Source organism: Rattus norvegicus, chromosome 15, assembly GCF_021556685.1.
Source record: "Rattus norvegicus strain SHRSP/BbbUtx chromosome 15, alternate assembly SHRSP_T2T, whole genome shotgun sequence".
NCBI classification, from domain to species: domain Eukaryota; kingdom Metazoa; phylum Chordata; class Mammalia; order Rodentia; family Muridae; genus Rattus; species Rattus norvegicus.
Window position 1 is genome coordinate 69,559,884 of NC_141548.1, and position 144,179 is coordinate 69,704,062.

Consider the following 144,179-nt stretch of genomic DNA (forward strand, 5'->3'; position numbering starts at 1 on the left):
AAAGTTAATTAAAAAAACAAATTTTCTATTGCATTCTTGGCAATGACTCAACATAATTCATTAGTCTACAATGGCTAGCAGGAACATGATGAAAATACTGGAAATCCTTTTATTTAAATTAATGTGCAGGAGGTGGTGTGCAAAAAAGATAACTGTGACACTTCAAATGAAATAAAGGAATTCTTAATTAAGATATAAGAGAGAAATGTCTTTAAGTCAGGATATAGGAAAATATGGATATTAATAAAGACAGTGTTCAATGAATAGAACACTGAAATATTTGTGTCTACTTAATGGACATGTAGTTCATACTATGTAAGTCCCAAGAAACAACATTCTCTGTAGACAAAGTGACTAGATAATATTTATAACAAATATTAATCTAGCTAAAATTCCATTTATTCTGCACCTTCCTAAACACATATGTAGACTAAGAACAGGGTAGAGGAATATGCCTTTTTGAAGTTATAAAGTCCTCGAAAGTGATTGAAGTGGTTCAGAACATTGGTTAATAAGATCAAAGCAAAAATCCCATTAAGAAGTGTGGGATTCAGTCCTTGTCTTGTTCTTTACTCAACTAGAAAGGGCACATTTTGAATACCAAATCAAGATTACAAAATTAAGATTTATTGTTTGCATTTTTGATAAGATTGACAACTGCATGAATCTTATGATGTTTAGAAATGTGTTTACCATTTTCTCTCTAGATCTATACTTACTGTGATTAAGGATAAGAAGTTTTTACCTTTAGGGATAATTGTGTATGAGTTGTGTTGAGTGAGTGAGTGATACTTAATCTGAAAGTTGCTTTACAAATGGAGTTACAGGAAGGCCCCTCTGAGATCCATGGAGAAAAACAAATTTCAGTTTGTTCTGGGGTCCAAGTGAAACTAAATCCTGAGTTTCTAATTGACCCCACCATCAAAGCTAGGTTGGGCTTTCCAGGCTTGGAGTCATTCATTACTGATACCAACCGAACATTTGTGTTTTATTGGGAGCCGCTTACAAAGAAAGAGATTGGTGTTAGGTCTGGGGGAGGGAAAATGGAGGATATTTGACAGAAAGACATAGATTTAAATAACATTTCAGCAAGAGAGACATTTACTTTATTATATTAATGTGTGTGGGGGTGTGTGGAAAAAAGTGGAGTTTAAGACACAGCTTTCAAGAGTGGATTCTCTCTTTCACTATGAGTTCCAGAGATCAAACTCAAATTATTTGTGCTTTTACCTGAGCCATACCCAACTCTCCCAGCAAAAGACTTATAAATGCTGTAGTGTGCAGTGTGGTGAAAAGTCTGAAATAAGTAAGTTTAAGCCTCATCAGACATAGTAATATGTCTTCTCTCAATGGGTTTCTAAAGATGGGGTGTCTTGCATTGTGAAGAAGCAAGATTTAGTATGCTACCTAAGCTATCTTAACAAATCACAGAAACACACACTAATTAGATTATATGACAGGGGTAAATTTCTGAGTAGGGGACTGGGATTTGATTAATGAATGACTCATGCTACCTCACAATAGTCAAGGCATCTTCATCCTCAGGGCAGTAGTGATCTGAGTGTTTAGCCACCCTGATCACAGTCCCAAGTGTTCAAGGCCAAGGTTCACTAACAATTAGGAAGAGAATGATTCACCTGTGGAAGAGACATGTGCCAGTTTTGTGGACAGGAGGACGGAGGAGCAAGCTTAGAGACTGAAAATACAGAGATGAGGCATTGAGAATGTCTTGATTGGCAAAATGCTTGACTCTTAGACTACAATTGTTATATTTAGTAGACATCTTAATTCTTTTTTCCCTCAAATACTCTTTTAGCTTATGCTTGAGCATTCTGTAAAACTTGATATAAACGTAAAAACTTGCGTGTATATTGAATAGAATGAAGGGTGACACAATAAGAACTCTGCTCCATTCAGTGCTGTCTACTCTGATTGTCATGCTAGAGAGCATGAAAAAAGAGTGATGATGTCTGAGAGAAAGGGTGGAAGCCTAGGAAATATTAAGTGGAAGCAGTGTTGGGAAAGATGGAGAAAAACATGTACATTTTAGAGGAGTCAGTTCTGGGTCATCTCAAATTGTCTGACAATGATGTGGGAAGAGATGGATAAAAGCCAAGAGCCAATTAAGTATTTGTGAGCAGCCTTGGTTGTCTCTTTCCAAGACTATATGCCTTTGTTGGCTACAAGTTTGCCGAAGTGAATTAAGAAAATGTGATTTTATTATATCTTAAAGGGGTCAGCTTTGATGGTAATTTCTTTCTCTAGTACTCATTCAACAGTGGATAATACATGAAATGAACCCTTAATTATTGAAGTCTTTAGAATTTATCCTTTATGGGAAGATGTGATTACAGACTTCTTATTTGTAGTATTACTTGTGAAAATTGTGGAGTTAAACATGCAGGAGCTGATTTTGTTATCTACAGTTCACACTATTTGTCTTTGCCTTTGGCATTATTACTAATTTTATGGTGCCTGATTGACAGGTGTATAATAGATTTTGGTATTACTAAAATGCAGTTGGAAAGTTTATTTTCTGAGTCATCCCCTTGTGTCCATACTTAGCATTTTATATAATTTATTCTACAGGATTTCAGTCTATATATTTAATAAAAGATTTTTATTTTATTTTCTACTCTCTTCTGTTTTCCCTCTTCTCTTATATTCTCCTTTTTGGTCCTTTTCCCTCCCCCTCCTTCTTTTCTCCTTCCTTTCCATTTCTGTTTTATGTACTTGCCTACCCTGTGGCCATGTGTGTATCCTATAATGTGTGTATACACACAATCTTGGATATTGCCTTAAGGACTATGGATTCCCAGAAACTTTCTATCTTTTTAAAACTTAGTTTATTTGGCTCCAAATATCAGGCTTCTCTGCTCCTTTCATCCCAGCCACTTCCTTTTTTTTTAAATTTATTTAATACTTAATAATAATTCTTTGGTTTCCGGGCAAACATCCCCCTCCCCCCTCCCCTTCCTTATGGGTGTTCCCCTCCCAACCCTCCCCCCATTGCCGCCCTCCCCCCAACAGTCTAGTTCACTGGGGGTTCAGTCTTAGCAGGACCCAGGGCTTCCCCTTCCACTGGTGCTCTTACTAGGATATTCATTGCTACCTATGAGGTCAGAGTCCAGGGTCAGTCCATGTATAGTCTTTAGGTAGTGGCTTAGTCCCTGGAAGCTCTGGTTGCTTGGCATTGTTGTACATATGGGGTCTCGAGCCCCTTCAAGCTCTTCCAGTTCTTTCTCTGATTCCTTCAACGGGGGTCTTATTCTCAGTTCAGTGGTTTGCTGCTGGCATTCGCCTCTGTATTTGCTGTATTCTGGCTGTGTCTCTCAGGAGCGATCTACATCCGGCTCCTGTCGGTCTGCACTTCTTTGCTTCACCCATCTTGTCTAACTGGATGGCTGTATATGTATGGGCCACATGTGGGGCAGGCTCTGAATGGGTGTTCCTTCAGTCTCTGTTTTAATCTTTGCCTCTCTCTTCCCTGCCAAGGGTATTCTTGTTCCCCTTTTAGAGAAGGAGTGAAGCATTCACATTTTGATCATCCGTCTTGAGTTTCATTTGTTCTAGGCATCTAGGGTAATCCAAGCATTTGGGCTAATAGCCACTTATCAGTGAGTGCATACCATGTATGTCTTTCTGTGATTGGGTTAGCTCACTCAGGATGATATTTTCCAGTTCCAACCATTTGCTTACGAATTTCATAAAGCCATTGTTTTTGATAGCTGAGTAATATTCCATTGTGTAGATATACCACATTTTCTGTATCCATTCCTCTGTTGAAGGGCATCTGGGTTCTTTCCTCCACCTAATCCCCTTCATATTTCCTCAAAGAAGGGGAGGCTTCCTATTTGTATCAGTTCTCCTTGGCATATCAACTTGCCAACTTGTGTACAACATGAGTCCAGACATGGCAGCAGGGTTAGAACAAAGGGGTCCAAAGGAAGGCAACAGAGTCAGAGTCAGAGCAGGACCCTTACTCTGTTAGGGGTACCATGTAGACTAAACTGTGCATCTGTTACATATGTGCAGAGGTGCCTAGTTCATAGTGCTCCCAGGTTGGTGGATCAGTCTTTGTGAGCTCCTATGGCCCTAGATTAGTTGGTTCTGTAGGTCTTCTTGTGTTGTCCTTGATCAATCTGGCTTCTTCAATCCTTCCTCACCCTCTTCCATGAGATTCCTTGAGCTCTGCCTAATGTTTGGCTCTGGGTCTCTGCATCTGTTTCTATCAGCTGCTGGGTGAAGCCTCTCAGGACAGTTAGGCTAGACTCCTGTCTGCAAGTGTAGGAGAATATTAATAGTAGTGTCAGGGGGGGAAACTTTATATCTTAATTCACATTTTGCATATCAATCCTCAAAGGAAAGAATCTTCTTACAGTCTTTATTTGAATAGCAGAATTTCTCAAGACCCCCAAAATGACAAAGATGCTTTAGGCCAGAATGTTTTGTAGACTTTTAGTAGTATCCATCAACACATGTGGGCAGCAATAGGTCACACTAATTAAATACTAAAATTCATAATCCAAGAACCTCTGTTGTTATGCTGGGGGTTAATTTGAGAAAAGATTAAACAGATGTGAGCGTACTGGTTCACACTGACATTGGTCTCTTTAATAAAGGATTTTTAAAGTGAATTTTCTTAGTTATTGTTGATGGTGATTCTTGATTCATGAAATTATCTTTGCTTGACTTGAGACAATTCAAGTCAAAGATGTATTTCTAAGACAAAAAATGATGTTTCCTTATGTTAGCTCATGAACTCATAACAATTTGCATTTATTTGCTTGGTTCATTTTTAATTCCCCTTTTCCTTTCTGGTATGGCTTTGGGTATCAACATAATTTGTATTAGCTACTATGGCTATACCAATAAGTCTAAATATTCACTCGATTAAAAATTCTACTATTGCATCTCATCCAGCTTCCAGCTCCAGACCACATATGTGACGTGTCCTGAGTCCTCTGCTCATTTATGTTCGTCATTGTCATAGGTTAGGTTGACAATGTAATTGATTTTCTTAGTTCTGTTCTAGCACCCATGGATCCATCTATCATATATTAAAATAATTCTTCTAGAGTATATGTTTGCTCTTCTAGCCTTCCCATGCTTATTCCTTAACAGAATTTTACAGTTCTCATGACAATTTGAAAACTGTTTAGCTTTGTGTATATAATGATGCTGTTCATGCCACTGATCCCAAGATTCTCTCTCTCTCTCTCTCTCTCTCTCTCTCTCTCTCTCTCTCCCTCTCTCTCTCTCCCCCACCTCCGTTCCTCTTTCTCCCTCTCCCTCCCTAACCCCTCCCCCTCCTCCCCTTCCCCTCTCCCTTCCTCTTCCCCTTTCACGTCTCCAAACTTCCTTACTTTTGATAAAGGATATTCATGAAGCATCTGGCATGGGTCTCCTATGTTATTTTGTAAAGACAAAAATGTCAACAATCATCAGTCATATTTGCCAATGTATGTTAATTACCCACCTAAACATGGCACTGTAGTCTGCATATTAATATGTGTAATCTCAAATAATTTAGTCACAGGTCAGTGTGAAAGGTGCTATTACTAGACTCAGTTTATTCAGAGCTGAGAGGCCTAGGAAACTTGATGAAGGATGCAGCTATTAATAAAATAAATAGAAAACAGTGAATCTAGAACTCTTTAGTTCTTTGCACATACTGAGGTTTGTTTCCTGAATAATAAATATTTCTTTTAACATAGAACTCAGTAATTGGCTTCCATTAAGAATGTTTTCTGGTGTCCCCTACAACTATAATTTGGTCATTTTCATGCCTTTCTGAGGAACCTTGGCAATACCTTTACTATAATATTTCATTACTGTCCTAACAGTCCTTGATTAATTTCCATATTAACTTACCAATTTTGTTAATTAAAAATTCCATGTTTTCCGGTTATAAACTCAGGAGATTCTGTTGGTAAATCTGTTAACAACGTGCTATAATTGGGTTGTTTTAATGCATCTGATCTCAATGTGTGGCCTGCATACAAAAGGCATTAGCCTCAGCTGGGACTAAGTAGAAACGCAAATCCTCAGGCTTCACTCTCAATCTACTTAATCAGAAAGTCTGGAGGCATGGAGTCCAGCAACTTCTGTTCTGTTTAGTACTCAGGTATTTCTAATGCACACCCAAACCAGGGAAGCATTGATTTAAGATCACATAACTAATAGAGACTGCTCCTAAAGCTTGATTTTTTTTCCCTTTTATCAGTTATAACTACCTCACTGATGCATGGTGGACCTAATTCTGGAAATTACTAGTGCTAAGCACTTAGGTAGCATAAACAATGCTGTCGGTTTAAGTATGAGCAGTGGATATTGGTTTAAATCTTCTTTAGATAATATCCTTGTATCAGTTATGGGTAGAGGACAGTAAGAGAAGCTTGCCTATGAGGTCATTGATGTGTACCTGTCCATTCTTCTTGTGCTGGCTTCTGACTTAAAATGTAGGACCTAATACTGCCCCACATTATTTAACTGGTTCTCTTTCTGAAAAAATTATAATCTCCTAGGTTAGCAGTTGTAATTTATAAAATTTTTGATTCTCTTACCTAGTGTTCAGGAGCCTTTTAAATAAGTATACTTGTTAAGTCCCCAAATAAGGCAATCTGCAATGTAAGCAGCAACAGGCAGTTTAATCTCCTGTCTCTCTGTATTTGTGACCCAAAGGTTAAACAAAACGCTGTACAAAACTAGTTGGAAAGAAATGTCTAGGCCTGGAAAGTTTCTTCCCTATTTTATTGACAAAAATGCTGGACTGGGTGTTAGGTATATTTTATACTTTATACATTACAAAGTGAAAAAAGCTGTGCTCAGCTTAAATTTGAGGGAAAAGTTGTTTTTAATTAGACAGAAGGGGTGAAGTGTAGGTTGATGTCTATACGCAGGTGAGGGCTGGCACGACTTAGGTCAAGGTCCATGATGGACAGTAAAAAGTAAGGCAGGGACAAAGTTTTTGTAAGGAGGGAAGGAAGAGGAAAAAAAGGGAGGAGAACAAAGATGAAGGCAGAGAAGGATGACCCTGCTTCACGCCCTCTTTGTTACTTAGTCTCACCGAGTCAGTGCAAGGTAGCGTGGTTGTCTTTTACTTTACAGCTAATGTCTACTTGTAACTGAATACACACCATGTTTGTCTTTCTGGGTCTGGGTCTCACTCTGATTTTTTTTTCTAGTTTCATCCATTTGACTGCAAATTTCACGATGCCATTGCTTTCAACGGCTGAGTGATGTACCACATTTCCTGTGTGTCCATTTCTTGTGTAAATGTATTGCATTTTCTTTAACTATTATTCAACTGAGATGGATCTTGGCTTTTGCAGTTTCTGGATATTATGAATAAAGCTGCTCTGAACATAGTTGGACATACTTGTCATAGAATGGAGTATTCTTTGGACATATGCTCAGGAGTAGTTTTGAGGTAGATCAATTCCCAGTTTTCTGAGAAACTGCCATATTGATTCCCAAATTAGCTGTACGAGTTTGTACTCTCACCCTCAGTGGAAGAGTGTTCCCCTTGCATCACATCTTCATAAGCATTTAGTTTCTTGAGTTCTTTATATAATTTGGGTATTAGCCCTCTGTCAGATGGGCAGTTGGTGAAGATCTTTTCTCATTCTGTAGGTTGCCTTTTTGTCTTATTGATGGTGCTTTTTTCCCTTATAGGAGCTTTTGATTTCATGAAGCCTCATCTGTTAATTATCAGTTTTATGCCTGAGCTGTGGGTGTTCTGGTTAGAAAGCCTACTATTCCAATGAATTCAAGACTATTCCTCACTTTCTCATCTATCAGTTTCAGTATATCTGGATCTAGGTCGAGGTCTTTGTTCCACTTGGACTTGTTTTGTGAAGAGTGATAGATATGGATTGATTTACATTCTTTTTCATACTATGCCAGTTATACCAGGACCATTTATTGAAGATGGTTTCTCCTTTTCGTTGTATATCTTTGGTTTTTTAATTAAAAATCAAGTGCTCATAGGTCTGTGGTTTAACAACTGGGTTTTTGATTCAATTCGATTGATCAACATGTCTGTTTTCATGCCAATACCTTGTGGTTTTTGCTATTACAGTTCAACAGTACAACTTGAAATCAGGGATAGCATTGCTTCAGTTATCCTGGTTTTTCATATTAAGTATAATATTCTTGTTTCAAGGTCTATAAAGAATTGTGTTGGAATTTTGATGGGGATTGCATTGAATCTGTAGATTGATTTTGATAGAATAGTCATTTTTACTATATTAATCCTGTCAATCCTTAAGCATAGGCGATCTTCTATCTTCTGATAGCTTCTCCAATTTCCTTCTTCAAAGACTTGGAAGTTTTATTATACAGGAATTTCACTTGTTTGGTGAGAGTTACCCTAAGATATTTTATATTGTTTGTGGCTATTTTGAAGGGTATTGTTTGCCTAATTTTCTTTTCAGGCCATTTCTCATTGACATATAGGAGGGCTACTGATTACTTTGAGTTAATTGTATATCCAGTCACTTTGCTAAAGGTGGATCTGGTAGTTTTTTTGGCATAATTTTTGTATACCATTATATCATCTACAAATAGTGACACCTTGTCTTCCTTTCCAATTTATATCTCCTTTATATCATTTTATTGTCTTATTGCTTTAGATAGAACTTCAGTATTATATTAAATATCTATGGATCAAGAGGTCAGCCTTGTCTTGTTCCTGGTTTAAAAATTGCTCTGAGTTTCTCTCCATTTAGCTTGATCTGGGATATAGGTTTGCTGTAAATTACCCTTATTATGTTTAGCTTTGTCTCTTGTATCTGTGCTATTTCCAGGACTTTTATCATGAAGGGATAATGGAATTTGACAAAAGCTTTTCACCGTTTAATGAGATGATCCTGTTTTTTTCTTTTTCTTTCTTTTAGGTTGTTTATAAAGGTGACTCCCATTGACAGATTTTCCTATGTTGAACTGTTCTTGAATTCGGGATGAAGCCTATTTGATCATGGTGGATAATAGTGGAAGATGTATTCTAGATTCACTTTGTGAGTATTTTATTGAGTATTTTTGCATCAGTGTTCACGAGGAAACTTGATATGAAATTCTCTTTTTTGTTGAATCTTTGTGTGATTTGGGTATCATGATGACTATGGCCTCATAAAATGAATGTAGCAATGTTTCTTCGGTTTCTATTTTGTGGAGAAAAATTTGAGGACAAATGATATTCTGTTTTCTTTGAACATCTTATAAAATTACATGCTAAAACCATTTGGCTCTAGACTTTTTTGTTTGGTAGACCTTTAACAATTGCTTCTATTTCTTTGGGAGTTATAGGTCTTTTTAAATTGTTTATCTGATCTTAATTTTACTTTTAAAATTTTGTTTTCTATTGAGAAAATTGTGTATTTCTTTTAGAATTTTAACTTTTGTGAAGTACAGGTTTTTTAAAGAATGAATTAATGTTTTTTTGGTATTTATTTATTTGTTTGTTTATTTATTTATTTTTACACTCCAGATTTTATTCCCCTCCTGGTGTACCCCACAAGGGTTCCACATCCCATACCTCCTCCCCTCCATCTGCCTCCACAAGGATGTTCCCACCCCACCAGACTTTAAACTTCCTGGGGCCTCCAGTCTCTTGAGGATTAGGTCCATCTTCTCTGACTGAATCAGACCCAGGAGTCCTCTGCTGTATACGTGTTGGGGTCCTCATCTCAGCTGGTATACGTTGCCTGGTTGGTGATCCAGTGTCTAAGAGAGCTGAGGGGTCCAGGTTAATTGAGGACCAGGACTGCTGGTCCTCCTACAGGATTTCCTTCGTCTTAGCTTCCTCCAGCTTTCCCCTAGTTCAATCTGAGGGGTCAACAGCTTCTGTTCATTGGTTGGGCGCACATATTTGCATCTGACTCTTTCAGTTGGATTTCTTTGGTGTTTTTTGTTTGTCCCCATTTTTATTTCTGGTTTTGTTAATTTGGATATTCCCTCTGTGTCTTTTGGTTAGTTTGTATAAGGGCTTGTCAATCTTGTTGATTTCCTCAAAGAACCAACTCTTTGTTTTTCTCTTTGTTTCTATTTGATTGATTTCAGTCTTGCCTTTGATTATTTTCTGCCTTCTACTCCTCTGGGATACGTTTGCTTCTCTTTGTTCTAGAGCTTTCAGTTGCGTTGTTAAGTTGCTAGTATGGAGTCTCTCTGATTTCTTTATGAAGGCGCTTAATGCTACAAACTCTCTTCTTAGTGTTGCTTTCATTGTGCTACCTGAGTTTGGGTGGGTTGTGCCTTACTTTCTATTGCACTCTAGGGAGTCTTTGGTGTTTATATTTTTACCTCGATGCCAATGCCCTTCAGTAGGGAGCTGCTCATTTTCATCAGTTTGTAGGCTTTCTGTTGCTGTCGACCTGCAGTTTTAATCCATGATGATTTGACAGGATACAAGGGGTTATTTAAAATTTGTTCTATCTGTTGAGACTTGTTTCTGACTGAGTATATGGTCAATTTTTGAGATTGTTGTCCCACGCTGAGAAGAAGGTATGTTTTTTTTTGGGGGGGGGGTTAGATGAATTATTCTGTGGTATCTGTTGCATCCATTTGGATCATAATCTTTGTTGTTCATTACTTCTGTTTGGTTTTTGTTTGCATTACCTGTTAATTGGTGAGACTGCGGTTTTGAAGTATCCCATGTGTGGGCTTTGATGTGTAATTTAAAATTTTGTACTGTTTCTTTTGCAAATGCTGGTTCCCTTGTGTTTGGGGTATAGATGTTCAGAATTGAGATCTCATATTAGTGGATTTTGGTTTGAGGTCTACTTTATTAGATATTAGAATGTCTATGCCAGCTTGCTTCTTGGGTCCATTTGCTTCAAAAATCTTTTTCCAATCCATTACTCTGAGGTAATGTCTACCTTTGATGTTGAAATGTGTTTCTTTATGCAGTAGAAGGATGGATCCTGTTTTTTTCATTCTTTGGGTTTTGCTGTTAAGAGATTATTTATTCCTTGAGTTTTCATACTTGTATTTACTCTTCTCATGTTGGTGGGGTTTTTTTCTAGTACTTTGTATAGGGCTAGAATCGTGGATAGATATTGCTTAAATTTGACTTTTTGATGAAATATTTTGTTTTTCCGTCTATAGTTATTTAAAGTATTGGTTTGTCTAGAAGTCTGAGTAAGCATCCATGGTCTCTTAGAATCTTCATGAAATCTGTCTAGACCCTTATGGTTGCTGTTGTGCCCTTACTCTGGCATTTAGGTGTTTTGGTTGTGGATGATAGGACTAGATGCTGATTTCTGAGTTTGTCTTTATCGGATGGGTTCCTAGGTTTCTATTTCTTCTTTGATCTTCTGATCTTTGTGGCCTGAATTTGTGGCAGCTGGCTTGGCCTCTGGTCCAAATAGAGAGTCTCTGATCAAATTGGAGGCTTGACTTTTAGTAACTGGCTTGGCCTTTGGTACAACAGGGTCTCAGTTCTTTTGTCTGGAGTGGCCTGCACCTGTTCTTTTGATGGTGTTCATCTGAGCAGCAGGACTTTGCTAGAATTGCGGGGAGGGGCCTGGATAGAGGGCAGGCAGTGAGGTGGTTGAGGGGACTGTTGAACACATCTTTGAGAACAACATTTAGGTAGTACAGCGTTTCAGCTGACAGACATGTCTGGGCATCATCAGTTCTGATTCTAAACATTAATATTCTCAACAGTATTCTCATTTTAAATTTACAGGAAATACATTCTTCCTTATTTAAAGATTAGTAAATATTCTTTTAGGGAAAAAAGAATGGTACATTTCTATTTTGAGTTTTTACTAATATATGTAGATTTATTTCTATGCTTTCCCTGTGGGTTAGCGAGACACCATAGATGGAAGATAGGCCACTTACATGCTCTAATCACATCTGTCCTGCAGCTTCTTTTGTCAGTGTCACTTTTTTGAAAAATTGTGATATGGATAATTCAATAATAACATGCTTCAATTCAATTAATCTCAACAGGCACTTGCATCAAAGGAAGTGTGCATTCACAGGTGATTAAATCCTATTACTTATCCTCCAGATACTCTGATCCTAATGGAGAAGAAAAATACAGAAGCAATGATTTCAGTTGCTTGATTTGAATTTGTCTATTTATTATTTCTTTTTTTATTATTCTGTGTTATTTCTCTTATAACTCTGATTTGGTCTCTACACTGTCATGTCTGTTGCCTTGATTTTAGAAACATATATTTCTTGTATTTTCTTGTATAAGATAATATGTATAAGATAATCTTGTATAAGATAATATGATATTAAATTGACAATTCTCTCCCCTTCCTTCCCATTCCACCTTATTCCCTCCCCTATGAACCTCTCCTGTCCACTCATCAGGGCATGAGAGAATAGCTAAGTGGTCCCTGTTCAGCTTTCTCAGTTGACTGAGTGCATGTTTACCTGGGCCAGGCTGACTCATAGTTCGTTTCTTTCCCAGCACAGCTATGAATTGATTAAAAAGTAACTTGATGTTACTTGGAGGTTTTTGAGAAATTACTAAGGAATCTAAGAAGTCTTTCTTATGAACAAGGTTACGTGAATGTTAATGGAGATACCCTGGAGGTATTTTTTTAATAAACATTATCTATTATGTTTGAGACAGCAGGTGCATGGCACATTGTGTAGAACAACCTGGAGGAGATTATTAATACTTAGGAAGAAGCCAAATGCCATGAAGAGAGCTAAAGTAACTGAGGCATTTTTCTTCTTTTATGAAGTGTTTCACATAAAGGAGGAACTTCGTGTGCCATTTGTCATTCTTAAACACGACTAGTTACAGACTGGACACCAGTTTTAAAACTATGAAAAGAATAACTGAGAGTAGCCTATGGGAGTTGGTGGGAGAAGGAGGGAGGGAGAGTGATGAGAAAGAGAGTGAGGATTTGATGTTAGAAGTGGATCAGTGAGTAGTATGAAAACATTGTTTGCATGAATACTAGGACTCTGTGACTGAGAAGAAAATCAAGAAGTCTGAAATTGCTACAAAATGCAAATACAAAATGGAGATTCAGCCACCTTTTTGACCTGCGCGTACAAGCATAGACTTTGGTATGTGGAAAGAACTTAAGAAACAGTCTAATTTACATACTGGGAGGTCTGATGCTTGGATATATTATTCTCCAAAAAATAGAATTTGAGTATGGAAGATATTAGGTGGTCTCTGTCCTATGTTTTGAGCTGACATGTGACTTCTTTAGCTCACTCATTCTTAAGAGGTTACCACATCACTTTTTAAACACAGATACTTCTTATTTATAGTGGTTATGACCTGCAAAGTGGCCCTTGAGACTGAATTTGTGGACACTGAATTATTACTCTTTATATAAATACAGGGTGATGTATCTTTCATACTCTGGTTACACTTTTATCAATAAAAGAATATATTGTGTTATTGTTTATATTTCAACAAACAAGATATTTTATTTATATTATATTTTTATTTCTATCAGAGTCCTATAATCCTTGCTTTGATGGAATGGTCTATGTGATTTGTGATTTTTTTTTTTTGGTTTTTTTTTATTTATTTTTTTTTATTAACTTGAGTATTTCTTATATACATTTCGAGTGTTATTCCCTTTCCCGGTTTCCGGGCAAACATCCGCCCCTCCCCTTTTATAGGGGGGTTCCCCTCCCCATCCTCCCCCCCTTGCCGCCCTCCCCCCAACAATCTAGATCACGGGGGGTTGAGTCTTAGCAGGACCTAGGGCTTCCCCTTCCACTGGTGCTCTTACTAGGATATTTAATGCTACCTATGAGGTCAGAGTCCAGGGTCAGTCCATGTATAGTCTTTAGGTAGTGGCTGAGTCCCTGGACGCTCTGGTTGCTTGGCATTGTTGTACCTATGGGGTCTCAAGCCCCTTCAAGCTCTTCCAGTTCTTTCTCTGATTCCTTCAACGGGGGTCCTATTCTCAGTTCAGTGGTTTGCTGCTGGCATTCACCTCTGTATTTGCTGTATTCTGGCTGTGTCTCTCGGGAGAGATTTACATCCGGCTACTGTCGGCCTGCACTTCTTTGCTTCATCCATCTTGTCTAATTGGATGACTATATATGCATGGGCCACATGTGGGGCAGGCTCTGAATGGGTGTTCCTTCTGTGTCTGTTTTAATCTTTGCCTCTCTATTCCCTGCCAAGGGTATTCTTGTTCCCATTTTAAAGAAGGAGTGAAGCATTCACATTTTGATCATCCGTCTTGAGTTTCATTTGTTCTAGGCATCTAGGGTAATCCAAGCATTTGGGCTAATAGCCACTTATCAATGAGTGCATACCATGTGTGTTTTTCTGTGATTGGGTTAGCTCACTCAGGATGATATTTTCCAGTTCCAACCATTTGCCTACGAATTTCATAAAGTCATTGTTTTTGATAGCTGAGTAATATTCCATTGTGTAGATGTACCACATTTTCTGTATCCATTCCTCTATTGAAGGGCATCTGGGTTCTTTCCAGCTTCTGATTATTATAAATAAGGCTGCGATGAACATAGTGGAGCACCTGTCGTTTTTATATGTTGGGGCATCTTTTGGGTATATGCTCAAAAGAGGTATAGCTGGATCCTCAGGCAGTTCAATGTCCAATTTTCTGAGGAACCTCCAGACTGATTTCCAGAATGGTTGTACCAGTCTGCAATCCCACCAACAATAGAGGAGTGTTCCTCTTTCTCCACATCCTCGCCAGCATCTGCTGTTACCTGAGTTTTTGATCTTAGCCATTCTCACTGGTGTGAGGTGAAATCTCAGTGTTGTTTTGATTTGCATTTCCCTTATGACTAAAGATGTTGAACATTTCTTTAGGTATTTCTCAGCCATTCGGCATTCCTCAGCTGTGAATTCTTTGTTTAGCTCTGAACCCCATTTTTTAATAGGGTTATGTGTCTCCCTGTGGTCTAACTTCTTGAGTTCTTTGTTTGTTTTGGATATAAGGCCTCTATCTGTTGTAGGATTGGTAAAGATCTTTTCCCAATCGGTTGGTTGCCGTTTTGTCCTAACCACAGTGTCCTTTGCCTTACAGAAGCTTTGCAGTTTTATGAGATCCCATTTGTCGATTCTTGATCTTAGAGCATAAGCCATTGGTGTTCTGTTCAGGAAATCTTTTCCAGTGCCCATGTGTTCCAGATGCTTCCCTAGTTTTTCTTCTATTAGTTTGAGTGTGTCTGGTTTGATGTGGAGGTCCTTGATCCACTTGGACTTAAGCTTTGTACAAGGTGATAAGCATGGATCGATCTGCATTCTTCTACATGTTGACCTCCAGTTGAACCAGCACCATTTGCTGAAAATGCTATCTTTTTTCCATTGGATGGTTTTGGCTCCTTTGTCAAAAATCAAGTGACCATAGGTGTGTGGGTTCATTTCTGGGTCTTCAATTCTATTCCATTGGTCTATCTGTCTGTCTCTGTACCAATACCATGCAGTTTTTATCACTATTGCTCTGTAATACTGCTTGAGTTCAGGGATAGTGATTCCCCCTGAAGTCCTTTTATTGTTGAGGATAGTTTTAGCTATCCTGGGTTTTTTGTTATTCCAGATGAATTTGCAAATTGTTCTGTCTAACTCTTTGAAGAATTGGATTGGTATTTTGATGGGGATTGCATTGAATCTGTAGAGTGCTTTTGGTAAAATGGCCAGTTTTACTCTATTTATCCTGCCAATCCATGAGCATGGGAGATCTTTCCATCTTCTGAGGACTTCTTAATTTTCTTTCTTCAGAGTCTTGAAGTTCTTATTGTACAAATCTTTTACTTGCTTGGTTAAAGTCACACCGAGGTACTTTATATTATTTGGGTCTATTATGAAGGGTGTCGTTTCCCTAATTTCTTTCTCAACTTGATTCTCTTTTGTGAAGAGGAAGGCTACTCATTTGTTTGAGTTAATTTTATACCCAGCCACTTTGCTGAAGTTGTTTATCAGCTTTAGTAGTTCTCTGGTGGAACTTTTGGGATCACTTAAATATACATCATATCATCTGCAAATAGTGATATTTTGACTTCTTCTTTTCCATTCTGTATCCCTTTGACCTCCTTTTGTTGTCTGATTGCTCTGGTTAGAACTTCAAGAACTATATTGAATAAGTAGGAAGAGAGTGGGCAGCCTTGTCTAGTCCCTTATTTTAGTGGGATTGCTTCAAGTTTCTCTCCATTTAATTTAATGTTAGCAACTGGTTTGCCGTATATGGCTTTTACTATGTTTAGGTATGGGCCTTGAATTCCTATTCTTTCCAGGACTTTTATCAAGAAGGGTGTTTAATTTTGTCAAATGCTTTCTCAGCATCTAATGAAATGATCATGTGGTTTTGTTCTTTCAGTTTGTTTATATAATGGATCACGTTGATGATTTTCCTTATATTAAACCATCCCTGCATGCCTGGGATGAAGCCTACTTGATCATGGTGGATGATTGTTTTGATGTGCTCTTGGATTCAGTTTGCCAGAATTTTATTGAGTATTTTTGCGTGGATATTCATAAGGGAAATTGGTCTGAAGTTCTCTTTCTTTGTTGGGTCTTTGTGTGGTTTATGTATAAGAGTAATTGTGGCTTCATGGAAGGAATTTGGTAGTGCTCCGTAAGTTTCAATTTTGTGGAATAGTTTGGGTAATATTGGTATGAGGTCTTCTATGAAGGTCTGATAGAATTCTTCACTAAACCCGTCTGGACCTGGTTTTTGGTTGAGAGACCTTTAATGACTGCTTCTATTTCCTTAGGAGTTATGGGGTTGTTTAACTGGTTTATCTGTTCCTGATTTAACTTTGGTATCTGGTATCTGTCTAGGAAATTGTCCATTTCCTGCAGATTTTCAAGATTTGTTGAATATAGGCTTTTGTAGTAAGATCTGATGATTTTTTGAATTTCCTCTGAATCTGTAGTTATGTCTCCCTTTTCATTTCTGATTTTGTTAATTTGGACACACTCTCTGGGTCCTCTCGTTAGTCTGGCTAAGCATTTATTTATCTTGTTGATTTTCTCAAAGAACCAACTTTTGGTTCTGTTGATTCTTCCTATGGTCCTTTTTGTTTCTACTTGGTTGATTTCAGCTCTGAGTTTGATTATTTCCTGCCTTCTGCTCCTCCTGGGTGTATTTGCTTCTTTTTGTTCTAGAGCTTTTAGGTGTGCTGTCAAGCTGCTGACATATGCTCTTTCCTGTTTCTTTCTGCAGGCACTCAGTGCTATGAGTTTTCCTCTTAGCACAGCTTTCATTGTGTCCCATAAGTTTGGGTGTGTTGTACCTTCATTTTCATTAAATTCTAAAAAGTCTTTAATTTCTTTCTTCATTTCTTCCTTGACCAGGTTATCATTGAGTAGAGCATTATTCAATTTCCATGTATATGTGGGCATTCTTCCCTTATTGTTATTGAAGACCAGTTTTAGGCCGTGGTGGTCCAATAGCATGCATGGGATTATTTCTATCTTTCTGTACCTGTTGAGGCCCGTTTTTTTGACCAATTATATGGTCAATTTTGGAGAAAGTACCATGAGGAGCTGAGAAGAAGGTATATCCTTTTGCTTTAGGGTAGAATGTTCTATTAATATCTGTTAAGTCCATTTGGCTCATGACTTCTCTTAGTCTGTCTACGTCTCTGTTTAATTTCTGTTTCCATGAAATGTCCATTGATGAGAGTGGGGTGTTGAAGTCTCCTACTATTATTGTGTGAGGTGCAATGTGTGTTTTGAGCTTCAGTAAGGTTTCTTTTACGTATGTAGGTGCCCTTGTATTTGGGACATAGATATTTAGAATTGAGAGTTCATCTTGGTGGATTTTTCCTTTGATGAATATGAATTGTCCTTCCTTATCTTTTTTGATGACTTTTAGTTGAAAGTTGATTTTATTTGATATTAGAATGGCTACTCCAGCTTGCTTCTTCTGACCATTTGCTTGGAAAGGTGTTTTCCAACCTTTCACTCTGAGGTAGTGTCTGTCTTTGTCTCTGAGGTGTGTTTCCTGTAGGCACCAGAATGCAGGGTCCTCGTTGCGTATCCAGTTTGTTAATCTATATCTTTTTATTGGGGAGTTGAGGCCATTGATATTGAGAGATATTAAGGAATAGTGATTATTGCTTCCTGTTATATTCATATTTGGATGTGAGGTTATGTTTGTGTACTTTTCGTCTCTTTGTTTTGTTGCCAAGATGATTAGTTTCTTGCTTCTTCTAGGGTATAGCTTGCCTCCTTATGTTGGACTTTACCATTTATTATCCTTTGTAGTGCTGAATTTGTAGAAAGATATTGTGTAAATTTGGTTTTGTCATGGAATATCTTGGTTTCTCCATCTATGTTAATTGAGAGTTTTGCTGGATACAGTAACCTGGGCTGGCATTTGTGTTCTCTTTTGGTCTGTATGACATCTGTCCAGGATCTTCTGGCTTTCATAGTTTCTGGCAAAAGTCTGGTGTAATTCTGATAGGTCTGCCTTTATATGTTACTTGTCATTTTTCCCTTACTGCTTTTAATATTCTTTCTTTATTTTGTGCGTTTGGTGTTTTGACAATTATGTGACGGGAGGTGTTTCTTTTCTGGTCCAATCTATTTGTAGTTCTGTAGGCTTCTTGTATGCCTATGGGTATCTCTTTTTTTTTAGGTTAGGGAAGTTTTCTTCTATGATTTTGTTGAAGATATTTACTAGTCTTTCGAGCTGGGAGTCTTCACTCTCTTCTATACCTATTATCCTTAGGTTTGATCTTCTCATTGAGTCCTGGATTTCCTGTATGTTTTGGACCAGTAGCTTTTTCTGCTTTACATTATCTTTGACAGTTGAGTCAATGATTTCTATGGAATCTTCTGCTCCTGAGATTCTCTCTTCCACCTCTTGTATTCTGTTGGTGAAGCTCGTATCTACAGCTCCTTGTCTCTTCTTTTGGTTTTCTATATCCTGGGTTGTTTCCATGTGTTCTTTCTTGATTGCTTCTATTTCCATTTTTAATTCCTTCAATTGTTTGATTGTGTTTTCCTGGAATTCTTTCAGGGATTTTTGTGACTCCTCTCTATGAGCTTCTACTTGTTTATTTATGATTTCCTGGAATTCTTTCAGGGATTTTTGTGATTCCTCTCTGTAGGCTTCTACTTGTTCTCTAAGGGATTTCTTCACGTCTTTCTTGAAGTCCTCCAGCATCATGATCAAATATGATTTTGAAGCTAGATCTTGGTTTTCTGGTGTGTTTGGATATTCCGTGTTTGCTTTGGTGGGAGAATTGGGCTCAGATGATGCCATGTAGTCTTGGATTCTGTTGCTTGGGTTCCTGTGCTTGCCTCTCACCATCACATTATCTCTAGTGAAATGACAGTGGCTAGATTGTCCTCTAAGCCTGTGTGTCAGGAGTGTTGTAGACCTGTTTTCCTGTTTTCTTTCAGCCAGTTATAGGGACAGAGTGTTCTGCTTTCAGGCATGTATTTTTTCCTATCTACAGGCCTTCAGCTGTTCCTGTGGGCCTGTGTCTGGTGTTTACCAGGCAGGTCACTTGCAGCAAAAAAGTTGGTCTTACCTGTGGTCCTGGGGCTCAAGTTTGCTTGTGGGGTGCTGCCTACGAGCTCTCCGCAGTGGCAGCAACCAGGAAGATCTGCGCCGCAGTTTCCGGGAGCCTCAGCGCACCAGGGCGCCAGATGGCGTTTGGTGTTTTCCTCTGGCGTCAGAGATGTGTTCAGAGTGCAGTCTCTTCTGGTTTCCCAGGCGTGTCTGCCTCTCTTTAGGTTTAGCTCTCCCTCCCACGGGATTTGGGTGCAGAGAACTGTTTATCTGGTCTGTCCTTGCAGGTTCTGGTGGTGTCTCAGGCGCAGGGGTCCTCGATTTGTGATTTTTTTTTCCTGTAAGGTAGTCTTCTCATGCTTAGGAGAAATAAACAGCAGTTGAGCAATGTGGCTTATAAAATCACCAACCAAAATTAATGCAATGAAAAAAAAAAACAAGGACAGCACAGGGTGCTTTATGAGGGACTAGGATGCATGTTTATAGCATGTGAGATGGAACCCAGAGTCAGCACTTTGCCCCGTGTAGCCTGAGCTGGTAATGTGCAGAGTAGGAAGTTCATGTGTCTTCAGCTTAATGTGTGTATAGTACTCACAGATTACACATAAACAACGTGAAAGCATTGATCTGGGTATCATAGAAAAAAATGTTATCAAGGAAGGGAGTTTGCAAATGGAAAGCCTCACATTATGGGGACAACTATAATATCAGTGACAGGAAATGAATTAAAGAGGTTGACTATGATCCACCTTTCTGTGTAACCCATTCTTAGCTTTCTTGTTTCGATTCCTGGGGCTACATGAGAAGGTTTGAAATCTGAATTTCCTATATGTCTTATAAACATTTTCTGAGAGTCACTGATTCCCATTCCCTAAGGTGTTCCCACCATTCACTCAATTGTATCTTAGCACAAGATGGGTTGTGATTTGTGGAGGGGTTGATGGAACATTGATGAATCTGTAATGACTCCTTGTGCTGCATTCACTGCTCTGGCCACTGTGCGATACATGACCAAGTAGTAGCCAAATGCAGCAAAGACCTTTATTTGGGATGTAGTCCTTTGGATATTCATGGTCTTTACCATTTGCTTTGCTTTGCCAATTCTGCGGTTCTTTCTAACTTTTGTATAAAGCTATTTTTTCTTTTGTCTCCTGTTTTACCAGATAAAATAACATTTATTTCATACCATAAATACTTAACTCATTTTCTTTCTACACAAAGTACTGAAAATATGAAATTGGGTATGATATTTGGGAACCTCCTGGCTTATTGTAGGCCAAGCCTAGTGTGTTTAGTAATACCAAGCTGGAGAGAAAACTGTAGCTAAATTTATTCATTACTTATACAAAGCCGTTTTCTTGTGTTTTGCCTTCTTGGCAGCATCTGTGTTCCTTATTGTCTGTTCCTTCCCTGTAGGTAAGTATTTGGATCAGGAAACAAGCTTCAACACCCAACAGCTCCTCAGGTGTGTTGCAGGAGCAATACTGAAGTTATTTTGCATATTCAAAGGCATGCTTTCTGCTACCAAGAGTAGCTCTCAAGATATATTACTTTGCTTAGTTGTGGATTCTTAGCTACTAATCTTCAATGCATAGTTCACTGTCCAATCACTGCAAACCCCTCCGAGATGCAACAGCACAGTGAGTGGAACAAAAGGATTTGAGCCATAGCATTGGCTGCAGCTACGTTCTGCCTGCAATGACACAGCACAGCCTCTGACTCATATTCGCCATTTTCCCTCCACTACTAACAAGAATGAGGGGATGTCTTGCTGGACTCTATAACTGTATGTGCGTAGGAACTGAAGTAATATGCTTTTTCTCTTTAATGCAAATGACACCTATGTATCATAATTTTGTATTATACAGAGGGAACAAGTGTTCATGTATTTTAACCCATAGCCCCTTCCTTCTCTGTGGCAGACATTTACTAGATGTTTTTATTTTGCTTTTTTCTGACTTGTGCATGTATGGATCTTGTTTATTACAAGTTCAAACTTCTGCTCTGGCATGAGTTATGAGGATTAGTGGTTTTACGTTAGAAATATGAGGTGATGCATGCATAATGAATTTTTGCATGAACCATGAATTTGTGTTGCAGGTAAGTCATGTCAGGTCCCAGATGCAAGTTCTTTTCACAATACGATCATTAAATACTTTACCGCGATGCTCAAGAGCTCATTTAGTTTCTCTTATGTGTCATATTGAAATTTTATAATTTGTGATGAACGAATTGTAACCTTAACATTTCACCAGATTGGAACACAGATTATCTCTACCACTTTTGTTATGAAGTGATTTTAATTTGTTTCAAGTGAATAATTGTCCCTTTTCTGGGCTCATCTAGTGCCATGTGGAATTCTGTTCCTTGCAGCTGTTCCCAAGTATAAAATTCAGCATTCATCACATCCATCTTAAACTACAACTGAACACAGAATAATTTTTGCATTAGCTTATGATTTAGGATTTTTCATTGAAGTAACTTAATCAAAATATGTCCACTGGCTCTGTCTCTGGGGTCCTATCATCAGGGGGAGGGGCCACTTGTTATTCCCGATTACAGCTGCATGATACGATTTTGATTGTTATGCTAGATATCACACTACATATTCGACCTCAAGATCACATTCATGGTGTTTTCTGAGCCTTCAAGGATCCGTTGCCCACTCATGTTATATGTCAATTATAGTCCATTGCTTGTGATTTGGGTACTGAGCTGATAGGGGAACTCCTGTTTGAGGCACTGTCCAATTGAAGGATAGCAGAAGACATACTAGACTTTCAATGCCCCTTAAAGCTTATCAGGAGCCACAAGTTTGCTTGTTTGTTGTAAGTTGCATTTTAATCAGATCATGTGACTGAGAATGGTCCTAGTAGGGCAGATAATTACAGTAATTCTATCAAAAGAACCACATTTCTTTGGAAAGAACAATACATTCAACATAAATATCTTGCTTGGACACAGGCATTCATTTATCTACATTTGTCTCCCCAATGTAGCTCTGTCTTCCAAGAGAAAAAAACAACAGTGTCATCCAGTCGGGCTCAAAGGCCAGAACTCCATGGCAGGATGGGCAAGTGTCAGCCTTATGCTTCTTGAACTAAGACATGTGAAATCATCCCTTTTTCCTTTACGTTCCTCTGCAAACATTGAGTAGTGACTCTGCACTAAAGTCCTTGGGAAAGAAGAATAGGAGGATGCTGAAGCACTGAGATTAGCAGTTCTCTGCTTCCGTAGGTTATGTCTAGGAGGACTTCTAACACAAAGCCGAGGTGCATATCTCAATTGGGTTCCAGTTCATGCTTTCTGTGGCTCTTGAGACTTCTGCCTTCGCTCGCTGGGAGATCTTTCCATTTTTATTTATCTTCTTTTGCCATATATGAAGAATAAATTGAAATATCTGGGCTAGCTAAGAACCTCAAACCCTGCTTTTTACATTATACAGGCTTATTTTCCCTAATGGCTGAACTGATTTTTATTTTAAACCAACAGTGTTCAAGGATTTCTTTTCTCCATGTGGGGCACACAATGACAATGTAATGTAAGGAAAGGTGTTAAATACTTAGTCTAATCAACATACTTGGCCTTTAATACTTGCTTTTTGTGGTGAGAACCTTTGAAAATTAGTCTTAGAAATTTCAAAATGTACTAACCACCACTAACTGCACTGGCCATGTTGTATATAGATCTAGATAAGAATCTTCAAACATTTCTTTCTTCTAGCTAGACTTGTGTCACTTCAACTTACTTATTTTTAAAATTAGCATGTAAAATTGACAACTTGCATTATTATTTTTGAATAAATGGTTTGTGTTGAGGCTCCTACCTGTTCTCCTCTCCACCCATGGTTGCTTCCTCCCCAGGGTCATCCATTGTACTTACAGTTGCAAATTGCTCTACTGCCCTCTTTTAAACCTCTCCTTCCTTCTTGAAGGCTACTTTCTCCCCTGTCATGGTCCCTTTGCTAGTGTCATTACCTAAACGCTTACTCCCAGACACATATATTAAAATTAAAATTAAATTTAGGATCTATATGAGAGAGAAAATGGGGAACATTTACTTGTGTCCTATCAATTTGCCTGGAAATATTGTGATTTCTTTACAACTGGACGAACATCTCATTACATGCCTACCACATTTCCTTTTTCTATTTATCTGTAGCTGGACATCGGTGCTGATTCAGTGTCCTTGTATGATGACTAGTCAGCAACACAGTGCAGCAGCATCTCCCAGATAGGATATAGAGTGGTTTGGAGCATACGCTCAAGAGTGTGTTAAGTCATGTGGTTGGTGTCTCATTAGCTTCTTAAGAACGTCTGCACTAGACCGACAGGAGCCGGATGTAGATCGCTCCTGAGAGACACAGCCAGAATACAGCAAATACAGAGGCGAATGCCAGCAGCAAACCACCGAACTGAGAATAGGTCCCCCGTTGAAGGAATCAGAGAAAGAACTGGAAGAGCTTGAAGGTGCTCGAGCCCCCAAAAGTACAACAATGTCAAGCAACCAGAGCTTCCAGGGACTAAGCCACTACCTAAAGACTATACATGGACTGACCCTGGACTCTGTCCCCATAGGTAGCAATGAATATCCTAGTAAGAGCACCAGTGGAAGGGGAAGCCCTGGGTCCTGCTAAGACTGAACCCCCAGTGAACTAGACTATGCGGGGAGGGTGGCAATGGGGGGAGGTTTGGGAGGGGAACACCCACAAGGAAGGGGAGGGGGGAGGGTGATGTCTGTCCGGAAACCGGGAAAGGGAATAACACTTGAAATGTATATAAGAAATACTCAAGATAATAAAAAAAAATAAAAAAAAAAAAAGAACGTCTGCACTAATTTCTATAGTGATGGCACAAAATACCAGTAAAGCTCCCTTCCCCACACCTGCATAGCATTTGTTGTCATTCCTTTTTCTTTTCTTTCTTTTTTTTTTTTTTTTTTTTTTTTTTTTTGATGATCAGCATTCTGACTGAGATGAGCTGGAATCTTAAAGTAGTATTTTTTTTTCTTTTTTAATTCATTCTATGTAAGTTTCAGAACATGTGCCCCAGTTCCATTCATCCCCGAGTCCCCTCATACCTGTTCTCCACCCATGCAACCTATCCTACCAACACACACACACACACACACACACACACACACACACAAAACAAAGCACAGAAAACACCTCATTGTGGATGCTGTAGTGAGTTACAGTGTGTCCCACAATATACCCCTCTGTCCATACACTTGAATGTCCATATAAATCATTGGTCTGGTCTGAGGTCTCTGGCTTCTGTGATATCATCGATATTGCCTCCTCATTGGAACTCCTCCCAGTTATCCTGCTTTTGCCATATATTATGGAGATCCTGCAGCTTTGGATCAGCGGGACCAGCCCTTTCACACACCTTAAAAATTAACAGATGATATAGATTTTACCTGGGCCAACTCAAAGCCCTGCCTCTGGGCCTGGTGGTAGTTGAGGTGTTCACCCTGCTGGCTCTCCCTCATCCATATCATCAGGACGAGTGCTTCAGCACTGCTTCAGCTAGGCTGTCTGTTGCCACCATCAGTAGGAGGCAGGGGCAGCCCTCCTGCTCTTGTGCCCTTGGGGCTGGCTCACCTGCACCAAGCCTCCAGAGCCAGCTCCGTTGTGCTGCCCAGTTCAAGTGTGGGGCTCACTCTCTCAATGCTACAGCCAGCAAGTGGGTGGGCCAGCTTTCCTGTTCTCTTTTCTTACACCTTGGGGGTGGCCCACCCATGCCTTCACCATTAGGGCCTGCCCCACTGTGTTGCCCAGGCCACTGTGTTGGCCTGCTCTCCCACCTGCTCTCCTGCCCTTATAACCTTGAGGCCAGCTCTTCCAATTATCGTAGATGATGAGGGGGGAGGGCATCATCCCTACACCCAAGCCACCTCATGTTAAATAAGTGCTGGCCAGCTGTCCTTTGCTTCCTCTGGAGTGGGTACCTGTGCTACCCAGGTGCCAAGCCTTCTTTCCAGAGTGCTGCTCTTATGACCTCATGGTTAGCTCTCTTGACTCTTGAAGGGGGCAAGAGGGGAGGGGAAAGGGCATCACTCCTGTGCCTATGCAACCTCCTGGCAGTGGAGTGGCACTGCTGGCACTCCTGCGCTCTCATCCTCAGGGCTGAAACACCTATACCTGCACCCACACCCCTATTACCAGAGCCAGCTCCAATGCGCTGCCCAGCTGCGGCACAGGGCCTGCTCTCTGCACTGCTCTCACTTGTCAAAGGTGAGGCTACCTCTCCAGACTGCCACAGCCAGTAAGGGACTGGGCCAGTTCCGGGTAGGCCTTGGGCATCCACGTGGTCCCCGGCAGTTGCCAAGACCAGGGAGTTCCCATGGTCTCTAGTGGTAATATGAAGCTTGGGCATTGGCAATGACATTGACCTCTGCTGCTACATAGCCATGGACCCAGACATGGCCTTCAGGGGAAGCAATGGTTCGGACTTCTCCATGACCACAAATGACTGGGCTGGCTACTCATGACAGGCTGTTTCTCTCTTCCCCTGGGACTCCAATTCCATCCCCCTTCACAGTGCTCAAACTGTTCTGCTTCTTTTTCTCTCCCATCTGTCCATCACACTCATGCACATTGTAATCGATCTCACTGCACGGCAGTCGGCAGATCTCTGGATCTGTCCTGTCTTCACGTTTAACCTCTGCTGCCATCAGCACAGCCCTGAGACGCTGTGATGCCCTCTTGTTGCCCTGTCACCACCTAAGCACAGCATCAACGTCTTTTTTTAAATTTGCATTTAGCTGATGGTTTAGGACATGGAGTACTTTATAAAAACATTTTTTTGGTCATTTCTGCTTCTTTTGAGGCCAGTCTATTCAGTTCATTACTCCATATATTGACTAGAATATTTTTGGATATTTTATCTTGTTACTTCTGTGTACATTCTGGTTACTAACTCAGTATCTGAATTATAATTCCCAACAGCTTTCTTCCACTGTGTGGGGTGTCTTTTCACCCTGCTGATTAGTTCTTTTACTCCGAAGAAGCATCTTTAATTTTGTACAGATCCATCTGTCAATTCTTGGCATTATTTTCTGTCTGAATGAAATCGTTCTCCAAAAGGTTTTGCTGTAGATTAAGGTCTTTGTTCCACTTTGAATAGATGTTTGTGGAGGGTTAGGAATGAGGAAATATGAGGGCTCTCTTTTTCTAGTGTATGTTGTTAGAACAAGTGTAAAATAAACTTAGCTGACTGTGGCCGTGTAGTTCATTTCTGGATCTTCTCTTCTGCTCCACTGGTTTAAACATCTAATTTGGTGTTCTTCTATGTTGTCTTTGTTACTCTAGTTCTGTGGTAGAATTTGAAGGCAGATATTGTGACAACAGCAGCAGTGGTTATGTTTATGCTTTGGTGATTTGGAGGATTTTATATTTCATCAGAAGCTTAGAATACTCACAGTCCCACACCACCAGTTTTGTAAAGAATAGAATGGAATTTTGGTGGGGACCATGTTGAATCTGGAGATTACTTGTGGCGGTATAACCATTCTCACAATATTATCTTTGTTGATTATTGTCTGGTATCTTTCTTTTACTGTTCCTATTTTGTTTTTCTTTTATAGGTTTAAATTTCTTTACTAGAGGCCCTTCTTTTTCTTGGTTAGATTTATTTCTAGAAATTTTGTTTTAAATTTTGGGGCTATTGTGAGAACATTATGTTTCCTAATTTCTTTCTTAGCAAATTCACTATTGGTATACATAAAAGCTACTGGTTTTTCAATGTTGATTTTTGTATCCTGCTGCATTGATGAAAACCTTTATCAGATATAAGAGTTCTCTAGAGTCTGTAGGCTTCTAAAATATGGACTCATACTTCCTGAATATGGATAACTTTACTTCTTTTCCTCTGTATCTCTTATATTCCCTTCTTCTGGGCTTTTTTTTTCTAGCTAAGATTTCAAGCACTGTATAGTGTAAGAGTAGAGAGCATTGACACCTTTGTATCCTTTCATATTTAGAGAATATGTCTTTTTTAAATTTCTCCATGTCAGCTACATGTTTGCCTTATATAGCCTTTAATTGAACTTTGTTCAATTTATTACATTTATTCCTGTGTGTGTGTGCATGTGTGTGTGTGTGTGTGCGTGTGTGTGTGTGTGTGTTACAAACACATGCTTCCATGCACCGACCATACTGTACATGTGTTGATCAGAGAACCATGTTTTGTAGTCTATTCATTCCTTCTACTTTGTTGAGACAAGGACTCTCTCACTGTTTTTATTGTCCTATGTACTCCAAGCTAGCTGACCTGCAAGTGTCTAGCTGATTCTTCTGTCTCTGCCTGACAAGTTGCTGGGATTACAGATATTTTTGTTGTGGTGGTTTATGTGGATTCTGTGTATAGAACTTAGTCATCTTGGTTTTGCAGCAAGTTTGAAAGCAATGAGCCATCTCCTGGCTAGACATATCCTTTATTATGCTGAATCATATTCAGCTATTTCTACCTTCATCTGGATTTTTATTATGAAGTCATGCCAAATTTCATCAAACTACATTTTTGCATCTATTAATATGATACTATAATTTATATATTTAAGTCCATGTTGATTATATATTTGCTTTATCTGCATATTTTAAGCCACCCTTTTATCTCTATGAAGAAATGTAATTGTAACAAGATCTTAATGTGCTTTTGAGAAGTGTGCTGGCTAGTTTTCTGTCACCTTGACACAAGTTAGAGTCATCATCGAGAAAGGAACCTTAATTGAGAAAATACCTATATAACACTGGGCTCTGTGTGTGTTATTAGTGTGTGATGTGGGAGCACTCAGCCCTTTGTGGGTGGTGCCACCCCTAGACTGGTGGTCCTGGGTTCTATAAGAAAGCACGCTGATCATACCATGGGAAACAAATCAGTAAGCAGCACCCCTCTATGACCTCTGGGTCAGCTCCTGCTTCCAGTTTCCTGCCTTAACTATTTTGTTGATAAATTATGCATAAAACAGTGAGTAAAATAAACCCCTTTCACTTTAAGTTGCTTTTGAGCAAAGTGTTTCACCATATCAATACCCTTCCTTTGCCATCAAGTATTTTGTTGAGAATTTTTGCACATATGTTCATGAGAGAAATTGTCGTCATCGTTGTCATCGTCATCATTGTCGTCATCGTCTTCGTCATCGTCGTTGTTATTGCCATTGTGTCCTTATACAATTGGTATTAGGGTATTATTGACTTTATCAATGAATTTTATAGTGTTCCTTCCTTTTCTATTTTGTGTATCAGTATAAGAAGTATTGTTATTAGTTCTTCTTTGAAAATTTCATATAAATAAGGAGTGTTTCTGCCCTATTCTGGATTTTCCATTATGTAGGAATTTTTCATTAGTGCTTCAACTTTCTTGATTTTATAGATCTTTTAACTTAGTTCTATCTTCCTAATTCATTTCTGATATAAGTGTTTAGGAATATATTTGTTTATTCTGGATTACCTAGCATTTTGGAATCTAAGTTGTATGTGCAGTGTATTCATGTATAAGTATGTAAGCACCCATTTATGTTGGGATGACGCATGTATGCATGTATATGAACATGTGGAGGTCAGAGGACAACCTCTGTTCTCATTCCTCAGGTGATGGTTACCTTGATTTTGTAGACAGAATCTCTCAATGGTCTGCACTTTGTCCCAGGTAAGCAAATCCAAGGTGTGCCCCACTGGTAGAGTGATTACAAGTGCGTGGTAGCACACTTGATTTTAGTCTGTAGTTTCTAGGGGGCTGATTTCAGGACCTTGTGCTAACACTTTGTTAACCCAGCTACCAATCCAACCTGGAATAATTTCAGTGTATTCCATAATAATCTTCTAGATTTTACTGGGAAGTCTTGTAACAATTCCCTTTTCATGTATAATTTTATTAATTTATGTCATTTTGGTTTCCTAGGGACTTGTTAACAATTTTATTATTATTAAATAATAATTGTTATCTCTGACTAGTTCTCTGTGTTGTTGTAAAATTCGTCATTGGTTTCTGAACTAAATTTAATTATTACTTGCTATTAAATAGATTTAGATTTGACTTTGCATTTTTATTATTTTTTAAAAGAAATATAGAGTGCATTTGCAGTTAATTTATCTGAGCTATAGATGATTTTTAATGTGAACATTGCAGCTCTTAGAATTGCCCTAGCTGTATCCTAGAGGTTCATATGAATCCACATATTATTTCTACTTTCTTTTAGAAGTTTTAGAATTTCTTTCATGATTTCCTCACTGCTTCACTGTTAACTCCAAAGAATGTTGCAAGTCTTAAAGTACTTGCTTTGTTTCTGTGAATTATTTTCCTATTGATGTCTGTCTGTTTTTATATTTGTTTGCTTACTATAGTCTGATAAAGTACAAGGAATTATTTCAATATTTTTATGATTGTTTAAGTTTATTTGTGGCTTACAATGTAATAGATTTTAGAGATGATTCTATGAGTTGTTGAGAAGAAACTATGTTCTCTATCTGCTGGGTATAATATTCTATAGATATGTGCTAAGTACTGTTGGTTTATGATAACATTTAGTTGTGAAGTTTCTTGATTATTTGAGTTTAAGGCTCCCACTACTAAAGTATCAGGACCTGTAAACTTTCATACCTTTTTGTGTTTATTTTATGAAATTGAAAACTCCAGGATTTGATTCATAACTATTTAAGATTACACTGCTTGATAAATTGTTCTCTTGTAAAATATATTCTGACTTTCTGCAACTCTTTTAACATGTTTTGTTTGAAGTCTACTTCATCAGATGTAAGAATTGCTACACCAGATTGTTTAGCTTTTGTTTTCCTTGTCACTTAGTTTATGTCTGTTGCCTTTAAGATTTTGAATATGTTTTTGCCCATGAGTTGTTTTGTGATATTCTCTCTCTCTCTCTCTCTCTCTCTCTCTCTCAAATCTATTTACTCATTTTGTAGCTTTTAGTTGTTGAGTGGGCAGCTCTTCTTTTGAGTTTTGTTGTTGCTTAAAATTATTATTCATGGAACTGACCTGGTCCCACAGCTCTGTACCCAAATCCCATGGGGGAGACAGCTCGACTCTTAGAAGTGCAGACAATACTGAGAACTCAGGGGAGACTGCTACTTCTGTTCACATTCCAGGCCCAAGGGGAACCTGCCTAATGCCCTCTGGATATAGGGACATAGGAGCAGTCAGGAGCAGGACACTTCAGGTTTGTGACTGCACCAAGAACTGAAAGCCAGTCACCAGGAGTGTCAACACACCTGAGAGCAGAGGTAAGATCAACTCTTCTGCTCCAAGCAACCCACCTGGTGGCCTCAGGACACACAAAGTCAGAAGTCATCTGGGACAGGACACTTCTGGTTTCTGCCTGAACCCTGAGCTGAACTGCTCCCAAATCTCATGGGAGAGAGAGCTGGACTCTCAGAAGTGTGGACACTCCTGAGATCTCAGAGGGGACTGCCACTTCTCCTCGCATTCCTGGCCCAATAGAAACCTGTCTATTGCCTGCTAGATACTGGAACCTAGGAGCGGTTAGCATTCCTGCCTGTTCCTAGAGCTGAAAGCCAGTCACCTGGAGATCTGATACACCTGAGAGCAGAGGTAAGGCCAAATCTTCTGCTCCAAGCAACCAGCTTGGAGGCTTCAGGTCACAAAAACCCAGGAGCAGCCTTCCCTTCCCAGATCCAGTCTATAGGAGTGCTGAAACACAGGCTGACAAGAGGGTTAAACTACTGTCAGAGATAGCAAGGCCAGCTAACACCAGAGACAACCTGATGGCAAGAAGCAAACGCAGGAAACTGAGCAACAGAAACCAATACTACTTGGCAACATCAGAGTCCAGTTCTCCCACCAAACCAAATACTGGATATTCAAACATACCAGAAAAGCAAAATTCCTCCCATCACATAATAGTCAAAACACCAAATGTACAAAACAAAAAAGAATATTGAAAGCAGTAAGGGAAAAAGGTCACATAACATATAAAGGTAGACCTATCAGAATTACACCAGACTTCTCACCAGAGACTATGAAAGCCCAAAGATCCTTGGAAGATGTCATACAGACCATAAGAGAACACAAATGACAGCCCAGGCTACTCTATTCAGCAAAACTCTCAATTAATATAGATGGACAGAACAAGATATTCTATGACAAAACCAAATTCACACAATATTTTTCTACAAATCCAGCCCTACAAAGGATAATAGATAGAGAAGTCCAACACAAGGAGAGAAACTATACCCTAGAAAAAGCAAGAAAGTAATCTTGCAATGAAAACAAAAGAAGAGAGACACACAAACATAATTCCACCTCTAAGTAAGAAAATAACAGGAGGCAACAATCACTATTCCTTAATATCTCTTGACATCAATGAACTCAATTCCCCAATAAAAAGACACAGATTAACAGTCTCTATATGTAAAGAGGAACCAGCATTTTGCTGCATACAGGAAACACACCTCTGAGACAAAGACAGACACTGCCTCAGATTAAAAGGCAGGAAAACAATTTCCAAGCAAATGGTCCAAAGAAAAAATCCTGAGTAGCCATTCTAATATCAAATAAAATCTACTTTTGACAAAAGGTTATCAAAAAAGATAAGGAAAGACACTTCATATTCATCAAAAGAAAAATCCACCAAGATGAACTCTCAATCCAAAGTATCTATGCTCCAAATGCAAGGGCACCTACATTCATTAAAGAAATCTTGCTAAAGCTCAAATCACACATAGTAGTACCTCACAAAATAATAGTAGGAGATTTTTACACCCCACTCTCATCAATGGACACGTCAGGGAAACAGAAATTAAACATTGATAGAGAAACTAACAGAAGTTCTGAAACAAATAGATTTAGCATATATTTATAGAACATTCTATCCTAAAACACCTCATGGTACCTTCTCCAAAACTGACCATATAATTGGTCACAAAATGGGCATTAACAGATACAGGAAAGTAGAAATAATTCCATGCATCCTATCAGATTACCATGGACTAAGGCTGGTCTTCAGTAACAACAAAAATGACAGAACTCCCACATATACATGGAAGTTGAACAATGCTCTATCCAATGACAACTAGTTCAAGGAAGAAATAAAGAAAAAAATGAAAGACTTCTTAGAATTTAATGAAAATGCAGATATGGGCGGATCCCGGCCCGCAGCAGCTCTCTGCTCCCAGACCCGGTGAGAGAGAGACCCAACCGCCTGGTCAGGTGGGCACTCCTGAGGCTGCAGAGCGGAAGAGACCACCAACACTGCTCACCCCTGCCCACATCCCTGGCCCAAGAGGAAACTGTATAAGGCCTCTGGGCTCCCGTGGGGGAGGGCCCAGGAGCGGCAGGACCCCTGCCAGAGACACCGCCGGACCCTGAAGGAAACAGACCGGATAAACAGTTCTCTGCACCCAAATCCCGTGGGAGGGAGAGCTAAACCTTCAGAGAGGCAGACAGGCCTGGGAAACCAGAAGAGACTGCTCCCTGCACACACATCTCGGACGCCAGAGGAAAAAGCCAAAGACCATCTGGAACCCTGGTGCACTGAAGCTCCCGGAAGGGGCGGCACAGGTCTTCCTGGTTGCTGCCGCTGCAGAGAGCCCCTGGGCAGCACCCCACGAGCGAACTTGAGCCTCGGGATCACAGGTAAGACCAAATTTTCTGCTGCAAGAAAGCTGCCTGGTGAGCTTGGGACACACGGAAGCAGAATTTCTCTAGAACCGGGCACGTTCTGTGTTTACCGGAAGTCCCACACCCGCGGATCCCGGCCCGCAGCAGCTCTCTGCTCCCAGACCCGGTGAGAGAGAGACCCAACCGCCTGGTCAGGTGGGCACTCCTGAGGCTGCAGAGCGGAAGAGACCACCAACACTGCTCACCCCTGCCCACATCCCTGGCCCAAGAGGAAACTGTATAAGGCCTCTGGGCTCCCGTGGGGGAGGGCCCAGGAGCGGCAGGACCCCTGCCAGAGACACCGCTGGACCCTGAAGGAAACAGACCTGATAAACAGTTCTCTGCACCCAAATCCCGTGGGAGGGAGAGCTAAACCTTCAGAGAGGCAGACAGGCCTGGGAAACCAGAAGAGACTGCTCCCTGCACACACATCTCGGACGCCAGAGGAAAAAGCCAAAGACCATCTGGAACCCTGGTGCACTGAAGCTCCCGGAAGGGGCGGCACAGGTCTTCCTGGTTGCTGCCGCTGCAGAGAGCCCCTGGGCAGCACCCCACGAGCAAACCTGAGCCTCGGGACCACAGGTAAGACCAAATTTTCTGCTGCAAGAAAGCTGCCTGGTGAACTCAAGACACAGGCCCACAGGAACAGCTGAAGACCTGTAGAGAGGAAAAACTACACGCCCGAAAGCAGAACACTCTGTCCCCATAACTGACTGAAAGAGAGGAAAACAGGTCTACAGCACTCCTGACACACAGGCTTATAGGACAGTCTAGCCACTGTCAGAAATAGCAGAACAAAGTAACACTAGAGATAATCTGATGGCGAGAGGCAAGCGCAGGAACCCAAGCAACAGAAACCAAGACTACATGCCATCATCGGAGCCCAATTCTCCCACCAAAACAAACATGGAATATCCAAACACACCAGAAAAGCAAGATCTAGTTTCAAAATCATATTTGATCATGATGCTGGAGGACTTCAGGAAAGACCTGAACACACTTAGGGAAGCACAGGAAAACATTAATAAACAAGTAAAAGCCTACAGAGAGGAATCGCAAAAATCCCTGAAAGAATTCCAGGAAAACACAATCAAACAGTTGAAGGAATTAAAAATGGAAATAGAAGCAATCAAGAAAGAACACATGGAAACAACCCTGGATATAGAAAACCAAAAGAAGAGACAAGGAGCTGTAGATACAAGCTTCACCAACAGAATACAAGAGATGGAAGAGAGAATCTCAGGAGCAGAAGATTCCATAGAAATCATTGACTCAACTGTCAAAGATAATGTAAAGCGGAAAAAGCTACTGGTCCAAAACATACAGGAAATCCAGGACTCAATGAGAAGATCAAACCTAAGGATAATAGGTATAGAAGAGAGTGAAGACTCCCAGCTCAAAGGACCAGTAAATATCTTCAACAAAATCATAGAAGAAAACTTCCCTAACCTAAAAAAAGAGATACCCATAGACATACAGGAAGCCTACAGAACTCCAAATAGATTGGACCAGAAAAGAAACACCTCCCGTCACATAATTGTCAAAACACCAAACGCACAAAATAAAGAAAGAATATTAAAAGCAGTAAGGGAAAAAGGTCAAGTAACATATAAAGGGAGACCTATCAGAATCACACCAGACTTCTCGCCAGAAACTATGAAGGCCAGAAGATCCTGGACTGATGTTATACAGACCCTAAGAGAACACAAATGCCAGCCCAGATTACTGTATCCAGCAAAACTCTCAATTAACATTGATGGAGAAACCAAGATATTCCATGACAAAACCAAATTTACACAATATCTTTCTACAAATCCAGCACTACAAAGGATAATAAATGGTAAAGCCCAACATAAGGAGGCAAGCTATACCCTAGAAGAAGCAAGAAACTAATCGTCTTGGCAACAAAACAAAGAGAATGAAAGCACACAAACATAACCTCACATCAAATATGAATATAACGGGAAGCAATAATCACTATTCCTTAATATCTCTCAATATCAATGGCCTCAACTCCCCAATAAAAAGACATAGATTAACAAACTGGATACGCAACGAGGACCCTGCATTCTGCTGCCTACAGGAAACACACCTCAGAGACAAAGACAGACACTATCTCAGAGTGAAAGGCTGGAAAACAACTTTCCAAGCAAATGGTCAGAAGAAGCAAGCTGGAGTAGCCATTCTAATATCAAATAAAATCAATTTCCAACTAAAAGTCATCAAAAAAGATAAGGAAGGACACTTCATATTCATCAAAGGAAAAATCCACCAAGATGAACTCTCAATCCTAAATATCTATGCCCCAAATACAAGGGCACCTACATATGTAAAAGAAACCTTACTAAAGCTCAAAACACACATTGCACCTCACACAATAATAGTGGGAGATTTCAACACCCCACTCTCATCAATGGACAGATCATGGAAACAGAAATTAAACAGTGATGTAGACAGACTAAGAGAAGTCATGAGCCAAATGGACTTAACGGATATTTATAGAACTTTCTATCCTAAAGCAAAAGGATATACCTTCTTCTCAGCTCCTCATGGTACTTTCTCCAAAATTGACCATATAATTGGTCAAAAAACGGGCCTCAAAAGGTACAGAAAGATAGAAATAATCCCATGCGTGCTATCGGACCACCACGGCCTAAAACTGGTCTTCAATAACAATAAGGGAAGAATGCCCACATATACGTGGAAATTGAACAATGCTCTACTCAATGATAACCTGGTCAAGGAAGAAATAAAGAAAGAAATTAAAAACTTTTTAGAATTTAATGAAAATGAAGATACAACATACTCAAACTTATGGGACACAATGAAAGCTGTGCTAAGAGGAAAACTCATAGCGCTGAGTGCCTGCAGAAAGAAACAGGAAAGAGCATATGTCAGCAGCTTGACAGCACACCTAAAAGCTCTAGAACAAAAAGAAGCAAATACACCCAGGAGGAGTAGAAGGCAGGAAATAATCAAACTCAGAGCTGAAATCAACCAAGTAGAAACAAAAAGGACCATAGAAAGAATCAACAGAACCAAAAGTTGGTTCTTTGAGAAAATCAACAAGATAGATAAACCCTTAGCCAGACTAACGAGAGGACACAGAGAGTGTGTCCAAATTAACAAAATCAGAAATGAAAAGGGAGACATAACTACAGATTCGGAGGAAATTCAAAAAATCATCAGATCTTACTATAAAAACCTATATTCAACAAAATTTGAAAATCTTCAGGAAATGGACAATTTCCTAGACAGATACCAGGTATCGAAGTTAAATCAGGAACAGATAAACCAGTTAAACAACCCCATAACTCCTAAGGAAACAGAAGCAGTCATTAAAGGTCTCCCAACCAAAAAGAGCCCAGGTCCAGACGGGTTTAGTGCAGAATTCTATCAAACCTTCATAGAAGACCTCATACCAATATTATCCAAACTATTCCACAAAATTGAAACAGATGGAGCACTACCGAATTCCTTCTATGAAGCCACAATTACTCTTATACCTAAACCACACAAAGACACAACAAAGAAAGAGAACTTCAGACCAATTTCCCTTATGAATATCGACGCAAAAATACTCAATAAAATTCTGGCAAACCGAATTCAAGAGCACATCAAAACAATCATCCACCATGATCAAGTAGGCTTCATCCCAGGCATGCAGGGATGGTTTAATATACGGAAAACCATCAACGTGATCCATTATATAAACAAACTGAAAGAACAGAACCACATGATCATTTCATTAGATGCTGAGAAAGCATTTGACAAAATTCAACACCCCTTCATGATAAAAGTCCTGGAAAGAATAGGAATTCAAGGCCCATACCTAAACATAGTAAAAGCCATATACAGCAAACCAGTTGCTAACATTAAACTAAATGGAGAGAAACTTGAAGCAATCCCACTAAAATCAGGGACTAGACAAGGCTGCCCACTCTCTCCCTACTTATTCAATATAGTTCTTGAAGTTCTAGCCAGAGCAATCAGACAACAAAAGGAGATCAAAGGGATACAGATCGGAAAAGAAGAGGTCAAAATATCACTATTTGCAGATGACATGATAGTATATTTAAGTGATCCCAAAAGTTCCACCAGAGAACTACTAAAGCTGATAAACAACTTCAGCAAAGTGGCTGGGTATAAAATTAACTCAAATAAATCAGTTGCCTTCCTCTATACAAAAGAGAAACAAGCCGAGAAAGAAATTAGGGAAACGACACCCTTCATAATAGACCCAAATAATATAAAGTACCTCGGTGTGACTTTAACCAAGCAAGTAAAAGATCTGTACAATAAGAACTTCAAGACACTGAGGAAAGAAATTGAAGAAGACCTCAGAAGATGGAAAGATCTCCCATGCTCATGGATTGGCAGGATTAATATGGTAAAAATGGCCATTTTACCAAAAGCAATCTACAGATTCAATGCAATCCCCATCAAAATACCAATCCAATTCTTCAAAGAGTTAGACAGAACAATTTGCAAATTCATCTGGAATAACAAAAAACCCAGGATAGCTAAAGCTATCCTCAACAATAAAAGGACTTCAGGGGGAATCACTATCCCTGAACTCAAGCAGTATTACAGAGCAATAGTGATAAAAACTGCATGGTATTGGTACAGAGACAGACAGATAGACCAATGGAATAGAATTGAAGACCCAGAAATGAACCCACACACCTATGGTCACTTGATTTTTGACAAAGGATCCAAAACCATCCAATGGAAAAAAGATAGCATTTTCAGCAAATGGTGCTGGTTCAACTGGAGGGCAACATGTAGAAGAATGCAGATCGATCCATCCTTATCACCCTGTACAAAGCTTAAGTCCAAGTGGATCAAGGACCTCCACATCAAACCAGACACACTCAAACTAATAGAAGAAAAACTAGGGAAGCATCTGGAACACATGGGCACTGGAAAAAATTTCCTGAACAAAACACCAATGGCTTATGCTCTAAGATCAAGAATCGACAAATGGGATCTCATAAAACTGCAAAGCTTCTGTAAGGCAAAGGACACTGTGGTTAGGACAAAACGGCAACCAACAGATTGGGAAAAGATCTTTACCAATCCTACAACAGATAGAGGCCTTATTTCCAAAATATACAAAGAACTCAAGAAGTTAGACCGCAGGGAAACAAATAACCCTATTAAAAAATGGGGTTCAGAGCTAAACAAAGAATTCACAGCTGAGGAATGCCGAATGGCTGAGAAACACCTAAAGAAATGTTCAACATCTTTAGTCATAAGGGAAATGCAAATCAAAACAACCCTGAGATTTCACCTCACACCAGTGCGATTGGCTAAGATCAAAAACTCAGGTGACAGCAGATGCTGGCGAGGATGTGGAGAAAGAGGAACACTCCTCCATTGTTGGTGGGATTGCAGACTGGTAAAACCATTCTGGAAATCAGTCTGGAGGTTCCTCAGAAAATTGGACATTGAACTGCCTGAGGATCCAGCTATACCTCTCTTGGGCATATACCCAAAAGATGCCTCAACATATAAAAGAGACACGTGCTCCACTATATTCATCGCAGCCTTATTTATAATAGCCAGAAAATGGAAAGAACCCAGATGCCCTTCAACAGAGGAATGGATACAGAAAATGTGGTACATCTACACAATGGAATATTACTCAGCTATCAAAAACAACGAGTTTATGAAATTCGTAGGCAAATGGTTGGAACTGGAAAATATCATCCTGAGTGAGCTAACCCAATCACAGAAAGACATACATGGTATGCACTCATTGATAAGTGGCTATTAGCCCAAATGCTTGAATTACCCTAGATCCCTAGAACAAACGAAACTCAAGACGGATGATCAAAATGTGAATGCTTCACTCCTTCTTTAAATGAGGAAAAAGAATACCCTTGGCAGGGAAGGGAGAGGCAAAGATTAAAACAGAGACTGAAGGAACACCCATTCAGAGCCTGCCCCACATGTGGCCCATACATATACAGCCACCCAATTAGACAAGATGGATGAAGCAAAGAAGTGCAGACCGACAGGAGCCGGATGTAGATCGATCCTGAGAGACACAGCCAGAATACAGCAAATATAGAGGCGAATGCCAGCAGCAAACCACTGAACTGAGAATAGGTCCCCTATTGAAGGAATCAGAGAAAGAACTGGAAGAGCTTGAAGGGGCTCGAGACCCCAAAAGTACAACAATGCCAAGCAACCAGAGCTTCCAGGGACTAAGCCACTACCTAAAGACTATACATGGACTGACCCTGGACTCTGACCCCATAGGTAGCAATGAATATCCTAGTAAGAGCACCAGTGGAAGGGGAAGCCCTGGGTCCTGCTAAGACTGAACCCCCAGTGAACTAGTCTATGGGGGGAGGGCGGCAATGGGGGGAGGGTTGGGAGGGGAACACCCATAAGGAAGGGGAGGGGGGAGGGGGATGTTTGCCCGGAAACCGGGAAAGGGAATAACACTCGAAATGTATATAAGAAATACTCAAGTTAATAAAAAAAAAAAAAAAAAAAAAAAAAAAAAAAAAAAAAAAAAAAAAAAAGAAAATGCAGATATGACATAACCAAACTTATGGGACACAATGAAATCTGTACTGAAAGGAAAACTCATAGCTCTGAGTGCCTGCAAATAGGAACAGGAAAGAGCATACATTAGCAGCTTGATAGCACACCTAAAAGCTCTAGAACAAAAAGAAACAAATATACCCAAGAGGAGTAGAAGGCAGGAAATACTCAAACTCAGTGCTGAAATCAACCAAGAAGAAACAAAAAGGACTATACAAAAGAATCAACAAAACCACAGGTCTTCCTGGTTGCTGCCGCTGCAGAGAGCCCCTGGGCAGCACCCCACGAGCGAACCTGAGCCTCGGGACCACAGGTAAGACCAAATTTTCTGCTGCAAGAAAGCTGCCTGGTGAGCTTGGGACACACGGAAGCAGAATTTCTCTAGGACCCGGCACGGTCTGTGTTTACCGGAAGTCCCACACCCGCGGATCCCGGCCCGCAGCAGCTCTCTGCTCCCAGACCCGGTGAGAGAGAGACCCAACCGCCTGGTCAGGTGGGCACTCCTGAGGCTGCAGAACGGAAGAGACCACCAACACTGCTCACCCCTGCCCACATCCCTGGCCCAAGAGGAAACTGTATAAGGCCTCTGGGCTCCCGTGGGGAAGGGCCCAGGAGCGGCAGGACCCCTGTGCCTGAGACACCACCGGAACCTGAAAGAAACAGACCGGATAAACAGTTCTCTGCACCCAAATCCCGTGGGAGGGAGAGCTAAACCTTCAGAGAGGCAGACAAGCCTGGGAAACCAGAAGAGACTGCTCCCTGCACACACATCTCGGACGCCAGAGGAAAAAGCCAAAGACCATCTGGAACCCTGGTGCACTGAAGCTCCCGGAAGGGGCGACACAGGTCTTCCTGGTTGCTGCCGCTGCAGAGAGCCCCTGGGCAGCACCCCACGAGCGAACCTGAGCCTCGGGACCACAGGTAAGACCAAATTTTCTGCTGCAAGAAAGCTGCCTGGTGAACTCAAGACACAGGCCCACAGGAACAGCTGAAGACCTGTAGAGAGGAAAAACTACACGCCCGAAAGCAGAACACACTGTCCCCATAACTGACTGAAAGAGAGGAAAACAGGTCTACAGCACTCCTGACACACAGGCTTATAGGTCAGTCTAGCCACTGTCAGAAATAGCAGAACAAAGTAACACTAGAGATAATCTGATGGCGAGAGGCAAGCGCAGGAACCCAAGCAACAGAAACCAAGACTGCATGCCATCATCGGAGCCCAATTATCCCACCAAAACAAACATGGAATATCCAAACACACCAGAAAAGCAAGATCTAGTTTCAAAATCATATTTGATCATGATGCTGGAGGACTTCAAGAAAGACATGAACACACTTAGGGAAACACAGGAAATCATTAATAAACAAGTAGAAGCCTACAGAGAGGAATGGCAAAAATCCCTGAAAGAATTCCAGGACAACACAATCAAACAGATGAAGGAATTAAAAATGGAAATAGAAGCAATCAAGAAAGAGCACATGGAAACATCCCTGGATATAGAAAACCAAAAGAAGAGACAAGGAGCTGTAGATACAAGCTTCACCAACAGAATACAAGAGATGGAAGAGAGAATCTCAGGAGCAGAAGATTCCATAGAAATCATTGACTCAACTGTCAAAGATAATGTAAAGCGGAAAAAGCTACTGGTCCAAAACATACAGGAAATCCAGGACTCAATGAGAAGATCAAACCTAAGGATAATAGGTATAGAAGAGAGTGAAGACTCCCAGCTCAAAGGACCAGTAAATATCTTCAACAAAATCATAGAAGAAAACTTCCCTAACCTAAAAAAAGAGATACCCATAGGCATACAAGAAGCCTACAGAACTCCAAATAGATTGGACCAGAAAAGAAACACCTCCCGTCACATAGTAGTCAAAACACCAAACGCACAAAATAAAGAAAGAATATTAAAAGCAGTAAGGGAAAAAGGTCAAGTAACATATAAAGGGAGACCTATCAGAATCACACCAGACTTCTCGCCAGAAACTATGAAGGCCAGAAGATCCTGGACTGATGTCATACAGACCCTAAGAGAACAAAAATGCCAGCCCAGGTTACTGGATCCAGCAAAACTCTCAATTAACGTTGATGGAGAAACCAAGATATTCCATGACAAAACCAAATTTACACAATATCTTTCTACAAATCCAGCACTACAAAGGATAATAAATGGTAAAGCCCAACATAAGGAGGCAAGCTATACCCTAGAAGAAGCAAGAAACTAATCGTCTTGGCAACAAAACAAAGAGAATGAAAGCACACAAACATAACCTCACATCCAAATATGAATATAAAGGGAAACAATAATCACTATTCCTTAATATCTCTCAATATCAATGGCCTCAACTCCCCAATAAAAAGACATAGATTAACAAACTGGATACGCAACGAGGACCCTGCATTCTGCTGCCTACAGGAAACACACCTCAGAGACAAAGACAGACACTACCTCAGAGTGAAAGGCTGGAAAACAACTTTCCAAGCAAATGGTCAGAAGAAGCAAGCTGGAGTAGCCATTCTAATATCAAATAAAATCAATTTCCAACTAAAAGTCATCAAAAAAGATAAGGAAGGACACTTCATATTCATCAAAGGAAAAATCCACCAAGATGAACTCTCAATCCTAAATATCTATGCCCCAAATACAAGGGCACCTACATACGTAAAAGAAACCTTACTAAAGCTCAAAACACACATTGCACCTCACACAATAATAGTGGGAGATTTTAACACCCCACTCTCATCAATGGACAGATCATGGAAACAGAAATTAAACAGTGATGTCGACAGACTAAGAGAAGTCATGAGCCAAATGGACTTAACGGATATTTATAGAACATTCTATCCTAAAGCAAAAGGATATACCTTCTTCTCAGCTCCTCATGGTACTTTCTCCAAAATTGACCATATAATTGGTCAAAAAACGGGCCTCAACAGGTACAAAAAGATAGAAATAATCCCATGCGTGCTATCGGACCACCACGGCCTAAAACTGGTCTTCAATAACAATAAGGGAAGAATGCCCACATATACGTGGAAATTGAACAATGCTCTACTCAATGATAACCTGGTCAAGGAAGAAATAAAGAAAGAAATTAAAAACTTTTTAGAATTTAATGAAAATGAAGATACAACATACTCAAGCTTATGGGACACAATGAAAGCTGTGCTAAGAGGAAAACTCATAGCGTTGAGTGCCTGCAGAAAGAAACAGGAAAGAGCATATGTCAGCAGCTTGACAGCACACCTAAAAGCTCTAGAACAAAAAGAAGCAAATACACCCAGGAGGAGTAGAAGGCAGGAAAAATCAAACTCAGAGCTGAAATCAATCAAGTAGAAACAAAAAGGACCATAGAAAGAATCAACAGGACCAAAAGTTGGTTCTTTGAGAAAATCAACAAGATAGATAAACCCTTAGCCAGACTAACGAGAGGACACAGAGAGTGCGTCCAAATTAACAAAATCAGAAATGAAAAGGGAGACATAACCACAGATTCAGAGGAAATTCAAAAAATCATCAGATCTTACTATAAAAACCTATATTCAACAAAATTTGAAAATCTTCAGGAAATGGACAATTTCCTAGACAGATACCAGGTATCAAAGTTAAATCAGGAACAGATAAACCAGTTAAACAACCCCATAACTCCTAAGGAAATAGAAGCAGTCATTAAAGGTCTCCCAACCAAAAAGAGCCCAGGTCCAGATGGGTTTAGTGCAGAATTCTATCAAACCTTCATAGAAGAACTCATACCAATATTATCCAAACTATTCCACAAAATTGAAACAGATGGAGCCCTACCGAATTCCTTCTACGAAGCTACAATTACTCTTATACCTAAACCACACAAAGACACAACAAAGAAACAGAACTTCAGACCAATTTCCCTTATGAATATCGACGCAAAAATACTCAATAAAATTCTGGCAAACCGAATTCAAGAGCACATCAAAACAATCATCCACCATGATCAAGTAGGCTTCATCCCAGGCATGCAGGGATGGTTTAATATACGGAAAACCATCAACGTGATCCATTATATAAACAAACTGAAAGAACAGAACCACATGATCATTTCATTAGATGCTGAGAAAGCATTTGACAAAATTCAACACCCCTTCATGATAAAAGTCCTGGAAAGAATAGGAATTCAAGGCCCATACCTAAACATAGTAAAAGCCATATACAGCAAACCAGTTGCTAACATTAAACTAAATGGAGAGAAACTTGAAGCAATCCCACTAAAATCAGGGACTAGACAAGGCTGCCCACTCTCTCCCTACTTATTCAATATAGTTCTTGAAGTTCTAGCCAGAGCAATCAGACAACAAAAGGAGATCAAAGGGATACAGATCGGAAAAGAAGAGGTCAAAATATCACTATTTGCAGATGATATTATAGTATATTTAAGTGATCCCAAAAGTTCCACCAGAGAACTACTAAAGCTGATAAACAACTTCAGCAAAGTGGCTGGGTATAAAATTAACTCAAATAAATCAGTTGCCTTCCTCTATACAAAAGAGAAACAAGCCGAGAAAGAAATTAGGGAAACGACACCCTTCATAATAGACCCAAATAATATAAAGTACCTCGGTGTGACTTTAACCAAGCAAGTAAAAGATCTGTACAATAAGAACTTCAAGACACTGAAGAAAGAAATTGAAGAAGACCTCAGAAAATGGAAAGATCTCCCATGCTCATGGATTGGCAGGATTAATATAGTAAAAATGGCCATTTTACCTAAAGCAATCTACAGATTCAATGCAATCCCCATCAAAATACCAATCCAATTCTTCAAAGAGTTAGACAGAACAATTTGCAAATTCATCTGGAATAACAAAAAACCCAGGATAGCTAAAGCTATCCTCAACAATAAAAGGACTTCAGGGGGAATCACTATCCCTGAACTCAAGCAGTATTACAGAGCAATAGTGATAAAAACTGCATGGTATTGGTACAGAGACAGACAGATAGACCAATGGAATAGAATTGAAGACCCAGAAATGAACCCACACACCTATGGTCACTTGATTTTTGACAAAGGAGCCAAAACCATCCAATGGAAAAAAGATAGCATTTTCAGCAAATGGTGCTGGTTCAACTGGAGGGCAACATGTAGAAGAATGCAGATCGATCCATCCTTATCACCCTGTACAAAGCTTAAGTCCAAGTGGATCAAGGACCTCCACATCAAACCAGACACACTCAAACTAATAGAAGAAAAACTAGGGAAGCATCTGGAACACATGGGCACTGGAAAAAATTTCCTGAACAAAACACCAATGGCTTATGCTCTAAGATCAAGAATTGACAAATGGGATCTCATAAAACTGCAAAGCTTCTGTAAGGCAAAGGACACTGTGGTTAGGACAAAACGGCAACCAACAGATTGGGAAAAGATCTTTACCAACCCTACAACAGATAGAGGCCTTATATCCAAAATATACAAAGAACTCAAGAAGTTAGACCACAGGGAAACAAATAACCCTATTAAAAAATGGGGTTCAGAGCTAAACAAAGAATTCACAGCTGAGGAATGCCGAATGGCTGAGAAACACCTAAAGAAATGTTCAACATCTTTAGTCATAAGGGAAATGCAAATCAAAACAACCCTGAGATTTCACCTCACACCAGTGCGATTGGCTAAGATCAAAAACTCAGGTGACAGCAGATGCTGGCGAGGATGTGGAGAAAGAGGAACACTCCTCCATTGTTGGTGGGATTGCAGACTGGTAAAACCATTCTGGAAATCAGTCTGGAGGTTCCTCAGAAAATTGGACATTGAACTGCCTGAGGATCCAGCTATACCTCTCTTGGGCATATACCCAAAAGATGCCTCAACATATAAAAGAGACACGTGCTCCACTATGTTCATCGCAGCCTTATTTATAATAGCCAGAAGCTGGAAAGAACCCAGATGCCCTTCAACAGAGGAATGGATACAGAAAATGTGGTACATCTACACAATGGAATATTACTCAGCTATCAAAAACAACGAGTTTATGAAATTCGTAGGCAAATGGTTGGAACTGGAAAATATCATCCTGAGTGAACTAACCCAATCACAGAAAGACATACATGGTATGCACTCATTGATTAGTGGCTATTAGCCCAAATGCTTGAATTACCCTAGATCCCTAGAACAAACGAAACTCAAGACAGATGATCAAAATGTGAATGCTTCACTCCTTCTTTAAATGAGGAAAAAGAATACCCTTGGCAGGGAAGGGAGAGGCAAAGATTAAAACAGAGACTGAAGGAACACCCATTCAGAGCCTGTCCCACATTTGGCCCATACATATACAGCCACCCAATTGGACTAGATGGATGAAGCAAAGAAGTGCAGACCGACAGGAGCCGGATGTAGATCGCTCCTGAGAGACACAGCCAGAATACAGCAAATACAGAGGCGAATGCCAGCAGCAAACCACTGAACTGAGAATAGGTCCCCTATTGAAGGAATCAGAGAAAGAACTGGAAGAGCTTGAAGGGGCTCGAGACCCCAAAAGTACAACAATGCCAAGCAACCAGAGCTTCCAGGGACTAAGCCACTACCTAAAGACTATACATGGACTGACCCTGGACTCTGACCCCATAGGTAGCAATGAATATCCTAGTAAGAGCACCAGTGGAAGGGGAAGCCCTGGGTCCTGCTAAGACTGAACCCCCAGTGAACTAGTCTATGGGGGGAGGGCGGCAATGGTGGGAGGGTTGGGAGGGGAACACCCATAAGGAAGGGGAGGGGGGAGGGGGATGTTTGCCCGGAAACCGGGAAAGGGAATAACACTCGAAATGTATATAAGAAATACTCAAGTTAATAAAAAAAAAAAGAAATTTGTAACAAAAAAAAATAAATGCTCAAGGGTTTATTTGCTTGTACAAAAAAAAAAAAAAAAAAAAAAAAAAAAGAATCAACAAAACCAGGAGCTAGTTCTTTGAGAAAATCGGCAAGATAGATAAAACCATAGCCAGACTAACTAGAGGGCACAGAGAGTGCATCCAAATTAACAACATTAGAAATGAAAAGGGAGACATAAAAAATCCTCCCTTCCCCTTCTTCTATAATAATAGTCCATATCACAATAAATAGGTAATACAAATGAAAGATAACCTTCCTTCCTTCCTTCCTTCTTTCCTTCCTTCCTTCCTTCCTTTCTTTGTTTTACACACACACACACACACACACACACACACACACACACACACACACACAGGTTATTGTGTCAAGCCAGGAGAGGGAGAGAGAGGAGAGAGAGAGAGAGAGAGAGAGAGAGAGAGAGAGAGAGAGAGAGAGAGAGAGAGCGCCTTCCTTTCTTTTAACTTTCTTTTCTTCTTTCTTCTATTTTGGATGTAGAACCTTCAAATGCAGTAGGCCAGTATGGAACTTGAATGTCCTGCTTCAGCCTCCCAAGTGCTGGGATCACAGTTATATGTTATCGCTCTGAGCAAAGAAACAATATTTTCAAAACCACAGAGCTCCCCCAATTACTTGTTAGTTTAGTTCAATTTAAGCCAAAATAATCAGACCCAGAAATTTTTAGTAGGAGCAGACTATTGCCATAACAATACCTTAAGTATATAACCTAGAGTTATGCCCCTGCTTTGAACTGCATGTGTAGTTCACATTGTCTTCATGTAGAACACTGTTGGTGAAAGTTCCAGCTGGGACAGTGCTGCATATTGCAAGGTACAACCATTCAAAATTATTTCACATGTCTGCTAAAAGAGAGCTTTGGAAAGAATAACATTTTGTTGGCCCAAAAAAATCTTGTGGTCAAGTCTTATTGAGCAAAACTAGGTCTAAGTCCAAGCCCTTATTCTTTTATGACTATGACTCTGGGAAAATTTCCAAGTTCATTGAGATTCTGAATCCTCTTTTAGAGTAAAGTTGAGAATGTGTATCTTGAAATTGAGTTAAAAAACTGCATATTTTATAATGATGGTGTTGTGAAACTTAGAAACATATAGCTCCATAAATTGAGTAGTACCCACAATCCTACTTAGGGCACATTTTACAAAGAAAGTAGTTGGGAAACGGTGCTTGGATTGGTTTTTAAAAGGTAAAGAGGGCATTCATGTTGAGCCCTTTCATGCACATAGGGAGTGGAAAAAATACATTATATGAAGATGTGGCTTTTTAAAAAACATTTTAAAATGATCAATTTGCTCTTACTTGGTGTATTGGAGTGTTTCTTTGCATGCATGTATGTAATAGTATGTATGTATGTATGTATGTATGTATGTATGTATGTATATATGCATGTGTATAACATCCTTTATTTGGTCTCTTGAGCCCATAAGAGTGAATTAGATCCCCTGGAATACTTATAGGTTGTTGTGCATTGTCATTTGATTGTTGGGGACCAAAATCTGGTCCTCCACAATAGTAGCAAGTACTGTTAATTTCTGAGTCATTACTGTATTTACTTAAGAAACATTTTAAGAAGCTAAAGATGTCATGGTGAGTAATAAATGAGATTGAGTAGATATACTTATAATATGATCAGTCTTATTTATAATTATTTATATTATTTTAAAGATATGATATTTTGGGGCTAGAGTCAGACTGATTATTATTAAATTAGACATGTTACCCATACCTTAATTCTCCCTTTCTAAGACCTGAAGTAATCCTTCATATTTTGAGAACTGCACTCTAAGTAAGGAAACCTGAAGTTAAGAATTTGAGAATTTCTAAATGAAGGACACCTTTCTGAGAGACTGGAAAAAAATCTCAATATCATTTTTGTATGTAAACAAATTCTTCTGAAGAAGGCTCTTGAATTTGTGTAGAGTATAAACATGTGTTGCTATTGGGATAATAGGAGCTCCAGCATCTCTGAGTTCACAATACAGAGTATGTTTAGGGTTATTTTTTTTCTTTGAAATGTGCACATGTAACTTTTAGAAAGTAATTCTTTATGAAATCTGTAAAAAATGATTTAAAAATTCTGAATATATTAATTAATCCTGGATATTATATGGCAGTACTTATTCCTTAATCAGATAGTTCCCAATAACTACACAGAGACTTTTTAATATTTTAAAGCTTAGGTCTTAACTGGGCAGACTCTATTAGCTCACCTACATTAACCCCACCATGTAGCTTTATCTAGCCATGGGGATAACTATACTTTCCATCCATAGTCATGCCCTTCTTGTCCCATATCTCCTGGCAAAAGTGCCTTCCCCTTTCTTCTTTCCAGAACTTCTTTCTCCCTCCCAAGAAATCTTGTCTTTCTTTCTCTACTGCCCAATCACAGGCATTAGATTTTTATTGACCAATTAATTTGGGGAGCAAGGTTTGCACAACAAAAGCTGTTATATGTGTGAATCCACCCATCTTTGGGCAAACCGATCTTGGGGTACAGAGATCAGCATTTGAATGCATAGCACCACCAGACCAACACCAACAGATATCTTTGCTACCAATCTACCTTTTTAGCCCAGGTCAGTGTCAGCAAGATGTGCTCAGAAAATACTATGAAGAAGTATTAACATATTCTCATCAGATTCCCACACTATGACACAAAGTGACGCTGGGGTTGAAAGCCAAGTGGAGCTGTATTTGCTATGGTAGTAACGGCAAAGTGCAAACTGACTGTAAAGCAAAGTTCATGATCAAGTTGATCTCTACCAGTTTAGTCTTCTTGAAACATGAAAGACTAGAGATATTCTGTATGATGATAGAGATGCAAAAGTGTTGCTAGTTCAACAATATGACTAGAGATTAGACATTTTTCTTCAATGTTGTTTCAGATAGTGTTATCTGAATTTCTGAAGAGAGCCACTTTTTTCCTTTGTTGGAGAGAGTGTGAGAAATAGAGATACACCTTGTTCGCATTGCTGTAGCACTAAATCTGAATCAGAAGAGCCTAGACATTGGATGTTAAGCACTACTGTTTGGTTCATCACTCATGTCTCTTAAAATGGTCCCACAGAAAGGTCAGGGCAATGCTAGGATTCTTCCCTTTTGTTAGGAAGGCCTTTAACATTTATGAATAATTTTCTATAGACATTATTACTTATGTTTCTATTACTGACCTTGGAGATAGATCTGATTATCATTCAAATTTCACAAATGGGAAACTAGAAGTTCAGAAAAGTTGAATAAGTTTTCTAAGGATGCACAAGTCATAACTAGTCGGCACACAACTGAAGTCTGCACTTTCTTTTTAATATTCCACTCTAGACTTATTCCCCCAAAGACTGAAGTTGAAGGCTTCTTATTAAAATAGTGTGAATTGCATTTGAAGAATCAAAAGAATTGTAAATGTCAAGGACTCAATGACATATATTAATAGACAATTAAAACAGTTGATAGAAAGGGACAGAAAACAATAATTAAGAAGCCAAATTGGGTCAAGTTTCTACATGGCACATTTTTATGCTAATTACCTGGTATTCTCATCATTTCACTATGAAATTGTTCATGACATTGAAAGCAGACACAATATCTTAGGGTTTTACCTTGCTCTGGGTGCCTCATTTTTCATGATCAATGGGACTAAATACATCAAATGCAGTTAGTTTTAGAGCTTCATAGGAACTTTGAGCAAACAGAGCTCTCGATACCATGAACAACTTTAGACCTGGCAGGTGATATCTTGATTTTATGCATGGGCATCACAGAAAATTTAAACTTAACATCATAAAGCCAGAGAAATGCTAATGAGAAGTTATTACCTCATAATATCTGCAAAGTCTTGCCAGGTGTTGAGGGGAATGTGGAGGTGGACATGATCCCTCTCCAGGTTATAATGGCTTTAAGAGGGCTACTAAAGCACGCTCTTGGGAGAAAACTGCTTCTCAGTACAAGGTTAATTACCACATTGAAGACACTGACAGCAATGACATTGACAAGAACAGAGGAGCAGATGGTCTTGGTAACCCTGCTCTTTACTAGAATGGAGGAGGAAATAAAAAGCAATGTATCATGGGATACTTCCATGGGCCCATATACATTTTCTTCTGGTTCAAAACAAGGAGGATTTTTAAAAGATTGATTCTCAATATCCATGGTTGGCCTGGAACTTTCTATATAGACCAAGATGGCATTGAACTCATAGAGATCCACTTGCCTCTGCTCCCTGAGTGCTGGGAGTAAAGGTGTATTTTACCATATACCTAATAAGGAAAACTCTTAAATTGACAGAGTTCATGCGTACTGTTAATTCCTAGTGTTTATTCTGAACTTGGCAATGCTGAGAGACCTAGAATTAGTCTATCATATTCAAAGAGAAGCACCTTTGAATCTTTCTATATTGATATGGGAATGTATTACTTTTTATCATGGAATGCTGTGAGGGCCACCTTGGCAAAAATAAGTGCCCTTTCTCTTTAAATAGGATCCTAGACAGAATTGGCAGTGCTTCATTGAAAATGAATTCCAAATGTACATAACTACTATATGGTCTACATTTACATTGCATATTCTTTCTGAAGCAGACAGCACTAGCATATGTAATGGTATTGCAGTAATAAAGTACTTGTGTTTAGCATAAAAGCATACATTTATAGAATACTACTTTGGGGCAGTAGCTGTTTTAGCTTAATAAATATTAAGTCATTTTACTTAGCCAATAACCCCTTTAGGTAGATGCTATTATTATGTTACTTCTTTTATAAATGATGAACTTAAGACACACAAAACTTATGGTTGCCCACATTGCAGAGTATTCATAAGCTAGAAGCCAGGAAGGAACACACAGACTCTATTTTGATAGCCATATCTTGATTGATGACTCTCTGGACACAAACTACTGTATATCTTACATAATTATTTTATTATTATTATCGTCACACATTACCTGACTGAAGGTTTTCTTAAATGAAAGTCATTCATGCCAAACCCACAGATCCCAGCCCTCAGCAGCTCTCTGCTCCCAAACCCCGTGGGAGAGAGACCTCACCGCCTGGTCAGGTGGGCACACCTGGGGCTGCAGAGCAGAAGAGACCACCAACACTGCCCACCACTGCCCACATCCCTGGCCCAAGAGGAAACTGTATACAGCCTCTGGGTTCCCATGGGAGAGGGCCCAGGAGCGGCAGGGCCCTGCACCTGAGACACTGCTGGAACCTGAAGGGACAAACCGGATAAACAGTTCTCTGCACCCGGATCCCGTGGGAGGGAGAGCTGAACCTACAGAGAGGCAGACACGCCTGGGAAACCAGAAGAGACTGCACTCTGCACACATCTCTGACGCCAGAGGAAAACACCAAACGCTATCTGGAGCCCTGGTGCACGGAGGCTCCCGGAGGGGGCGGCGCAGATCTTCCTGGTTGCTGCCACTGCTGAGAGCTCGTAGGCAGCACCCCACGAGCAAACTTGAGCCTCGGTTTAGCCACTGTCAGAAATAGAAGAACAAAGTAACACTAGAGATAATCTGATGGCGAGAGGCAAGCGCAGGAACCCAAGCAACAGAAACCAAGACTACATGGCATCATTGGAGCCCAATTCTCCCACCAAAGCAAACACGGAATATCCAAACACACCAGAAAAGCAAGATCTAGTTTCAAAATCATATTTGATCATGATGCTGGAGGACTACAAGAAAGACGTGAAGAACTCCCTTAGAGAACAAGTAGAAGCCTGCAAAGAGGAATCGCAAAAATCCCTGCAAGAATTCCAGGAAATCATAAATAAACATGTAGAAGCCCATAGAGAGGAGTCACAAAAAACCCTGAAAGAATTCCAGGAAATCATAAATAAACAAGTAGAAGCCCATAGAGAGGAGTCACAAAAATCCCTGAAAGAATTCCAGGAAAACACAATCAAACAGTTGAAGGAATTAAAAATGGAAATGGAAGCAATCAAGAAAGAACACATGGAAACAACCCTGGATATAGAAAACCAAATAAGAGACAAGGAGCTGTAGATACGAGCTTCACCAACAGAATACAAGAGATGGAAGAGAGAATCTCAGGAGCAGAAGATTCCATAGAAATCATTGACTCAACTGTCAAAGATAATGTAAAGCAGAAAAAGCTACTGGTCCAAAACATACAGGAAATTCAGGAATAATGAGAAGATCAAACCTAAGGATAATAGGTATAGAAGAGAGTGAAGACTCCCAGCTCAAAGGACCAGTAAATATCTTCAACAAAATCATAGAAGAAAATTTCCCTAACCTCAAAAAAGAGATACCCATAGGCATACAAGAAGCCTACAGAACTCCAAATAGATTGGACCAGAAAAGAAACACCTCCCGACACATAATAGAAAAAAAACACCAAATGCACAAAATAAAGAAAGAATATTAAAAGCAGTAAGGGGAAAAGGTCAAGTAACATATAAAGGCAGATCTATCAGAATTACACCAGACTTTTCGCCAGAAACTATGAAAGCCAGAAGATCCTGGACAGATGTCATACAGACCCAAAGAGAACACAAATGTCAGCCCAGGTTACTGTATCCAGCAAAACTCTCAATTAACATAAATGGAGAAACCAAGATATTCCATGACAAAACCAAATTTACACAATATCTTTCTACAAATCCAGCACTACAAAGGATAATAAATGGTAAAGCCCAACATAAGGAGGCAAGCTATACCCTAGAAGAAGCAAGAAACTAATCGTCTTGGCAACAAAACAAAGAGAAGAAAAGCACACAAACATAACCTCACATCCAAATATGAATATAACAGGAAGCAATAATCACTATTCCTTAATATCTCTCAACATCAATGGCCTCAACTCCCCAATAAAAAGACATAGATTAACAAACTGGATACGCAACGAGGACCCTGCATTCTGCTGCCTACAGGAAACACACCTCAGAGACAAAGACAGACACTACCTCAGAGTGAAAGGCTGGAAAACACCTTTCCAAGCAAATGGTCAGAAGAAGCAAGCTGGAGTAGCCATTCTAATATCAAATAAAATCAATTTTCAACTAAAAGTCATCAAAAAAATGAGGAAGGACACTTCATATTCATCAAAGGGAAAATCCACCAAGATGAACTCTCAATCCTAAATACCTATGCCCCAAATATAAGGGCACCTACATACGTAAAAGAAACCTTACTAAAGCTCAAAACACACATTGCACCTCACACAATAATAGTAGGAGACTTCAACACCCCACTCTCATCAATGGACAGATCATGGAAACAGAAATTAAACAGAGACGTAGACAGACTAAGAGAAGTCATGACCCAAATGGACTTAACAGATATTTATAGAACATTCTACCCTAAAGCAAAATGATATACCTTCTTCTCAGCTCCTCATGGTACTTTCTCCAAAATTGACCATATAATTGGTCAAAAAACGGGCCTCAACAGGTACAGAAAGATAGACTTAATCCCATGGGTGCTATCGGACCACCACGGCCTAAAACTGGTCTTCAACAACAATAAGGCAAGAATGCCCACTTATACGTGGAAATTGAACAATGCTCTACTCAATGATAACCTGGTCAAGGAAGAAATAAAGAAAGAAATTAAAGACTTTTTAGAATTTAATGAAAATGAAGGTACAACATACCCAAACTTATGGGACACAATGAAAGCTGTGCTAAGAGGATAGCGCTGAGTGCCTGCAGAAAGAAACAGGAAAGAGCATATGTCAGCAGCTTGACAGCACACCTAAAAGCTCTAGAACAAAAAGAAGCAAATACACCCAGGAGGAGTAGAAGGCAGGAAATAATCAAACAAAGAGCTGAAATCAACCAAGTAGAAACTAAAAGGACCATAGAAAGAATCAACAGAATCAAAAGGTGGTTCTTTGAGAAAATCAACAAGATAGATAAACCCTCAGCCAGACTAACGAGAGGACACAGAGAGTGTGTCCAAATTGACAAAATCAGAAATGAAAAGGGAGACATAACTACAGATTCAGAGGAAATTCAAAAAATCATCAGACCTTACTATAAAAGCCTATATTCAACAAAATTAGAAAATCTGCAGGAAATGGACAATTTCCTAGACAGATGCCAGGTACCGAAGTTAAATCAGGAACAGATAAACCAGATAAACAACCCCATAACTCCTAAGGAAATAGAAGCAGTCATTAAAGGTATCCCAACCAAAAAGAGTGCAGTTCCAGACAGGTTTAGTGCAGAATTCTATCAAACCTTCATAGAAGACTTCATACCAATGTTATCCAAAGTATTCCACAAAACTGAAACAGATGGATCACTCCCAAATTCCTTCTATGAAGCCACAATTACTCTTATACCTAAACCACACAAAGACCCAACAAAGAAAGAGAACTTCAGACCAATTTCCCTTATGAATATCGACGAAAAAATACTCAATAAAATTCTGGCAAACCGAATCCAAGAGCACATCAAAACAATCATCCACCATGATCAAGTAGGCTTCATGCCAGGCATGCAGGGATGGTTTAATATACGGAAAACCATCAACGTGATCCATTATATAAACAAACTGAAAGAACAAAACCACATGATCATTTTATTAGATGCTGAGAAAACATTTGACAAAATTCAACACCCCTTGATGATAAAAGTCCTGGAAAGACTAGGAATTCAAGGCCCATACCTAAACATAGTAAAAGCCATATACAGCAAACCCATTGCTAACATTAAACTAAATGGAGAGAAACTTGAAGCAATCCCACTAAAATCAGGGACTAGACACGGCTGCCCACTCTCTCCCTACTTATTCAATATAGTTCTTGAAGTTCTAGCCAGAGCAATCAGACAACAAAAGGAGGTCAAGGGGATACAGAATGGAAAAGAAGAAGTCAAAATATCACTATTTGCAGATGATATGATAGTATATTTAAGTGAACCCAAAAGTTCCACCAGAGAACTACTAAAGCTGATAAACAACTTCAGCAAAGTGGCTGGGTATAAAATTAACTCAAATAAATCAGTAGCCTTCCTCTACACAAAAGAGAAACAAGCCGAGAAAGAAATTAGGGAAACGACACCCTTCATAATAGACCCAAATAATATAAAGTACCTCTGTGTGACTTTAACCAAGCAAGTAAAAGATTTGTACAATAAGAACTTCAAGACTCTGAAAAACGAAATTGAGGAAGTCCTCAGAAGAAGGAAAGATCTCCCATGCTCATGGATTGGCAGGATTAATATAGTAAAAATGGCCATTTTACCAGAAGCGATCTACAGATTCAATGCAATCCCCATCAAAATACCAGTCCAATTCTCCAAGAGTTAGACAGAACAATTTGCAAATTCATCTGGAATAACAAAAAACCCAGGATAGCTAAAACTCTCCTCAACAATAAAAGGACTTCAGGGGGAATCACTATCCCTGAACTCAAGCAGTATTACAGAGCAATATTGATAAAAACTGTGTGGTATTGGTACAGAAACAGATAGACCAATGGAACAGAATTGAAGACCCAGAAATGAACCCACACACCTATGGTCACTTGATTTTTGACAAAGGAGCCAAAACCATCCAATGGAAAAAAGATAGCATTTTCAGCAATTGGTGCTGGTTCAACTGGAGGTCAACATGTAGAAGAATTCAGATCGATCCATGATTATCACCCTGTACAAAGCTTAAGTCCAAGTGGATCAAGGACCTCCACATCAAACCAGATACACTCAAACTTGCAGAAGAAAAACTAGGGAAACATCTGGAACACATGGGCACTGGAAAAAATTTCCTGAACAAAACACCAATGGCTTATGCTCTAAGATCAAGAATCGACAAATGGGATCTCATAAAACTGCAAAGCTTCTGTAAGGCAAAGGACACTCTGGTTAGGATAAAACGGCAACCAACAGATTGGGAAAAGATCTTTACCAATCCTACAACAGATAGAGGCCTTATATCCAAAATATACAAAGAACTGAAGAAGTGAGACCGCAGGGAGACAAATAACCCTATTAAAAAATGGGGTTCAGAGCTAAACAAAGAATTCACAGCTGAGGAATGTCGAATGGCTGAGAAACACCTAAAGAAATGTTCAACATCTTTAGTCATAAGGGAAATGCAAATCAAAACAACCCTGAGATTTCACCTCACACCAGTGAGAAAGGCTAAGATCAAAAACTCAGGTGACAGCAGATGCTGGTGAGGATGCGGAGAAAGAGGAACACTCCTCCATTGTTGGTGGGATTGCAGACTGGTACAACCATTCTGGAAATCAGTGTGGAGGTTCCTCAGAAAATTATACATTGAACTGCCTGAGGATCCAGCTATACTCTCTTGGGCATATACCCAAAATATGCCCCAACATGTAAAAAAGACACGTGCTCCACTATGGTCATAGCAGCCTTATTTATAATAGAGAGAAGCTGGAAAGAACCCAGATGCCCTTCAACAGAGGAATGGATACAGAAAATGTGGTACATCTACACAATGGAATATTACTCAGCTATCAAAAACAATGACTTTATGAAATTCGTAGGCAAATGGTTGGAACTGGAAAATATCATCCTGAGTGAGGTAAACCAATCACAGAAAAATACACATGGTATGCACTCATTGATAAGTGGCTATTTGCCCATATGCTTGTATTACCCTAGATGCCTAGAACAAATGAAACTCAAGACAGATGCTCAAAATGTGAATGCTTCACTCCTTCTTTAAAAGGGGAACAAGAATACCCTTGGCAGGGAATAGAGAGGCAAAGATTAAAACAGACACAGAAGGAACACCCATTCAGAGCCTGCCCCACATGTGGCCCATATATACACACCCACCCATATAGACAAGATGGATGAAGCAAAGAAGTGCAGGCCGACAGGAGCCGGATGTAGATCGATCCTGAGAGACACAGCCAGAATACAGCAAACACAGAGGCGTATGCCAGCAGCAAACCACTGAATTGAGAATAGGACCCCCGCTGAAGGAATCAGATAAAGAACTGGAAGAGCTTGAAGGGTCTCGAGACCCCATATGTACAACAATGCCAAGCAACCATAGCTTCCCGGGACTAAGCCACTACCTAAAGAGTATACATGGACTGACCCTGGACTCTGACCTCATAGGTAGCAATGAATATCCTAGTAAGAGCACCAGTGGAAGGGGAAGCTTTGGGTCCTGCTAAGACTGAACCCCCAGTGAACTAGATTGTTGAGGGGAGGGCGGCAATGGGGGGAGGATGGGGAGGGGAACACCAATGTCGAAGGGGAGGAGGGAGGGGGATGTTTGCCTGGAAACCGGGAAAGGGAATAACACTCGAAATGTATATAAGAAATACTCAAGTTAATAAAAAAAATAAATAAATAATTAAAAAAAAGAGAAGGGGAGTGGGAGGGGTTAGGGGGATGTTGGCCCAGAAACCGGGAAGGGGAATAACAATCAAAATGTAAATAAGAAATACTCATGTTAATAAAGATGGAAATAAAAGAAGTGGAAGAAAAAATAAAAAAAAATTAAGTCAATTCATTTATTTGTAGCACTGTGTGTATTTCTTCTCCTACCAGGAAGAAACATTTTAGAATGCATAGGAGTGTAGATATAGTAAATATGACAGAAACAGATATGAAAGGAAGAAATTTTGAAGGACATTTTGTAAGGCTTCATAATTTCAGTGTAATTGGCTCCCAAAGACATTCTATTAACAGTCCCAACACAAAGATTATCTTTGAAATATACTCACATATTTCAAATCTGCTTTTAGTGGAATCTCATAAATGTATGTGGGAAGATGTATAGAGGCATAGTTCTGATAAACCTTAGCACACTGTCAGCTATGTGGAATAGCCACCAGAACATAGAATTCCTTATATTGAGGAATCGGTTCTCATCTCAGAGACAGCGACTACTAGTCTGTTTATCTTTCGTGATTATTTGTTTATCTGAATTAAATCATTATTTTTTACTTATTCCCTTTACATACTGATCACTGTCCCCTTCCTGATCACCTCTCTCATAATCCTTCCCCCATCCTCCTTCTCTTCTCCTCTGAGAAAATGGGAGCTACCCTGGGTATCCTCCCCACCCTATGCTTCTTCTCTCACTGAGACCAGTCAAGGAAGAACATTTCCCACATACAGGCAACAGCTTTTGGGCATGCTGTGTTCAAGTTGTTTGGGACCCCATGAAGAGCAGGCTGCACATCTGTTACATATGTGTGGGGAGGCCTAGGTCTAGCCTGTGTTGCTCTTTGGTTGGTGGTTCAGGCTGTGAGAAACCCAAGGGTCCAGGTTATTTGGTTTTCCTGTGGACTTCCTATTTTTTCCTCCTATTCTTCCACAAGAGTCCCCAAGCTTCACCCACCATTTGGCTGTATCTCTCCCAGTCAGCTGATGGGTGGAGCCTCTCAGAGAAAAACTTGTTCCTGTCTGCAAGCATAACATAGCATCATTAATAATAGTGTTAGGGATCGGTGCTTGTCGATGGGATGGGTCTCAAGTTGGGACACTTACTGGTTGGCAATTCACATCAAAATCGATATTTTACTTTTCTACAGTCCTATATATAACCTAAAAATTTAATACAAAATGTATCAGCCTATATGCTTTTCATTTATTTACATCTAGACCTAAGGGTAACTGTGAAACTCAGTCAAAAAGGGATAAATCTCAATTGTCACAGCAAAAAGCATATATTACATTGTGTACTATGTATTGGATGGTTATTAAGTGATTGAGTAGTTCGTTGACAAACTGAGTTTATTGAAGGACATTCAAATAGTCACATTTGGCTGAAGTGAGAAGATAAACTGGCTGTGTAGCAGGTGACCTTGAACTTCTGATCTTGACCCTTACTCTGAAGTTCTGAGATTTCTAGCTTATACAAGCTCATGTAGTTGTCCGTGGTGCTGGTGATCAGACCTAGAGCCTCCTGCATGCTGTGTCAGCACTGGACCAACCTGGCTACATCGCTAACCTTAAAGACATATGCTTTGTCTGATAAAAGGGGCTTTGAAGGAAAAACTCTCCAGCTTCATTATCCTTATTGAGAACCATTTCTCAATTACTGAGATGGGGATCCATTATTTTCCTCATGGTTTTCTCCTGTGGCCCATTACCCTTGCTCTACTTATATGGAAGAGAACACTCAGAGATTTGTAGCAATCTACTGAAAGTTTTATAACCTGAATTGACTTTTCAGGTTCAGACAGCAACACCTAAGATATTAAACTGACACTTGTGAATCTCCCAGTGCTGCCGGTACACTCCTGTTATTCATTTCTACAGTTTATAAAATGCACATTTTTAAGTCACAGAGGTCTACAAAAAGATGTCATCGACAGGATTCCTGAAAATATGAGTAAAGAGATAATACATGCTTCGGGATTGGCCCCCAAATTTGAGAATGCCTGCAATCTAACTACTGAGAGACCTCTCCATCACTGTTAGGCTGCTTTTCAATCTGTCTTCATTGATGTTGAGCAATTCAAATAGAAGAGACATGAACCACCAAAGAAACGAAAGGCAGAAGAGGAGGTGGTGTGCCTTAGACATGCTCTAGAAGTGTTTGGAGAGAAACAGGAGAATGTAGGAACATGTTATGGCCTAAATATTTGCTGCTATTTCGTACAGCTTTACATTGGTAAAATTTAGAAAGCAGGATTAGTTTTCCAAGCAAGACCTCAGAAGACATTTGAGCCTATAACAAAAGACTCTAGTTAATAGGAAAAATAAATGTAAAAAATAAGACTATCATCAGACTCCTGATTAAGGGAAGTGAATGGAATGATGGCTAAACAATTTGAGTTTTTTTCCCTCACTAGTTATATGATCTTGGGAATACTACTTAATTCTTCTTGATTTCAGGCTTCTCATCTATAAGACAATAATGAGAAAAATACCTCAGAGAATTGTTTTCGGAGTTTGATAAAAATAATTTGACAATAGATACTTCCTAGAGAACTCAGCATGTTTTAATTGTTATTTTATGTTTCACATCAGATTGTTGTGTCTAGAATGGAGAAAGCTGTTAGTGAATTTGTCCTACATGATTAGAAGTGTTGGAGGGAAGAAATATAATAACAAAATCAAATACAAAAAATAGAAATAATCTTACATTATGTTGGAGGAATCCATTGTCAAAGTCCAATTTTATTTGGACAAGTAATAAACTTATTAATATTAACAGAACTTTTATAATGGAATTTGATTTGCTGCCAAGAAATCTTGTCAGTTCAGTTTGTTTCCTTGGAGGTGACATATACAATACAATGTAGCTGAATGACATTGAAGATGTTACTTACTGGAAGGGATGAGAGATGATTTCTGAACATTTTCACTGACAAACTGGTCAGACAATGTCTGATTCAGGAGGTCAAAGTTTTCACAGGACGCTAAGATATTACTTTTCTCTCCTTTTTTCTTTGTTAATGGTAAAAAGTCACTCACCAGAGGCTATATTATATGTGATACTGAAATAAAGCAAATGCCGAAAAGGGTAAGAATCATATTCTTCTACTAATATTCTATTCTATTCATTTATATAAAAGTCATTTCAAAAAATTGTACCAGTACCATGGCATTGTGCTAAATAACTATTTTGGATTTTTAATTTTTTTTTCAAAATATAAATTTGCTATTGCTACATATGATATTGTTGTTATTTTATAAAAGATTAAATATATTTAAAACTGTCTGTTGCAGCTTGTACTGTGAGAAATGCTGAGATATACAGTTCATTCATGCAATAACTCCATTAGTTTACCAATAATCTTTAAAAGTGTAATGTAGTCCTAGACTCAAGTTTTGAGAACTTACAATTAGACATCTCCAGACATGGGATACACAGTTATAGATGCTTCTAAACAAGGCAGAAAGCAAAATATACCTAGAGTTAGGATACTGTGCAGGACAGATACTAGTCTTCCAGGCCCTACACTTTATCATATGCATTTTGGTAGATCTTGGCACTTCTGTGTATGAAGGTTCACACATAACTCCATTTGTTCCTGATATCAACCTATATTTGTCTCATTTCTAGTACTTCCTGATCTTCGTCCTGGACATCATTCTCTTACTGTTTCTGTTAACGTATTTCTTACTTCTTGTTTTGAAAATTAAGGCATGGGTACTTGACCATTAGGTGAAGGAGGTAGGAGAAAGAAACACACACACGATCTTCCTGGTTGCTGCCGCCGCAGAAAGCTCGTGGGCAGCACCCCGCGAGCAAACTTGAGCCACGGGACCACAGGTAAGACCAACTTTTCTGCTGCAAGAGACTTGCCTGATGAACTCGGGACACACAGAGGCAGAATTCCTCTAGGCCTGGGCACGTCCTGTGTTTACCGTGAGTCCCACACCCGCAGATCCCGGCCCGCAGCAGCTCTCTGCTCCCAGGCCCTGTGGGAGAGAGACCTCACCGCCTGGTCAGGTGGGCACTCCTGAGGCTGCAGAGCAGAGGAGACCACCAACACTGCCCATCCCTGCCCACATCCCTGGCCCAAGAGGAAACTGTATAAAGCCTCTGGGTTCCCGTGGAGGAGGGCCCAGGAGCAGGAGGACCACTGCGCCTGAGACACCACCGGAACCTGAAGGAAACAGACCGGATAAACAGTTCTCTGCACCCAAATCCCGTGGGAGGGAGAGCTAAACCTACAGAGAGGCAGACACGCCGGGGAAACCAGAAGAGACTGCACTCTGCGCACATCCAGACGCCAGAGGAAAACACCAAACGCCATCTAGAACCCTGGTGCACAGAGGCTCCCGGAAAGAGCGGCACAGATTTTCTCGGGTGTTGCCGCCGCGGAGAGGACTTAGGCAGTACCCCACGAGCACACTTGAGCCTCGGAACCTCAGGTAGGACCAACTTTTCCCCTGCAAGTGACCTGCCTGGTGAACTCAAGACACAGGCCCACAGGAACAGCTGAAGACCTGTAGAGAGGAAAAACTACAAGCCTGAAAGCAGAACACTCTGTCCCCATAACTGGCTGAAAGAAAACAGGAAAACAGGTCTACAGCACTCCTGACACACAGGCTTGTAGGACAGTCTAGCTACTGTCAGAAATAGCAGAACAAAGTAACAATAGAGATAATCTGATGGCAGGAGGCAAGCGCAGGAACCCAAACAACAGAAACCAAGACTACATGGCATCATCGGAGCCCAATTCTCCCACCAAAACAAACATGGAATATCCAAACACACCTAAAAGCAAGATCTAGTTTCAAAATCATATTTGATCATGATGCTGGAGGACTTCAAGAAAGACGTGAAGAACTCCCTTAGACAACAAGTAGAAGCCTACAGAGAGAAATCGCAAAAATGCCTGAAAGAATTCCAGGAAAACACCATCAAACAGTTGAAGGAATTAAAAATGGAATAGAAGCAATCAAGAAAGAACACATGGAAACAACCCTGGATATAGAAAATCAAAAGAAGAGACAAGGAGCTGTAGATAGAAGCCTCACCAACAGAATACAAGAGATGGAAGAGAAAATCTCAGGAGCAGAAGATTCCATAGAAATCATTGACTCAACTGTCAAAGATAATGTAAAGCGGAAAAGGCTACTGGTCCAAAACATACAGGAAATCCAGGACTCAATGAGAAGATCAAACCTAAGGATAATAGGTATAGAAGAGAGTGAAGACTCCCAGCTCAAAGGACCAGTAAATATCTTCAACAAAATCATAGAAGAAAACTTCCCTAACCTAAAAAAAGAGATACCCATAGGCATACAAGAAGCCTACAGAACTCCAAATAGATTGGACCAGAAAAGAAACACCTCCCGTCACATAATAGTCAAAACACCAAACGCACAAAATTAAGAAAGAATATTAAAAGCAGTAAGGGAAACAGGTCAAGTAACATATAAAGGCAGACCTATCAGAATCACACCAGACTTTTCGCCAGAAACTATGAAAGCCAGAAGATCCTGGACAGATGTCATACAGACCCTAAGAGAACAGAAGTTCCAGCCCAGGTTACTATATCCTACAAAACTCTCAATTAACATAGATGGAGAAACCAAGATATTCCATGACAAAACCAAATTTACACAATATCTTTCTACAAATCCAGCACTACAAAGGATAATAAAGGGTAAAGCCCAACATAAGGAGGCAAGCTATACCCTAGAAGAAGCAAGAAACTAATCATCTTGGCAACAAAACAAAGAGAAGAAAAGCACACAAACATAACCTCACATCCAAATATGAATATAACAGGAAGCAATATTCACTATTCCTTAATATCTCTCAACATCAATGGCCTCAACTCCCCAGTAAAAAGACATAGATTAACAAACTGGATACGCAACGAGGACCCTGCATTCTGCTGCCTACAGGAAACACACCTCAGAGACAAAGACAGACACTACCTCAGGGTGAAAGGCTGGAAAACAACTTTCCAAGCAAATGGTCAGAAGAAGCAAGCTGGAGTAGCCATTCTAATATCAAATAAAATCAATTTTCAACTAAAAGTCATAAAAAAGATAAGGAAGGACACTTCATATTCATCAAAGGAAAAATCCACCAAGATGAACTCTCAATCCTAAATATCTATGCCCCAAATACAAGGGCACCTACATCCGTAAAAGAAACCTTACTAAAGCTCAAAACACACATTGCACCTCACACAATAATAGTGGGAGATTTCAACACCCCACTCTCATCAATGGACAGATCATGGAAACAGAAATTACACAGAGACGTAGACAGACTAAGAGAAGTCATGAGCCAAATGGACTTAACAGATATTTATAGAACATTCTATCCTAAAGCAAAAGGATATAACTTCTTCTCAGCTCCTCATGGTACTTTCTCCAAAATTGACCATATATTTGGTCAAAAAACGGGCCTCAACAGGTACAGAAAGATAGAAATAATCCCATGCGTGCTATCAGATCACCACGGCCAAAAACTGGTCTTCAATAAAAATAAGGGAAGAATGCCCACTTATACGTGGAAATTGAACAATGCTCTACTCAATGATAACCTGGTAAAGGAAGAAATAAAGAAAGAAATTAAATACTTTTTAGAATTTGATGAAAATGAAGGTACAACATACCCTAACTTATGGGACACAATGAAAGCTGTGCTAAGAGGAAAACTCATAGCGCTGAGTGCCTGCAGAAAGAAACAGGAAAGAGCATATGTCAGCAGCTTGACAGCACACCTAAAAGCTCTAGAGCAAAAAGAAGCAAATACACCCAGGAGGAGTAGAAGGCAGGAAATAATCAAACAAAGAGCTGAAACCAACCAAGTAGAAACAAAAAGGACCATAGAAAGAATCAACAGAACCAAAAGTTGGTTCTTTGAGAAAATCAACAAGATAGATAAAGCCTTAGCCAGACTAACGAGAGGACACAGAGAGTGTGTCCAAATTAACAAAATCAGAAATGAAAAGGGAGACATAACCACAGATTTAGAGGAAATTCAAAAAATCATCAGATCTTACTATAAAGCCTATATTCAACAAAACTTGAAAATCTACAGGAAATGGACAATTTCCTAGACAAATATCAGGTACCGAAGTTAAATCAGGAACAGATAAACCAGTTAAACAACCCCATAACTCCTAAGGAAATAGAAGCAGTCATTAAAGGTATCCCAACCAAAAAGAGTCCAGGTCCAGACGGGTTTAGTGCAGAATTCTATCAAACCTTCATAGAAGACCTCATACCAATATTATCCAAACTATTCCACAAAATTGAAACAGATGGATCACTCCCGAATTCCTTCTATGAAGCCACAATTACTCTTATACCTAAACCACACAAAGACCCAACAAAGAAAGAGAACTTCAGACCAATTTCCCTTATGAATATCGACGCAAAAATACTCAATAAAATTCTGGCAAACCGAATTCAAGAGCACATCAAAACAATCATCCACCATGATCAAGTAGGCTTCATGCCAGGCATGCAGGGATGGTTTAATATACGGAAAACCATCAACGTGATCCATTATATAAACAAACTGAAAGAACAAAACCACATGATCATTTCATTACATGCTGAGAAAGCATTTGACAAAATTCAACACCCCTTGATGATAAAAGTCCTGGAAAGACTAGGAATTCAAGGCCCATACCTAAACATAGTAAAAGCCATATACAGCATACCCATTGCTAACATTAAACTAAATGGAGAGAAACTTGAAGCAATCCCACTAAAATCAGGGACTAGACAAGGCTGCCCACTCTCTCCCTACTTTTTCAATATAGTTCTTGAAGTTCTAGCCAGAGCAATCAGACAACAAAAGGAGGTCAAGGGGAAACAGATTGGAAAAGAAGAAGTCAAAATATCACTATTTGCAGATGATATGATAGTATATTTAAGTGATCCCAAAAGTTCCACCAGAGAACTACTAAAGCTGATAAACAACTTCAGCAAAGTGGCTGGGTATAAAATTAACTCAAACAAATGAGTAGCCTTCCTCTACACAAAAGAGAAACAAGCTGAGAAAGAAATTAGGGAAACGACACCCTTCATAATAGACTCAAATAATATAAAGTACCTCTGTGTGACTTTAACCAAGCAAGTAAAAGATCTGTACAATAAGAACTTCAAGACACTGAAGAAAGAAATTGAAGAAGACCTCAGAAGATGGAAAGATCTCCCATGCTCATGGATTGGCAGGATTAATATAGTAAAAATGGCCATTTTACCAAAAGCTATCTACAGATTCAATGCAATCCCCATCAAAATACCAATCCAATTCTTCAAAGAGTTAGACAGAACAATTTGCAAATTCATCTGGAATAACAAAAAACCCAGGATAGCTAAAACTCTCCTCAACAATAAAAGGACTTCAGGGGGAATCACTATCCCTGAACTCAAGCAGTATTACAGAGCAATAGTGATAAAAACTGCATGGTATTGGTACAGAGACTGACAGATAGACCAATGGAATAGAATTGAAGACCCAGAAACGAACCCACACACCTATGGTCACTTGATTTTTTTTTTCTTTTTTTTCTTTTTTTTTTTTTTTTTTCGGAGCTGGGGACCGAACCCAGGGCATTGTGCTTGCTAGGCAAGCGCTCTACCACTGAGCTAAATCCCCAACCCCAACTTTATTTTTGACAAAGGAGCCAAAACCATCCAATAGAAAAAAGATAGCACTTTCAGCAAATGGTGCTGGTTCAACTGGAGGGCAACATGTAGAAGAATGCAGATCGATCCATGCTTATTGCCCTGTACAAAGCTTAAGTCCAAGTGGATCAAGGACCTCCACCTCAAACCAGACACACTCAAACTAATAGAAGAAAAACTATGGACGCATCTGGAACACATGGGCACTGGAAAAAATTTCCTGAACAAAACACCAATGGCTTATGCTCTAAGATCAAGAATCGACAAATGGGATCTCATAAAACTGCAAAGCTTCTGTAAGGCAAAGGGCACTGTGGTTAGGACAAAACGGCAACCAACAGATTGGGAAAAGATCTTTACCAATCCTACAACAGATAGAGGCCTTATATCCAAAATATAAAAGAACTCAAGAAGTTAGACCGCAGGGAAACAAATAACCCTATTAAAAAATGGGGTTCAGAGCTAAATAAAGAATTCACAGCTGAGGAATGCCGAATGGCTGAGAAACACCTAAAGAAATGTTCAACATCTTTAGTCATAAGGGAAATGCAAATCAAAACAACCCTGAGATTTCACCTCACACCAGTGAGAATGGCTAAGATCAAAAACTCAGGTGACAGCAGATGCTGGCGAGGATGTGGAGAAAGAGGAACACTCCTCCATTGTTGGTGGGATTGCAGACTGGTAAAACTATTCTGGAAATCAGTCTGGAGATTCCTCAGAAAATTGGACATTGAACTGCCTGAGGATCCAGCTATACCTCTCTTGGGCATATACCCAAAAGATGCCTCAACATATAAAAGAGACACGTGCTCCACTATGTTCATCGCAGCCTTATTTATAATAGCCAGAAAATGGAAAGAACCCAGATGCCCTTCAACAGAGGAATGGATACAGAAAATGTGGTACATCTACACAATGGAATATTACTCAGCTATCAAAAACAACGAGTTTATGAAATTCGTAGGCAAATGGTTGGAACTGGAAAATATCATCCTGAGTGAGCTAACCCAATCACAGAAAGACATACATGGTATGCACTCATTGATAAGTGGCTATTAGCCCAAATGCTTGAATTACCCTAGATCCCTAGAACAAACGAAACTCAAGACGGATGATCAAAATGTGAATGCTTCACTCCTTCTTTAAATGAGGAAAAAGAATACCCTTGGCAGGGAAGGGAGAGGCAAAGATTAAAACAGAGACTGAAGGAACACCCATTCAGAGCCTGCCCCACATGTGGCCCATACATATACAGCCACCCAATTAGACAAGATGGATGAAGCAAAGGAGTGCAGACCGACAGGAGCCGGATGTAGATCGCTCCTGAGAGACAAAGCCAGAATACAGCAAATATAGAGGCGTATGCCAGCAGCAAACCACTGAACTGAGAATAGGTCCCCTATTGAAGGAATCAGAGAAAGAACTGGAAGAGCTTGAAGGGGCTCGAGACCCCAAAAGTACAACAATGCCAAGCAACCAGAGCTTCCAGGGACTAAGCCACTACCTAAAGACTATACATGGACTGACCCTGGACTCTGACCCCATAGGTAGCAATGAATATCCTAGTAAGAGCACCAGTGGAAGGGGAAGCCCTGGGTCCTGCTAAGACTGAACCCCCAGTGAACTAGTCTATGGGGGGAGGGCGGCAATGGGGGGAGGGTTGGGAGGGGAACACCCATAACGAAGGGGAGGGGGAGGGGGATGTTTGCCCGGAAACCGGGAAAGGGAATAACACTCGAAATGTATATAAGAAATACTCAAGTTAATAAAGAGTAAGATTATTTGGAGCCAAAAAAAAAATGTTCAACATCTTTAGTCATAAGGGAAATGCAAATCAAAACAACCCTGAGATTTCACCTCACATCAGTGAGAATGGCTAAGATCAAAAACTCATGTGACAGCAGATGCTGGCGAGGATGTGGAGAAAGAGGAACACTCCTCCATTGTTGGTGGGATTGCAGACTGGTACAACCATTCTGGAAATCAGTCTGGAGGTTCCTCAGAAAATTGGACATTGAACTGCCTGAGGATCCAGCTATGCCTCTCTTGGGTATATACCCAGAAGATGCCTCAACATATAAAAAAGACACGTGCTCCACTATGGTCATAGCAGCCTCATTTATAATAGACAGAAGCTGGAAAGAACCCAGATTCCCTTCAACAGAGGAATGGATACAGAAAATGTGGTACATCTACACAATGGAATATTACTCAGCTATCAAAAACAACGACTTTTGAAATTCGTAGGCAAATGGTTGGAACTGGAAAATATCATCCTGAGTGAGCTAACCCAATCACAGAAAGACATACATGGTATGCACTCATTGATAAGTGGCTATTAGCCCAAATGCTTGAATTACCCTAGATGCCTAGAACAAATGAAACTCAAGACAGATGATCAAAATTTAAATGCTTCACTCCTTTAAAAGGGGAACAAGATTACCCTTGGCAGGGAATAGAGAGGCAAAGTTTAAAACAGACACAGAAGGAACACCCATTCAGAGCCTGCCCCACATGTGGCCCATACATATACAGCCACCCAATTAGACAAGATGGATGAAGCAAAGAAGTACAGACCGACAGTAGCCGGATGTAGATCCCTCCTGAGAGAGACAGCCAGAATACCGCAAATACAGTGGCGAATGCCAGCAGCAACCACTGAACTGAGAATAGGTCCCCCGTTGAAGGAATCAGAGAAAGAACTGGAAGAGCTTGAAGGGGCTCGAGATCCCATATGTACAACAATGCCAAGCAACCACAGCTTCCAGGGACTAAGCCAATACCTAAAGACTATACATGGACTGACCCTGGACTCTGACCTCATAGATAGCAATTAATATCCTAGTAAGAGCACCAGTGGAAGGGGAAGCCCTGGGTCCTGCTAAGACTGAACCCCCAGTGAACTAGTCTATGGGGGGAGGGCGGCAATGGGGGAGGGTTGAGAGGGGGACACCTATAAGGAAGGGAAGTGGGGAGGGGGATGTTTGCCCGGAAACCGGGAAAGGGAATAACACTCCAAATGTATATAAGAAATACTCAAGTTAATAAAAAACAAAAACAAAAAGAAACACACACACACACACACACACACACACACGAGTATAACATACTTTTATAAAACATATAATGTCTTTGCTTATATGGAGCTTAAAATCAAGAGAGTGAGAAACAAGTTATAGAACATAAGTAAGTACATACTTGAAAATAAAGATAAATAAGATTGTGTTATTTAGGAAGGGCAAAGAAACTTTGTAAATATATACTCTCTACTATGCTTCTTTAAAGTGCTTACTGCAGATCTGCAATCTGTCTCCTAGGATATGTAATTCTGAGTGGTCTGCTAGGATAGATTGTTAAGCAAATGTCCCAGTCATCCCATCACTGAACCCTTGAGATGTCCTTCTCACATAGCTCTTCAGCTTTGTCACAAGATTTGCTCTGGATGATGGGATGCAATAGACAGAGATGTGAAAAGTTCATGTGCATTGGAGCCCAACCCTTTTCATTGCTAAGCTCTTCTGCCACATAAAGTAGGTTGGTGCTGCTTATTCAGCTGATTAGGCATAAGTCAGAGTCAATGGCTAATGGTGTGGATAGTCATATTATTTTTCTACCCCTTACCAAGGGGTCCAGTAATAGCAGCTGCATGCCTGATACCGGCTCACTGTCCTAACTCACAGAATTGGGAGCAAACCACTTTCTTATGGCTGCAGATCTCTTGCTAAAGCGTGGGATGCCTTCCCTCTAGCAGCTAGAATATGGAGCATGACCTTGGCTAGGTGTTATTTTCTCTCTCTCCTTTTACGTTTTAAATTAATATTTAATTTTTATTGAAATAGGTTTAAAAAACAATAATTCAGATTATAGATTCCCCTACCATAACTCCTACCCGATGCTCCTTACTTCCCCACCAACCCAAATTTACAACTTCTCCCTCTCCCTCTCCCTCTCCCTCTCCCTCTCCCTCTCCCTCTCCCTCTCCCTCTCCCTCTCCCTCTCCCTCTCCCTCTCCCTCTCTCTGTCATCAGGATGCAGATAGGCATCTAAAATAATAATAATTTTAATAGTAATGATAGTAAAACAAAATTAGATAAAATAAAAACAACACCTCTCTGAAAATGACAAATATAAAAACAGGAAAAAAAGAGCCAAAGGGAGAAAAATCTAAAACATAGACAGAGAAATGCATATTCACACATATACACAGAAATACCATTACAACTCAAGTTTGCACATCCTCTATGTTATCAGATTCAGTATGGCTTCATATTGAGTTCCATGATCTATTTGGAGTTAAGTTTTGTGTATGGTGATAAGTATAGTTCTATTTGCAGTTTTATATGTGAAACTATGCTGTTTGACCACACCACTTGTTGAAGATACTACCTTTTCCTCAGTGTCTATGGCTGCCACATCAAAAGTCAGATATTTATTGGTGTGTGGATTTATGTCTGGGTCTTCAGTTTAGTTCCATTGACCATTGAGTCTGTTTTTATGCCACTACCATGCTGTGTTAATTACTACAGTTCTGTAGTACAGTTTGAGGTTGAAGGAGTTGATATCTGTAGGAGATCTTTTATTGTTCAGGATTATCTTATATATCTTGCTTGTGTGTGTGTGTGTGTGTGTGTGCGCATGTGTGTGTACTTTCGTATCAAGCTGAAAATATTCTCTTAACTTCTATGAAAAATGTGTTGGAACTACGACATTCATTACATTGAATATGTAGATTTCTTCTAGTAGAGTGACCATTTTTACAATATTAATCTTATGGATCTAACTTTTTATTTTCTAGTAGCTTCTTCAATGACTTAAAAGTTTTAATCATAAAAGTCTTTCTGTTGCTTGGTTAGAGTTACCCCAAGATATTTTTATTAGTAGAGGTACTATGAAAGGTATTGTTTCCCTAAAGCATTTTTTAGTCTATTTATAATTTGTGAATTATTGGCTAGTACTTTTCTTGAGTTAATTTTATATCCAGCTATGATGCTGAAAGTGTTTCTTAGCTGTTGGAGTCTCCTGTTATAATTTTTAGGGTCAAATATATACAATAATATCCACTGCAGGGGAGGATTTTTTATTCCTCCCCCTCCCATTTGTATCCACTTGATCTTTCTCAATTGTCTTATTTCCTTAACAAACATATCAAGTACTATATTGAGCAGGTATTGAGAATGTGAACAATCTTGTTTTGTTTTTCATTTTAGTGGAAATGTGTGGGCTTATATTTTTTAAATCCTACTTTAATAAGTGTACTTAGATGCTTTAACCTCACTTCTATCACACCACCTTCCAGAGATAGTGGAAAGGATGATAAAAGGGCAAAGGAGGATATGAACCTGTTTAGAAATAGTTCTTTGGACCAAAATCCAATCTGTATTGTCAGAGTATCAGCAGTTCAGTTCACATGAATCAGCAGTGGAAGATCAATCTACTCACAAACATCACTTACAAAATCAGCAATGGCAGTTTGATCTAGAAGAAACTACCAGGCTCTGACAATCAGCCCAAGTCCACACAAGGGGCAAGAAGATGCTGTAATGCCACAGAAACTCATTGGGACACTGAAATACCACCAGAAAAAAATCACTTGGTGTGTTTCTCTCTATTAAGTCCCGACACACGAAGACCAGCAAAGAGTGGCAAGTTGAACCAATACCACACAGTGTTATGCACTGTCTTTTGGGTTGTATTTATTCCCTTTCCAAACATCACGTGTTCTTTCAAGTGTCTGCTCCGGCAAAACATCACATGTCCTTTTTTCGAGGCAGTTTCCAGAAAAACACCATGTCTCTTCTCATCAAAACATCCTCTCAAGTGTCTGCTTCAGCAATTACATCCTCTTATAAGACAGTTTTCAGAAAAACATCACATAACACACCCGAGTCTCCAGTGAAACCAGACATTTCCACTTCAGAAGTGATTTAATTTTCTATGCATTAAAATGATGTTGGCTATAAGTTGGCTGTAAATTGCATTTATTATTTTGAGGTATGTACCCTGTATCTCTAGTCTCTCCAGGACTTTTTCCATGAACGGGGTTTTGGATTTTGTCAACATTTAATGTCATGATCATGTGTTTTTTTATCTTTCAGTTTGTTTATGTGGTGGATTACATTTATTGATTTATAAAGTCTATTTAACTCTGGTGGGTGATCTATTTGATGTGTTCTTAGACTCAGTTTGCAAGCATTTTATAAAGAATTTTTGCATCTAGGTTCAAAACAAAAATTGACCTGCTGTTTTCTTTCTTTGTAGGATGTTTATATGATTTAGATGTCATATTACATGTGGTCTCATCAAAGAATTGGGCAACATTCCTTTTGTTTCTATTTTGTATAGTATTTGAGGAGTATTAGCATTAATTGTTCTTTAAAAATCTGGTGGAATTCTTTGTTAAAACCATCTGGCCCTGAGGAGTTTTTAAAGTATGTCGTTAGGATTGTCTGAATTTCAGCAGTGTCTGTTGTTATAGCTCCCTTTTAATCTCTAATTTTGTTAATTTCTATCTTTTTCCTCTGCTGTTTAATTCTTTTGGGTAAGGGTTTGTCAGCCTGATTGATTTTCTTAGAGAACAAATTTTTCTTTCATCAATTCTTTGTAATTTTGTTTGTTTATATTTTATTGATTTAAGCCCTGCATTTTAATATGTCTTGCAGTCTACTCTTTAGGGCTTCATTTCTTCTTTAAGTTCTAAAGCCTTCAAGTATGCCATTAAGTTAAAAATAAGAGATCTCTCCATTTTTTTATGTAGGCACTTACTGCTACAAATTTGATTCATAGAACTGTCTTCGTTATGCTGCATTATTTTGCGTTTGTTGCATTTTCATTGACATTCAATTATAAAACAATTTTTATTTTCTACTTCATTTCTGCCTTGATCCATTTTTCATTAAGTAGAGAGTTAGTTGTTCAGTGTTCATGAGTTTTTAAGCTTTTTGCTGTTTCTGCTTTTGTTGATATCTAGCTTTAATCCATGGATAGAGGGTGTAATTTCAATTTTATTTTATCTCTTGAACTTGCTTTGTGTCTGAGTATATGATTAATTTCAGAGAAAGTTTCCTAAGGCACTGGGAAGCAGGAATATTCTTTTGTGTTTGGGTAAAATGTTCTCAAAGTGTTTGTTAAGTCCATTTGGTTCATGAAGTCAATTAGCTACAATGTTTGTCTGTCTGTAGTTTTTGTCTGGATAACCTATCTACTAGTGATGATGTGGTATTAAAGTCACCCATTCTTACTGCATGAGGTTTAATATGTGATTTAAGCTGTTCGTTTCTTTTACAAATGTGGATATCCTTGTGATTCACTCACAGATGTTGAGAATTGTAATGTCCTCTTGGTGGATTTTTCTTTTGATCAGTTTTTAGTATCATTCCAGATCTCTTCTGGTTTGTTTGGTATGAAATCTATTTCATCAGATATTACAGTGTCTATATTGACATGATTACTGACTGAGTCCATTTGCTTGGAATATCTTCCCCATTCTTTTAACCTGACATGATGTCTATCCTTGATGTTAAAGTGTGTTCCTTAACACTGCAGGATGGATCCTAGTTTTCTATCCAACCTGTTAATTTATGTATTTTTGTTGGAGAATTGAGAATAGTGATGCTTACAGTTATCATTGAGAAGTGTTTGTTGGTTTGCATCATTTTGTTGTGGTGGCATAGATTTGTTTCATTTTCTGCTGTGAGATTATTTTTCCTTTTGTTTTTCCAGTGTGGCTAATCTTTTAATGATAACATTTTCCTTCTTTTGCCTTTTTTTGGAGTGAGATATTAAGACAGATGTTTGTAAATTTGTTTTTTATTTGGAATATAGTTTTTGTCCATCTACTGTGATTAGAACTTTTGTAGGATATGATATTTAGGGCTGACACCTGTGGCTTCTTTGAGTTTATAGGACATCTGTTTGTCTAAGCCCTTCTGGTTTTAATGTCTCTGTTGAAAATTCAGGTGTTCTGAGAACATGTTGATGTCTTTGTTCCATCTTGCCACCATGGGCCATGTCTCGATCCATGATCCTATTGCAGATAGGGGACCATGTTGATGTCCATGGCCTTTGTTATCACTGAAGGGAGTCCCTGTGATCTCTGCTGCTGTGTGAAGTCATGTTGACATCTGTGAGCCATACTGCTACTGGGCGCCATGTTTATGTATGTGGCCTGCACGACCACCTGAACCCATTCTGTCATTAAGGACTGTGATGATGATATCTATGCTGAGGAAGAAGGCCATGTTGATGTCAATGGTCTCTTCTGCCACCAGGAACCACACTGATGCTGACGATCATGAAAATATCCCTGGTCCATGCTGTTGCCAGCAATCATGTGGAAGTCCATAATTTGTGTTCCCACTGATTGTAAATGGCAAGGAAGTTACTTTTGGAGAGGTGTTAATGATTGCAGACTGACATTTGAGAAAAAAGAACCTAGAAAGATTCTCTAACAACCCCTTCTCCCCACAAAACTTAAAGTAACATCCTAAACAGAAAGTCGTCAAAAAGACCTGTTAAAAATTGAGGTAAGAATGATGCAATGTAGCTGTCTACAATTGATGGCTTTTGGTGGGAGTACAGGTGAGGAAGGACTCAATTTTTTTGAAGGGAAATACAATGGGAATTTGATTATGTTCCATTGAGTATGTGGACAACAAAAATTAAATTACCACCTTTTTCTTGCTCCTCCTCTTCCTTTGCCTCCTCTTTTTCTTCTTTAAACAAGGTGTATCAGAAGGGTGGCAGTCAGACCTGGAAAAACCAGATAGTGAATGTGATCAGGACTCATGATTTGAAAGTCCCCCAAAATTCAGTAAAGACTTTATGTCCAAAAACAAAATTACAATAGACATGGAACCATGAACCAAAGATAAATACATAAACAAACAACAAATAAATGAATAAATGAAAGAAGGAAAGGTCAGGTGTATTTCTTTATATATCAGTCTTTCCCCTCACAGCTTTTAATCGTCTCTTCATTTAGTATTTTTATTGTTTTGATTATTACTTACTGAGAAGAATTTCTTTTCTGGTCTAGTCCACTTCTTATTCTGTATGTCTCTTGTATCTTAATAAGTGTATTCTTGTTTAGGTTAGAAAATTTTTCTTATATAATCATTTATAAGTATTTTCTGTGCTTTTGACCTGGAGTTCTTCTCCTTACCCTATTCCTATTATTCTTAGATTTGGTCTTTTCATAATGTCCCATATTTCCTGGATGTTTTCTTCCTGATTTTGTTTTTTTTTTTTTACATTTAAAACTTTTTGTATCTGAGGTATCCTTTCTTCAATGCCAAAGACTCTCCTATCTTATCCTATCCTTAAAACCTACATTAAGGCTTCCTGGTTGCTGCCACTGCAGAGAGCCCGTGGGCAGCACCCCACGAGCGAACTTGAGCCTCGGGACCACAGGTAAGACCAACTTTTCTCCTGCAAGAAAGCTGCCTGGTGAGCTTGGGACACACGGAAGCAGAATTCCTCTAGGACCGGGCACGTTCTGTGTTTACCGGAAGTCCCACACCCACAGATCCCGGCCCTCAGCAGCTCTCTGCTCCCAGACCCCGTGAGAGAGAGACCCAACCGCCTGGTCAGGTGGACACTCCTGAGGCTGCAGAGCGGAAGAGACCACCAACACTGCTCACCCCTGCCCACATCCCTGGCCCAAGAGGAAACTGTACAAGGCCTCTGGGCTCCCGTGGGGGTGGGCCCAGGAGCGGCAGGACCCCTGCGCCTGAGACACCACCGGAACCTGAAGGAAACAGACCGCATAAACAGTTCTCTGCACCCAAATCCCGTGGGAGGGAGAGCTAAACCTTCAGAGAGGCAGACAAGCCTGGGAAACCAGAAGAGACTGCTCCCTGCACACACATCTCGGACGCCAGAGGAAAAAGCCAAAGACCATCTGGAACCCTGGTGCACTGAAGCTCCTGGAAGGGGCTGCACAGGTCTTCCTGATTGCTGCCGCTGCAGAGAGCCCGTGGGCAGCACCCCACGAGCGAACTTGAGCCTCGGGACCACAGGTAAGACCAAATTTTCTGCTGCAAGAAAGCTGTCTGGTGAACTCAAGACACAGGCCCACAGGAACAGCTGAAGACCTGTAGAGAGGAAAAACTACACGCCCGAAAGCAGAACACTCTGTCCCCATAACTGACTGAAAGAGAGGAAAACAGGTCTACAGCACTCCTGACACACAGGCTTATAGGACAGTCTAGCCACTGTCAGAAATAGCAGAACAAAGTAACACTAGAGATAATCTGATGGCGAGAGGCAAGCGCAGGAACCCAAGCAACAAAAACCAAGACTACATGGCACCATCGGAGCCCAATTCTCCCATCAAAACAAACATGGAATATCCAAACACACCAGAAAAGCAAGATCTAGATTCAAAATCATTTTTGATCATGATGCTGGAGGACTTCAAGAAAGACGTGAAGAACTCCCTTAGAGAACAAGTAGAAGCCTACAGAGAGGAATCGCAAAAATGCCTGAAAGAATTCCAGGAAAACATAAATAAACAAGTAGAAGCCCATAGAGAGGAGACACAAAAATCCCTGAAAGAATTCCAGGAAAACATAAATAAACAAGTAGAAGCCCATAGAGAGGAGACACAAAAATCCCTGAAAGAATTCCAGGAAAACACAATCAAACAGTTGAAGGAATTAAAAATGGAAATAGAAGCAATCAAGAAAGAACACATGGAAACAACCCTGGATATAGAAAACCAAAAGAAGAGACAGGGAGCTGTAGATACAAGCTTCACCAACAGAATCAAGAGATGGAGGAGAGAATCTCAGGAGCAGAAGATTCCATAGAAATCATTGACTCAACTGTCAAAGATAATGTAAAGCGGAAAAAGCTACTGGTCCAAAACATACAGGAAATCCAGGACTCAATGAGAAGATCAAACCTAAGGATAATAGGTATAGAAGAGAGTGAAGACTCCCAGCTCAAAGGACCAGTAAATATCTTCAACAAAATCATAGAAGAAAACTTCCCTAACCTAAAAAAAGAGATACCCATAGACATACAAGAAGCCTACAGAACTCCAAATAGATTGGACCAGAAAAGAAACACCTCCCGTCACATAATTGTCAAAACACCAAACGCACAAAATAAAGAAAGAATATTAAAAGCAGTAAGGGAAAAAGTTCAAGTAACATATAAAGGCAGACCTATCAGAATCACACCAGACTTCTCGCCAGAAACTATGAAGGCCAGAAGATCCTGGACTGATGTCATACAGACCCTAAGAGAACACAAATGCCAGCCCAGGTTACTGTATCCAGCAAAACTCTCTAACATTGATGGAGAAACCAAGATATTCCATAACAAAATCAAATTTACACAATATCTTTCTACAAATCCAGCACTACAAAGGATAATAAATGGTAAAGCCCAACATAAGGAGGCAAGCTATACCCTAGAAGAAGCAAGAAACTAATCGTCTTGGCAACAAAACAAAGAGAATGAAAGCACAGAAACATAACCTCACATCCAAATATGAATATAACGGGAAGCAATAATCACTATTCCTTAATATCTCTCAATATCAATGGCCTCAACTCCCCAATAAAAAGACATAGATTAACAAACTGGATACGCAACGAGGACCCTGCATTCTGCTGCCTACAGGAAACACACCTCAGAGACAAAGACAGGCACTACCTCAGAGTGAAAGGCTGGAAAACAACTTTCCAAGCAAATGGTCAGAAGAAGCAAGCTGGAGTAGCCATTCTAATATCAAATAAAATCAATTTCCAACTAAAAGTCATCAAAAAAGATAAGGAAGGACACTTCATATTCATCAAAGGAAAAATCCACCAAGATGAACTCTCAATCCTAAATACCTATGACCCAAATAGAAGGGCACCTACATATGTAAAAGAAACCTTACTAAAGCTCAAAACACACATTGCACCTCACACAATAATAGTGGGAGATTTCAACACCCCACTCTCATCAATGGACAGATCATGGAAACAGAAATTAAATAGTGATGTCGACAGACTAAGAGAAGTCATGAGCCAAATGGACTTAACGGATATTTATAGAACATTCTATCCTAAAGCAAAAGGATATACCTTCTTCTCAGCTCCTCATGGTACTTTCTCCAAAATTGACCATATAGTTGGTCAAAAAACGGGCCTCAACAGGTACAGAAAGATAGACTTAATCCCATGGGTGCTTTCAGACCACCACGGCCTAAAACTGGTCTTCAACAACAATAAGGCAAGAATGCCCACATATACGTGGAAATTGAACAATGCTCTACTCAATGATAACCTGGTAAAGGAAGAAATAAAGAAAGAAATTAAAGACTTTTTAGAATTTAATGAAAATGAAGGTACAACATACCCAAACTTATGGGACACAATGAAAGCTGTGCTAAGAGGTTAGCGCTGAGTGCCTGCAGAAAAAAACAGGAAAGAGCATATGTCAGCAGCTTGACAGCACACCTAAAAGTTCTAGAACAAAAAGAAGCAAATACACCCAGGAGGAGTAGAAGGCAGGAAATAATCAAACTCAGAGCTGAAATCAACCAAGTAGAAACAAAAAGGACCATAGAAAGAATCAACAGAACCAAAAGTTGGTTCTTTGAGAAAATCAACAAGATAGATAAAGCCTTAGCCAGACTAACGAGAAGACACAGAGAGTACGTCCAAATTAACAAAATCAGAAATGAAAAGGGAGACATAACTACAAATTCAGAGGAAATTCAAAAAATCATCAGATCTTACTATAAAAACCTATATTCAACAAAACTTGAAAATCTTCAGGAAATGGACAATTTCCTAGACAGATACCAGATACCAAAGTTAAATCAGGAACAGATAAACCAGGTAAACAACCCCATAACTCCTAAGGAAATAGAAGCAGTCATTAAAGGTCTCCCAACCAAAAGGAGCCCAGGTCCAGACGGGTTTAGTGCAGCATTCTATCAAACCTTCATAGAAGACCTCATACCAATATTATCCAAACTATTCCACAAAATTGAAACAGATGGAGCCCTACCGAATTCCTTCTACGAAGCCACAATTACTCTTATACCTAAACCACACAAAGACACAACAAAGAAAGAGAACTTCAGACCAATTTCCCTTATGAATATCGATGCAAAAATACTCAATAAAATTCTGGCAACCGAATTCAAGAGCACATCAAAACAATCATCCACCATGATCAAGTAGGCTTCATCCCAGGCATGCAGGGATGGTTTAATATACGGAAAACCATCAACGTGATCCATTATATAAACAAACTGAAAGAACGGAACCACATGATCATTTCATTAGATGCTGAGAAAGCATTTGACAAAATTCAACACCCCTTCATGATAAAAGTCCTGGAAAGACTAGGAATTCAAGGCCCATACCTAAACATAGTAAAAGCCATATACAGCAATCCAGTTGCTAACATTAAACTAAATGGAGAGAAACTTGAAGCAATCCCACTAAAATCAGGGACTAGACAAGGCTGCCCACTCTCTCCCTACTTATTCAATATAGTTCTTGAAGTTCTAGCCAGAGCAATCAGACAACAAAAGGAGGTCAAGGGGATACAGATCGGAAAAGAAGAGGTCACAATATCACTATTTGCAGATGACATGATAGTATATTTAAGTGATCCCAAAAGTTCCACCAGATAACTACTAAAGCTGATAAACAACTTCAGCAAAGTGGCTGGGTATAAAATTAACTCAAATAAATCAGTTGCCTTCCTCTATACAAAAGAGAAACAAGCCGAGAAAGAAATTAGGGAAACGACACCCTTCATAATAGACCCAAATAATATAAAGTACCTCGGTGTGACTTTAACCAAGCAAGTAAAAATCTGTACAATAAGAACTTCAAGACACTGAGGAAAGAAATTGAAGAAGACCTCCGAAGATGGAACGATCTCCCATGCTCATGGATTGGCAGGATTAATATAGTAAAAATGGCCATTTTACCAAAAGTGATCTACAGATTCAATGCAATCCCCATCAAAATACCAATCCAATTCTTCAAAGAGTTAGACAGAACAATTTGCAAATTCATCTGGAATAACAAAAAACCCAGGATAGCTAAAGCTATCCTCAACAATAAAAGGACTTCAGGGGGAATCACTATCCCTGAACTCAAGCAGTATTACAGAGCAATAGTGATAAAAACTGCATGGTATTGGTACAGAGACAGACAGATAGACCAATGGAATAGAATTGAAGACCCAGAAATGAACACACACACCTATGGGCACTTGATTTTTGACAAAGGAGCCAAAACCATCCAATGGAAAAAAGATAGCATTTTCAGCAAATGGTGCTGGTTCAACTGGAGGTCAACATGTAGAAGAATGCAGATCGATCCATGCTTATCACCCTGTACAAAGCTTAAGTCCAAGTGGATCAAGGACCTCCACATCAAACCAGACACACTCAAACTAATAGAAGAAAAACTAGGGAAGCATCTGGAACACATGGGCACTGGAAAAAATTTCCTGAACAAAACACCAATGGCTTATGCTCTAAGGTCAAGAATCGACAAATGGGATCTCATAAAACTGCAAAGCTTCTGTAAGGCAAAGGACACTGTGGTTAGGACAAAACGGCAACCAACAGATTGGGAAAAGATCTTTACCAATCCTACAACATATAGAGGCCTTATATCCAAAATATACAAAGAACTCAAGACGTTAGACCGCAGGGAAACAAATAACCCTATTAAAAAATGGGGTTCAGAGCTAAACAAAGAATTCACAGCTGAGGAATGCCGAATGGCTGAGAAACACCTAAAGAAATGTTCAACATCTTTAGTCATAAGGGAAATGCAAATCAAAACAACCCTGAGATTTCACCTCACACCAGTGAGAATGGCTAAGATCAAAAACTCAGGTGACAGCAGATGCTGGCGAGGATGTGGAGAAAGAGGAACACTACTCCATTGTTGGTGGGATTGCAGACTGGTAAAACTATTCTGGAAAGCAGTCTGGAGGTTCCTCAGAAAATTGGACATTGAACTGCCTGAGGATCCAGCTATACCTCTCTTGGGCATATACCCAAAAGATGCCTCAACATATAAAAGAGACACGTGCTCCACTATGTTCATCGCAGCCTTATTTATAATAGCCAGAAAATGGAAAGAACCCAGATGCCCTTCAACAGAGGAATGGATACAGAAAATGTGGTACATCTACACAATGGAATATTACTCAGCTATCAAAAACAACGAGTTTATGAAATTCGTAGGCAAATGGTTGGAACTGGAAAATATCATCCTGAGTGAGCTAACCCAATCACAGAAAGACATACATGGTATGCACTCATTGATAAGTGGCTATTAGCCCAAATGCTTGAATTACCCTAGATCCCTAGAACATACGAAACTCAAGACGGATGATCAAAATGTGAATGCTTCACTCCTTCTTTAAATGAGGAAAAAGAATACCCTTGGCAGGGAAGGGAGAGGCAAAGATTAAAACAGAGACTGAAGGAACACCCATTCAGAGCCCGCCCCACATGTGGCCCATACATATACAGCCACCCAATTAGACAAGATGGATGAAGCAAAGAAGTGCAGACCGCCAGGAGCCGGATGTAGATCGCTCCTGAGAGACACAGCCAGAATACAGCAAATACAGAGGCGAATGCCAGCAGCAAACCACTGAACTGAGAATAGGTCCCCCGTTGAAGGAATCAGAGAAAGAACTGGAAGAGCTTGAAGGGGCTCGAGACCCCAAAAGTACAACAATGTCAAGCAACCAGAGCTTCCAGGGACTAAGCCACTACCTAAAGACTATACATGGACTGACCCTGGACTCTGACCCCATAGGTAGCAATGAATATCCTAGTAAGAGCACCAGTGGAAGGGGAAGCCCTGGGTCCTGCTAAGACTGAACCCCCAGTGAACTAGACTATGGGGGGAGGGCGGCAATGGGGGGAGGGTTGGGAGGGGAACACCCATAAGGAAGGGGAGGGGAGAGGGGGATGTTTGCCCGGAAACCGGGAAAGGGAATAACACTTGAAATGTATATAAGAAATACTCAAGTTAATAAAAAAAAAAGAAAAAAAAAAGAAAAAATAAATAAAAAAACCTTACATTAAGGTCCTTGTCTTATGTTTCATCAGTGTGGCTTTTCTCAGGGCCTCCTTGGTAGGGTCTCTGGACTCTAGTGGAGACATATTGTCCTGGATATTGTTGGTTCTATTTTTATGCTGGCATGAAAGCACCTGGGTTTGAGATGATTATAATTCTATGTGCTTTTATCTGATTCTGTATTTGTTGAGTGTGTTTCCTTTTCTTTGGTTTCTGTTGACTTCTCAGGATTTTAGAAGTGTATTTTTTTAGCTGTGACTCACCAGGTTAGGAGTTCTTATGAGTTTCTACTAGGTGTGGCCTCTGGCCATCTCAGATAGAATTTGTTGCTAGATATTGGGAGCTGCCATTCAGAAATGGGGATTGGATAAAATACCTGTGTTTGCCAGAAATATCTGTGCAATGTACAGTGAATAAAGAAATGGAGTAGGGATAGGCCCCTTCAGCTAGTTTGCTATAGATCGGGGAACACAATAGTGGAATTGTGGAATTAGTATTAAAGGATGGGAAAGAAAGTGAAAATTGTCTACTTAATTCCCTGGCCTGCAGGTAGAGATATTTCATGTGTTGGCAGGTGAGACAAAGGTGTGGGATGAGGAAGGTAGCCTGTAGGAGAGAATCAGCTTAGTTTTCTGGGAGTAGTCTAGTGTTCCAACTACTAGTATAAAGTCAGTCCCTTGAAAACATAGTGACTTGAAACAACCAATTTTTCCTTTGTTTATATTGTCTCAGATTCTCAGTTCTTAATGCTTTTCACTAGCTAGAAAATTTTCTTATCACCATTTTTTATAGAGCTCCTGTTTGTTGTATATTCAACTTCTTGGATTCCCTAATCAGAATTCTTTCCCATATCTTCTGAAACATTTACTTTATTCTTCTGTTTATCTTAGAGTCTGAGTTCTCTATTTTTAAGTTTTTCTAATGTTTAACTGTTCTGAAAGCTCATTCTCTCTCTCTCTCTCTCTCTCTCTCTCTCTCTCTCTCTCTCTGTGTGTGTGTGTGTGTGTGTTCAATATAGGGTTTCTTTGCATAGCCTTGGCTGTCCTAGAGCTCAATTTTTAGAGCAGGTTGGCCTCTAGCTCAGTGACCAATCTACCTCTCCCTCCCAAGATGGTGTATACCACTATGCCCAGCTTGCGTAAGCTTGTTTATTGTCTATTGTTTTTGGATACAATGTCTGATATACTATTGTGTTTCTGAAGATGTTAATTATAGTATATCTGGTCATTGTTGCTCTATATTTTAATCTCTTTTGTATACTTCATTTATTGGTCCTTATTAAATAGAGGCTGAAGTTTATGTTTTAGAGTCAAAGTTTTCTGAGAGGTTGGTAGAACATCCAATACCTGCCAGCATGCTCTCCAAAGTTCCTCCAGAAGTTGCTTCTTACTCATTCATTCCAGTCACCTTCTTTTGGTCTTTGGCTAGGTATGTTCAATGATATAAGTTTGTTTTATAGAAGCCTCCAAGGAGGCATAAACTATCCCGTCATTCCTATTGTTCACAAATCCACAATAATCTTAGTTCTCTTTTGGTTTTTCATATGCTTAGTGACCAAGAGTTCAGAATTTCTTTGATTGACTCCTCCTCCTTGTTATTGATCGATGTGATTGGGTCCATCACTTTTTCCATGTCCTTGAAAATAACTAAGAAATTATCTGAATGGTATGGTTTGTTTTGGTTAATAATTTCAGATTTCATATATGCCAACTTAGCTCTGTTTCTTCTGGGGTTGTGCATGATAAGACAGATCACTGTAGCAAAACAAAGTCCTATATCCCTCATGTAGAAGAGAGGCACAGAGAGGGAGTATACCAGCATGGAGTATCTAGTTCAGTGGCATGCCTTTGTTGTGTGACAGACTTTTTCTAGGAAGACGCACCTTATATACACACATCTACTAACTCCAGAAAGGGGATGTGTAGGACTTCAAAATAATGATACCAAAGTCCAACCTGGTGCATCAATGAAAATATGCAGGACTATGGGGTAGAATGTACCTTTAGGAGCAAGGATGAGTCAGAAGGGGCTACTTCACTAAGAAGTCAACCACAAGTAGGGCAATGACTCAGAAATGCTTAATTCCTGGTGTCCCATCTCTGCGGAAATTTCACAAAGTTCCTCGAGTTGGAGAACTCTCTTAGTAACTCAAATGGTCACCTCCCCCAGTAGTTGTTTACTGCTGTTTTAACTCTAGAGTGGGGACAAGTTTCAGCTTTCTCAGAAGTTTGAAGTTTGTTTATCTCATTCACCTCATGAACCTCCCATCCCTCCTGTTGGGAATGTTTAATTTGGAGAAAATTGCTGTACAACGGCATCTATTATGCCACTTTCCCTAACTAGATCCCAGGCCAAATAGCTTGGTCATCTGTGAACTCATCAGTAGACAGATCTGTAAAGATAGCTATGACACAGTCACCTCTCAATAGCTGTGTTGGCTAGGGGTCAACACTCAAGCCCTTTGGGGAATCACTTTATATCCAACCTCTTGGAAGTTTGGAATCTCTTTAATTACTTTCAACATAGACTTTAACCCATCTGTGTCCATCTCTGAGTTTTTCTCCCACTGTCTGAAGTGCCTTTTTTTCTCTATTCATTGTTATCTCTGGGGTTCCAAAACAAATCATCTGCTTCTTGTCAATACCAATATTTGTTGACAGATTTGACCTCTTCTACAGATAAAGTCACTATTCTTAATGTGATATCAATCTATATTCCATAGTTAGGAACTATAGACCTTTATAGTGAAGACCAAGCAGTATTTTCCTTTGTTATTATAATCAAAAATGGCTTTTGAGAAGAGAGACATAACAACTTCATATTAAAGCCAGTTTTGTTAATTGTACTTTATCGACTATAAAATTAGTCCCAGAGAATACTTATGGCCCTTCCTGACCTGATATTATCCCTCCTGTCTAGTTTTCAAAGATTATGTGATTTTATAGGCAATTTAATCACACATACTCGGAATTCCAGATTTATTGTTAGCATTTGCCTGAACGAGTTATGTTCGTTCCTGGCTTCTTATTCTTCTGTGACTTTATTAGTCCATCTGGTTAAGGATGCACATGAAACCAACTCCTACTATGTAATGCCTTTTATGAACAGAAATACACAGTCAATTTTCTGCATATTCACAGAAGACAACCAATTTGCCATTGAACAACTTTGAAATAAATCATTTCCCTGTATGTGTCTCCAAGTAGATGGAAATCCTTATGGGTTGTGAACTAATTATGTTGATGTTTCCTGTACTAAAACATATTTTAATGCTTTTCAAATAAATAAGGGCATGAGCTGAAGATATTCAAAGCTTATTTGGATTATCTTTCCTTGGAAGGTGATTTTTCTTTTTCTTTTTTTCTTTTTTTAAAGACAGGATCTTTTTATGTAGACCTGCTGGTTCTGGAGCTAGCTATACAAACTAGACTGACTTCAAACTAACAGAGATCTGACTGTCTCTGCTTCTTGAGTTCTGGAATTAAAGGTATACACTGCCATTCCCAGCAGGAAGATGGTGTTTTCTTGTGTATGCAGATTAATGCTCATGAATCAAGTTAAAAATGACCCTCTGATCTTTTTAGAATTACTAAATTTAAGGGTTAAATCAACAATAAAAATACCACCCATAACTGCTATGGACAGTTCTGTGCTATTCATAGGACTCTATGCAGTTTGCATACTTTCTGTCCTGTACTGTTTAGTTCAAATGTGATTGTAGCCAACTTTCAACTATTATCATGACATTTTAACTTGCATGTATAATTTTTAAGGCTACTTAATTTGGCTGTGTTATAATATTGACTTTTAAATGATATACAGTTATTAACTATTAGAAATATAGGCTCATATTCTCTAATGATTATAAACATTGGTTTTCTTTCACCAGGTACATATTACATTGTTGAATCTACATTGCCTGTTAGAGCACTCTGTATTCAATCTCTCATACCTATCACTGTGTCTAACACATATTGGAGGTTTAGTACATTTTTGCCTGATAAATAGCTTTCTTTTACCTATGAGTGCAGGCGTTTAGTGCCATGAGGTATCAGAATGAAGTGGCTCAGAAAAGGCCGGGGTTGATTTTCAAACATCTTGAAAACTTTATAGGTTAAAAAGAGAGGATAGAGACTTAGCCTCAGGATCCCGAAAGCTTATCAAATTCAAATGCACGGAGACTTATCCATCAACCTCAGATATCCCACTTGGAGATATGACAGAAGGTTTAGATTTCCTACTCTGAACAATTCCTTCACTTAAGAAGTTGTCTCTTTAAATTCCAAATAAACTCATTGGGAGGGTGACAGATTTGCACATTAAAAGTTATTGCCTCATTAGCACAGATGGTACGCTCTAACCTAGGCTGCTTCTTACTGGTTTGGAGGAATCTCACTTGCCTTAGGGAAGATGAAAACTCTCATAGAGAGGCAGAGTGAAGAGGAAGGCCTGGTTGAGATTCAGCGAGATGCCTCCCTCATCATGGATGTAGTAGAGCAATGAGATAAACCAATCGACGTGAGTAGGGAGCAGGGGTGGCTTCTTCTACAGGCTGCTATAATTTCTCTTAAAACTTTTTTTAAACAATATATTAGCCATTTATTCTTTCAATGAAAGCACAAAGGGTTGAAGTTTGAGGGTTATTTCAAAATAATGGAAATTTTTGAAAGGTCATTCATTTATAATGATAGATACCACTATTTTTCAGAAGTATATTTCCTTCTGAAAATTATGCATTTCTAGACTATTAACTGTATGCCTGAAGCTAATTGTCAGGAATCATTTTTAGTATGACTTTTCCTTTAAAATGTGGCTCATGGAGTGGATGCCATGATGAATTCATCTTCGCTGTCCAAGTGTTTGGCTCACTGCATAGGAAGTTACAAGCCCTGAAAACTATTTACAAATGACTGAAAAGAACTATATCTATGGCAAGTCTTCAGGATGATGAATATCTCATCTTGTGAATCTGAATAATTTATTGTGTTTGTGAATGACAAGGCATTCTAAAGAACTTCTGAGTCTGCTCTTCATGTGCTCTTCAAGCATACAGAAGTGGTTTCACAACCATTTGGCACAAGCAATAGCCAATGAGAACTCTAAAACAGGAAATCAACCAGAAAATGGATTAATTCCAACAAGCAGCACAGACTGTTCTATGTTTAGGGGGTAACATTTTATTTTCTTACTTTTTATTTTCGCTTTAACTTTTTTGAACTTCATCTTTCATTTTTCTCTTTTTCTTCCATTTTTCTTATATTTTTCGAAACAACAATATGTAACCAAAAGAACAATAAGGAAAAAATGCCCAGACAATGTATTGAAAACAAACAAAAAGTCTCTAAAGTGCCATTGACTTAGTTTTGTGTTGGCCATCTACCACTGGGCTAAAATGTTGTGGTTTGTACACTCAGTGAGACTTCCTTGGAGAAAGTTAAGTTTTTTCCCATTGTGAGAGATTGCCATTTACAGATAGCTTCCTGATTAAAGATGGGAGTCGATGTCCACTTCTCCTTCCCAGTGTGCTATCCCAGTGTGTTTGAACTTACGCAGTTCCTCTGCATGCTACCACAGTCTCTCTGTGTTGGTATGTGCATGATTCTTATTGGGTCTGGAAGATACTCTCCCTTTCTTTTCTTTTGTTTTCATCCCTACTGGCTCATTACAATCTTTCTGCCTCCTTTTTTACAAACTTCTCTGAGCTCTGAAGGGTTAGCATATTTTCTTTAAGGTTAACACAATGTTTTAATCTAAATGATTTTCCTCTTGGTGACCTTCCTTTGTATCAGCAACTTTGTGCGTGTTTCTGTGCCTGTGTGCATGCGTGTGTGTGTGTGTGTGTGTGTGTGTGTGTGTGTGTGTGTGCACGCGCGCTCACTTGTCTGTGTGTGTATTTGGAGGCCAAAGCTCTTGGCCAGCTGTCTTCTTTGTGTGCTTGATGCCCAATGTTATGAGATAGGATCACTCAATGAACCATGAGCTTTACCTATTCAGCTAAGCCTCAGGGATCCTCATGCTTCTCCTTCCTCAACTCTGCTATTACAGGCATCTGTTGCTGCTGCTCTTGACTTTTACATGGTAGCTAGGGGTTGAACTCAGATCCTCATGAGACTGAATCATCTCTCTAGGTCTTCTTAGCCACTTTTTATATATTACATAATAGCAGTCTCACATTATGTAAGTAATTCACTGAACATGATCACATAGACTGTCACCATTAGTTGTTAATCTATATAGGTATAAAGTATAGTCTCATACTGCTCCTTCTGGAATAAATTACTAAGCTTCTGTAAAACATATCTGACTGGCCATCAGCATAGCCAACAGCTGCTGCACTTGATATCTTTCTGAGTTGTATGAGGATACTGATGCTGGGTGATTGCCTAGCAACAGACAGCCTTTTTCTATATTCTTATTCAATATTTGATTAGATATTTTTTAGTTTGTAGAAGTGTATTTGTTGTATATAAGGAGACGGAAAAATTACATGCTCTTGCAAACCTGAAAATAAATGTGATTCAGTAAGTAAGACAAAAGAAGGATCATTAAGAAATCAGAAAGCTGTTGAGAAAATTGAGTGCAAGATGCTGTCATAAAGATTTGAAATGCTGCAACAGAAGGTTTTTTCTTTTTTAATTTTTATAGCTCTCTTCTTTCTGAAAGGTCATGGCAATAAGAGAGATGAAGGGTTATCCTTATGGTCGCTAATAATTTAAGACACTGTAAACAAATAAATCCTGTGGATAAGGAAATGTTTATTAGCCTTAGGAGACTTAACAGTAGTTTGGTTAATGCATTGACACTGTAGGTGGCAAAATTAGATGACAAAGATCAGTGCAGAGGAAACACAGTATCTTCTTAGAACATCAATCATCCATTCTTATGTAGTGTGTGATGCACTGAGAATAAGAAATACTGTCTTTCAAATTTAGATACTTGACCAATGTAGAAAATAACCTAATAGAATGAATATGTCATAATTATAGACAGGAATTTAAAGATCTGTAAAAGAGATCACAGTCTTATAAGGAAGTGTCATAAAGGGCTTCTTACTCCTCCTCTCCCATAGCATTTTCTGTGTTCTACACTTTCCAGTGTAGAAGAGACATCTTTGAGCACATGTTCTTTTGACTTTTGACAAAAATTTAGTATGTCAACTTCTGCTTTTTTAAGATTTATATTGTCCATATACTCCTTGGCTTGGATCCTAAATGTTCCTTCAAAGTGCCTATTTTGAAGGCTTGGTTTCCAAGTGTGACGGTGTGTAGAAGTGAGACTGTTGTATGATAATTGCATCATAAATGTATGACTGGGGTAGCAGGTTTCAGTAGAGGGTTTATTCAAAAGTGATCAGCTGGTTCTTCCCAGCTACTGACTAGCAGATGAGCAATCTCAGCAACACCTCACTTCACTATCATGCTCTGCCTCACCCCTGACAGGGCTGAGACAGATGGGGTGAAATCTGAATCAGCAAGACGTTAAGTAGATGTTTCTCTTGATTCTTTTGGTATGTAAATGGAGACTGAGTGACAGAATCTTAGGGAATCTTTAGGGAGTATTAGAGAAGCTCTTGGTATGGATATGGTCAATAAAGAAGCATTATCTTCCTTTCACATCAGAAAGAGAATAAGAGAATAGGTACTTTAAGGCAAGGGAGAGAGAGAGAGAGAGAGAAAGAGAGAGAGAGAGAGAGAGAGACAGAGAGAGAGAGAGAGAGAGAGAGAGAGAGAGAGAGAGAGAGAGCCATTTGTTGGAAAGTCCACTGGAACTATAAATCATGACAGGGTAAGACTCAATGTAGGTCACCCAAAGATACCAGCCAGATTCAAGACCTGCCTGCACTTCCGTTCTTATGAGTTTTAAAGGTAGACCATAGCAAATAGACATCGCCACATTTGGGGACTTTTTTAAGTAGAAGAAAAATCTTTTATGATTTATGATAGTAGAAAAAGTTAAATGAGTTAAAGTAGACTTATTTGAATAAATTTATAGCAAATGATATCAAAATATATGTATTACAGAATTTTTCTTTAAAAATAGTTTTATTAATTGCTTGAGAATATCATATAACAAATTTTGATTGTATGTACCTCCTACTTCAGCTCCTTTGCAGACCCATCCCTCGTTCTAGATCAACTCTACTTTCTGTCTACTCTCCTTTTTTAATTAACTACTTTCTTTCTACTTTCATTTTAAAAGTTGTGTTCAACTTGTGCTATGTCATAATTATCATTTACCCATATATTATTATTTATTTAAACTTTTTCATAATTTTGTAAGTGCTAAATTCATATAATTTCCATCTCCCCTTTCTTTTACAACTCCTCTTTCACCACCTCTCAAATTCATGACCTTTTATTTATTGATATATCTAGAATAAATGAATAAATAAATACATAGAATAAATAAATAAAATCTACTAAGTAGATTCAGTATTCACACACACACACACACACACACACACACACACACACACACACACACACACTCCTAGTTCCAGAGGACTTTCTAACATACGTCTCTCTTTCTCTTACCTGATACAAGAGGAAAAAATGCTTCTTTATTGACTATCTCCATACCAAGAACTTCTCTGATATTTTTTAAAGATTTCTTAGGATGCTGTCATATATATACACACACATATATAATATATACATATATATTATATATATAATTTTTATGTGTTGTGTTTAGAGGTATCAGATGCCTCTTTGGGATTTAGTAACCTATCAATTAGCTTGTTTCTGGAGAAAATTGAATTTTATTTTTTCAGTAACCATTGACTGCCTACAGTTCTTCATGTAGCAATGGAGCCTTGTGAAATTCCTCTGTTCAAGTTGGCATGTCAATTGGTTTTTGTCATTATTCAGATTTGTTTGGGCAAGCATGTTGTTGAGGTTTCATGAGATTTTGTAGCAAGGTTTTCTGGTCCTACTGTTTTATAATTATCCCGTACATGCACATATACATATGCATACAAGTATGACCACACACACACATACACACATATACACACTAAAGAACACATTCATATAATTTCTTCTACTACATTGTTATGGTTTTCCCAACTTTGTTGGCAATTTACTGTGCTTAATTTTTCAATAAGCATAGCTGAGGATTTTTAGAAAAATCTGATACTTAGTGGGGTCAGTGCTGTTCACAGTTTTATGCATCTATTTGGAGTCACGGGAGTACCTTGTGAAGATAAGTGGGAGAACAGAAATATTTTATCTTGAAAATGACAATATGTGCTACTTTAACGGGAGCTTCAATTCTAAGGATTACTTCGTGGCAGCTCTATTCAGATGAATATTTCTTTTAAATGACTTGCTCATAGTCAAACCTTCTAAAGTTCAACTGAAATTTATGCATCTCTGACATACATAAACAGACACAATAGCCGCCATCAGATGACAACTTTAACCATCTCAGAAATCTCTGCCTAGAATACTCTGTAGACAGATAAATGGCTTTGGCAGAATTACTATTCCAGTAAGAAAACTACACAGTATATTTTGCCTCATTATGCATAGAGTGTGCATATGTGAAGGAAAACATAAATATCATCTGTCCCAATCCTCCAAGTAGACGCTGCAGTACATTAGCAGCATTAGCATGGCGTGAAAACCTCTTCTAATGGTCATCATTTTTGGCCTCCCCAAACTTATTACAGAAACAAAGGCTTGACATTCATCATCTGTTTTTTATCAAGTAATTTGCATGATTCTTTGACACATTAAAAATCAAACTCCACGGATATGCAGGATGGAAGCTTAGACTCCCACATGGTAGTGTAAATTTTAAATATGTAGGACTAAATAGACCACAGTTATTTTATGTGGAATCAACCTTCGCAAATGTATTAATGCTTTGTGAGGGAATGGGTCAGGTCTCTTGTGCTGAAAATACTGATTTTGAGAGTAAGATGTTATGGTTGTTAAACAGTGAAACATTCAAATGACTTCCTTTCTAAGATGCCAGCATTATGATTGTTGGACACTTTGGCCATGAGAATCATGAGCTAAATATAAATATTCTGGTGTTTTTCTTTGTAAGTTTATACCTTCTCTAAGATGCATGTAGGTTTTTTGCTTTTAATCTAGGGTTAATACTCTATGAGATTTCCCCACTCGATATTAGCCTGTCTGTTGGTGTCTGCCTTACTAATGTCTTGTTCATGCACATACTTGTTTTTACAACAGACAGGAAACCCTCACCAAAAAAAAAAAAAAACCATAAGAAATCAAAATGCAGAGAACAAGAGATTATGTGGAACTCTGGTTCAACTGATCCATTTACAACACAACCTTTGCATCCAAAGTTTACAGAACATTGCTGAAGAAAGGGCAGAGAGATGGTAAGTGTTAGAGCAACAGGATGTCTCCTGGGAGATTGCATCAACAACACAATAGCCTCAACAAAATTTCTTTTCCTGTGTGTGAGTCTGTAGGTTCCCATGTACTTCCTCTCTGCTCATTGAAAGGATAGCAGTCAAAGCTCTGGGACCTCTGTGCCAAGATGTCATCACTATATCAGAGAACACATGGCTAGTTTTCTGATTCTGGTACATTTTAAACTATGGTTTGTACACGGCCATGATAAACAGCATCATCGTTTTTCTCCAGTTAAGACTAGAGAGCAGCCTCACTAAGCAATGATGTATAAATACACAGTGGAATTCTACTCAAATGTGAAGAAAGATTAAAATAAAATCAAATTGCAGCTATAAAAATGTAATGAATGGATGGAACTTGGAAAATAGACCATTTTGTGGGAGGCTAAAACTAATGACCCTTATGAAAGGTTTCCATGTCGTGTTAATGCTGATAACATAATTGCAGCATCTCCTTGGAGATATCCTGGACACAGAAAAATAAAAACATTGCTTGTTTTCTCTTAATTTTGACCTATTTGTAATATTTGGATTTGAGTATAACCTGAAGTAACCCCAGAAGCCAAAGAAGTGGTAAGGGTTAATTTTGTGTGTGGGGAGGGGGAGTAGAGAAACTGAGTATTCAGTATTCATCTGATCAAAAGAAATAAACAATGAGATTTTATTTGGGAGCAAAAATGCAAGATGAATATGAAATGGAAGCTTTTGTTTTGTTTTCTTTTTAGAAAGTTGGGTGGTGTCTTATTGGGGCAAGCTTTGTGAAGGAGTTTTTGTTGTTATTGATTTGGTGGGTTTTTTTGAAGCAGATAAAAGGATGTTTTGTTAAAGAAGACACATAAAGGAATGTTTTGTTGAAGTGGACATAGGTGAAAGGATGCTTTGCTAAAGTAGACACAGGTGAAAGTTTGATCGGTTAAAGTAAACATGTGGAAAGACTTGTGATAAAGGACTGTTTGCTAATGACATGTATGAATGGTTCACCTTACACTGCATTTTTGAGTTCTATAATTTGCAGTGACTCTATAGAAAAAAAACAAATTAAAAAAACGTTTTCTTGAGGTTATTGTGGCTTTTTGCCACTTTTGTGGACTCAGGCCACTTGGCAGAGCAATGTTAACTAATATAGACTCATGTAGAGATTTCTTAAAACAGATTCACATGCTGAAGCAAGACATGAGGTGAGGCAAGACCCATAGAGGACATGTGATATTTGGAGGGAGTATAAATGGGACTCAACAGACAATGACGGGAGATTGACTTGCTTGTATAGCTAGTTTTGTAATGTTTTTTGGTCTTGAGTCTTCACTGATCTTTACTTCGATAAGAGACACATGGCAAAGAACATTTTCTGGCATCTCTGGTAGTCCTATTCTCTCCTGCTGACTTGTGTTGATTCGGCTGAAGCCTGGCTGTTTTCGTAAGGTCTTGTCACCATTTTATTTTCTCAACATTATTAAACTGGTGTCAGTTTATCTGTAAAGTGTTTACAAGTAGATGGAGTTACCATTGATGACCTGTGAACTGAACTGTTTATTTCCCAGAGATGGGATTTGTTCTCAAACAAAATCAAAACTTCCTCTATATCTCTTCAGGTGGGTGATGGGCTAGAAGAGAGGTTAACGCATTTAAGATCTGGTATTAAAATTAGGATTAAAAAAGTTTTAAGCTGACATGAATATTTTGTTTTTTATGATAACCAGCTCAAGAGGGTAGATATATTCTTCTATTATTAATAGGGCTTTACATTTATCACCTTTAAAATTATTTTAATATTTTAATTAAAAATGTTTAATATTTTAAATACTTCTAGTATGAAACATTGGTGGAAATATTTTACAAACAAGCTAAATTTTACCTCTACTTTTTGATTGTGTTACCAAACGTTGGTGGTGATTTTTGCTTTTGGTTTTGATAACATCATATAATATATAGATCTTTTGCTCTATATATTATACTTGGATTCATCGTGTGACTTGCAGTGTTAACATGGAATTACTCACCTATATATTTCCTGTTTTGAGTGCTCTTTTAAGTTTTAGTGGGCATCTTCATTAAGAAAATATTTGTTTTGTTATAATTGAAAACTTGAAAATACACATCCTCAGGAGGTGGGGGGTGGGGAATACGCTAGAATGTACCAGAGACCTGGGAGGTGAATCTCAAGACACAAAGGGAGGGACCATAGATGAAATGCCCAACAGTGGGAAGAGGGAACTTGTAGAATCTTCCTTCAGTAGAAACACAGGGTATTAAGTGGAGGGATGGGGTTGCCATCCCACAGTGAAAAACTCTGACCCAGTGTTGTTCCTGTGTAAAGGAACTACAGGGCCAAAAAGAGAAGAGACTGAGGGAAGTCTGGGAACTGGTCCAAATTGGTACACATCTCCAAGGCCTGACACTATTACTAATGCCATGATACACTTACAGACAGGAGGCCTAATAAGCAGCTGACTGAACCAGAGGCAGATACACCCAACCAATGATCTGAAGTTGGGTATCCCAATGGTTGAATTACGGAAAGGCTAAAAAAAGTTGAGGAGGAGGGTAACCCCATAGGAAGACGAGCATTCTCAACAAATCTGAACCCCCGAGATCTCTCAGGCACTGAACCACCAATTAGGCAGCATACACTAGGTAGTCTGAGGCCCCCGACACATGTACAGAAGAAGATTGCCTGGTCTGGCCTCAATCAAAGAAGATACACCTAACCCTTAAGAGACTTGAGGCCCCAGGGAATGGGGCAGCCTGGTAGGGTGTTGGGTGTTTGGGGTATATGGAGGTGTGGGGGCATTCTCTTGGAGACAGGGGAGGAGGAATGGGATAAGGAATAATTGGAGGGCAGAATGGAAGGGGGATAATGGGTGGACTGTTAAAAAAAGATTAAAGATAATAATAAGAGAAAAGAAAAGTTGCTTTGGATGACATTCTTTTTTCTTTTTTTAACCTTTTTTTAACTAGATATATTTCTTTATTTACATTTCAAATGTTATTCCCTTTCCTAGTTTCCTGTCCATAGCCCCCTATCCCTCCCTCCTCCCCCATATGCATTTTCTGAATCCATTCCTCTGTTGAAGGGCATCTGGGTTCTTTCCAGCTTCTGGCTATTATAAATAAGACTGCTATGAATATAGTGGGGCATGTGTCTTTGTTATATGTTGGAGCATCTTTTGGGTGTATGCTCAGAAGAGGTATAGCTGGGTCCTCAGGTAGTGGAATGTCCAGTTTTCTGAGGAACCTCCAGACTGATCTCCAGAGTGGTTGTACCAGTTTGCAATCCCACCAATGATGGAGGAGTGTTCCTCTTTCTCCACATCCTCACCAACATCTGCTGTCACCTCAGTTTTTTATCTTAGCAGGTACCTGCTGCTGACTGCTCCTACATTCCTGTGTCCAGAAGCACTCTGCAGTTTCCTCTTGGGCCAGGGATGTAGATAAAGATGAGCAGAAGTGGCAGTCTGTTCTGCGGTCTCAGGATGGTCTGCACTTCTGGGTGTTCAGCTCTCTCCCCCAACACCAACATCATTTCTTCTTAAACTCTAACAGTAATGGAAATGTGGCAGCAAATTCTTCATTGATACACAATGCCTCTCCACTTTAGTAGTATACTTTGTAGTTTAAATATATTCTAAAATTTGTGCAAACATACTTAAGTTGGTATAATTGTGTGTTATCTTTCATATCAGGGCATCCCCTGCCTAATCCTCCTAAAGGCTCATACTTTCATAACAGCACATTGCCATCAGAGTGTTTCTATCCATGTCTTACATCTGTGATTTAATACATTTAAAATCTCTATTAAGCACTTAGCAGGTCTTGTTTATATGTTTAAATACCTTTTACAATTTGAAAACCTGAACTACTTGGGATTTAATTTTACATCTTCCCAATTTCATCGAGAACTGATTTTAGTAACTTCAAATAGTAGCAACTTTAGTGTTAGATTTTTGCTTTCATATTGACACTACTTAAAGAAAGCACCTGACTACTCCTCTTTAGTGTACCAGAGTCGCTAGTGTCATTCCTTTTGCACTTCAGTCTTTCATTCAGTACAGAGTGACATGACATTGCAATGTTGTGACAATCATTCTAGCAAGAGAAATAGCTGCTAAGTGACTGACACGCGGGTGACAGATATAGCTTGGAGAAGCTGGTCAAAGGGATGATATCCATTGTAGGTGGGATATAGAAGAATAGAGGGATATTTAAACATGACATTATAAAATAGCACAAATTCTAAATCTTTCAAGTTATTTATCCTAGAAATAAGTCTCACTTATTATTTCTTTTTTCTCCATCTTTATTAAATTGGGTATTTCTTATTTACATTTCAAATGTTATTCCCTTTCTCAGTTTCTATGCCAACATCCCCCTAACCCTTCCCCCTCCCATTCTATATGGGTGTTCCTCTCCCCATCCTTCCCTCATTACCACCCTCCCCACAAGAATCCCATTCACTGGGGGTCCAGTCTTGGCAGGACCAAGGGCTTCCCCTTCCACTGGTGCCCTTACTAGGCTATTCATTGCTACCTATGCAGTTGGAGCCCAGGGTCAGTCCATGTATAGTCTTTGGGTAGTGGCTTAGTCCCTGGAAGCTCACTTATTATTTCTGGTTAAGGTTTTGACCATGAACAACTGTCTCTGTTGAAAGGAAAACTATGGATTAGGAGCTCTACAACATTCCAAATACTTTTGCTCTACATCCATTACTCTTCAGAAATAATCAAATACCAGGTGTATTTATAAAGACTTAAAAGATCGAGTCTCTCCTTTAGACAATGATATTGTACTTAGAAGTAAAAATATATGCTCTATATATTTTTATACTAGGGTCTAAATGTAAAATTTATTCTGATCACCTAAAAGTATGTCACTAAACATACATTGGTATTGTTGGATGTGTAATAACACACACACACACACACACACACACACACACACACACACACCCATTGAAATTTGAAATACTAGGCAGGAAGACTTGTATAGATAACCCTGTACTCAAGTGTAAAAGTGTGTTACCTTCCTTGCTACCTCCTGTGGATCTTTCCAATTTATCAATGTTACTATTTTAACATCTCATGCTTGGAAATTTTAATTCAGTTTTGAATGCACACCATGTTTATTATGATAGGCAAAGTTCTCCCTCTTAAACTTTCTCCCTCTTTAAAAATTATTTCCATTTCAGTCATCGTTCCCCTTTCCAGGTCCCCCCTTCAATAGTTCCTCATCCCATTCTGCATCCCCTTTTCCTCAAAGAAGTTGTTCTTCCCTGCCCCTGCCAGGTCTTCCCTTCCCTGAGACCTCAAGTTTCTTGAGTAATAAGTGCATCTTCTCCTACTGAGACTTGAGGCCTGGCAGGGAAGACCTCTGCTATATATGTGTCAGGAGCCTCGGAGCAGCACTCTATACTGTCTGGTTAGTGGCTCAGTCCTTAAGGTCTGGGTTAGTTAAGACTGTTGGTCTTCATATGGAATTACCCTTCCCTTTATCTCCTTCAATCCTACTCTAATTCAGTCCAATGGATGAATATAAGTGTCTGTCTCCATCAGCTGCTGGTAGGGCCTCTCAGAGAACAGCCATGCCAGGCTCCTGTGTGCAAGCACATCATCACATCCATAATAATGCCAGGCATCACCCTCCATCCCCACCATGAAATAGATCTCAAGTTGGGCCTGCTGTTGAACCTACCTTCCTTCCATCTCTTCTCCCTTTTTGTCCCTGCAGTTCTTTTAGGCAGGAATAGTTCTAGGTCAGGAATTTTGACTGTGGGTTGTATCCCCATCCCTCCACTTAAGGTCCTGTCCATCTATTGGATGTGGACTCATCGAGTTCCCTCTCCCTATTGTTGGCTATTTTTACTAAAGTCACCCCCATTGAGTCCTGAGAGTCTCTCATCTCCTGGGTGTCTGGTACTTTCTAGAGGGTCCACACACCTCTCACCCCTGAGGCTGCATATTTCCATTCATTCTCCTGGCCCTCTGGGCTTCTCTTCTGTGCCCCTCCCCTTCCCCCTTACCTGATTCTCTTCTCCTTTTCCCCTTCCCACCCCTCTCCCACCCAGGTCTCTCCTCTGTCTCCTGTGATTATTTATTTATTGGATATTTTATTTATTTGCATTTCAAATGTTAGCTCCTTTCCTGGTTTTCCCTCCAGAAACCATCTATCTCATCCCTCCTCCTCCCTGCGTCTATAATTGTGTTCCCTCACCCACCCATCCACCCACTCCCTCCCACCTCCCCACACGGACATTCCCCTACACTGGAGCATCGAGCCTTCACAGAACTAAGGGCTTCTCCTCCCATTGATGCCCTACAACGCCATCCTCTGCTACATATGAGGCTGGAGCCATAGGTTCCTCTATGTGTACTCTTTTGTTGGTAGTTTAGTCCCTGGGACCTCTTGGTTGGTTGATAGTGTTGTTCTTCCTATGGAATTGTAAACCCATTAACTTCTTCAGTCTTTTCTCTAACTGCTCCACTGGGGACTCCATTCTCAGTCCACTGGATGGCTCTGAGCATCTGCCTCTGTATTGGTCAGGCTCTGACAGAGCCTCTCAGGAGACAGCTATATCAGGCTCCTGTCAGCAAGCACTTCTTGGTATCTGCAATAGTGTCTGGGTTTGGTGTCTGTATATGGGATGGATTCCCAGGTGGGGCAGTCTCTTTCCTTCAGTCTCAGCTCCACACTTTGTCTCTGTATTTCCTTTAGACAGGAGCAATTTGGGATAAAAATTTGGAGATGAGTGGGTGGCCCCATCCCCCAACCGGAGGCCTTGCCTAACCTCTAGATATGGTCTCAACAGGTTCTTCCTCCCCTTTATTAGGTATTTCAGTTAATCTCATCCTCTGTGGTTCCTGGGAGCCTTTTGCTTTTCTGGCGTTTGGACATCTGGGGGATGGCTATCCCCAGTTTCCCATCTGCCATTGCTAAACACTGTTCAAATTCCTGACCCTCTGTATATCATCCCTGTCTCCTCCCATACCTGATCCTGCCCACCTTTTCCCCCTTCCCCTCCTCTCTTTCTCCCAAATCCCTCCCACCCTCTATTTTCTGTATTTTTGTTGTTGTTTTCCGTTCTAAGAAGGACTGACGCATCCACACTTCTTCCCCTGTAAGTGGAATCGAAGCCTCCTTATTGGGCCTTTCTACTTCTCAAACTTCTTATGGTCTCTGGGTTGTAGCCTAGGTATTTTGTACTTTTTGGCTAATGTCCACTTATTAGTGAGTACATACCATGCATGTCCTTTTGGGTCTGGATTACCTTACTCAGGATAATATTTTCTAGCTCCATTCATTTGCCTGAAAAATTCATGATATCCTCATTTTTAATATTTTAATAGTTGAATAGTATTCAGTTGTTTAAATGAACTGTGGTAATGTTTCCCCTTATTTGAGATATTTAAATGCCATTTATACTATATGAAATATGTTTCCATTTTATCCATATATAAAAACTGAGAAATCATAAAACTCCACTTATTCATATGTCTGTATCAAAATTTGGACCACAGATTGGACTTCATGTTTAAAAAACACTTGCCATTTAAATCGATGTTAATTATGTGTATTTGTGAGGTGTGCCAGTTTGTTTTTATGTCAACTTGACACAAGCTAGACTCATCTGAGAGAAGAGAACCTCACCTAAAAAACTACTCTCATAAGATCAGACCATGGGTAAACCTGATGCAGGAAGGCCCAGCCCATTTTGTGTTTGGCATCCCTGAGCTGTTGATCCTGAGTTCAGTAAAAAAGAATCAGGTTGAGAATATTCTGGGGAGAAAGTCAGTAAGTATACTACTTCATGGCCTGGGCATCAGCTCCTGCCCTCAAGTTCTTGCCCTGCTTGACTTCCTGCCCTCTGTCAGTCTGAAGAACCAGTTACTTCCCTTGACAACTACATTCCTGTATTCATCAATCATCTCTGTTTCCACCATGCACTTCTTAGGCTCTGATGACCACCATCCTGTCCTCTATTTCACATAAGTCAGTATGTGCAATGCTTACCCTTCATGCTTGACTTTTTCTCTTGCCAGGTGAGAAAGGTGCTGTACCACTTTTTCTCTCTTCACGTCCCATCTGTATTACATTAGATGATAGAATATCATTCTTTCCATGGCCAAGTACTCTATGGTACATATTAGCCATATTTTCTTTGGCTATTCAGTTGCCAGTTTTATCTCAGTTAATTTTATAGATCGACTATTATGAGTAATGCCACATTAAACATGAGAATGTCTTTGCAACATACTCATTTCATTTCATGAGCAAGAGAATTTTTGATAATCTATTTTATAACATCCCTGTGGCAATTAGATTCTATAATGGTTGTGTATCACTGGGTCATAAAGTAGATCACTTCCTAGTTTTTTGAAGACTCCACTGAAGTCAATGGCCTTTATTAATCTGCATTCCTAGTATATGGATGTGGACATTTTGCTGAATTCTTGCAAATCCTTTGGCTTTTTGGTAATAATCATTCAAGCTGGATGAGATGACATTCCATTATAGTTATGATTTGCATCCCCTTGATGATTCATGCCATTTAACTTTTCCCAAGCCTCTTGGCCATTGGTACATCCATTTTTTTGAGAAATTCCCATTTAGATAAATTTTAATTGTAATAATATTATTTATCCTTATTGGGTCATTTGAATTCCTTGTGTATTCTGGGATCTCGTCTCATAGAAAATGACTCACTTACAAATATTTTCTCCTATTCTGGAAATTATCTCTCCATTACTAGTAATTTACTTTGTTGTATGAACACACAGCCCCCCAATTTTTATTATTCTCTCATACATGACAACCACAGTTGCCCCTCCCTCCACTCATCCCTGTTCCCTCTGTACCTCTAGTCCACATTCACTTTTTTGCTTACTTTCAGAAAAGAGCAGGCTTGTCAGGAATGTCAACCAATCATGTCATAACAAGTAAATGTAAGACTAGTCACAAACTCTTATCAAGGTTGGACAAAGCAATCCAATAGGAGGAAAAGTGTTTCAAGAGCAGACAAAGAATCAAAGAAAACCCAAACTCTCACTACTAGGAGTCCTGTAAGAATACCAAGCTACACAATCAGAACATATATGCAGAGGATCTAACACAATCCCATGCAGGATCCATGCTTGCTTCAATCTCTGAGCCCCTATGAGCCCTGCTTTCTTGAATGTGGGGAGAAGTAAGTGAGGGAATTAAGTGATATGATTTCTCTTGCTTTGTACACAAGTTTGATGTCTCCTCAAACATAATTCTGGAGTTTTTACCATGATATTGCAAAATCCATTTTGATTCCAGCCTTCCTCCATTCATTCTCTGAGTAAATAGCTCATCATCATTTACTGTCTGTGCTTCCAAGGTAGGCGCTTTGAGGAATTTACTTCTTGTAGGGAGAGAAAAGTAGGGAAACAAACCCATGAAGTTGAGCTTAGATTTAAAAGTTCAGCAGAGATTCATGTATACTATCTGAAAATGGAGAAATACTTAAGGAACAGGTGACATTCTCATGCTGTTTTGAAAGATGTTGCCAAATGACAGGAGAAAAATCAGGTCATTAACGGCCCATGCCATGCCTTCAAAACTACTGGCCATCACATGAGATTTCTAGTGTAAGAAGTTCTGTATGTATGTGGACAGGGAAGGGATTAGAGAAGGCAGGACAGGGAGAGGGAGGAGAAATGGTGCAAAATACAAAGAGATCAAAGGATGAAGCCATATTCTTGTTATGGAGAAGTTAGATTATGTTTCAAGTGTGGTGGTGAGATCCTGAAGTTTGAAGAAAAGTATTGGTATCATTTGATCTGTATTCAAAAATAATGTATGAGTGTATGATATAATTTACATGCTTGCAACTACAACATTGTGCAACCATTTGAAATCATGTTCAATAAAATATGTTTAATAGTTAAAGAAATACATCTTTAGCCACCATAGAGAAGTGGTATTTTAAGAGTATCAAGAATTAAAGTTCTTCCTTGAAGATACTAAAAGACTGTTACCCATGTAATTAGATAGTGCCTATTGTCTTTCAGAGTATTAAATATGTTGGCTGCCTGCTGAAGAAAACAGAATTTGACTATTATGTCAAATGTGAAATACTTTTGTAAACAAAGCTGTTTTACAATGAAGAGATGTTTTGCACTGCCTGTGCTGATTATTCACTTGAAAGCATAATGGCCATTTATGACATCAGATTTTGTTCCTCTGGAAAGATTATGATATTGTAAAAAAAATATTATGATTTCAGAGGAAAAGGCAATGAGAAACAGATGATGTCTTAAAATGCAAACTATATTTTTATGCAAATGTCCTTATTTGTAAAAGTATTCAAAGAAAAATGTACAAATTTGCCCATTAAAATTGCAATACAGGCAAATTCTTTTAACCATGAATTTTTTAGATTTTTTCACTGAGAGTCTAAAATCTCATAAATGTAACTTCTCCAATTTGAAAAATGTGAAGAAAACCTTCGGAAGACTTGAAATACCAGTTTTTGTTTATGAAAATCACTGTGGAGGTTTATCATAAAAATCAGTTATAGTTAGAGTTTCACTAAACCACTGCTAACAAATGAACATAAATAAAACAGGTTTTTTATTCCATGGGAAATATAACTCCTACACACATTATAAATTTTGTCCTGTCTTCTGAAACTACTGGAGTCTAAAAATGTAAGTGTACTTTGATTTAAGTGTTTCTGAAATCTTTCTCTTCTCCTTTTTTAATGTTTTAGATTTTTCTTTTTTTCAAATCATCCCCTCATAAAGCACCGCATCTCCGATGCATATTTTCACTTGTGAATGGAATGCTTGTCTAGGTTGGTGTGTATGAGGAAGATAATCTGCCTCATTGTCTTCCTTTACAGGAAATTACTTTCAATGCTTTCTGCAAGTTGAGGCAAATTGGAGCATCAGTATTTCAGACAAAACAGTAGAAAAATAATAAAGAAAGAAAGACAGATATTATAAGATTTCATATCTTGAGATCCCTCACATTTTACATTAAAGGAAAAACACCATGGTCCTGATTTGAAATGCCAGTGGATGCTTGTTTAATACTCATTTTATTGAATAACACCTGCTCTTTTTCTCTTATGTAATAGAGCCATATACTTGTAAGCTTTTTAACTGACATAAACTGGTATAATTTCTAAGAAATCAAATAATACATAGCATCTGAAAATAATTTTTTCAGGTCTAGAACCACAGCCTGTCACATCACTGTACCAAACAAGTAATCCTTGGAAATTATGGCTAAGATGAGCCAGGAGACAAATATTCAAGTTCTACATTGCTAATTATTAAAATGACAAATGTCATCCTGTTTAATTTTTCTGCCATAAAGTTTATTCAACTTTAAAACATATGAGATCCAAGTTCATAGTTTATTCAGAATAAAAATGTCATTTATGTAAAATTGCTCTGTCCCCTTTAAAAAGCTATATAAACATGAGCTTCAATTGTCACTCTATCAATCCTGTAGCCTCTTTTCTTTAAATTTTTGTAGAGTTTAGCTATTCAGCCCCAGTTATTCAGAAACTCTGGAGTTATTCTGATTTTAAAACAATCCAGTCTGAGAAATTATGTAATCAAGAACATCACTGTCTAAAGATCTGAGATATGTGTATTTTAATTTATATTAGCTTTAATAAAATCTAAATTAATTATTTTTTCTTGTATCAGAAATTAACCAAAATTGTAGCCACAAAACTCAGTAGATATTATCTTTGACTCAGAAGTAAGGGGTTAACTTTAGCTACATGTATGTGGCTGGAGTTCTTTTATGATGTTGCTTTCAAGCTAAGCTAAGGAGGAGAAGTGTTCTGATCTCATTTACACTGGCTGTGAGTGATCTGTCTCCAAGTTTACTTACATAAGTGCTAGAAGGTCCTCTCCACAGATAGTTTGTCTTCTCACAGGGCAAATGATAAAGAGGGGAGAGGATGGAAATAAACTGAGGTAGAAAGTCACTGTTGTTTTAGAACCCAGTCTCTACAGTAACATCCATTATGTCTATATACATTAATAATAATAATAATAATAATAAAATAATTGCAGTACTCAATTTATTCCATATACAAGATATGAATATCAAATAACAGGAATCAATGGAGATCCCTTTAGCAGCTGCCTGTCCCTGAATGTCTTTTGGACCCAAGGACATGCCCAAATATATTCACCCTCTCTAGATTTGCATTTTTATTCGATTATAGCATCAGCTTAAAGGACAGGATCATCTAACCTAAACCTGAAGTAAATGAAGTCCCAAGACTTAAGTATATCTTCTCAAACTATTTCTCTTCCCAATCCTACAGATATGGAAGAGAAACCTGAGAAGTTAATCTTCTACTCATATCCTTGACATATGAGTGTCAGGGTGGGTATTTATTATACAGTTCAAAATTATGCTGGTTTGGTGACGCAGTGATAATAGCTCATCCTCCAAGATCTATGATTTCACTAACTCCAGATAGCTGGATCCTCTTACAGTACCTTGCATTGTCTCTCTCTGGTTGAGTTGGCCTTAAGTCCAATTAGATAGTTGTTGGTTATCTAGCGATGAATGCCAGCATAACAAGTATGAGTATATTTTGCTGAGCTGGTCATAGGACTCAAGTATGGGCAGAACTGTTGGCTGCTTCCATCACTTTTTTGCTTGAACAACACTTCCAGGACTATGAAAGTTAGTCCTCAGAGGGGAGGCTTTCAGGGTCAGATCCATTTTGGATTTTTTAAGTCCTGTGTAAAAGTTTATGATTTCTTCAGTCATAGGGACTTGCAGGAATATGTAAAGAACTTTCCTCTTTTTTTCTGTATCTTTCTAGAGCCTATTTTACAAAAAACAATTCACTACATTTTCCTCTAGATAGCCCCTTATCTTTCTTGGGCCTCCAGTGGGCACCTGATAGTTAATATATTTAAATTTTATATAAACTTTATTATTTGATATCAAAAGTTGTGAGGCAGGCAATCTTCTGTTCATTAATATAAAGTTTTAAATAACAAAAGTTAACTCTATGGTTTTCAAATTTCCACACAAGTATTGTTACTGCAGAGACTACAAAGGTGTCCTTAACAAAATATTAGCCTATTGTGTGAGGATAGGAATAGAAAGGAGTTCAAATATATTTTAAAGTTTTTATTATTTTATTGATACATGTAATGTCCTACTGTTTTTATTAAGATTGAAGTTAATGTTCAGGAATATATAGTATACTTTTTTGTCCTCATGATATATTCAAAAGCACAAGAAAACGTAGTCACTAAAATGTACAAGAGTAGTCTCTAAAGGTTTAGAAGGTTTAGTAATATTGCTCTTAAGCTGAGGGTAGAGAGAAAGTCAGAGAGTGAAGTTATACCAGCAAAGATGTTTGAACTGTACATAGATGCCAAGTGGTTGAACCGAGTTCCATTACTAGGTTTTTGCCTTTTGGCATTTTCCTTTGTTATCTATTTAATAATTTTTTTCTGAGAAAAATGTTCTTGGAGAACAGCATTAACATTCCATTCATTATATTCAAAGTAGTATTTTTATCATTCTCCTCATTTTCATATTTTGCTTTCTGAAATCAAAGGGGAAAACATGAAGGAAGGGATTCAAATACCAGAGTCAAATTTAATATATTGAAATATTTTCAGAAAATATCTTTGTCGTGGCTTGTTTTTCCGGCGGAGTTCTCCAACCTTGATAAGGAAAGCGAAGAGAAAGGTTTGCAGTTGTCTGTACTTAAATATAGAACTCGGTTAGATGCCGATTTAAAAAAATCAGAGTCAAAATTATTGCTCAAAACTTTGTTGATGATTTCAGTGTTTTAATTAAAAGTCTGCATTTCCTTGGAGGCTTTTTGTTTCCTCGTGTTGAAGGCACACTTCATGTATGATTCAAGGTTTCTTCATCCCTTCTTTCTGCCATTTCCACCTCATTATACAACAGGTATGTCTCATAAGCCTTGGCTTATGGCTTTTCAGAAACATGTCTTACGTTTTCTCTGCTCATACTCTGACTCAAAGACCCTTCCCATTCTAACTTCTGGTTACCTTTCAGGAATGGAGAGGAAAAAAAAAACAGTGCAACTCTTCTTGTTTCCCTTAGGCTCGTGGGTAGGTTGGTATTGTCTGTGGTATAATCTTGATAAAATAAGATATATAAGAAGAAGAATAAAATTTCAATACACTGTCATCATACCTCAGAGACAAAAGTGATAATGTCTGAGGCAGCACATGGGGAGATGCACCTTCCCTTTACTTTTAGCTCACACTTTGTTGTTCCTCATGAGTCTTCACTGAAGGAAGTTGTCTGTTACCAGTTAACTTTTCCTTCGTGTAGTCTTCACTTCATGTGGACTTCTCTTTGAAGTCATCTTCCAAGGCTCAACTTTGTATACTCAGGTGAGTATGGGCAATGTCTTTACATTTTCATATTTATGACTTTTCTGAGTCTTATTTCAAGAAAGTATTCTGTACATATTTGTTAGCAAATCAAAATGATGTATATGTGAATAAGAATTACATTGTGAATATCCCAATTATAAAGTTATAGAGAACAGATAGGCAAGCTAGTGAAGTGGTTGAGCACATGGCCTCTGAAATTGAATTTTCCATGATAGACTCCTATTTCTCCCATTTAGTAACTGTAGGATCTTGGACAATTCTTATGTCTTTGTTATAGTTTCCATTGTTGTGAAGAGACACCATGACCAAGGCAACTATTATAAAGGACAGCATTTAATTGGGGCTGGCTTACAGGTTCAGAATTCCAGTCTATTTATCATCAAGGCAGGAAGCATGGCAGCATCTATGAAGATATGGTGCTGGAGAAGGAGATAAGAGTTAAACATCTTGATCCACTGTTGCCAGGAGAGAACTGACTGTCTTCCAGGCAGCTAGGAGGAGGGTCCCTACCTCCTAACATTACCACTTCCTTTGGACCAAACATATTCAAACTACCATATCCAGTAAGCTTTCTTGTTTGAGCTATCTCACTTATTAAAGAGACAAGTAGTATTATAATACCAGTTTCACTGCTCGGTTGGAATTTAAGTAGAGTACTATGCTTAGTGCTTAATCCATGATTAAATGTATCAGTTTTGCAGGTGACAGACCATGGGATTCAATGGAGACTCATGAGGAACAACAAAAGTTGGACTCAAGGAAGAGAAAGTGCATCCTCCTGTTGGCCACCTTAGACATGCTCAGTTCTGTCACTAGGATATGAAGACAGTGCGTTGAAATTTTATGCTCATTAGCATGTATATTCATTTAATCCAGGAGATTTGAGAGAGGAAGACCACTTCCTCTTGAGCACAGCTCTACCTCCAATACACCACAGAAATGGCCCCATAATTAACTGCTGAGTGAGCAGAAAGTGCAATCCGGTGAAATCACTTGATACATTTATGGCCTGCCTTCAACTTGATACTAAGTTCTTGTGAGGCTTAATGTTATGAGCCAATGTGAACATTCTGGCATTACAACAACCATATCCCTTAACAGCAATTACTTGTACTTTAACATTCTCTCACCTTGAAGTCTAAATGTGCCCTTTATCCATGTGTGTGATGAAGGGTGCTATGAGGTAGGAAGGCAATTTGCAGAGATGAAGTCTGTGGGCTTAGGGCTAAGGAATTGTGCCAGTAGGAGGTCCCAGTGTATTGGGGAATAGAATGATATGAGTTAGGGGTGTCCTCCATGCTCCCACAAATGCACTTTGCAGTAGTTGTTGTATTGTACATATAACCCCACAGTCTCATAACTCATTACATGACTCCATTCAAAGTAAAATATGAGGAAAAAGATTAGTGGGTTTAGAAAGATAAGGAAAGTGAATTAACTGCCCACGGTTGGAAAGTGCCATATATAACCACTCAGGACACGGTTTTTGATAAATGTTATCTTCAGGGTATTTTCAGATCAAATAAAAGTTTTCCAATTAGTTTCTTTCGGATAATGTCACTCTCCCTCATGAATACATTGTGGTTTATTTCATTTTTCATGTGTAAGCTTGTGGCAGATTTAGACAAAGGTGAGTGAACCCAGGTTTACTCTCAGGATACATATTTCATAATGGTGCACTGGTTCTTAGACAGGGAGCTGCTGCTACTCAGCCCTCAAGGTGAATAAAAAACACCTTGCTGCCTCTTTGGAACACTAACTCTTTCAGGGCATTCCATTCATTTGCAGTATACTAATTGGCAATTTGGGAGCCCAAGGCCCTAAGGTATCCATAAAAGAATTGTAACCTTACACTCCAGGGCAGTTTGCTTTCCTGGAGGGGACATGGATGCTGGAGTTTGAAGAAAACTTGAATAGTTGTGGACAGAGAAGCAGAGGAAAGAAAGACATAATACATGTATGTAAACTTCACAGGCACCCCTGCCATGGTTTGGGGGTCATCTAAAATTCAACACTTTTCTGTTTGTCCAGGAATGAAACCCAAGGCCAATTATGGAAGTTAATAGGGCATGATATGATGATGTGATAGCATCTTCTAGGGTTAATTGGCTCTGTAATATTGGTTATGTCAACAAACAGGTAGTGTGAAGGTATGCTTATTTAAGAAGGAGTTGTTCAGCCCATGTATAAAATGCATCAATGTATTTTAATGAATCATCCTGGCGTGTTGTATATGTACCTTATGGATTATGCTGGAAGTTCTTTAAGTCTTCTTAATATTGTAATGCTATTCCTTAAATTTAGTCTATCTGTGTTATTTAGAAATCGCTGCAGTTTGGTAGTTAGATATTGGTTTTTGAAAACAAATGGTCAGAATTTTGAATATAATTCTGCTTGTGAGTTGAAAAGGCAATTCGGTTTTTCCAGAACTCACTGACTTTCCCTGTAATGTGAGATAATAATAGCCACTTACCTGGGGGACTGGCGCTGAGGCTTAAATAAGACACGCTTATAAAGCTCTCACTGTGGTGCATGACACATAGTGAATCCTAGACAAATGTTAGTGATCATCATCATTGCTATGACTGTTGTACAGAAATAGTCAAGGTTGAAGTGTACTTTATGATACAAAACTTTCTTTAAAATTAGTGACATAAAATTCTCAGGGAAGAGTTCTTTATTCTTTATAAACTTGGAAGACTGCATAAAGTAGTATTTTTATTGTTAGTTATTCTAGTGTAACCATGAAAATAGAATTTCGAAGTTTAGTTGCTTATGTTACTGTACGGTCTTAAAATAGAAGGAAACAAAATTGACTCTTTTTGAAGATGTTTGTTGATTTTGATTCTTTTATTTAAATCAACTTTTGACTCAGTATGATTGAGTGAACTTTCCTTAGATTTTTTTATTTTTTGTCCTTGTTTCAAGATAATAATTCTAAGTCCTAGAATTTTAAAAATGGGATTCTAATAGTGGTCTGATTATTACATTGTATAACTTAAGCCCTGACTTTTTTTTTTTATTTTTTTATTTTTTTTTTTATTAACTTGAGTATTTCTTATATACATTTCGAGTGTTATTCCCTTTCCCGGTTTCCGGGCAAACATCCCCCTCCCCCCTCCCCTTCCTTATGGGTGTTCCCCTCCCAACCCTCCCCCCATTGCCGCCCTCCCCCCATAGACTAGTTCACTGGGGGTTCAGTCTTAGCAGGACCCAGGGCTTCCCCTTCCACTGGTGCTCTTACTAGGATATACATTGCTACCTATGGGGTCAGAGTCCAGGGTCAGTCCATGTATAGTCTTTAGGTAGTGGCTTAGTCCCTGGAAGCTCTGGTTGCTTGGCATTGTTGTACTTTTGGGGTCTCGAGCCCCTTCAAGCTCTTCCAGTTCTTTCTCTGATTCCTTCAATAGGGGACCTATTCTCAGTTCAGTGGTTTGCTGCTGGCATTCGCCTCTATATTTGCTGTATTCTGGCTGTGTCTCTCAGGAGCGATCTACATCCGGCTCCTGTCGGTCTGCACTTCTTTGCTTCATCCATCTTGTCTAATTGGGTGGCTGTATATGTATGGGCCACATGTGGGGCAGGCTCTGAATGGGTGTTCCTTCAGTCTCTGTTTTAATTTTTGCCTCTCCCTTCCCTGCCAAGGGTATTCTTTTTCCTCATTTAAAGAAGGAGTGAAGCATTCACATTTTGATCATCCGTCTTGAGTTTCGTTTGTTCTAGGGATCTAGGGTAATTCAAGCATTTGGGCTAATAGCCACTTATCAATGAGTGCATACCATGTATGTCTTTCTGTGATTGGGTTAGCTCACTCAGGATGATATTTTCCAGTTCCAACCATTTGCCTACGAATTTCATAAACTCGTTGTTTTTGATAGCTGAGTAATATTCCATTGTGTAGATGTACCACATTTTCTGTATCCATTCCTCTGTTGAAGGGCATCTGGGTTCTTTCCATTTTCTGGCTATTATAAATAAGGCTGCGATGAACATAGTGGAGCACGTGTCTCTTTTATATGTTGAGGCATCTTTTGGGTATATGCCCAAGAGAGGTATAGCTGGATCCTCAGGCAGTTCAATGTCCAATTTTCTGAGGAACCTCCAGACTGATTTCCAGAATGGTTTTACCAGTCTGCAACCCCACCAACAATGGAGGAGTGTTCCTCTTTCTCCACATCCTCGCCAGCATCTGCTGTCACCTGAGTTTTTGATCTTAGCCAATCGCACTGGTGTGAGGTGAAATCTCAGGGTTGTTTTGATTTGCATTTCCCTTATGACTAAAGATGTTGAACATTTCTTTAGGTGTTTCTCCGCCATTCGGCATTCCTCAGCTGTGAATTCTTTGTTTAGCTCTGAACCCCATTTTTTAATAGGGTTATTTGTTTCCCTGCGGTCTAACTTCTTGAGTTCTTTGTATATTTTGGAAATAAGGCCTCTATCTGTTGTAGGATTGGTAAAGATCTTTTCCCAATCTGTTGGTTGCCGTTTTGTCCTAACCACAGTGTCCTTTGCCTTACAGAAGCTTTGCAGTTTTATGAGATCCCATTTGTCGATTCTTGATCTTAGAGCATAAGCCATTGGTGTTTTGTTCAGGAAATTTTTTCCAGTGCACATGTGTTCCAGATGCTTCCCTAGTTTTTCTTCTATTAGTTTGAGTGTGTCTGCTTTGATGTGGAGGTCCTTGATCCACTTGGACTTAAGCTTTGTACAGGGTGATAAGGATGGATCGATCTGCATTCTTCTACATGTTGCCCTCCAGTTGAACCAGCACCATTTGCTGAAAATGCTATCTTTTTTCCATTGGATGGTTTTGGCTCCTTTGTCAAAAATCAAGTGACCATAGGTGTGTGGGTTCATTTCTGGGTCTTCAATTCTATTCCATTGGTCTATCTGTCTGTCTCTGTACCAATACCATGCAGTTTTTATCACTATTGCTCTGTAATACTGCTTGAGTTCAGGGATAGTGATTCCCCCTGAAGTCCTTTTATTGTTGAGGATAGCTTTAGCTATCCTGGGTTTTTTGTTATTCCAGATGAATTTGCAAATTGTTCTGTCTAACTCTTTGAAGAATTGGATTGGTATTTTGATGGGGATTGCATTGAATCTGTAGATTGCTTTTGGTAAAATGGCCATTTTTACCATATTAATCCTGCCAATCCATGAGCATGGGAGATCTTTCCATCTTCTGAGGTCTTCTTCAATTTCTTTCCTCAGTGTCTTGAAGTTCTTATTGTACAGATCTTTTACTTGCTTGGTTAAAGTCACACCGAGGTACTTTATATTATTTGGGTCTATTATGAAGGGTGTCGTTTCCCTAATTTCTTTCTCGGCTTGTTTCTCTTTTGTATAGAGGAAGGCAACTGATTTATTTGAGTTAATTTTATACCCAGCCACTTTGCTGAAGTTGTTTATCAGCTTTAGTAGTTCTCTGGTGGAACTTTTGGGATCACTTAAATATACTATCATGTCATCTGCAAATAGTGATATTTTGACCTCTTCTTTTCCGATCTGTATCCCCTTGATCTCCTTTTGTTGTCTGATTGCTCTGGCTAGAACTTCAAGAACTATATTGAATAAGTAGGGAGAGAGTGGGCAGCCTTGTCTAGTCCCTGATTTTAGTGGGATTGCTTCAAGTTTCTCTCCATTTAGTTTAATGTTAGCAACTGGTTTGGTGTATATGGCTTTTACTATGTTTAGGTATGGGCCTTGAATTCCTATTCTTTCCAGGACTTTTATCATGAAGGGGTGTTGAATTTTGTCAAATGCTTTCTCAGCATCTAATGAAATGATCATGTGGTTCTGTTCTTTCAGTTTGTTTATATAATGGATCACGTTGATGGTTTTCCGTATATTAAACCATCCCTGCATGCCTGGGATGAAGCCTACTTGATCATGGTGGATGATTGTTTTGATGTGCTCTTGAATTCGGTTTGCCAGAATTTTATTGAGTATTTTTGCGTCGATATTCATAAGGGAAATTGGTCTGAAGTTCTCTTTCTTTGTTGGTTCTTTGTGTGGTTTAGGTATAAGAGTAATTGTGGCTTCGTAGAAGGAATTCGGTAGGGCTCCATCTGTTTCAATTTTGTGGAATAGTTTGGATAATATTGGTATGAGGTCTTCTATGAAGGTTTGATAGAATTCTGCACTAAACCCGTCTGGACCTGGGCTCTTTTTGGTTGGGAGACCTTTAATGACTGCTTCTATTTCCTTAGGAGTTATGGGGTTGTTTAACTGGTTTATCTGTTCCTGATTTAACTTCGATACCTGGTATCTGTCTAGGAAATTGTCCATTTCCTGAAGATTTTCAAATTTTGTTGAATATAGGTTTTTATAGTAAGATCTGATGATTTTTTGAATTTCCTCCGAATCTGTAGTTATGTCTCCCTTTTCATTTCTGATTTTGTTAATTTGGACACACTCTCTGTGTCCTCTCGTTAGTCTGGCTAAGGAAGCCCTGACTTTTGACAGTTCATTCTTTTGTCCCTTGAGCAAATGTTTGGCTTCTCTGGGCCATTTGCTTCTTTGTAAATAGAGATAACAACCTCATAGTACTAAAAAGAAAATAATTGGGTTCAATTGGCTTGGCAACACTGCTAAGGCTATTTAATATAAAGCAAGTTTCTTATCTGAGTTCCAAATTGCTTCTTGGGGTGAGCATAAAGCATGTCCCCCTAAGCTCTATCCAAAGTCACAGATCTGCTAAATGAAAGTTAATCAAGTTACGTTCTGACCTGAATTTTCTCAATGAGGTGTTGCATGTACAAGGTTTGCTAGGATCCATCAGTCCAGGCACAGTTGTTCATTAATACTTCTCTACCCGTTTTTAGATAATGATGCTCATTAAATACCAAGAGGCATTTCAGTAGGAACTTTTCATTACGTATGACACATACTTTCTTTAATATGTGTCATCCTGGTACCCAGCAGCCATCTTCTGTTATGTGGGTGGGTTTACCAGGAGCCTAGATAGATGGTCACCCTTAATGATGCAAGTTCATGCGTTGTCTGCACCTGACCTCAGCTGCTCACTTACAGATAAAAAGAAGTCAGTTATGCACCTGTGGCATCAAGAGACTGATTTTCCAGAGAGCATTCATAAAGGGGAGAGAATAGAGAAGAGGAACATGAATGACAGAAGGATGCCTTTGTGGACTATAGTTTGGCTATTGATGAGATATCTGAACGAGATAGTGAGTTGTGGGAGTTAGCAATAACTATAACTTCCAAGAGCAATGTATGAGTCACAGTTTCATGAACTGATACATTTAATGAACACATTTCAGTATCAAAGATCAGAAGAGATGATGGAAACTGACAATTGATGTCGTTTTATAGGAAGAGGATGTAGGGGTGAGAAGAGAGTATGACTACACTAGACATAACTTAAAACATGATACAAAGGGAGAGAATTGGAACTCGACAAGCTCTCTAATGGATGGTTTTACTTTATGTTTCTCATGTCACTGCTAGTGATGTCTAATACATTATATCTTAATAAACAGCAGAACCTCAGGTAGGTTTTTTATTCGCTTGGAATCAATTAGCCAGGAATTAGAGACCTGGAACTTCAACACAGACTTCTTCCCTGATGTTTTCTTAGGCCTTTCCCTGTTGGCATTCTTTCAGGCTACTAGGTTCCTGCTCTCCGAGAACTTTAGAGTTTCAGCACAAGCACTGTAAATATCAGTGTTGGGGACTGTGTGTGAGTTATAAATCCAATAGGTACAGGGCAGAGGTTACTTCGAGTTTTCATGGCTGTTTTACAGCCAATAAATTCAGCAAAGGTCTTATTCTCAGCTGAATATAATGAGCCTGCTACTCAGAACCATTATAAAAGTTACAAGTAAGTATTTTAGTATAACAAATATATCTTTATCTATATATCAGCTCTAAACTCATATATACATGAATTTATAAACTCATAAATAAGCTCATATATAAATATGTATATCATTTTATACTTATCCTATAGCACATTTTTGCTAAAAGTATTGAATTTTAACATTTAAATACAAAAGCAAAAAACTATATATAAATGTCTATAGTATATCACAGTAATGAACAAAAACAATATTCAACTTAAGAACTATACCATTGCAGGATTTCATCACTATAACTTAAATATCTATTTTCAGTGCTTAAAGTTTTCTTTCCTTTTTTATTGCTTCCAAAGTAGTTATTTTTCTATCTACAATAAAATGGAAATGTTCCTATTTGCACAAATGTTTAAAATGTTTATGCAGAATAGAATATGTACATGTAGTGTAGGCTATCAGATCATTACTAATTATTTTGGTGTTTTGAGCTGTCTTAGAGAAAGTGCATGCTACTTTAATTAATAGCACAAAATCATTTTTAAAAGGAAATATGATTGTTAAGTTGTTGCATGTTACTAGGTTAGAGTTTCAGTTGCTATGATGAAATACAGTGACCAAAAGCAACTTGAGAAGGAAAGGCTTAGACTTGCACATTACTGTTCATCAGGGAAGAAAGGACAGATACTCAAGCAGAACAGGGACTTGGATGTAAGAACTTATGTAGAAGTCATGGAGGGGGGCTGCTTACTGATTTCCTTCTGATGGTTTGCTCAGCTTACTTTCTTTTTTATAAAATTTGGATAATTTAGTTATTTACATTTCAAATGTTATCCCCTTTCTTGGTTTCCCCCTGCAGACCCCATATCTCATACCCCGTTACTCTGCTTCTATGAGGGCAGCCCCACCTACCCACCCATTCCTGCCTCACCACCCTAGAATTCCTCTATACTGGGGCATCAAGCCTTCACAGGACCAAGGGCCTCCCCTTTCAGCTTTATCAGCCCTTCCCTTAATTCCTCCTTTGGGGTTCCTGTGATCAGTCCGATGGTTGGCTTTGAGAATCCACATCTGTACTGGTCAGGATCTGGCAAAGTCTCTCAGGAAACAGCTGTATCAGACTCCTGTCAGAAAGCACTTCTTGACATCAGCAATAGTGTCTGGGTTTGGTGTCTGCATGTGGGCTGGATCCCCAAGTGGGGCAGTCTCTGGATGGCCTTTCCTTCAGTCTCTGCTCCACTCTTTGTCCCTGTATCTCCTTTAGACAGGAGCAATTAGGGGTTGAAATTTTGGAGATGGGTGGGTAGCCCCATCCGTCAACTGGGAGAGGGTCATACCTAACCTCTGGATATGGTCTCTACATGTTCTCCTTCCCCTTTGTGGAATATTTCAGCTAATGTTATCCCTGTGGGATCCTGAAAGCCTCTTGTTTTCCTGGCATCTGGGACTTTTTGTTGGCTACCCCCAGTTTCCCATATCCTATTCCTACACACCTCTGTTTAGTTTCCTAACTCTCTGTTCATCTCCTCCCCTCTTCTCATACCTGATTCTGTCCCTCTTTCTCCCCTCCCCCACCTCTTCTCTTCCTCCCAAATCCCTCCCACTCTCTACTTCTCTTGATTATTTTGTTCCCCCTTCTAAGTAGGACTGAAGCATCCACTCTTTGGTCTTCCTTCCTCTTGAACTTCATGTGGTCCGTGAGTTGTATCATGGGTATTCCAAGGTTTTTGCCTAATATCTACTTACCAGTGAGTACATACCACTTATGTTCTTTTGTGACTGAGTTACCTCACTCAAGATGACATTTTCTAGATCCATCCATTTGCCTGTAAATTTCATGAAGTCATTGTTTTTAATAGTTGAGTAGTATTCCATTGTGTAAATGTACCACATTTTCTGTATCCATTCCTCTGTTAAGGGACATCTGGGTTGTTTCCAGTTTCTGGCTATTATAAATATGACTGTTATGAACATAGTGGAGCATGTGAAGCCAGGACCAACAGCCCAAGGATGGCACTACCCACAATGAGCTAGACTCTTCCATACCAATCATTAAGAAATTGCCTTATGGACCTGCCTACAACCTAATCTTATGGAAGCATTTTCTTAATTGAGGTCCCCTACTCTCAGATGACTCTAACTTATATGAAGTTGACATAAACTATCTAGCAAATGTGTATTTTAGTGATAATTAGACAATTAAATTTGGAGAAAGGTAAATAGATTATGTCAATTATCAATTAGAAATAAACACTGGATGTAGGGAGCTGCGAGGTCCCGCGCCCTAGGGATGGCGCCGGTTTCCGCCTTCCACTCCTTGAGAAAAACAAGTCCGGTTTCTGCCTTCCACTCATTGAGAAAAACAAGTCCTTGAGAAAAACAAGTCCTTATTTGGCTGTTCCTGCTTGGCCTGGTCGCTTCCGCATAGATACAACCTATCCGCTATCCCCACGTGGCTTGCTGGGATTGGCCACCGCTAGCTATTTAAGTGTAGTGCGGGGATTTCCCGGGGTCAGAAGATTGTATCAAGGTTCCTGAGTAAAACTGCTTGAAGAAGATCTTTGCTGGTCGTGTCTTCCTTGCTGGTCGAGGTTGGGCGCGACAACTGGATAAAGAAATCTCAGTACCTAGAGGTCAATGTCCTTCACATTATTTGGAGCAACAAAAATAATGCAACAAAAAGGTCACTGTTCCATTGTTCTGGAAGCTTGAAGTGTGAAATTAAGGTATTGGTGAAACCATGCTCTTTTTAATATTCTTCAATTTTCTGGTTTGCATTGCTTGCAAGGCTTGTAAAGAATCATCCAATCACATGACCATATTCTACCCATGTTGTTTTGTAATGTTTCCTCACATATATATCCATCTTTATGTTAAAATGTTCCCTTTCCAAAATTCTGCTGCCTGAACTAGGTTAGGGGCCACCCGCATGACTTCATGGTAGCTTTGTATCGTCTACAGACACTGTTTTAAAAGTAGGTCACATCTTGAGGTATGCAGAGTTACAGCTTGACTTTAGCTCTCTGGGAAGAGAAAATTCACTCTGTAATACCAATCCCTGGAGTCTGTAGAAATATTGACATCCTTATCTTCTGCATCAACAATGTCCTGAAAACTGAGGAAAGGCCAGATTATTCCCGGCTTCCTCATTCAGCTTCTCTCTTACTCCAACAAACACTGAACTCCTTATATGTTTCCACATGGACTGTTCTCTCCATGTTGGATTAATAAAGAGCCCATTTGAATCCTACAGGGAGTCTGCCTAAGAACATTTTCTGTGATCTGGACATGTGTTTTAAAAAATTAGCAATTCATTCCACTATGTGAGTAAGCTAAGAACTTTAATCTTGAATTTATGATTTATAGGTAACATATCCTTTGAAAAATTTTTCTCTTTTAAGATTGCTATGTCACCTTATTTTCTTTCTTATGTTCCAGCATCTTATAAAACACTGTTCACTCTGTAGCTTAGAATATAAGAAACTAAGATGAACAACAAAGGAAAGAAAAATAGCCACACATATGAAAGAAGTTGTGTTGTTTATGAAAAAATGTTAAGTCGTAGTTAAAGGAAGTCAACATCATCATCCTTCTGCCTACTGGCATGTCTGTGGGCTTCATTAAGAAAAAGGGATGGAAACACTCAGAAATTCAGGCTTTTGAGAGTCTGGGAGTTCTCAGAGACATTGGCTGACTGAGCTGCAAGTCTGGAAATAAGATGGGAAGAGTGAAGGAAGCTTCGTGTTCCTTTCAGCAAACTGTGACTATGGGTAGGATTACTGCTTTGGAAAATACTTATGTTTTAAATGTATCATGGCCTAGAAAATAAAACAATGAAAACTTTTGAAAAATGATGTATAATGTATGAGTAGTATTACTAGAATAAAACTATCTTACTTGTCTTGTTTCCAACATTCTTTTTCTTTTTTATCTTTTTTTTTCTTTTTCTTGGCTCTTTTTTTTTGGAGCTGGGGATCGAACCCAGGGCCTTGCGCTTCCTAGGCAAGCGCTCTACCACTGAACTAAATCCCCAACCCCTTTTTTTATCTTTTATTAACTCTATTCTATATTTTATACAGTGAGTTTTAATCATATTAGCATTTCCCCAACTCCTTTCAGATTCCTAAATTTCCTTATTTACCCAACCTTATTTCCTCTCACTATTTTACCCAACAAGACTTTTTGTGCAGCTTTCCACCTGAGCCTGGTTCTACCATTGGCAACACTTGTTAAAAAAACAAACAAATAAGCAAGCAAGCAAACAAGCAAACACAGCCTATTCCTCTCCAAGAAGCTAAGAGCTGCTTATAGCTTCTAGGCTAGAGGGTGTGGCTTGAGGTGGCATGGTGTTTGTGCATGTCGTTATGTGCAACTGTGCTCTTGTGTCCAAGGATGTTGTTTCCTTATACTCATGCAATGCCTCTTGTCCTAACAGTTTTTGTAACTTATCTTCTGCAGTGAGCCTGAGCCATGGAATGAAAAGTTGCCTTATAGATACTCCATTTAAGACTAAGCCATTCAGTAGTCTCTTCTCTGGATCCTGGCCAGTTGTGGTTCTCTGTGTTAATCACCATCTACTGTAAATAGAAGCTTCTCTGGTGAGGGTTGAGAGATGCGTCAATCTATTGGTATAACAATGAGTCATTAGGAGTCTGTTTGATACTATTTTCTTTTAACAACATGAGAGTAAGTTCTCCCCTATTGCCTATAATCTCCTTAGCTACAGGTTCTTGGACTAGAAGTATTTATTTTAATTAATTAATTAATTAAGTTTAAATTTTAATTATTTTTCAAGAACCTCTTACATAATAAGCATATTTATATTTTCTACACCTCCCTTGCTACCATTCAATTTCCCTTGTATCTCTTCCACTCCTTAATCTTATTTATCCTTTTTCTTTAATTATTATTGATAATACATAAATACAACCTGATGGATCCAGTAGTGTTGCTTATATGTATATGTGTTTATGGCTCACCTTTTGAGATTGTTTTTTTCTGTTAAATAAGAATGTGTATATAGGAGTGCATTTATCTCTCTGTCTCTGTCTCTGTCTCTGTCTCTCTCTCTCTCTGTGCGTGTGTATACACTGTTATTATTTTGAATGTTTTGCCCAAGGCAATAAATAATATGGTCTTTAAACAACAAGTTAGGATTAGGAGAAGGCAATTCTGAAAATGCAGGGTCCAAGCAAGAAAAAAACCAATTTAGGACAATAATTGAAGTTGATTTATATTTGATTGATGAGCCACTATATTGGCTGAGATTATCTAACATTTTTCTACACCTCTAAAACTTGGATATACCATGTCTTTGTCATTTACAGAGTTTTTTTATAGTATTCAATTATTTAACAGGAACACCATTGTCATTACTGCTATAGTTAATCGAAGATCTTCATGGATGAAGTTTATTTGGTTATTTGCATTAGATGGTAGTTTATATATAATTATATATTATAGATCTATATTATTGTAAAGATATTGCAAAGGGTAAAGCATTGGAAAGAATTTTGCTGAGACTCTAAAAAGAAAATAAAAGAAAAACAAAAAGATTGGAAGAAACTTTCCAGAAGGAGCTTGTTAATAAAATGTTGGACAACCTTTTAAGGGCTCTGTTCCCTAGAGAGATACTGTCATCTATTAGATGTATTAGTCTTTAAAGACATTTTATTTTTAAGTTTAAATAAAGATCTATGAGGAATGCTGTTTTGAATTCTAGAATCAAATGCTACCTTTCATATTGTTAATCTTTCTTGAAGTATAAAGACAGGGGACAAAAGAGAAAATCATTTCATCTTAAATTTAGTCTCATGTACACTTTTATCCATTTTCACTCACCTGCCTTTTATGAATCCTGCCTATGAACCAGACGATATAGAAATAATACAAAATAAGTGACATAATTTGTAAATCTGAAATAAGTATACATATAAAATATGTTCGGGGAAACATACTTGAGTGATGGCAATTTGTTCAGTCACTAAGATATTAATCTTGGGTTATGAATGAGAAGAATGCTTTGTGACAGTAGTAGTGATTTTACCTTGTTTGTTTCAGAATCAGCAGCACCTAAGGTTTATGTCTTACATTATGAGCAGTTAGTAAACATATTTAGAATAAATAAATAAGAAACAAAATTTGGATAAGGAAGTTTCTGGTGTTCTGAGATGGAAAGTTGAGTTGACATTTAAAATGGAACATAGAGTAATCCTTGGAAAAATTAAAATCATAATAATCGTTGATGAATAGGTAGGATTTTGGTAAAAATAAAGGAAAATTATATGCCTGTGGGAGAAAACCTTAGCAGGTCAGTACACATGGGAAGAGATTTCTAAGTGACCTTAAAAATGAACATAGAAAGTATGGATATGTTGTGAATAGAGAAGGTAATATCTGGCAATATTCTTTTGGAGATTCAATAGGGAAATGCTAAATGATTGAATGACATTAGCCTAAGCATAGACAGGTCTTTTGGGAGGGGGGAGCAGAGAGAGCTTTTGTGGTTATGCAGAATGGATGTATCTAATACCCAGTGCTGGGATTGCAAGCATGCCATTACCCCCAGCTTTCTCATGTCTGTTATGCGACTCACACTCAGGACCCACTGCTTTTATAGCAAGCACTTTCCTGACCTGACTATCTCCACAGTCCTATATTTTCAACAATGACTAGGCTACAATATGGGTGCACTACTATCAAAAAGAGCAGTTATAGAAACCATTATTATGATGAAATGTTTTCCTTGTCTTCTTCCTTTTTTAAAAAATATGGCCTCTGAAAGAACATCCTGACCTTCTATAGGATACTAGATTTATAGTACACATAAAGAAATTTTTTAGTTTTTGTATATTGTTCTTGTTGGGGTGCTTTTGTGAAATCTCAGAATTGAGAAATGAGGAAGGTAGCGTACATTACCACATGTCCAGATTTTCAAAGGGCATTTGAATAATTTAATCTTGAGGTATCTGGCAAATTTGGGAGTGGCCCTAATGTAAGGAATGCCTGGACAGTTATGAGAGTTAGATACAGCATCAGAAAAACTAAGAAATTCAAACAGCTTCAAGTTTAAGTATCTGAATATTTAAAATCATCATATCCCTTACAGTGTATTCTCACACAGCAAGTATTTAATTTAGATGTACCTTAGCTGAGAAAAAAAGATAACAGTTTTTATAGTCAACTAATTAAGGTGCTGCATATTAACTCCCCTATGTTAATGATTTTTATTAAACTAATTTGAGGGCTTTAGTCTGTGAAGTAAATTACTCAGATTTTATAGCATAACATTTTTATAGCATTTTATTCATAACAAAGCCTAGCTTTATAAAGACTTTTAAAAAATAGTATTTGTGATCCTGGTAAAGAGTATATGAGTGACTGGAAGGATGGCTCAGCCATTAAAGAAAGTCTTATTCTTCCTTCAAACTTTCACAGTGTCTTATAACTCTAGCTCTAGGGTTCTGACAGGCACATGAGCACACACAAACACACACACACACACACACACACACACACACACACACTCACTCACACAGTGCTATAGTTATAGTTGATGTTTTCTTGTATATAACTTCCAGTAAGTTGAAAAAAATGTCCTTTTCTTCTTTATTTCTTAATACTTTCTACATTTTAAATCAGTTCTCTGATGATTTTATTATACTAATGCTCTTTTTTATCCAATTACAAGACTTTAAGTCCTACACATGAGTGTTTGTTGTTGCTACTGCTAATGTGATTCACAATAATTGTGGAAGAATTCAATGTCTTTGTTTATTTTGAAACATGATCATATCCATGAAGATGGGTAATACGTGATTTTGAGAATCTTAAATTTTAGTTATGTTTTAATTTATACCCATGTTATATAAACTGTGCCCACTGACACCTTAGAATGTACACAGAATTTCTACAATAACGCTCATAAGATAGAAGTAATATTGTGAAAATATATTAATATTAGATAGATTAATTATTTTCTCATAGATATGCTCAACCACTCAGAAGTAGATACTGTTGCCTATTGGTAAATTCTTCAGATTCTAAAATGTCATTGATAACAGACAAATTTTTAAAGATTATCTTCCAGGAATAGTGATAAGTACATTGAGGAATTCAACAAGGGAGTACAGTACTAAAAGTTTAGATAGGGTGGCCACAAAACTCGTATTGAAAGACTGCAAAAGAACAAACCTCTCAGACTAAAGGCAATATATTCAAGTTGTAAGCCTCCTTAATAAAGTGGCTCTTGGACTTCAGGAGGAAGCATTACTGTGTGCTATAGGAATAACATGACAATCCATCAGGGAAACCAATAAGAAACAATTTTGAAAATTGAGGTAGAGTGAGTCATGTGAGAGCTTAGCCACTGTGAAGTCTGGCTTTAATTTAAAGTGAAATTGGAAGCTATTAGATAGTTTTGGGCAGAGTAATAACATAATTTCACTTGTATTTTATGAAGACTATTGCAGAGTCTTTGTTGAGAAAAATCTGTCAAGGTAAGGAAAGAAATAACGATAATAGAAAGGAACAAAATTCAGCCGCATAGGCAAGAATGCAGGTGCTTGGACAAGACTGTCAGCTGCACAGGTGGAGAGAAGTGGGGGGATTTTAGATAAACTTGAAAGGGTAGGCAATTGTACTTGATGGACTTGATGAAACTACAGCTGAAAAGAACATGAAAAGACAAAGATCTCTCTCAAGATTTCCCCTTCTAGACAACTAGAAAATGATAGATCTGTTAATGAAGTGAGAAGATTGAAAGACAGTGTTTCTGAGAGATGACCAAGTTATAGTAGTTTTGAGATGTCTGTTACACTAATTCAGATGGTGATGGTTAAACGAAATGTGGCAAGCATAGATTTGGACCATGTCTACTTTACTGGTGGCATTTGAAGGAAAGGGATTGGATGTGACCATTTACAGAATAGCTGTGTTAGTAAAGAAAAAGACTCAAAGACTGACTTTTGCAGGACTTCCAACATTGCAAATTAGAGAAAGTAAAAGAGCTCAAAAAGAAAAATGGAGATGAGAAGCCAAGATTTTGATGTGTCATGGAACCTAATAGAAGCCTGGAACCCGAGATTGGAAATAGAATGAAGTGGTCATTGTGATGCCATAAAGAGAGGCAGAAAGATTGATGTAGATTCAAGATAAGAGAAAGAAGTTTAATTGGAGACAGTATATCTATTAACTAATTTCCTAAAATCATTTCTGATTAAAAACATTCTGCTCCCAAACCTAAAATGACAGCTAAAACACATGCTACAAATATTATAACACACTGCAGTGCTCATCTTCAAATGAATGCTTCAGTCTGAGAAGTCATCTTGGGAAGCTTTCATTTCTTTCCAAGAATGCTTCCATTGACCAAAATTAATTTAGAAAAGAAATCACATCCCTACAACAAAAGAATACTTGGCATAGGAATGAGAGATCATTTAGGAAATTATATCTTTTTCCTGAAAATAGATGTAACCAGAGGTAACAAAGCTTGTGTTTGAAGGGCAAATGAAGGGCATTATTGTCATTTGTGATTCCTAGATTTCACATGGAGACGTGAAATAATGTATGTATATAACTGGAGAGCTGAAACTGCCATGGGGGCAAAGGTACAAATGGGAGGGGAGAGTGTGAAAAGGAGACTCAGAGCTATGGGAGAAAAGGTGTTTAATGTACAATATGTACTTGCATAAAAACTTTGAAGCATTAAGTAAAAAATCTAAAATCAAGTTATTCAGAGTTTCTTATTCCAATTTATGCGACATTATTACTGTGGAAGAATTCAAGGTCTTTGCTGATTTTAAAACATGATCATATCCATGTAGAAGGATGAAAAGTGTTTTTGAGAATCTTAAATCTCAGTTATATTTTCATTTATTCCCATGTTATATAAACTGTGCCCATTGACACCTGAAAATGTACACAGAATTTCTACAATAACATTCATAAGGTAGAAGATGAAAAATATAATTGAATTGTAGTAGTACAGTGGTAAGTGTCCCTTCAACTCAGCTCTCTCTTTTAAGAAATCTAGGTCAATGACAGTAAGAAGAAACTCAAAATGCAGAGCAATTCAATGTAATAGAGGAAGAAACTCTGTGAAAAAAGGTGGGTGAATATTCACAAATACTTTGATTTATTCTATGATATGTGTAACCCAAATTTACCAAATTTGACCTAAGGATTTTTAATTTTCATACATATATGAAATTATATATATGAATTTATATATATGTATATTCTTAATATAGCTTTAAATTAAAACATACTAATAATATCTGTATGGTTCCCATTATTGTCATTTTTTCTCTTATTTATAAAACTTTAGAATAGATTCTATTACTTATACTTTGGCTTTATTATATATTTATGTTCTGGATTATGATATACATTTTTGGAACTAAATTGGGATTTGTTAAAAATAGCATTTAATACATTTTGCAGTTCCTCACACATTTGTCAGATGTCATTTAGTACACTGATTTTTTGTCAGATCCATATATAATATTGCTTTTGACTGACACATAAGATTTTTGTACCTGAATAGAGATCATTTTATCACTATATTCATGCATTTTAAAAGCCTGTGAATAATTGCCTAGTTTTGTGTCCTATTTTAATATTCTTTGCAGTTCATTCATGAATTACATGAAGTTTATTGTTTGTATATAATTTTAATGTGACACTAAGAAACTTTGCAATGTTATTTGATGTTTTATCACAGAGCTGAGACTTGGGAGGCAGATCCTAACAAGTAGCAAGTATCTCTTTGAGGAGACTTTTCAAAATCACAAGACAAGTAGAAATTCTCCTGATAAATAGGAAGCTTCTAAATGGCAACTTGGTGGAAGAGGGAGCAGGAGGACTGGATTTCTTGACACATATCTGGGGTTAAATGTAAGGAAACATTTTTGTTTTGCATAATGGAGCAACATGGATTAGATTTAACTTTTTGTCTGGAAACAACAATGGGCCTAAGAACAATGTATGAGCCAACTGTTTACTAGATCTATAAAAATGGTGGAAATTACTACATGAGATTCTTTCAAAGACAATCATGGCATATCTGGCAGTCTTGTTGGGCTATGAAGGAATATGTTCAAGTTTTAGCCTCCAGGGTCAATGTTGTAAGTTCTTGGTCAAATTTTAGGGTCTACATGCAGGTTAGGGATTATTTATCTTGCCATTGCATGAAAATATTCTAATGAGAATTGAAGCACAAAAATACTATTTTGGCTTATGGTCAAAGCACAAAGGCAACTGGTCTCTGGGAACACGGAACATCCTCCTGGTGGTAGTATTTTTGTAGAGAAGGTACTTATCTCATGGAAGCCAAGGACTAAAGAATAGAGAAGGGAAGAGGGAGAAAAGAGATGAGTGGCCAAAGAAACCCATACTATCACATCCCAGTGTCCCACATCTTTTAATTAATCTCTACCTCTGAATAGCCCATTAAAGCTATTCATCCAATAATGGATGAATCCAGGGATGAGGTTATAGCTCCCATGATAGACTCACCACTACATGGCTATAACACTGAATACTGCTGCTCTGGGAACTAAGTATTCAGTTCATGAGCCTCAGGGGCCCCGACTTTCATATCTAAGCACTAAGTGTAAGAATCCATTAGTCTTAACACAAGAAGAGCTGTTGCAGGTCTCAGGTATGTCTAGCAGAGTTGGCATGACTGCAATGCTTATAATGACAATAACTGATAAAAATGCTTTGAATTACCTACAAAATTAAACTAGAAGGAAAAGTCAACTAAAGACACTTGAAAAAGTATATTCCTCCATGCATCCTGAGTGGCTACTTTCTACAGCAAGGCAGGACTCCCAGGGGAGCAATAAGGATAACAACCCATTCCCAAAATCTTTGACCCAAAATGTGTCCTGCTGGTATGTGCAGCAATAAAGAGCAGAGAAGGTGGGAGTAGCCAATCAATGACTGACCCAAATTGAGAACCCATCCCATGGGCAAGAATCAATCTCTGATAATGTTAATGATTCTTTGTTATGCTTGCATACAGGAGCTTACCTTAACTGACTTCTGAGAGTCTTAACTGAGCAACCAAAGGAAAAAAATGCACAAACCCACAGTCAAACATTAGATGGAGCTCAGGGAGTCATATGGAAGAGTTGGGCGAAGGATTGAGGGATCTGAAGAGGACAGGGACTCCACAGGGAGACCAACAGAATCAGCTAACCTGGACCCTTGAGGGTTCCCAGAGTTTGAATCATCAACCAAAGAGCAAGTCCAGGCTGAACCAAGGCTCCTGGCACTTACGAAGCAGATGATGAGCAGCTTAGTCTTCGAGTAAGTACCCCCCAAAACAGGAGTGGGAAATGTTCCTGAATCTGTTCCCTGCCTGCCTGTGGATCCTGTTCCCCTAACTGAAGCTTTGTCTGGCCTCAGTGGGAGAGGATGAACCTAGTCCTGCAGTGACTTGATGTGCCTGGAGATGGGCATGACACCTAGAGGTGGGATCCTCCTTCTTGATGGAGAAGGGAAAGAAAGATTCGGGGAGGATCTGCATGTCAGAGTACTGGGAGGAGGGAGAGGGATGATATTGGATATATAAGGTGAATAAATGAATTTAATAAAACAAATTTTAAAAGTGCTTAAATTAAATGACTACGATCATGTGAAAAATGCAAAAATATCACAATTAAATATAGTTTAAAACAAATTAGAATGGCTAAAATCTAAAATGGCTGAAATATCAAATGATAAGAAAGATATAGAAATCACTGCAGAGTTCATGCACTACTGATGGACATACAAAACAGTAAAACTTTTTTGGAGAACCACTAGGTAGTTTCTTAAAATATAATGTACATATGTATTCTTCTACAATGTAGTAATTCCATTACCCAAATTAATACCCAAGAGAAATAAAAATGTACCTGAATACAAATGCTTTTATATTTGAATTATATATGAATATGTTAGTTATATATATATATCCACATATATGTATGTCATATATTCACATATACATTCAAACATATATTAATATGAATAGTTTAAAAAACCTTTAGTCTAACAGGTGAAATCTAACTAGAAAACACTTATCAACTGGAAAGTTGATGGACACCTTTGATGTGCTATTAGGCATAGGAATACTTTATAGGAATTCAAGGGATACCCATACAAATATACAAGACTCTTGAGAGCCTGAGAGTTGTCTGTTCCTATCAAGTGTAGCAATAGAAGGGTCTCGAATTCTCCTCTCACTTCAAACAATTAAATGCAGCTGTTTTCTGATAGTATAGCAGGGAACTGAGGAAGAAAATATGAAAAATATAATGCCTCCAAACTAGTGTTTTCTGCCCAGAGGCAATTTTCATTCTGTAGAACAGAGGAGAAAAAACCAACCAACCAACCAATCAAACAAACAAACAAACAAACTGATTTTGGCAGTTTTGTGGAGTTGAACAGATTTGTTGAGAACAAAATGGCTAAAAATTTGTGGGTAAAATATGAGGGATAAAGAAGCACAGAGAATCTAGAAATCTTCAGAATTGTTTCATTAAATATTCAGCTGAATGTACACGTACTTGGGCTCCCAACAGAAGGAGAAAGACTGCTCAGGAAAAAGCCTGGTTCTTCTGAAGGCAGGATGAGCATATACCAAGTGGTTCTGTTGAACAGCATTGAGAGTGGTTTTGATTGTATGGACGAAACACTTGGTGCGAAAACATGTCAACTTAGAATTCTTCAGGTAGAAATTACTTTCCCAAAGTATAAAACATTTTTCAGACTAAAAATTTTCACAAAAATCTTAAAAGCAAGAGGAACAGTGACAGCGTACTTATGAGAAGGAAAGCAACACTTTAAACAGAACAAAAATAATGTCGGTGAGGAAGTTGAATCTACAGAGAGCCATAAAAATACAACCAGTACTTACATAGAATGTATTTGCATTATTATAAATAACTTTAGTGTACTAACAGTATACTAATCATAGTATATAATGGGGGGTCTATATACACTGTTGGGTTTAATATTTGTCATTATCACTTCTCCCCTGCCAGTACATACAGGGATTCTGGATGAATATTAAACCTTGGTTGTATGTTTCCATGGTTGTTATTACCTTAAATAGCAACTGTGGCCTCTGGGATGGCACTGGGAAAGCCAGTCCTAAGTTCTAGAAGAATAGATCTATGGGTGAGAGGAGAGAGATGATTGTTCACTGCTTATAAGGGGCAACCAAGGTTACCATTTTAAAATAATGTCATTCTACTATTTTTTTGCTAATATTGTCTTTATCATTCTTAGGATCAGGCTAAGAGTGGCCTCAACATGCTACCATCAATCCACAAATCCATCTCTGATTAATTTTCTTCCAGAAATGGAAAGTTAGAACATGCAAATCCTCTGCACAGTAGTCGTAATTGGATGTATACACTTAAGATCATGCATTTCACTACTCATGTATTCTTTTCAATGAAAAGAAGCCCCACTCACAGCAGGGGGGAGCTGATTATCTTCCTGTACCTGAAATTCTATGGGTGGTTGAATGCACAAGCTCAAGATATGCCAACGTCTTGTGCGTTGGGGGCCCTGGGTATGTCTGCGAACCATCAGGACACAGGGGGTGCAGAGCAAAGGCAGAAGCAACTGCACGCAGTTGCAAGCTTTATTAATCCTTATATAGATATGAATATGCATCACTACAATTTCCATTTTGGCAAGATACCACAAGATCGTTATTCCCATGATATCAGGAACAACTGAGACAAGACTAAACAAAGAGATATGACTAAACAAAGGTTTCTTCTCAAACTATTCACATACCAAATCACTCCTCTTCTTATTATCAAAGTATACTGGCCATTACCAAGAGAGCGTGAGAACCGCTTCTACAGAAACAGGACACAGCAGAACATAGTTTAAGGCCAAGTGAGAAAAACATTTTCTTCTCAAGGGCGGCATTTCAGCCCCTACTTGCACCTGTCACCAGTCCTTACTTGACCCTGCCTGGGAGCTGCATCTCTATGCCTCCACAAAGATACAATAAAGACTACCTTCACACTAGGTTTTCCCAAGTCAGGAACTAGTGGTGGCTTACCTGGCCTTGTTAGCATTGTAATTTCCTAGGCCCTCAAGGCTGATGTTGATATATTGGAGTCCACATCCTTCAGAATAATTCTTCTCCATCTTGAGGGGCTGATAACAATGTGCTGGGGGCACATCATTTTGAGTGGTACTTTCTACATGGATGATACTGAAGTGTCAGGCCCCACATCCTTTTGAATGCTCCTTTCCTTTTAGACTGAGTCACATCTTCACAGGTGTCTTCTAATCCATGTCCCTGCTATGACATAGTTGTTTCTATATAAAAGGCTACATCTTATATATAAGAAACTTCAGTATTATCAGTTGACTAGGAAGTGGGAGTCCTTCATCAGCACCCTCTTGTACAGTTGGATCAGAGTCCATCTTGATGACCTCTCTAGGCAATTGCTTCAATGTTTTCAATTCATGGCAGAGGCAACATTCTGAGCCATGTTGTCTTCTTTCTTATTTGAGAGAGAAGGAGAAGGAGAGGGAGAGGGAGAGGGAGAGGGAGAGGGAGAGGGAGAGGGAGAGGGAGAGGGAGAGGGAGAGGGAGAGGGAGAGGGAGAGGGAGAGGGAGAGGGAGATGATTGTTCACTGATTATAAGGGACAACCAAGGTTACCATTGTAAAATAATGTCCTACTTTTTTTGCTAATATTGTCTTTATCATTCTTAGGATCAAGCTAAGAGTGTCCTTGACATGCTACCATCAATCCACAAACCCAGACAGGGAGAGGGAGAGGGAGAGGGAGAGGGAGAGGGAGAGGGAGAGGGAGAGGGAGAGGGAGAGGGAGAGGGAGAGGGAGAGGGAGGAGAAGGAGAAAGAGATTAATTTAGTTAGTATTAGTTCAGTAATTAATTAATTTAATAGTTCAGATCTCATCTTTCTCAGCCAGGCCCAGTTCTGCTCTGGTCTAATTTGTCAGCACAGACTCTATGCACCTCTGGGTAATGCCAGAGCCATAGAAAAAGTTACCACATCCTTACTGAATTTTCAAATAATTTCTTTAGTAACAATGAAGTTTCAATCTTTCCAGTACCCCACTGTTCTTTTGTCTAGACAGATGCTTTTTTTTAAACAAAGATATTTTGAAACATGTATATGAAATATGTAAACCGTTGCAGACATGCCACCCTACTAATAAACATTTTTCCATCACATCCTACAGATAAATACCCGTGCTCTTTCATGGTGCCTATGACCTCAGTTCCATGAGCTCAGTTCCATGTAGCTTCTTTAACTTACCAACGAACTGCTTCATTCCATGATGCTTTCTGTTATGTATTTTCATATGCTAATTCACAAAAAAGATTTAAAGCGCTTCTTGATTACTTGGTAAATCTTTTAAAAACTAAACACTGTTAGTTATTCCTTGCCTGACTCTAGCAGGAATGGTGGGGGGCCACCTCTAAGTAAACGCTGGGCAGGGAGTGGGGAGGCTGCAAAAACATGTCCTAAGGGAGGACCTAATTGAAGACTACCTGAGAGACTGAGGATTGCTGGTGCACACAATGCCCGCCAATCACGAACTGCTCTTTAGAAGAGCTCCTTTCTTGGGAACCATGGGGCACAGGTGGAGGGTATTAAAGGGGTTTGCAGCAGTGTTCAGATGAGTTTTCTGTGGCATTTCTCACCCATTCCTGGAGTCTGTGACAATGACTCAGTGCTGCCTCACTTCCAACCCCCAAGGGCAGATAGAGTCAGGTGGCTAAGAGTCCGACGCCTGACTTCACGGAGACAGTTAACTATGCTTTCTCCTATGTAACGCATGCAGCCACCTCTACTGTTCGCTAAGCGTTTTGAAGGAAGGTATTTTTGTGATTTGTCTGCTCCTTAGCTGAACTCTGGATACTTAGAGAGCCTGTCTTTGTTATATGCTTTTTAATACTTTGTTATGTGCTGTGTTCTGTGAGGCACATGGTGTTTACATTCTGCAGGAAGCATTTGAGGAATGAGCAGATAAACAGTTGCATGACTACAGAAAATGTGCACATAAGTTCTTACTTAAGTCATCGGCTTCTAGTAAGGAAACTTTTTCTTTTAAACACACGCACACACACACACACCATATATATAATATATTTTCATACATATACAATTACATATTATATAATATACATTATATGTCATATATTTTTGTTTTTACCTTAGAAGTAATAAAGAATCTATTTTATGAGATCTCTGAGTAGAGAGACTTGTTGGAAATGCACTGCTTCAAAAGCAAAATATATTTACTGAGAGTTCTGAGACTCTGCGAAGATTATTATTTTGTTACAATATATTTTTCTTTTCATCCAGAAGATTTTGCTCAAAATTATTCATCTATTTATATCTGGACATCGGACAAGTTGTAGTCACAGCCTCACCTGCACCAGGGTAGTGTTGATTTTTTTAGACGATGTCATAAAAGTACAAGTTGCTAGGAAGAGAGTCCTTAAGAGGTAGGCTACATGTCCAGCAGTATATGGCCAACAGAAGATGAACTCAATGGTATCTTTGCAAGTTGCTTGTCTCATAATGTGTGTCAGAGCTTTGAATATTTTTAATTTAATTTTATTTTTCTCTTATGTTGTTTATATATTTTCTAATTTTTTATCTCTTTTTACCCTACAAGTTCTTTGTGTATTGATTATGGCAAGCAGCTGGTATTTTACAGAATGCAGGTTGTTGTTTTATTTATACATGCTTTCTGATTCACTGTATTTGAATGCCATATAATATATCACATATATATGCAAATAAATTTTAATATGTGCAATAAAAAAAAGTCCTGAAGCTTAGACTATGGACCTCAGACATCATCTCTGTATAAGACAACATTAATCTAATTCTAAATGATTGCCCAGGACCTAGCTTTATGTTTCTAGTTGCTTCAATCTTATCTTAAACACCCCATGCACCTTGAAATGTAGAAGGGAAACTTACATTGGCTTCAGTTGGGACATAGTAATTCAGGGATGATTCCTATGTATACAGAGAACCCAGACCACCTGTGTCTATTAGTCATCTCTGGTTATTCCAAGCACATTTTCCTCTTATTCATTGGTTTATATTCAGAATTCTCTTTAATACAGACCTTCAAGCAGCTACCACCTAATGTTCTTTGGTGTAAAACAATGGGATATCATTTTGGTTATCTAAGAGGAAACGAATGGTGTAACCTTTAGTGGTGAGTTACATAACTTACTATTTGTACTCCTGAAAGTCATATTGTGGACAGCAGTGCTGTGGATCCTGGCTCCCTTTGGGCTGTGGGTTATGTGACAATGAAGAGATATTTTATATCACCTGCTTTCCCAGCAGGGGTAAGTCTGCTTCTATGACCGCTAAGGGAATTTCACTGATGTTTCATCCTACAAAAATCCTTTTGATAGTGATCTCTGCAAGTTTGTTAAGTAAGATTGACAGGTGTAACTTCTAAAACTTACTTAGATCATGATTCTCCTGAAGATAAACTACGCCTGGATTGAATTGAAACAAGATAAGGTGACAGGAACTTTTTCTCTGTTGTGGAGATCACATATGTCTCAGAGATATACTTTGTCTGCTTGCATACTTAATTCTTGAACAATGTCGTCAATTTTTACAAATTTGGGTACTTCAGTAAAAATAATTAACTACATGAATATTTAAATATGTTACTTGGGAGTCATATAGTTTCTTCTAAGTGCTATCTACTGTAGGAAACTGTACAGTGGGACAACAGATGAAATAAATAATTGATGTGCTCTGTTGACAACCTCCAATGGGCCTTTTAAAATGCTTAAATAAGGATGTAGAAAGAGTCCTCTCCAACAATAGAAATATTGAGATTTTGATGCATGGAATAGATGATGATGATGATGATGATGATGATGATGATGATATCAGTTTAGGATGCTGGACCCTGTTTTTGTTATTGAAACTGCATTAAAGTTTTTTCCTCTTTGGCTAGTGTTATTTTAACCCCATTAGAGCTTTATAGTTCTGTCCTACTGTTTTTTGAGGCACTTGCTCTTAACAAGAAAGCCATATAGTTTATGAAACATATTTTATGGTTGATTTTACACAAGGGTTATCTTTGAATTCTAAACCTATAGTTGTCATTATTTCCACTAATGGCAGCATTAGACTTTGCAAAGGGGTTGTTTTTAATGGATTTAATGTAGCCTTTAAAGAGATAGTAATGTACAGTACTAAGTGTCCTCCTCTCTGCTAGCCTGTGAAGGTCTTTCAGAGAATTAACTCAGTAGTCCACTAAAGAATTTAGACTTATTGAAGGAATCAGAGAAAGAACTGGAAGAGCTTGAAGGGGCTCGAGACCCCAAAAGTACAACAATGTCAAGCAACCAGATCTTCCAGGGACTAAGCCACTACCTAAAGACTATACATGGACTGACCCTGGACTCTGACCCCATAGGTAGCAATGAATATCCTAGTAAGAGCACCAGTGGAAGGGGAAGCCCTGGGTCCTGCTAAGACTGAACCCCCAGTGAACTAGTCTATGGGGGGAGGGCGGCAATGGGGGGAGGGTTGGGAGGGGAACACCCATAAGGAAGGGGAGGGGGGAGTGGGATGTTTGCCCGGAAACCGGGAAAGGGAATAACACTCGAAATGTATATAAGAAATACTCAAGTTAATAAAAAAAAAAAGAATTTAGACTTTTGTACTTAAATCATTGTCATTACATCACTGAATATAGCCATTTGTATTCCTGTATTAGTACAGATTCTCCAAAAAGCTGGTGCCTAGGTAGGGTTTGTTAGGGGTGCTATTTCCTAGTGAAAACACGTGTGAAGAAAATGGAAAGAAGGCTCATAAACCCTGGTGAACTCATAGACTGTGGTTTAGACCAGGCTTTCTTGCATGAGATAAGACAACCTGGTGCCTTCATCTCATGCAGGCACCATGTGCGAAAAGCAGTTCAGCAAGGCTAAATGGGACTACACCAATCAATATGCCTTATAAAAGAAGCTCCGAGAGGCTCTGCCAGAGCCTTTTAAATACAGATGCGGATGCTCACAGCCAATCATTGAACCAAGCGGAGTTAGAGACTCCAAGGAAGGAGTTAGAGAAAGGGCTGAAGGATTGAAGGAGTTTGCAACCCCGTAGGAAGAACAACTATCAACCATCCAGACATCCCATAGGTCCCAGGGACTAAACCATTAACCAAAGAGTAAACTTAGAGGGACCTATGGCTCCAGCCACATATGTAGCAGAGGATGGCCTTGTGCAATGGGAGGAGAGGCCCTTAGTCCAGTGAAGGCTCGATGGCCCAGTGTAGAGGAATGCCATGGCGATGAGGTGGGAGTGGGTGGGTGGGGGAGCTCCCTCATTGAATCAGCGGGAGGGGGAATGGGGTAGGGGATTTGCAGAGGGGAAACCGGGAAAGGAGATAACATTTAAAATGTAAATAAATAAAATATCCAATAAAAATTAAATTAAATTAAATTTATAAAAGAGAAGAAGCTCTGAGTCAGTAGAATCAGCCAAATGAGCATCTCCTTTAGATGCTGGCTCCTCTATAATTGGCTAGGAGCTTTACGCGGAAGTAAAAACAAAGGTTAATGATGGTTTCAGCCTTAACAAACAAGATTATTGTTCAACTACACACTCTATAGTGAGAAATCTAAAGGGTACACTGGCATGAGAGATAACCACTATACTTCTGAAAAGGAACAACCAACTCTTACCAAAGAAGATTAAATTATGCACATTTTAATTCATGCTAATGAACTGGGAAAACCAAGAATGTATTTATTATATAGCAAATACTTAAGTATGTCGAATCCTCTTTAGTGTCCAGATAAATGTAAACGGGCCTACAATAATGACAAACACTTGAAGCTAGGGTATGTTAAATAATGATGCCAGAGCATGAAATTATTAATGGGTTGGATTTTCACACTCCAAATTTCTAGCTTTGTTAAAAAATATATTACCCTGAAATCATGGGAAGTGATCTTTAGGTATAAGCTAGGTTAAATGACAGGTCAGAAATAATAGGCATGGCCTATCTCTCAAAACACTGGCAAAAACCAAGGAGCACTGATACTACCTGGGTTCTTTGGATATTTCTGCCTCTGACCTCACCTTCTGTAGGACCTTTATATGAATAGTGTTTCTGGAAATACAGGCCTGGTCTTACTGAGAAGATGATTTCTGCTAGCTATTGAGACAAGGCAGCGTGCACATATTTCCTGGTGAAAGTTCTTTCATGTCTGACTGCCTTTTGTGCATGGGCGGGGACAGACATAATTATTAATATTTGTTCTTTGCTTAAAACTCAGTGTTCTAACTATGTAAATATAATAAAGCAGTTGAAAGCATTTTTAGCTCTCTGAAGTGGATTACATATTTCTAATTTTATTAAAATTAAACTATAGCTGTGATTGACTTATGTGCCACAAGCAGAAGAGAAAGGGCACAGAAACAGTGTACCCCAAAATTAATTACTTCATTTGCACTCAAACCATTTCTAGGATTTAGTTAATTATTCGTAAACTCTCTATTTGCTATCATTCAAGTATAACAAGTAGTTATTCTGATAGGTAATCAAAGTTTTAGTAATATTACTTTTTGTCTATTTTTAGAGCTATCATTCTCTTCCATTAGTTAAAAGACTAAAAGATCTCTTCTCTAAACAGATTTAAAGGTTACCTTCTATTAGCCAGTGGATTCCTGTTTACACATAGATCTGTCTTGCTTCTTCCAAAGTGATTCAAAATCAAACCACTGGATGTAAAGATAATAGAAAATAAGTACCATTCCTGCTTAAGCAACAACAAAAAAATTCTTTGATGATATAGATGAAATTGGAAGGCACTGTGCTAAATGAATTAAGACAGATAAAATCCCTCATACTCTGGTTCATATGGAATATAAAGTGAATGAATTCAGACGCAGAACTTGAAGCTTACAGTTTTAGCTAGTGTGATCAGTGAGTCCATGAGACACTGTCTCTACCCCACCTTAGAGGTACTTGCAAATGCCTGCCCCCATACATAATTTTTCTCAACTTGGGTACCAGGGTTTCATGTAGGTCCTCACTTGTACCCAAACATTTGCATCCAGATACATTTTCTCAGTTGCTGAGTCACTATGGATCTGATGAAACACTATGACTAAAACACATTGTGGAGCAAAGGGCTTACTCTCCCCTATCACTGTTCATTATCTAAGGAACTAAGGACAAGCACTCAAACAGGGCAGAAAAGTGGAGGCAGGACTTGATGTGGAAGCCATGGAGGAGTGTTGCTTACTGACTAGCTTTCCATGGCCTGCTCAGCCTGGTTTCCTATAGAACCCAGGACCAGTAGCCTAGGGATGGTACCACCAGAAAGGGCTATGCCATCTCCCATCAATCACTAATTACAAAAGAAATCCTAAGTTGCATTTTGTAGACATATTCTCAATTGAGGCTCCTTCCTCTCTAATGACTTTAGTTTGTATTAAGTTGACATAAAGCCATCCACTACAATTTCTCCAGTCTCTAGAGCTGCTGCTTCTTCTTCTTCTTCTTCTTCTTCTTCTTCTTCTTCTTCTTCTTCTTCTTCTTCTTCTTCTTCTTCTTCTTCTTCTTCTTCTTCTTCTTCTTCTTCTTCTTCTCCTCCTCCTCCTCCTCCTCCTCCTCCTCCTCCTCCTCCTCCTCCTCCTCCTCCTCTTCCTCTCCTCCTCCTCCTTCTTCTTCTATTATTATTATAATTTATTTTTATTTTTATTTTTTAATCCTTTTTTACAGTCAAGACTTCATACCCCTCCTGGTCTGCACCCCCAACCCTTCCCCACCCTATATCTCCATATCTCCTCTTCCCCATTCCTCTCCCCCACCCTGTCTTCAAGAGTATATCCCCAAACCACACACCCTACCCCACCAGGCCTCCCCACTCCCTGGGGCCTCAAGTCTCTTTAGCGTTAGGTGCATCTTCTCTCACTGAGGACAGACCTGGCAGTCTTCTGCTTGTATATGTGTTGGAGGCCTTATGTCAGCTGGTATATGTTGCCTGGTTGGTGGCTCAGTATCTGAGAGATCTTGGGCACCCAGATCAGTTTCTGAATCTTGCTTTTATTGTTGACTTTTTTTTTTGGTTTGATTTTAAAATGTCCATCCCTTTGATAGAGGCTTACTCGTTTGCTTTGTTAGTATGATCTGTTGATAACATTCAGATCATATTTAGATTTTATGTACTATTTAAAGGCTTTTGTTATACTTCATTGGATATTAATAACTAAGTGAACTGACTTAAACCTTGTGACTGGCATGTTTGCCTTATCAGCTACCAGGACGATAAATGAAGGTACACTTGACCAAGGACTGATTACGTGGACAGCTTTCTTATTTTCTCACTGACCTATTCTAAATGATGGACAGAACTGATCAGTCTTTTGAGTTCTTGGTAAATTTCTTACCCTCCCAAATACTTTTTGATTTATTCATGATTTTGTTATCTTTTCTGCTTATGCAAAGAGAAGCATTGCTCAACATTTTTAATGTACATGATTAATGGAAGAAATGTAAATGTATCAGACATGCACAGATGTGATTTTTCCTCTATTGCAATAATATTCAGCCTAACTTACCCATCTCTTCTATAACTGCTTGCCTGTGTAATTTATACTAACCTTTCTCGTTTGAGCACATCCATCTACTAATGTCATTTTGTACCTTTATTTTGTCCCAGAATATATTTAGATGTATTAATGCTCATGACTGATTTTGCTGGAAGAATCTGTTTTAAATTGATTCACCTTCCTTTTAGACATGACACAAGCTTCTTTTCTAGCATTACTAAGATATTATAAACCCTTCCTAAGACCAGTTACTCTCTAAAGAATTATGATTTAGTAAAGAGTATTCTTAGAGATCAGCCCTGCAAAATAAAAACGTTTATAAGTGTAAGAAACCAAGAGATCTAAAAGTTAGATTGCTGACATCATCGAATCACTTTTCAACATTGTAGTTTGGCTATGGATCTTTCTCACTTAACTTCTTAACATATACTATTTTCAATCTAACTTTCTACTATGTTGCTTCTTGTTCTCTTGTATATAGCACTTATATTTTATTACACCTTTCTGATTTATTACAGAAGAAAAATCTACAGTTAGTTATTCCAGCATCAATGCTTCATATACCCTTCATGAGTTAATATTATAGATACTAAAAACAAACATATAAAAATTTGTTGAATTGGAGTTGTATGTACATTTCAAATGTTATTCCCTGCCCCCCTCTAATACCCTAATATCTCCCCCCTCCACTTCTATGAGGATGCTCCCACTCCGACCTATCCACTCCTACCTCAACCCCCTGGTGTTCTCCTACAATGGGGAAAGAGCCTTTACTGGACCAAGGACTTTTCCTCCCATTGATGCTGGACAATGCCATCTTCTGCTACATATGTGATTGGAGTCATGGGTCCCTCCATGTGTATTCATTAGTTAGTGGTTTAGTCCCTGGGAGCTCTGGTGGAGTGTGGTTGGTTGATATTGTTGTTCTTCCTATGGGGTTACAAAGTAATGTTAAGGAAGGTTCAGAAATCAGAAACCTTTCATTCCCCAAATGTTGCCAAACTGGTGGATAACTTCATTGATAGTATTCTATATTGTAAAGTCAATGATGTAGGAATTGTAAAAATACAGAAAAACTTAAAAATACATTACATAGACCTAAAGATTCTAAACAAGAAGGAAGGTAGAAGGTAGATGCTCTCACTTAGAAGGGAGGGATAAAATAGTCATAAGAGGCAGATGGAGTGAGGGAACTGTGTGAGAGAGGAAATTGGGAGGGGAATGGGGAGTTCAGGATTCAGTGTGTGGAGGTACAGGAGGAATGGTCAGTTGGACAAGAAGGTGAATAGAAATATACAACAGACTCTGTGGAGAGGTTGGGACCATCTCCAGGAAGAAACAGACCTGGGATAAGGGAAATGACTAAGAACCAATGCGGTGTCAGCTGTGACTCAAACAGCATTGGAGGTATAGAACCTGAAGAGGACCTCCTATAGCCAAGTAAGAACCCCAAACTTAAGACCCACCCCATTTTCAAGCACCAACCCCTGTCACTATTAATGGTACTCTGTTATGCTTGCAGACAAGAATCTAGCATGGCTGTCCTCTGAGAGATTCCACCTAGCAGCTGACTCAGATATAGACACCCACAGCCAAACAGTGGATGGAGCTTAGAGACTATGGAAGAATAGGAGGAAGGATTGCAGCTCCTAAATAGGTAGGAGCCCACAGGAAGACCAACAGAGTAAACTAACCTGAATCCCTGGGGCTCTTAGTGACTGAAATACCCACCAAAGAATATTCACAGGCTGGAACTAGGCCTCCTGCCCATATATAGCAGATGTATAGCTTGATCTTCATGTGGATCCTGGATAACTGGAGTGAGACTAGTCCAATAGCTGTTTCCTGTGCATGTAATATTTTCTGTTAGCTGAGCTACCTTGACTAACCTTAGTGGGAGATGATGTATCTAGCCTCGCAGAAACTTGATGTGTCAGAGTTGGAGAATTGCCAGGGAGACTCCCCCACACTCAGAGGAGAAGGGGAAATGGCATGGGGGGAAGAATTGTGGGAGGATGTTGGGGAGGGGTACACTGAATGAGATGTAAAGTGAATAAGTAAAATGATGATGATGATGATGATGATGATGATGATGATGATTGAATAAAAACTCCCTGAACTATAAGAGGAGACACTCTCAAACTTGGAATATTTGAAATAACTAGTGATTATACACCAACTGCTCTTTTCCCTCTGATTATTATTCCCATGGTGAACAGGACAGGTAGAAATAGAGTATGTGTGAGTGTGTGACACTGAGAATATCTGTGTAGAACTTATGGCATACTCTTAGGATGATGAAGGAGGTGAATCTTTGTGATAGAGAGTAGATTTATAAGGGGTTAAATGACTATTGGAAAAGAGTTGGGAACACGGAAGGAAGATAAATTCTATAAGAAGAGAAAAACCACAGTATTTGTATATGAACTTTCAAGATCTAATCACAAAGCTGTAATTAATAAATACCTGAGATGAGTAGGAATGGCCAAAAGAAAAAATAGTTTTAGAAATGATATTTCAGCAATAGAGCTAACGTTTCCCTAATTATTTTCCACCAATTCCCTCTAAGATAGAGTTCTAGTATAAGAAACCCCCAGTTTTGAGAGGTTTGACTTTGATAAAACCAGATGTTTGGTTATAAGAGATAAAAAGATATTCTGTATGTTCATTGTAGTCATTTGTTCTTTTAACTGGAAAAAGAAAAAGACCACTGACTACCCATCAGTAGGGTATTCATCAAAGCCCACTATGTCTGCCTAGCAGTGGTATTGGAATGACAATTTCACTATTAGATCACGTTTACCTTCTTTGGATTAGAAAAAGGGGAAATTGAAAAGTGACAAACTAAGAGGAGGTGACCCTCATGTACTATCATTAAAAGGAGACAGGAAGTAATTAGCTGTCCTAGAGCAATGAGTCTTCAGACTTTCTACAGTATTGGATTGAGATTAAGAAAAAAACAAGAGAAATAATGTAAAGCTATAAACAAAAAGTGTCAAGCATGTATTGAGAAAGACTTTGAATAAAATAAATACTTAATTACCAATTACAGAAAATCTTTTATTTGGAACTCAAAACACTTTTAAATGGAAATTGATGATTTCCGTTATGCACCATTACAGATGTGTGTGTAATATAATATTTCTGCAGTATGCTGTTGTTCCATATCTAAAAAAGGAATTTATAAGCTGACTGTCCCAAGGACATGAACTTAGCACATTTGAACATGTTCAGTTCTATGAAAAGAAAGTAAATGAAAGCATGTTTAATATAACATTTCTTGCCAAGTGCTACACATTGGAAAGTCAAGCAAATAACTGAGTCAAGTTACTAATTGCTTATCATTTCCCTCAGAGATATTCTGACATGTGGATGATGTTAATAATTCAAATTCGACTGGCCAGGTGGAGGATCTCAGTCCTCCTGTTAGACTGTATTTGTCAGGACTGCTCCAACCAAGGTGTATTGTTCGGATAGTGACTGTCATCAAGTGTTTGGTTGGCATTAGGAAACATGTGGACAGTGACATAAACTACCAAATGTTTCCTTTATTTAGGCAAACACGTCTTTAAGCTAACCCCTAACCTTGTCATCTTAGCCACGAGTTGGAGTTGGCAGGGCACATTCCTCTAAACAATAAGTCTTGTGTTAGTTGACATAGTTTGAGGTAAACAACCAGAGATATCAGGAGGTAATTTTAGGAAGAGAAAATTCTTCTCTTTGGGGCCAATCCTCAGGAAAAAAATATTTTTATAATTTTGTTTATTAATTCAAAATGCCTATAAATCTAGATCCGTCATTCTTAAAGGTGGCATCAATGTTTCTTTATGAGATTGTACAAAATTTATAGATTTTTTTTAACGACACAAGACTGGGTAATGTTTGTTATAAACAAGTTTATAGAAGGGAGTTAATTTAATGTAATTATGCTAGTATTTGTACAAGTTAATTTTGCCTCCTCACAATCCCCCAAATTCATTTTTTGGTTTGTGAAATATCTTTCTCTGAATGATTCTATATAAACCAGTGTATTAATAAGCATATTTCTTGTGCAATTTATAAATCGACATTAGAAAGTGATTATTTCCTACTGAGAACTAGAGAGGAAAGACATCATTTGGTATATTAGGGAAACTGAACAGCAAATGAATCATTTGTTACTCAAATTTTAGTAATAAACATCACTCGGTTTCTGGTATTTTTTGTTAAATGATTATGCTAGAATTCATTTTAAAATTATTTTTATTTTCTAGATTAAATTTATTTTCACCCCATTTCCTCCTAAACCCTACGTTATTTTTATAAAATTTATAAGCATTTTTTTATATTTTTTTATTAACTTGAGTATTTCTTATATACATTTCAAGTGTTATTCCCTTTCCCGGTATCCGGGCAAACATCCCCCTCCCCCCTCCCCTTCCTTATGGGTGTTCCCCTCCCAACCCTCCCCCCATTGCCGCCCTCCCCCCACCAGTCTAGTTCACTGGGGGTTCAGTCTTAGCAGGACCCAGGGCTTCCCCTTCCACTGGTGCTCTTACTAGGATATGCATTGCTACCTATGAGGTCAGAGTCCAGGGTCAGTCCATGTATAGTCTTTGGGTAGTGGCTTAGTCCCTGGAAGCTCTGGTTGCTTGGCATTGTTGTACATATGGAGTCTCGAGCCCCTTCAAGCTCTTCCAGTTCTTTCTCTGATTCCTTCAACGGGGGTCCTATTCTCAGTTCAGTGGTTTGCTGCTGGCATTCGCCTCTGTATTTGCTGTATTCTGGCTGTGTCTCTTAGGAGCGATCTACATCCGGCTCCTGTCGGTCTGCACTTCTTTGCTTCATCCATCTTGTCTAATTGGGTGGCTATATATGTATGGGCCACATGTGGGGCAGATTCTGAATGGGTGTTCCTTCAGTCTCTGTTTTAATCTTTGCCTCTCTCTTCCCTGCCAAGGGTATTCTTGTTCCCCTTTTAAAGAAGGAGTGAAGCATTCACATTTTGATCATCCGTCTTGAGTTTCATTTGCTCTAGGCATCTAGGGTAATTCAAGCATTTGGGCTAATAGCCACTTATCAATGAGTGCATACCATGTATGTCTTTCTGTGATTGGGTTAGCTCACTCAGGATGATGTTTTCCAGTTCCAACCATTTGCCTACGAATTTCATAAAGTCGTTGTTTTTGATAGCTGAGTAATATTCCATTGTGTAGATGTACCACATTTTCTGTATCCATTCCTCTGTTGAAGGGCATCTGGGTTCTTTCCAGCTTCTGGCTATTATAAATAAGGCTGCAATGAACATAGTGGAGCACGTGTCTTTTTTATATGTTGGGGCATCTTTTGGGTATATGCCCAAGAGAGGTATAGCTG